This window comes from Leptosomus discolor, chromosome 24 (assembly GCF_034619465.1).
Source record: "Leptosomus discolor isolate bLepDis1 chromosome 24, bLepDis1.hap2, whole genome shotgun sequence".
In the NCBI taxonomy this organism is placed as follows: Eukaryota; Metazoa; Chordata; class Aves; order Leptosomiformes; family Leptosomidae; genus Leptosomus; species Leptosomus discolor.
Genome location: NC_141414.1, coordinates 5,252,655 through 5,394,792, shown reverse-complemented (window position 1 = coordinate 5,394,792; position 142,138 = coordinate 5,252,655). Strand labels below are relative to the sequence as shown.

The window sequence follows — 142,138 nt, the reverse complement described above, 5'->3', positions numbered from 1 at the left end:
TCTGTGGGGAGCAAGGGCTGCTGCAAAGGAGGTTGTCTGGCAGCCTGCTATCTGCTGCGGAGAGCCATGGAGCAGGGATCTGTTCTGATTGTCCAGCCACGAGATCCTCTTCATTCCGGGTCAGGGGTGCATGGAATGCCACCAAGGCTCGGGGGACGTGTCAGCTCGTCCAATAAACCCACTGGGGAGGTGGGTGGTGACTGAGAGCTGCTGCTGTGGGTACAGTTAGACCAGTAGACCCATCCACTGTCTTTGCTTGATGGGGTTGATGTAAATGATGGTGGAGACTCAGGAGCTGTGTGGGGGCCAGGTGGGTCAGCAACACTCCCAGGAGAGCAGAGCTCAGCTGATCACAAGGGAGAGGACCTTATCCCCATCAGCCGAGGGAAATCTTGTCCTTCCCTGGAGGCGCCAGAGTTTGGGGTAGAGACTGTGCGTCTCCAGGTTCTGATTCCTTTTTCCAGTAAGAGCAGTCTCGCCAGAGAACTCGGATCAGCCGCCCTTCCTGGTGTGCCGACATGCTTCCAGGAACAAGCGCGGGGATGTTGTTCCGTGGCGGGAAAGCAAATCAAGAAGCGATGACAAGCGCTTGGCATTGAGATGGCACAAAGTGTCCTGGCACAAGGGGCCTTGTGCAATTAGCAAGGGGAGTACAGGCAGGACCAGCGCTGCCCTGGGAGCTTCGATGTCTGGCACCATGCCGGAGCCTGGCTCGGCGGCAACCGAACTAGCTGCAGGCCAAAGCAGGCGGGTGGATGGGACGCGGGTCTCTGCTGAGGATGGTCCTTCTTCAGCAGGGCTGAGGCTTTGTAGTTGCAGAGAGGTGGTCCTGTCTCTCCTGTCTGTCCCTGCCTGTTGTTCCTGCTCCGCACACACAGAGCAAGGCTGGCACCGTGGATGTGGGAAGGGGAAAGTGTTTCAGCAGCAGGCTGAGAGGATTTGGGGTCTCTTTGTTGCCTGAGGCTCTAGTTCTGGGGATGTTCCTTCCCTCCCACTGCACCTCATACCCTGATGTGGGTTTGACCCTTCAGAAATATGGGACTGAACCTGAATTTCCCCTACCCAGTGGGAAATGGCCGCCCAGTCACAGGACTTAGGATAAAAAGCAGCATGACCTGCAGCAAAGCTCTCAAACACTGAGTGCTGAACTGTGGGAAAGGGCTCTGGGTGGTGACCCCCACATAGAAGGAAACCTCAGACAGGAACTAAGTGGCTTTGGCTGCTCTGCAACACGTGTTGGCTCCATGGCAGTGTGCCCGGTGCCATTCTGGTGGGCTCCTGGTGTGGACAGCCTGTATCTGGTGGGGGTCTGGTAGGCAGCCTGACATGGGCGTCCCTGATTTGTGACCCAGGCGAGGGAGGGCTTCAGCGATGCCTGTGCTGAGCTGCAGAGGTAATATCGGTGCTCTAGTCCCCCAAGCCAGTGCCCCCACCCCTGAGAGGAGGGCAGCATAGTCTTGTTTCCCTCTGATTTTATATGCTGAAGTCCAGAGCCGCAGAGTCCAGCTGTGAGAGCAGCAGTGGGATGCTGTTGCCTGTGGCAGCTGGGTGAGATATTCCCAGCGCCGATACTTGTGGGTATCAACCTGGGGAAGAGTTGGGTCTGTTCTGAAACCCTGGGTTTTGCAGTGAAGAGCCTGTGTGTCTGCTTGGCTTCCGTGTGAGCCTGCTTGGCTGAGCTCTCCCAGCAGTTCTGACCTTGAGGGAGGGCAGGAGGGCTCTGGCGGGGGGCTAGCGCCAGCTCTGTGAGCGGTGGGCTCAGGAGTTTTGCAGGACCTTGTGCACCAACCAACAAGTACCTGCAGGTTGAAACGTCTTGACAGTGCCCCTGGCCCGGCGTAGGGCAGGAGGAGGTGACCCAGCTGTAAGGCTGCCTTTGGCAAGAGTAACAGGATGGCTGAATCTATAGGAGAGAGCAAACTCTCCCTGGTCTGAAGGTGATCTTTTGGTGCCTTTAGAAGATCCCCAGGGCTGGTTAACACCAAAAGATCTGCCAACAGGATATGAATACAGCAGGCAGCATCACGTGTCAGGGTTATCTTCTGTACTGCTGAATAAGTTCACAGCAGGGATTGGAGAACCTTGCCCTGTGCTGGGTGGCTATCTGAGCTGGCTCTAGTCAGCAAGGTCCTGGGCCTCCAGGAGCACTAAAAAACCACCAGCCAAGGCAGGAGGGTTTCGCCTGCCTGTCCTGTTTGTGTCACTCATCCCACCATTCCAGCACAGATGCATCCTTGGCCGTGGTGCCACACACTGGAGAAGTTGTGGGCAGCTTTGGCTACAGCCTGGGGTAAGAGGATGATGATGGGTCAGAGGGATCTGCATGAGCCCCTGCTGTGATCCAGGGCAGTGCTCTCTGTAGCAGGTTCATGGTTGTCCTAGTTCTGTATGTCTTGCAGCTGGCGTCTCACACCATATATCAGCTCTGTCCACCCCCCAGCGCATGCCTCGAGCAGGTTCTGGGTCTGGTTAGACTCAAGAGGCTCAACAACCTCAGGGCAGCCACCTTGATCCACACAGCAGCTCCTAGTTCCTTTGTCTGCATGGCTAGTTTGCTGCTCGTGGAAGTGTAAGTTGGGCTAGGGGAGTGCTGCAGGTGCTGGGAACGGTGGCAGATGCTGGGAACTGTGGCAGAAGTGAGATTTGATTCGCGCCTTCCCTAAGGGAAGCAGAAATGGGATACCCTGGCTTCCTGCAGCTCTGTCTCTTGCTGCTGATGGTAGATAACATTACTTTGAGTTAGTAGCAATCTGCTCCAGTCACGAGAACAGCATCGATTTACAGGAGCTGGAGACCTGGCCCTGGAATCGATCTGCATTTTTATCAGCCCATCTCAGCTGACAGGAGACGTTTTGACACTGCTGCGGAGGAGCTCTGTTCTGGGATTGCTGTTGTCGGTTGCCTCAGCTCCTCCGGTCTTCTGCTGGGTCCTGCAATGTCATGCAGCTGCCTGCAAGAATTTGGAGGGATGGTCTCCCATTTAAAACTCTCCCAAGGGCCTGCAGTCTGGCTGGGCAGCCACCACACCTTGCAGGCTGTTGACAGTTGTGGTGCTTTGGGGAAGAGGTAGAGCAATTCCAGCAAGGTTTTGCCTTCACTTTTCTCCCTCTCTGTCCTGCCTCCATTTGCCTCTGAACCATACGGGTGGAGGGGATAAGTTTTAGAGCATTCAACTGCCAAAGGCAGGGCGTTTCTCTTTTTCCCTGTGACGTTCCTTAAGGAGAGCAATTAGCCCGTGTTGGCATTTGAAAACTTCTTTCCCCCTTTGGATTTATTATTGTGTGGGGACGCTGGGTTGGAGAGCACTTGTCAGCCCTGTGGCAGGGGAAGCTCTTAATATGCTGTTTTTTCGTCGGCTCACCTCTTTTGTGGGACTCTGGCTATGCAGTTTGTCTGCTGCGTCCCCTCCAGACCTGCCCTTTCCTGGAGGCTGTTTTCTTCTCATGACACCTTCTGAGTTTGGCAGGAGCCACCTGGAGCTGGGTTGAAGCCATTACTGTCCCTCTGGGAATAGATGGGATAGTCCTCTCCAGTGGAGAAGTCTGAACAGGTCTGTGAGCCAGCAGAAGGGCTGGACTCCTCATTTGGAGAGCAGGAGCTTTGTGAATTTAATACAGGGTTCAGCCAAGGTTTGAACCCTTTCCAGTTTGATGGGACACAGTGCCCATACGTGGTTTCACAAGTGTTCCCCTCTGTCCAGCAGTTGCCTCCCTTTACCTCCTGGCTATGCCCTTACGAATGCAGCCCAGGATCCAGGGTCTGGATTCAGGAGCTGGGTTACAGATGAGTTCCCCAGCGCTGTGGTGAGCTCCCCAGGCTGGGTTGTGGCTTGGCCATCTGAAGATGGCAGCAGTGTAGGGTGGGTTGCAGCCATGTATGTCCTGAGCTGTGGATGTTCCTATCCCACCACAGCCAAGAGTAACGGTGGGCTGACCTAAGCCCAGTGTGGGCAGGATGGGAAATCACATCAGGAGCGCCAGGAGATGTTTCAGATACTGTGTAGATGTCAAGGGTGGCCAGACCATGGCTTGGAATTCTTGGCTATGATGTGGTGGAGCTGAGAAGCTGTGGTCCCGAACACAACGACAGATGTTGAACAGCCCTCAGCAGGGCATGGTCCTTCCTCCTCCTGGTGCCTGCTCACAGCAAGCGGGCAGCCACGCTGGGCTGCGATCCCGGCCTGGCTTCTGGAAGCTTGGCTTTTGGACCCAGCACTGCTTCGTGCAGGCCCTGTGGGGCTGTGGGTGTTAAAACAAAAAGCAATGATGTGGGACAGCAGAGTTAGGAAACAGAGCGGTCTGGAGACTAGGGCTGAAGAAAGCCAGTTCCAGGACAGAAGAGATTTTGCTTAGTGAATTGAAGATGAAGAAAGGGTCCGACCAGCATCTTCAATGGGCAGGGGTATAACTGGCAAGGGCAGGCAAAGGCTGGTGCTGGCAGAAGAGCAAGTATCACTATGAACACCTTTTAGCTGGAAACCAGCCCATCTGAACAACAGCCTTGGTGAACAGAGGCTGAGCTGGGTTTGACAAAGCAGGATCCATTTCTGGAAGGACTTGTACAACCTTTGATTGCACCAGGCCAGACTGGCTGGCTCCTGGGTCTCTTCCAGTCTCAAGTTCCTTGTTGCTGAGCAAAGGAATTATGAAAACTCCCCAGGAGCTCGCTCTGTCGCAGCCCTTGTTTTTGCTATTACCTCGGGCTGAGCTAAGGGGCGAGACGGCACAGTCCTTGCTAGGAAAAGCATCCTGTGCAATTCCTCCTTCTTCCTTCTCCTGCGTGCTTTTGCCTGCCAGCAGATGGGAAGCCCAGAGCAGCGAAAGGGGATGGTTTCACACGCTGCCATTGCTGGAATGGATAAATGGAGCAGCTATCTTGCCAGAAAGGCTTGAATAATTCAAGTCCTCAAGGAGATGTTTTCTCATTTGGAAACCTGTGCTGACGCACAAGGCTGAGGGGTACCACCTGAGGGGGACAATGCATTGATTTAACGCTGCCTCTGCTAATGTTATCTTTTTTCCCTCTGAAACTGGAGCTGCAGTTGAACAAGCTGCCTGGCAAGTGCTGGGGTTTGGTGGTGATGCTGCTGTCTGAGCAGGAGGCTTGTCAAGAAATGATCCAATTTCAGCCCAAGAGCAGACACTGCCGGGCTCCAGCTCTTCCCCTCTGACTGACCTCAGCAGGAATTGCCTCTCCCGCACAGTGCGGTGCAATCCAGCCCTGTCTGGCTGCATCCCAGGCAAAGTAGGATCCGCTGTCCTTCCACCAAGCAGGGTCAGTGGCGTTTGGGACAGGATGAGATAGATGGGATGCTCCTCTCACAATTGTCATCTTCTTCTTGCGTTGTCCCACATTCCACCAGACCTGAGAAATGTGGTCTGTAATTAGTGTGGGAAGCCATGTAGAAGTGTGGGAGCAGGAAGCCTTGGCAGGGTTTTTCCTGGGTGGCCTGGTTCCCTGCCTGAGATGCATCCCTCTGCCATCTTTCTGCAAAGCCCTGCGTGTTCTCAGCGTTGCTCCCACCCTGCCGGAGAAAGCAGCAGGACTTCAGAGAGTTAAGAAGAACCAGGAGGGCTGAGAGAACGAGCTGAATTTGATTAGCAAAGAAAGGGACCGAACTCTTCCCAACACATAAAGCTGTTACGAAGTGATCAATTGTTCTTCGCGTCTGCTGGGACAAGATGAGAAGCGATCGGTTTAATTTGGAGTTAATGAGATTTAGGTTAGATATGAGAGAGATGCAGATTGGTGATGAGGGAGTTCTGGGAGAATCCCCTTCAGCTGCATTTTAACAAAGCAAGTGTCTGTTCTGAGCATCCTTGGACTTATTTCAGTGCTGAGGGCAGGTGGTTTTTGGAGATCCTTGTGCTTTCATGAGTCCAGGACGTTCCTTGTTTAAAACCTTCCTGAAGATAACTCTGGGGTAGCTTCTTGTGATTTCGGTGATGCCAGCTGCACATGTGATGCCGCAGGACAGCAAGGGAGCTGGGCAGGCTGGGGTGGGCAATCCAGCTCTTGCAGGTTTACAGCCAGCTTGTATCGTTCTTCTGGGGAATTTGGCTCCATCATCCACAGAAATACGCAGGCACTGCTATGCAGGCTCTTGCACATGGGTGGTGGCAGGCAGGATGGCAACCCAGACAAAGAAATAATTTAAAATCACTTAATGGCAGCAATGTATTTCTTTGGAGTAGTGTATTTGCCCACTTGCTAAATAATTCATAGGAGAGCCTGGTGATTAAATGCTAAAGACTTAATTTGCTTAGCATTGTTGGTACTTATATTCCTATTTAAATGCAAGAAATTACCGAGTCATTTAATTGCTAATTAAAAATAATACAGTTACTTACTATCTTATAAGAATTAGTCAGCATTTCTGTGTATTGTTTGCACAGAGCATAAACATTCATACTCTTTTTTTAGGCAGTTATCTTGTAAACTTAGCCCTGTATTTGTGCTGATACCCCATCTTCTTTTAATGGCTATTAAAAACGTGAGGGAAAAATGCAAATTAAAAAAAATTAAGCAGCCCAGGCTGCCTGTGGAGAATGCCTAGCTTTGTCCCCATCTTCCTCTTTCACTTCCCTGCAGAAAGTCCCGGGGACACCAGCCCCTGTTACACCTGCACTTACAAGCTCTCTCGCTGCTTGAAGGTCCTGGGGGAGAGAGAGCAGCCCCGAGCAGCCAAGAAGTTGTCTTCAAGTTGGGAGCAACAAATAGGCTAAAAAGGCATTTTCTGATGCCTGAGACCTGAGCTCGTTGGGAGGAGGCAATGGGATGCGCTGGGCTGATCTATACTGGGCAGAGGCGTTGGGAGGATGAATGAGAGGTAGGACCTGGAGGGCCCAGTCTTGTGGAAGACTCTGAGAAAGAGAAAACCCCAGGGCTGCTGGATCGGATGAGGGATTTGGGTGCAGATCAGTGGGACGTTGGTCTGGGCTGCCCAAGGAGTCTCCGCAGGCATATCGGGGTGCGTGTGCACTCGTGGGGGTGCGTGGGAAGGAGAGGATTGGGTATGTACGGCGTGTGCGTTACGTGCCTACATGCATAGGGAGGCCGTGTGCCTGTGTGGTGTGTACAGCGAGTGCTGGGAGTGTGTGTGTGTTACTGGGGGGTGTTTGGACCAGGAAGGTGCTTTTGGGGTTGGATTTAGGTGTTTGGATAAGGGGCTGTGTCTGTATTTGTATGTGATCCCCAAGAACTAACGACTGGTTCTCAGCTCTTCTGGAGGGAACTTGAGGGATGTGCTAAGGTCTTGCTCCGATGAACTCATCATTAAATATTTGTAATGAGTCACACGCTCCCAATCACGAATGCTTACTCAATGTCAGTTCATTACCCGGCTTCTTCAAATGATTCATCACAGCTTGTGGCACTGGGAAGGGGACAGGCCACAGTCACAAGGCCAAAGCCAGGCTGCGTCCCTGCAAGGCGAAGTTTCTGTCTCCCCTTTCCGAGGTCTTCCATGCACGTGTGTGCAGACATGGTTGGTACAGGTGGCCTCTGCTACCTTTGAGAAAAAAGGGAAAGTTCATCCCTTCCTAACCCGGGGTGCCGTACGGCCGACCCGCTCAAGGGTGCCTGCCTCCAGGTCATCTTCACCGCATTTGGTGGACCCAATCCTGACCTAGAGTGGCTTCTCCAGGACACAATGAATTAGTGGTAGTGCTGGAAGAGGGCTTGCATTTCCTTAGAACCCTGTGGGTGAAAATTTCCTGGCAGTATTTTCATCAGCATCCTGATGTTTCGGTCAGTATTTTCCATGGGAAAACGTTAACTTTTAGAAAAAATGCTGTTTTCTTTCCTAAATTAAAACATTCATTTTCAAATGTTAATTAAGATGACAGGGATGATCTGCTTTATACAAAACTTTATTATAATGTTTAATGCTGAAGTGGAGATTATTTTTTTTTCCTCTTAACAATGGGAATGGTTCATTCTGGGAATCTACATGTGGAAATGTTTACCTCCCATCTGGCTGATTTCACCAGGGTTTCTGAGGACATCAGCCCTCTCCCCAGATGTACTCTTGTCCTGTCGTTACACCTCCTCCCAGATTCAGAGTTGTCTAGAGCAGAGAATACAGGTGTCTGTAGCCCAGAGAGGGGCCTGGAAGGGTCTTTGAGCTGGCCAGGGCTCCAGTTTAGTGAAGGAATCAAATAATCGCTAATAATAGTCTGCCAATTTCTGTTAGATTGGATCATTTCCTTCTATTAAACGATAATCAGAAATTTGAGATTGATGCCTGCCTCTTGACTGCTGTGTGCAAGCAACTTTTGGGAAAGACACTTTGCTTTCCACCCTCTCGGACTCCGAGCAGCAAAGAAGTGACTGGTACTTCTACAAGGGGCAGGAGAATTGGTCCTGACCACAGCAAGGTGTGCTGCTGTGTGTTGTCCCAGGGCAGTGGCATTTCTGGAGTCTAACTAGTTGTCCAAGTTCTTGGAAATTAGTCCTTTAGCTCTGGCACCCTCTGCCCTTTCTACTGCTCCCTCATTTCACTCTCCAGTGGAGCTCTTCTCCTCACCTGTGTTTTGGTTGATGGGTTCAGCTGACACCTCCCCTACATCATACAGCACTTGGCCTTCGTCTCCCCAAGGGCAGGCAGCTGACGCCAGGCCAACGTGTCCACCAGGATCTCCATGTCCTCTGCTGCAGGTCTGCTCTCCAGCCGTTCGGTCCTGGCGTACACCGTTGTTCTGGCTCAGTGGCGGGGCTTTGTATCTGCTGAGTTTTCTGTTAGGTCTTTCCTCCAGCTTTCTGAGGTTTTGAGATTACATCTGCACCAGTATTGCCCTGTGAAAAAACATCACTTGTAATCAACTGCCTGTCCCACTTAAACAATTGGCCTTTGAGTCCGACAGTCCGTGTAATTTTTCACCCACGCCGCCATCCGCTATCTGGCCCACATCTCCTCAGTTTGTTTTTCAGGACACGGGAGACTGCCAGAGATGAATCCTTCCCGTCTGCATTTTAGCTAAATGCAAGATTTAGCCCAGTCAGTGATGGTATCGTACCACAGGTATCCCATGTGGTATTGCCTGGCTGCCGTAAGAGCCTGTGTTGGATGCAGTGAGCGTTAGGCTCTTTCACAGCTGGATCAGCTGGAGGACTTCAGAGACACCCCTGAACACGAGCTGGCCAGAAAGATGGACTTCAAGGGGCTTGGTTGACACTTTTCTGGAAGGAAAAGCGGAGGATGGGTGGTTACTCTAGGCCGGACACTTGTGCCATGTGTTGATACAGGCTGAGAAATAGGTCTGAGGGGTAACGACCATGGGTGGACCAGCACCAAAGACTCAGCTGGGTTCTGCAGAGCTGATTCTCCTCAGTGATCGACGGCCTGGAAGAAAACCAAAGTGTGATCTCTGAAAAAATATCTGGTGGATGAAAAGACTGGGGGAGCTGCATATATGTCATTAAGATGGCAGTTCGGTGATAGGGAGTTGGATCGCTCGTTCAGCAGATGCACGCAGCCAACGGTGTGTGTGTTGTTCAAAATGGAAGAGGTTTGGGAAAGCAGGGTGAATACTAAATGGGATCTGGACTTCCAGCGTTTGGCCATGACTAGCACATCAATGAGCTCCTTGGCTGGAGAATTGCAGTTTTGAGCGATAGCTGGGCTATGGCTCTACTGCCGCTAGTCCCCAGGGCTGGTCACAAGGATGTTAATAAATTGGAGAGAAGTCAGTGACGAAAGTAACTGATGAGTGAAGGTGGGAAACAGAAGCTTCACAGTGAAAGCTGGGGCCATCAGAGGTGTCTTCATCACAGGGTACTGATGCCTGGCTGGAGAACCACCTTGTTCTACCCAGCAAAGGTGTACTGAAGCCCAGCGGCTGAAAGATGAGGCTAAATAAGCTCAAGCTAAGTACAGGTTTTAAGGATATTATTCAGTTAACAACTGCATAGGCAGTTTTCAAAGAATAAAGAAATCCTTAAATATCTGCTACTAAGAGGAATTACCTCAGGGCAGGTTAAGCACTTCAGCTTCACGACATTCACTTGGAAATAAGCATGTAAGGAAAACAATCTATTGAGTGCTTATTTGTGGTCTATTTAAGCTTTGTTTTGTATTTCTAGCTGGATTCTGACAGCTGGTGCTAGTTTAAAAATAAAAAAAAAAATTTAAAAATCTTCCTGTGACACCAGAGGCCTGCCATGAGACTTCTGGCATCACAAGAGGTGTGAGGAAATGGTGAGAACTGGCGAGTACTTCTTGCCTGAAGGACCTGAAAATTGGGAACCAGCATGGGTGTGATTCTGGGCTTTTGGAGAGCTCTGGCTTTGCATTTTCTCCCTCTTTCAGTGGATTTCCTTTTCCCTTGCCAAGCTCAGCCGTGGGCGAGCAGACACTCGTTCTGCTCCTGCCTTTGGTCCTACTTATCCCCTAAGCTCTCCGGATCTGGTTCCATCTCCCCCTCATCCTCCCCTGCTCTGATAGGGACACCTGCGGGAACATTTTTCTTGGTGTTGTGGGGGAGCTGAGCTCCTCGTGTTGCCTTGATCATGCATCCCTCCTGCTGTTGTGTCCAAGGTGCTCCCTCGAGATGGAGCCACCTCTCCCTCTCCTACTAAAAGCTGTCACTGCTGTAGGGTGCTTGGGGTTGGAGCCTGAAAGACTGACTCCTGCACTGAAAATCCATGTTTTGGGGCAGGTGGGGAAGACCTGAGAGGGGCATCCCTCTGGAGAGAGCTGCTGGGAGCTCAGGAAGTGGATTTTGACTCTCCTTAGCCCAAGCCTGGGTTCTGAGGAGGGGACGCTGCATCAGTTCCTCACCTGCAATGTAGTTGTGGAGACCTTCCCTGCCAGCACGTCATTAGGGTGTTTTAATTATTGAGACACTCATTCTAATTGTGTCCCCTGGTTCCTGTTCTGCTGAGATTACATCTGCTTCTCATTTTCTGCACGCTGGCTCTTTTCCAAGCCGCTCTGCTGCGCATATGGAGTGTGCACAGGGGAAACCTGCCCAGTAGACCAGGGAGTGGGACACTCCTTGCCCTCCTCTGGCTGCTGCTAGCCACCTGGGAGGAGAGCTGGAAACACCAGGGAGGGCCCCAGTGCAGCCCTGGTCGTGGCTTAGGGACAACTCCTGTGTCCCCATCATGGCCTGGCCGACTGCCCCTGCGCTTGTGCGTGCAGCTGTATGGTCCCAGCAGAGATGCAGCCACCCCTGAATGCTGCTGTGGCACTAGCAGACCCTCAGGAGAGATGCAGCTTCTTCTGGACAAGGAGATTTTGCAGGTGCTTTGTATACCCAGCCCTAGAATGAAACTAGGGTTGTTTCTTTTCCTCTGTGGCCATCTACGTTTTCAGTTCCACTGCTACGGTACTGTCAGCGAAGTTGTCAGCATCTGTTTTATGCTGCTGCGTGCCTCAGCTTTGCTGAGAAGGGTTTGGAGTGCAGACTGCTCTCAGACATTGGAGGTGGATAATGGGGAAACAGCTCAGTGTAGGAACACCCAAACCTGCTGTCTGCCTCAGGTGGATTAGATGGGACTGTTGGGTTGGTTCAGGGTCTTCTGGGTAGCAGCTCATCTGCATCTCTGAGGCATCTGAGCCCTCAGGAGGTACCTAGAGAGACCTGGCAGTGTCCGGACAAGCAGCTGTCTGTAACCACCGCTGCCACACCAGAAAATCTTTTTTGGTGAGCACATCAGGGTCCCCGTGCCCAGGTCAGGATGTCCTCAGGATGAGGAGGAGTGCTGCCTGATTCCAGGTGACACATCTCCCTGCTGGCCTAGGACGGTGTGCTTGAGCTACTCTTGGCCTTTGTATTTAACAGCACTTCACCCTCTCTGCTCCTTATTCTCTAGTCGTTTTTTCTAGACAGCAGTCATTACCTCCCTGCTGCTTTTTCACTACCCTGACCTCTTCTGGTCTCCTACCATAAAACTTCACATCCCACTGATGACCTGCACAGCTTTTCCTGCATCCAGCCCTGTTTGAGACCATGTTTTGGACCCGCACACATTTTCCCAGATGAGGACTCGTAAAGCCTTACCCTTATTGCTTCTCTCATCTCATTATCCTTGTCCTTCAGACCCCCTCTTCTTTGTGGCTTAGGCTCCTCAATGACCCTATGATCTTTCCAGTGATGTCCAAGTCTTCCATGATGTCAGTGATGCCTCTCAAACTGCCATGCTCCATTTTTTTTTCAGCACATTTTTTATTTGGTTGTGTCTTTGTATCTGGCCAGTAACGGAACCTAAATGCAGTCAGTCTTCAGGAATGGGCTGCAAGGAACTGCATTAGAAACATCTCTGCACATTCCCTTTTCAGCAACCCCCCTCACATCTTCCTCTCTGGCTGACAGCTCATCCTATTTTGTTCATCGTCACCCCCAGCCTGGCTACAGATTTCTCGCCATACCAAGTGCTTTGCTGAAACCCTGGTAGATGACATTAATTGGAGTTTCTTTCTATAAACAGTGATCTTATTGAAAATAACTGTCAGCTTGCCTGGCATGGGCATACTCTGCTAGTGCTGCAGTATTTTATCTTATTTCACATATATGTCTTTGTTTTGTTCCCAGCTTACTTTAGAAACCTTGAGTGCTGTTGTAGCTGGACTATACGGAGCCTGTAGTTGCTTGTGTATCTGTTGTTCCTTCTTCAGTCAGGGAACTATATTTGCTGTTCTCCAGAAAGAGGAGAGTAATCAATAGCCTGTAATCACAGCCCCTGGCTCAACACAGTAATTAGCAATCCCAGCTAAAGAATCCTGACTCTAAGGGCTAGTTTTCCAAGGAAGACATGGCAGAGATTATCTAGTCTTCCTGATTAAAACGTGTTAGATCTCAGACTGAAGCTCAGCTTAACCAAGCTGTTCCCACTGGCCCAGTGCCTGTCTCTCTTTCTGAATTGGCACCCTTTTTCTGTCCCCCTGGCTGCAGCTCAGGTTCCCAGAGCAGTTAAGGTGAGTGCATGAGCCCTTTGCTCAGAAACTCAGCAAAACCAGGACATCTGAGCCTGCCGTGACCCAGCTGGTTCATTTGCCTCTCTGATGATTTCTAGGTAATCTGAAGCAAAATAAGGCACTGCCTTCCCTTCCCTTTGTCGAACAGCTTTTCACTGAAGTCCAAAGTCTCTGACTCTTCTCCCATTGCTATTGCTGAGTTTCTGGGGAAAGGAACCACAGCCCATAGAGCCGTAGCCTGCTGTGGTTTCTGGAGTCCACAGGACATGATGTTGAGTGGATGACAGGCAGATGTTGGGTGGATGTGTTGGATCACCCATGGAAAAACCCATGTTCCAGAGGAACCCCAGAGGAGCAGAGTCATCACCGTTGGGAGAACTGGGTGATGCTGGGGTATATTGGGGTTGTTTCTTAGCTCCTTGAGCACATTGCTCTATAGATCAAGGCCCTTTTGCAACGATGATACTTTGATAGACACGTTCTCCTGGCACCAGCCCTCGCCCTTGCTGTAATGATGCCTGCACCTCTGGGAGGTGCAGGCAGATGCAGCCCCCCCCCGGTATTTTTATATTAGGCACCCTCCTTCTCCTGGAATAGATTCCCAGACAAAACTGGGTTATGATGCAATTAAGACTGAGAATATGAATCAGTGATTTAAGGTGGTGGTGGGGAAATATCTAGTGAGGGAGGCGGCCGCGATCCCACGCCGAGCTCTGCTCACAGTTAAGGCAGAGTGAGCTGTATAGAGGGAGCGGTTAGATCCGAGCACCGTAACTCCGCCCGGGAGCTGTGCCAGGCTACAGCCAGGCGCTGAAGACCACCGGCTGGAGCAGCGTGACTAGAAAAGCTGTGCTGTAACCTTGCGGTTAATGTCAATGCAGTTGAGGTACACTGCGGGAACCATGGCAACCTGCACTGGCCACGGGCTTGCTCTGGGAGTCGGGATGCTCTAAGGCAGGCTTAGAGGTGGATGAGGTGGGAGTGGGACTGCGGTGATGAAGCATCAGGAGGGTGCAACAGGCACCGCGCATGGGTTGATGCCCACTGACGTGGCTGTGCTCCGCACCCAGGCACGGCTGCTCAGCGTTTGAGGGTAAATAGTTCGGAGCAGCGGACTGGGTAAGCCTTGAATCGGTAGACAAGATGGTGGGAGAGATGAGGCAGCATGGGCAGGTCAGAGCCCAAGAGCCAGTGGCTTGTAGCATGGAGGATGCCCACATGCTCCCCCACTGGCGATAGACTGGTAATTTCCCCCATGACATTAGGAGAGGTCATGAGGTCTTCAGGGTGGTGGAAGCGTCTCTGCTGTGCCTGAAGGCAGATGCTGAGGTCTCTGGTTATGTCAGGATACAGACGGAAGACGACAGAGGAGCACACCTGCCAACGCTGAGCAATTAGCATCGAGAGCTTGCAGCGCTTGCACTCTCCCAGACTGCCAGCACAGCCCCGAGGAGCCAGCTTGGCAGTCAGAGTCCCGACCTACAGAAGCAGTGACTGTGCATCTTGGTTTCACCACCAAATTTAATGAGGCTGAACGCACCCCTCCAGGGCTGGAGCTCCCCTTGCCTGGGGCTGGGTGACCCCCTGCTTCCCCTTGGCCCAAGATTTCTTGTTCCCAGACAGGGCACAGCAACTAAAAGCTTAGCGTCTGCAAAGGTTGCTCCTTCTCCTGGGGAACTTGCTAATGAGATGGTGAAGGGCTGTTGCTTTTCAGAGCAGATGTTCACTGGGAGCTTTTTTCAGCCAAGGAATTGCTGAAGTTGTTTTATGGAGGTAAAAGGCAGGAAGGTTCCCATAGGCAATTTACCCACTGTTCTCAGCCAGCACAGGGTGGAAGTGGGCTGGCTTTGTACAAAAATGGTGGAAGACCTATTCCTTGTCATTTATGGGGTGTTTTCCGTGCTTATTCACAGGTCCTTGCTGGAGCTGACACCAGCTCCAACCCTGGGCTGAACAATTCCCCAGGTTCTCATCCCTGCTCCTCTGGGTTCAGCGGAGATGCATGCTCGAGCTGGCAGTTTTGGTGAGATGTTGGCACAGTTTGCGGCACAAAGCCTAGTTAAGAGCATAAGCTTCCTCACCATGGGCCTCAGAGGTGCTGCTGTGAAGGAAAGGCTCATTAAATTGTGCACAGGCTGATCAAGTGCAAAAGCTTGATCAAAAGATCTTGCAAAAGCTGGCAAACTATCCTGAAGGGTGGGAGACGGCTGTTGTCCAGTGCACCAGCAGTTAAGTTCAGTGAAGTCTCAGAGAGTTGTTGCTTGGAGTTGGGATTGCAAGTCAGAGAGCTGAGTGAAATACATTTATGTAGTCTTGGATGAAAGACCCCTGGGGAGCTCTGGAGCTGGGTTATCTTGATGTGGTCAAAGCTGTAGGCATGAAGGAGAACATCGGTGATGTGCAAGATCTGGATAACATTTGCCTATTCCCAGCTTGAAGTTACACTGAGCTGGTTTTTTGCTGCCTAAGCCCTTCCATCTGCCCTTTCCTCCTTTCATTCCCAAATAACAGACTCTAGAGGCATCTCAGTTCCTTCACGTCAGAGCCAGGATCTGAATTAATAATGCGCTAAGAAAATAAAGATAGTTCAACAGACTTTAAATCAAGGAGAACAGCATGTTAAAGAGTTTGAACAAATCACATTACTTTGTGTGCAGTTTTAAGGCTGGCAGGAATAAATCTCCCAGCAATTTATTGATGGTGACAAATTCTTTCAGAAGGAGCCTGCTCAGGGAATGCTTCTCTTTATCATTAGACTCTCTACGTGAATTATCTAGGACCAGATTAATGTTTCCCAGCGAAGGTGTCAACACAATTTGTGTCCCAGAGCCTCCATGTCACCTGGGCTGACACATCATCTGAATATATCTCTTGAAAACCAGGTTGCTTTTTGGATGCCGCTCCCTTCACCGTTGTGTGGGCCTGGGTTTGGCAGAACCATTTCCAGAGCCAGGCAGATGGCTCTCCCCAAGTGGAGGAGGATGGGTCAAGGACACAGCCTGTCTTAGCCCAGATCCATGGCAAGAAAAAAAAACAACCAGAAAGCTGCAGGGTTTATGGCTCAGTTGCTGCCAACACGTGTCTGACAGAGCTGGTCTCCAGGGCTGTCCTCGTGTGGCTGGTGGGACCCAGCGCCTGGACCCTGGTTGATGTTGCTGTGCCCGTGTCTTCCAGTGCTCTTCGTCCCTCTGCACAGCCAAGCCTCAAGGAAGGACTGAGGGGCAGGGGATGCCCACGTAGTGCTCCAGCGTGCCATTGGGCACGGGGCTGGCTGGGGAGCAGCCTTGCCTTCACTCTTTTTCGTTTATCAGCAGATCTATCAGAAAACCACTCTGGCTCCACTAGGGAATAGCTGGTTTTGACCGAAAGTTGTAGGAATTTCTTTCGGAGGCTGATTGCAGCTGTGGGTGCGTTCCCTCTCTGTTGGTCTTCCTTCAGCTCCTAGTTCCTCCTGTTAGTGGGCTGTCTGAAGAGACCTCAAGAGTCTTCTCCCTGGAACTCAAGGTCTGGGTTTCTTCCTTATGTTCGTCTGTATTGCCTGGACCCTGGAAGCTCTTACTCCAGCACCTCTTTCCCCTCCTCAGCCTCCTCTGGACTATTTCCAGCTTCTCAGCTTCTACCTAGTATTCACATCCCCGCCCAAGACAGAGTCCCCAAGCAGGGACCCTTGCCCGTCACATGAGGCCACCCCTGCACCTCTGGGAGGAGTGCAGGGAGGTGTGGGGACAGTTTGGGGCAGCTCTCTGTGCTGCTCCAACTGGTGCTGAGTGTTTGATCGGGCGTCTGAGTAGAAACGGGGTGGTAAACCCCATCTCCATGAATGAGTCGGGCTGCAAGGCATGCACACTTCTGCAGCTTGAAGATGCTTGTTCAGGGCGGTGGTGGAGAGCGTGTGTGCATCCGTGGTTGTGGCAACGAGGGACAAGGAGACCCCAGAGGTGCCCAGGTTCCTGCAGACATGCAGCACATCTAGGCAGTGAGCTGAGAGACCCCAGCAGAGACCTCTGGGGTGCAAAATTGAGCCTTCATCTGCTTTTAGAGCCTGGCCATGGGCATCTCAAGCTGGGCACTGTGTGCCTGCCCATACTGCTATTTACTCAGCAGCTACACTCCAGCTTAACGGGGAGGAAAGAAGAGAAGTTAATTTATTACTGCAAATGACGTTGAAGTAATTAATTGATCTTGTCAAAGGCAAGGGATAATTCCACGGCTGTATAATCCCAGCAGAAAGATACTTCTTGTCCCCTGACAAGGCAGCTTTGATAGAGCTATTTCACTAACACATGCTGAAGTCAGGAAGGGGACATTTTATTTAATGATTCGCACTAATTACAGTGAAGCAGGTGTGCTCCCTCTCTGCCCCACAGCACAGCAGCAGCCGGGTGTTTCAGGTCGCTGCTGGCCCCGTTCCCCGTCCTGCCTGCGGGCACGTCCTGGGTCTCAGCCTGTGCCACCACACAGGCAGGAGAGGTCCCTGGTGACCAGCGGGTCGGGGCATCTGTGTATGGTCCTGGTTGGGACAAAACGGAGTGGGAAATGAGAAGGTTCCAGAGCATCCGATGAGGGGAAGGGGGATGAAAGCAACCTCCCACCTCAGGAGGAGCAGAGCTGCTGTTTCAAGGACTTCAGCAGCTCCGTTGTGCAGCGTGGCCCATGCAACAGGGCTCCTGCAGCTCTGTCTTCCTCAGCAGTCACATGCGCTAAATTTGGGGTGTAAAGCGCAGGTCTTCCCTCATTTTCCTGTCTCTTGTAGAGCCAGGGTCGCCTAGTGGCTTCTGTTGTAAAATCATACATTTATTGCTTGCCAATGTGCCTACCTGTTTACAAGAGGTTCCGGTGGGTCAGCTGCAGGGTACATTTATATTTTTTTTGAAGGAAAATTTTGGCTTAAATGAACTCGGAGGAAACTTAGGTTTCCTTCTTGTGGCAAACAGAACCTTTGCCTTTTAGAACAGAACCTGAAATAAAACATAGTGATGATTACCTCTTCATTGCCCCACATGGGAAGAAAATGTCAGTTCATACATCTGGCAAGATGAGACTGAAACCAGCAACTAATTCCTTCAAAACCCTCTGCCCTGGGGGGTGATTCTTCAGCACTCCTGGAGCTCGAGTCCACCATAGCGATGGCAAAGGGGTTTCACAACCTTGTAGTCCAAATAGGGTTGGATGGAGCATGTGGAACAGCAAGGCCAAACAGTCAAAAAGGAAAATAAGCAAAGACATTGAACAGCTGCCCAGGCACAGGAAGAAATAGTGAGTGATTTTGTCATTAATTGCTGTATCATAATGCTGCTACAGAAGGGGGCCTAATTAAAGTGGCTGAGACAACCTTCTGTCTGGCAAATCCCAGCTTTCAAGTGGCTTGACCTTGCAACATCAATAACATTGCTTAACCGTGGCTCTGGGGACTTAATCCAGCAGCTGCTACTGACCCAACCAACCCCTTGGCGTTGCTGCTCGGTGAGGAGAGCAGAGTCATTTCTCTGGACACCTTCTGGGGGTGCAGGGAGGGTTTCTTTGGCTTTGGCTATGCTGAGTCCAAGGGATCTTTTTCCCGAAGGAGGGTCTGCTTCAAAAGACAGCAAACATCTGCTTGAAGCCTGGTCTTTGTCTGGTGACAGCTCCGAATTTGCATCCCAGCCTTGGGTCAGCCCTGTGAGCCTTTGTACCCTTTCTCCTGGCTACTGGCAGTGGAGCTGTTTATCTTCAAGAGAATTTTATGGACCAAGCTGGACGAACTCAGACGATCAAGTAGGAAATCTTGATAGTCCGTCATCAACAGTCTGCTGACCAATGCCAGCCTTCAAACCCACAGCAACTGGTGACACATCCATCCTGAAGTTTCTTAAGACTATATCTCTTAGGCAGCTGTGACAGCAGCAGCCCTGGGAGCAAAGAGGAATGACCTTTGAGATGTTTCTGTCTTGCCTGGTGCAAACAGACAGGGAATGTGTAGGCTTGGGGCGCAGGGCAGCTGGTCCGACCACCTCTGCACTTGCCTGTTCACCCTCCAAGGTATGGCCTAGGAACCGTACCCCCGTGCCCTTTCCCTGGCACGACTGGGTCTTCTCCAGGGCCGACTGTGACTGTGGCAGTCCTTGGCTGCAGAGGACTCCGAGGTGACACTGTCATGAACTCTGCAGGTGCTGGAGTATCTGAAGGACCATGGTTCCTCTCCTCCCCTCTCCGTAATGGTTAAGGGAAGCTCTTGGTAGCTGCTGGAGCCAGGAGGCTGCACAGGGAGAGGTCACAGCACTTGCCGATATCAAAGAACGGGCCAACTATAAAGTATCATTCATGTTATCCATAATAGCTTTGCGAAGCTGAACTTGGAAGGACTAATGAGGTGCAATTCTCTGCTTGATCAGCTGCTATTACGGAGGAGTCAGGTGCTCCCGAGCGCTCTGGATGAGCCCGGGAAAGGACACTCTCTTCCCTCATTGTCACCCAAGCATGTTGAGAAGTGTCCTCAGCCCTCGGAAGAAAGATTCTGGTCAGCACTCAGGACTTTCCAGGAAAGGGGATGGAGCGGGCCACCAGCCCTGCCCGTCTCAGGGGATTAGGAAAGGGAGTCGGTGCTGCTGACCTGGCTCCGTCCTCACCACCTCGCTCCTTGGCAGTCTGCAGCGGCTCAGCACGTTGCCTTCAGCCCAGGGAGCGGCGAGAAGCTCTCCTGAGTTGTCCAGCCCTTCTGAAGCAGCAGCAGCACTTGCTGCAATCCCGTCTCACAATAAGTGAGAAGTTCATTTTCATGAATTGCCATCGGCAATTAAATTGAAATCTTTAATTGGTGCAACCTGCATGAATAAAGGATGGTTTTCACTGAGCCATGGGCAACTATTTTTGCCTTGAACCGAACCATCCAAGTGTGTGTTCGCAGTCACTGTCCTCAAAGACAAAAACAGTCATTCCGTGCCACAGGGTTTTACCCAGTGCAACCACTGCAGTATTTTACAATATCACTCCGTCAGCACTAAAAAAAAGTGCTTAGATCCCTTTCTGAGATTTATGGCATTTCATAGGTGAATAGATTTTTGATTAGCGAAACACTCTGCTTTTTTTCTTTCAAAAGTGCTTGGCTGAGTGGTGAGATAATGCAAAGGCTGAACCTCACGTAATTACCAAGTCCTTTAACTCCAGGCAGAACAAACTCCCTTGCTGTCTCCACGGTGCAATTAGTTTAGCATAATCTAAAGGCTGGACCACCCCTCCCAGTGCTTTGCTGGGGCAGTGGCTGTGCAGGCTGTGGTGCAGTATTAAATCTGTGCTCTGAAGTGCAGTCAGGATCGATATTTCTGAACGCCAGAGTCTGCCATGTGCCTCAGGGAACTTGCGTCCCGAGTTTCCCTGAGGCTCATCCAGCTTTTTTTTTTTTGTTGTTGTAAGAGGCAAAATCTTCAGCAGAAGGATATCCTCCAGCTCTGAAACCCTTCCAAGAAGGGAGGGCAGAGTGGGAAGCTCCCCACATAGCGATCCCCCCAGGCGTGTACTTTTTAACGGAGACTTATGGAGGGAGGCAGGAATTTCAAGACAAAAGTATTAGAGCAGCTGGAGTTGGGCTTCCAGTGCAGACACAGCTCCTCTTTGTCTGCTCAGGGACAGAGGAAGAGGGCCCAGCGCTGGGAAGGGCTAGCAAAAGGGCCACCAAAAAGTGGCGGACAGCAAATAACACTGGAGGAAACACAGGCTCTGTGCTCCCAAAGCCTGGGACACGTCCTCGTGTGCGCTGGCTGGTCGGGCGCCCGCACTCGTGGGCTCAGCCGTGCTGGGGCTGCGGGAGACGGGCGGCTGGTGTGTGCAGGGGCTGCCCGGGGGAGCAGGGGGTCAGGGGAAGCTCTGCAGCTCTCGAAGCTTGGTGGCCCACCGTCCACGCGTGGACCCTGCATGCTCCAGTGTTCCTCTTCTCTTCGTGGGGCTTTTTCCACCTCCTCTGCGCTGCTTCCACCTCCTCATGAAGGTATTTCATTGGTTTAATTGTTTTTTAATAATTTTAAAAAAATGTTTCCCACCTGTCTGGAGGGTAGGCCGTCAGCTCAAGCAGCAACACAGCTGAGATCTTTACCTCCATGCACTCAGCCTACACATACACCCACCCAACGTCCTGCAGGTGTCCTGGGAGACATGGGATGGATGTGCTGCGTATGCTATAGCTCTTGCTCTGTGTCCTGTAGGGCTGCTATCCTGTGCGTACTGCACCTGGGATCCCGTGTACGCCGTGGCTTGACCATAAAGGGATGCGTGGGTGACTTGCCCAGAATCGTTGGTCTTGGGGTGTCCCCACGTGGAGTCACTAAAGACATTTTGTGCTTATCCTGCTGCCAGGTAGTTCCTTGAAGGAAAGAGACCTGCTCTCCCCACACAGACCCCAGTGCTGGCGGGGGTCCCAGCACAAGGTCTATTGCTTTGGTGAGGAAGCCTTGCTTTGATGGGCTCTTTGCCTGCAGTGCTGGAAACTTCTGGGCCAGAAGAGACCTGCTTGATCTCTGCAAGATGCCACCAGGCAGAACAGTGAAAGTTGCTGCCACTGTCGCAGCAGGGAGTGACACCCCCCCCCCCATGCCTGGTGTGGTTTTTGTGCTCCTCTGGGAAGGCTCCAGAGCAAAGCAGGTTGCAATATTGAGGGTCTTCACTGCACTCAGGCTCTGCTGCTGCTCAGAGATGCTCTGTTCCCTGTGCTTTTGGGAAGGGGTGGGCTGGGACTGCTGCACATTCTTCCCGCTCCTCCTGGCTCTTGCTCGGTGCGAAGAGACCAGTCGGTGTCACAGATGCAGCCTGCTCTGCTGGAGACAATCCCAGCAAGGGAAACCCTGTCCAACCCATAACATGGCTCATGGAGAGCCCTCAGCTGAAGTAATTGTGTTTGCACAAACAACCCTCATCAGTTTAAAGGAGATAGAATCAGCAGGAGCTCATTGAGATGCAACCACAGTCTGCACCACGGAGCAGAGCTGCTGTCACAGTCTGACACAGAGGCAGGACAGAGGATGCCCTGGGGCAGGGGATGGTCCTTTCTGGGCTGGTGCAGGGTACTGGCTGCAGCCTGGGTCTCCACAGCAGCTCTGCATCACACCCAGGTAGCTTCTGAGAGGGGGGAAAGGCACTGAGGACCCCTCTCCAGAGATCAGGCTTAGAAACCGTAGCAAAGGCTGGAGCAGTCTTCTTCCCAAAAGCGTGCAGAGTGCCCGGGCACCTGGAGAGGGGTTGGTTTGTGTTCCCTTGTCTTCACGGCCCAACAGCCTGGGGACTGACGCAGTCACTTGGAGAGAGACGGGGTGGTGGGCAAATGAGCCACGGGGAAGCCCACAGGAATTTGGGTCTGAAAACCAAGTAGCAGCTGGAAATGTTGAAAGCTGGTGCCATCATCTCAGGGACCAGCTGGTATCAGGAGTGTGGACACTGTGCTGGTGTGTGACCAGCTCAGAGGTCTCATCCTGGCTGGGAGCTGGGATGTTCAGGACAGGGTAAAAAGTTACTTGGCTAATCCTGGTGCGCGAGATGCGTGAAAATCACGGCTGTGGAGCCAAAGGGAGGGTTAGATGGGGCTTGACTGGGCTGGACTGGGCTGGAATAGACTGGGCTGGGCTGGAATGGACTGGGCTATACTGCGCTGAGCTGGGTTGGGGTGGTGTGGACTGTATGGAGGATGCTCTGCCAGTGGCTACCCATCAGCTTGGGGTCTCCAAGGATCCTGGACGCGAGCAGATCCTGTGGCTTGCAGGGGACACAGCTCCACAAACGGGGCGAACCACAGAGCACAAAGGGCTCCCTGACTCTTCCGCGAGCGGGTGTGACGAAGGCCGTTCGGAACTGTTCATTCACACACTCCCAGTCCTGCCAGAGGACAGATAACTAGCAAAGCAATATTAATTTTGCAGGGAGGCCGTTAATGTGGCTTGTTTCCCCTTTGCCCCGGGCAGCGAGTGTTCCCTGCTCTGATTAAGTGTGAGAATGCTCTCTGTAGGCACCTTTCAGAAGAACCATTTCAATTAGCAGCTAAGATGGATAGTGCAGGAAATGGGGGGGGATGTTATTTCCAGATATTTACAATGAATCACCTCATTGTAGGACATGAGGGGCATGCTGCACTGTGCTGAAGGGGCCAGGGAATCACAATTATGCTCCCTTGGTACCGTTACACAGAGAGGAGTTTGCTTTTATGGTTTGGTGATTAATTTTTGCAGGATGGATTTTCGCACGGGGGAAATTGCTGAAATTGTAAAGAGGAAGCAACGTGGGGAGGGATTGCATCAGCTTCCAGCAGCTACGTGCAACCTTGGCATCTGATCCACGTTTCTAGGTGCCTCCAACAGCCAGCTGGAGTCTGAGCACCTGGATGAGGAGGGATGAGTCCATTGTTCTCCTGTAGCACTGGGTGTTCCCCCTGGTTTCCCTCACGTGAAATCTCCCCCTACTGCTACCTGCCTTTGTCCCCTTGGGGCTCCTGTACACCAGGAGCTGAGCTCTCTTCTCTTCCCCTTTCACGGGGATTTGCAGGTGCCATGATCTGCTGTTCAGCAGGTGCCAGGAGCCCTGTGTGGCCGAAGCAGTGGTGGCTTAGGGGAGAAACTGTGCTCAAAGGGGCACCCTGCTCCCAGGGCTTGATGTGAAAATGGTCCCTGGGTCGCTGGGAACGGTCAAATCCTTCTTGCTGGGGCCCTGGGAGGTGCTCAGACAGCCGGGCTGTGCGATGACCTCGGGGTTCTTTGCGGCCCAGAAAGCTGGATCGCTGCTTGAGCCTGGGGTGGGGAGGCACCCGCGGGGCTGCAGGGAGCTGTCGCGGTCCCTTGAGCACCTTCATGGCGAGCTGTGCCCCCAGCGACTCTTCGCTGCGCAGCCCCTCGTCCTGGGCTCGCTCTGGAGCATCTCAGGCTGCCAGAACTGGGGCCGTGGGTCTGGGACAGACACGGGCACGCTGTGGACAGACAGGGGTCTTGGATAGCTTGGAGGGGCAGGGATGCAGGTGCTTTGGGGTTAGAGACGCTTTTGGGGGAGAACACAGGGATCCAAGAGCCATAGCCTGGGGATGGGCAGGCTCAGCCCCCAGCCCTGCGCTCTCCCACAGTCTGGCTTTCCCAGGCAGGCAGCTCACGAAACTTCTCTCCTCTCCAATTGCTGTGCTCCACCTTTTATTATAATTGATTCTGCATCGCCATAGGAACCCGCTCCAGCGTGAGTGAGGAGCAGCTGCCTTCCCTGTGCGCTCTCCAGGAGAGAGGCGGCTGCTCCTTCCCTCGAGATGGCAAGTGATGGAGCCGGGAGCCCATGCCAGCCAGGTACCGTCCGTGCCCCATCCCCTCTGGAGTGCTCACGCTGTGGGGAGCAGAGCTGGGGATTGCAAGGGGGGGGGTGGTGGTGGTGGTGTAGTTCCCTCTGTGCTCAGCTGCCAGGGAACCCCCCACCCCTCTTGGTGGTGGGCTCAGGAGATGGGGTTGGCTCTGTTTGTCTGGTGCTGGGGTCCAGTATATCTGCTGATGGTGTTGTCCAGAGGACAGGAGGCTGGGCTTTGGGGTGGGATAGGTGGGAGCAACCTTTCCTGGGGGTTTATTTTCTTCCTGGCTGGCTTGGTTTGGCAGCGGTGGGACTTCCATGTGTGCTGGGATGATCACGGAGAGGAGGCATGTGAAGGGTGTGCTGCAGAGCCCTGCACTTGGCCCGGCATCCTCTGCCCCCCAGAAAGACCAGGGATCACAGAGCCTGGGATTTGGGGGCAAGCATCTCTGCTTAGCTGGGGCTGGGCTAAACCGCCCCCTTGGCTGAAGGGTTGCCCCCTTCACTTGCCAAAAAGTGGATGGGACATCCCTCACACTCAGTGTCTCACGCCCCTGCCCTTGCCTGAACCGCTTCCTCCGTGTCTGTGGTTTGCTCATCTTCCCCGAACTGCTGGACGTGGCCGCAATCCTGCCCAGTAGGGCTGCCTTGCTGGGAGAGCCCCTCCACGGTGGCTGCATAGGGTTGGAGAAGCAGTGGTGGAGGAGGTGGCCTTCTCATTAGCCATGGGATGGTTTAGCCGAAGATTGGCCAAGCTCTTACATCAGGGTTTGGGGTACAGACGTGCTGGGCTGGAGTCTCAGCCTCTCCTGCCATTCCTTGTGGTGGAAGGTGCTTGAAGAGAGGTGTTGCGAGCAGGCTGTAGAGCACGAGAAGACATCTGTCTACATCCAACCCACTGGGGGATCCTGCTGAGGCCTGGGATCTTCCTTGGGGATGGGTCCTGGCAGCTGGTCCAGACCCGTGGCAGGATGGCCGCTGGACCCCCTATGTCCTTGTCCGTCCGCATGCTGAGCCCTCACAGGGCCAGGTGTTGGAGAGGGGCCGAGAGGGTCCATGAAGGAGCCCCCCGGGATCCTGCTGTAGGTAACCAGCATTAGCAGACAGGGAGCCCAGACGTGGCGGAGACTGGCCCTGCCTGTCCCTGGGCAGCTGCCTGGTGTGTGCCTGCACGGCCAGGGTGAGATGCAACCCCGTAGGTGGTTCAGGCACGGCCAGGCTGAAGGCGGAGGGGGGGTCTCAGCATCCCTCCTGGGGCACAGCACGGTCTGTACGAGGTACGTACCCACCTTGGCAGGGGCAGGAGGGTCTCTCCCTGCCAGGGATGTTGTGGAGAGTGCTGGGGTTAAGGCTCAGGGACCTCCCTGGCAGCAACAAGAGGGAGGCTGGGAAGGTGAGGCTGCACACACTGCTCTCCCGGCAGGCTGAAATGGGGAACAACTTTGCCCCTGCTGGGCCTGGCTGTCTGCTGGGGAAGGACAGAGGAGATGGCCCTGCACCAGCCGTCGGTGGCAAAGACAGGAGCAGATTTCCAGGGGCAACGCAGCAGTTTTGGGGTGCACAGGAAGGGAAGACGGGAACACCTCTGGATAGTCCCAGCCCTGTTTGCTCCCAGGTCCAGGGTGCATCCCGTGAAGCAGCTGGAGAACCCAGCCCTGTGTTCTCAGCATCTGCCAGCCGGGAGATTCACAACGTGCTTTAGTATCGGGCAGCGATACCTCTGAGGACAAGGCACAGCTCTTCACTCTGGGGGTCTGCATCCCGTTGGGCGTTCAGCCGCCCCTGGCAGAGCCTCTGGTCGTGCTTACGCCGGCGGCTGTGCAGGAACCCGGCGGGATTCATGCCTTTGACCCGGCAGCAGCAGCATTGACTGAAAAAGGCAACGTAAACCCTGCAAAGCATTCCGCTGCCTCGAGCTCCACGTAACAGCGCCGAGCACAAGGATGCTCTTCCCAGAAAGGCGGCCGGCTGCCTCCACCCCAGCGGGGGCGAGCGGACCCGCCTCGGGCAGACGGACCCTTCGCTTCGGGAGCGCAGAAGTGGGAGGACGGAGGGAGCGCCACAGCCCTGCTGCACTTGCAAGTAAAGCCTTTTCCCATCTCTAAGGAGCTTAGGTCCTAGAAATCCTCCTGCTTAGGCAGAAACTTGTTTGCCTGCAATCCTCGCGAGGGCGTTTGCTTTCGTATCTCCCTGGCGATCGCATTTGCTGTCTGGTGGCAACAGGCGGTTGTGCACCATGTGCAGCGATGCAATGAATATTAACCAAGGGAAGCACACGGAGCCGGGTCCTGTGAGACCCCCCGGCTCTCACGGAGCACCCGTGGTGCTCTCAGCCCTTTGCCGGAGCCCCGTGTTCGTGCTTATGCTGCACCGCTCCCCTGCCCTGCTCGTTTTGGCCACAGAACCATCTTTGCTAGACATTCCCAGGACCCTGGATGCATCTATCTTCTGGATTTTTCTCCAAAGAGGGGAGAGCGACAGTAGGGTTGTGCTTTTCAAAGCGGGGTTATTTTAACACCGTCCTAATGAATTTGCTCCAGTTCTGATTCTGTGTGCAGTCATTTTATTCTGGTCTCTACGAAAGCTTCATTTGAATTTAAGCATTTTAGCCCCTCCTAGCTCTCCTCCATCAAAACTAGCTCCACTTTCTCCTTTTAAGACATTAGTCTCATTTCTCGTTGTTATATAATTGTAAATGTCTATTTTTGGTTATAGAAGTACTAAGTTGAGTATATTTAAAAGTGTGTAAACTGAGTAATTCCCTAGTTGTTGGACTGCATCCATGACACCGTGCAATTAAACCCCGCTCCGCTGTGGCTCATACCCTGTCATCTTCCGGGTTTCATTCTTTGAGCAGATCAAGCCTTTCTGGTGCAATTCTGCTTTATTGTGCAAATCATGTTGGTCTTTTTTAATTCCTGCCGATGAAACACACGCCTTTCGGTGCCAGGAGTGGCAAAGCTGGCTTAACCTCCCAGCACCCTGAGACAAATTTACCCGTGACTTGGGAAGCTGCCTTTTCGCTTGGACCCTGGATCCAGCGCTCACCGCCCCCTGCACACCAGCTGCCCAGGGCACGGACTGGGCGCTAGCGCAGAGCGAAGCACGGCTTTGCCAAAGCTGCCGGCTTCATCCTTTATCTGATGGTGGGAGTGAACTGCACGAAGGAGGAACAGATTTCTTTTTTGAGCAAGGTTGCTCCACTGTAAATTGGAAGTAAGTGATACCTGAAATGTTAGTGCCCAGGAATTGCTTTCTGGCTGGCACAGAAGACTTTCTTCCCTTGCTTTCCCTAATTAGGCTCTGATTCTGCTTTGGACACTTCTTAGAATCACAGAATGGTTTGGGCAGGAAGGGACCATTCAAGACCACCCAGTCCAACCCCCCTGCAGTGAGCAGGGACACCTTCAGCTGGATCAGGTTGCTCAGAGCCCCGTCCGACCTGACCTTGACTGTTCCCAGGGATGGGGCATCGACCACCTCTCTGGGCAGCCTGTGCCAGGGTTTCACCACCCTTACCAGATTTTTTCCTTATATCCAGCCTGAATCTGCTCTCTTTTAGTTTAAAACTGTTACCCCTGTCCTCATCTTTCTTGTAAGCCCCTTTAGGATTAGAAAGGCCCCCATAAGGTCTCCCTGCAGCTGTCTCTTCTCCAGGCTCTTGTGCTTTCCCATCCACTGCCTACCTCCAGGTCTTGACTCCGGGTCAAAAACGTGCAAGGACTTAAAGGGTGGAATAAGCTGGTGCTAGCAGGAGTGCCTGGGTGTAGTCCAGGCTGAGTCATGCCACTGCTGTGCAGCCCCATCCCTGCTGAGAGCCCATAACCTCCCTTCGCTGCCCACTCAGCTTCTCAGTTTGGAGGTGTCTGCCGTGGGAAGGGTGAGCCCTCCGTACCAGATGGCATCCTGCGTCGGTAAACACTGCTCCATACTTCTTTTTAAATAAATATCTCATTAGATATTTGCCATTCCCAAATTAACATTTAATTCGTGGTTCATACCAGGAAAAATCTCACCACAGCGTTGCTGAATTGTTGACAGCGATCCTCTTCCTTTGTGTGCTCTGTCCCTATTAAGCAATTTCCTTGCTCATGTATTCTTTTTAGTTACTAAGGGAACATGAATCTTAATAAAACTCAATCAAATGTTCCTTAAATAACAGCTGCCTTCGTTTAACTCTCTTATCAGCGTTTTTTTTTTTTTTTTATTCTGCTCAAAATTCCTGGGAAATTAAGATCTGATTCTTCACAGAGTCATGAAAAAGCAACACATCCCAAATGTGAGGGACATCCTTTATCCTGAATACTATAGGATATAATACTAAGGATACCATTTAGCAGAAAATCTTGTATTTTGCCCTGAATGTGCCTGTTCTTTCCTGCACTCCTGATGTGAGTCAGTTGGGCGCCTCCAGGTACACTTGGGTCTCTTACATCACACCAGGCCCTTTCCTGAGCATCTCTGGCACCGAGAACCACGAAGGGGGCTTTTTCTTAGCCCAGATGTGTCCCTGGGCAGCATGAATCTCCCCCGAGCACAGAGAAGGTCAGCGGAGAGGCAGCGGTGCCCCGGCAATGCAATGCTTTCAAAGCCCAGGGCGTTCCCGAGGGCTGCCAGGGCACTAGGAGCTCTGGGAGGAGATGGAGGCTGCAGAGAGCTGCGCCTGTCCCCAAAGACAGGCTCCATGGAGAGGAGCAGGATGCTCTGTCCCGTCAATGCTCCTCCAGGGGTGGGTGTTCCTCCGCTAGAAAAGGCCACATGGAGCCATCACTTGCTGGCTGGGGACAGGAGACCCAAGTGCTCCCTGCCCTGGTGGAAGCTCCTCCAGCTCAGTTCACTCATCCCCATCCTCCTGCTCGCCCCATGTGGTACCCGTGCTCTGGGAACATTATTTGACTTATCCCTGCCCCCCATGCTCAGCTGGGATTATATGGGGAGCAGGGAATAAACCCCAGTGGGACGGAAGCTGAAGCTGGGCGGCTTCTGGATGGAGTCACACTAGGGGTGGCCAACTTAACGTGACGTGGGACGTAGGCCCAGTTTGCCTTTGGGGAAGTGTGCTGGGTAGTTCCCTGCAATCGGGTACCTGCCACAAACCCGGCCAAAGCTCTTCGGTGTGATTCTGTGACGCCCAGAACCTCAGCAAGCAGCTGGGAAGCTGGTGTTAGCGGCAGTGCCCAGACGGCCGTTTTGGGGTGGGCAGCGTTTGGGGGGTTCAGAGATACCCTGGCCAAATATTGATGCAGGGATGCCAGCTTAGGGCTCGCCACCCCCATGGACAGGGGTGTTATGGTGGTGTTCTGTTCCAAGGGAGAGCAGGGCTGGATTTGCCCAGTGCTGCACAGACACCTGCCAGGAACAGCCCACGTCTGGTCTAGACACGAGCGCCGTGTCTGGGAAGGGGGAGTACCGGATACCTGGGCTGAAAAGCCAGAGAGCAGCTGTGCTCACCTTGTTGCTGCTCTTGCCCTTTATTTTGCTGCTGTTATAGGAAATTATATTTAAAGCCTACAAGCACTGGTCCTCACGGTGTCCCAGGACCTGCAGACAGAGGAAAGTGAGCAGGTCCTCAGCGTTGTCGAGACCCACACTGACCCTGCTCTGGTCTGTATCGGGGTGCCTTGGCCTTGGGACCGGGCCCTGCCTTTTGCTTTTCCACTGATATTGCGCCCAGACGAGGACAGTATTGCTGCCTGGGAGGGCAGGGGGATGCTTTGGCTGTTCCCTGACACCTCCCAGTGAGGCTTTTTTTGTTTTTTTCCTAGAGTCACCACAGCACTGGGAGCGCTCGGGCTCCAGGATGCTGCAAGGGGAGGTTGGTGTGGATGTTCCCCTTAGGTGGGCTCCATCCAGCGCTCGTCTGACAAGAGACACTGTGAACTCAGAGGTGCCTTGTGGTGTTTTGCTATGACTCCTAGTGACTGTGGTGCTTTTAACCTCTTTTGCTGTCTTTGTCCTTCTGCTTTGCATCCCTAGCACAAGAAAGCTGGACCCGGGAGATCTTTGCTCAGTGACGTGGCTGTTTGGGCACAGCCTTCTCCTCCTCCTGCTGCAATAGCAATGCTAGTGTCCCCATGCAGCTGCAGTGAGGTAGGTGCCCTCCTTCTCCGTCAGGATTCAGCTCCTTCTAGACCTGGTGCAAAACCTGTGCCATGGGAAATACGGCAGCTGGACACGTATCCCTCGATAGGAGAGGGCAAACTCTAAGCTTGTGTCTGTCTTGGGAGAACTTCAAGACCGGACTAGATAAAGCCCTGAGCAGCCCACTCGGACTCCACAGCTGAGGTCCTTCTCAGGGTGAATTTTCCTATGATTCAGGCCACCAAGTCCAAGAGGGTCCTGCAGCACTTGCCTTGACGGGTGGGCACCCGCTCCAGAGGTTTTCCTGGGGATTTATGATCGGAGAGGCAAGTTCTGCACTAGTGCCCTGGGCTGCCCACCCTTCCTCTGCCTTCGTGCCCCTCGCAAGTGGCTTCTTGAGCTTGCCAGAAAACCAGGGCTCCACTTGTGAGCTTCCTTGCCTTTAGCAGGGTTGGTGCAGTCTGTGGCCAATTCCTCCTCCCTCACCGTCTCTGCTTTCCCCTCCAGGAGCTCTTGGCTCGGGCGGGAGCGAATCCCAAGCTCGGCGCAGCAGTGCCGGTGGCTATGGAGTAACCCGTGCTGCGGGTGCGTGGGCACAGCGGGAGGCTGAAGCTGGCTGCCCAGGCACCGGGGGCAGCCGAATGCGCCCTGCCCACGCGCTCCTCGCCTCTGCCATGAATGATGCATCGACGATGGATTATGAACTGCTCTCCCCCTCCTTGGTTGAGCACCCAGCCGGCACTGCGGGTATGGATGCTGAGCAGAAAACCGTCTTTGCCTTTGTCATCTTCCTCCTGGTCTTCTTGGTGATGCTGATGGTGCGCTGCTTTCGCATCCTGCTGGACCCCTACAGCCGCATGCCCGCCTCCTCCTGGACTGACCACAAGGAGGGGTTGGAGAGGGGCCAGTTTGACTACGCCTTGGTGTAGAGGGCAGGGATGGGGCGAGCCTGGGTGCTCTGTGTGCCTCCCACCCCAGCTGGCCCCGGCCCCGGCCCCCCCTTCCTCTGTGGTGTTGCCCCGGGCCAGCAGCGATGCTCTGGGCAGGGAGGTGAGGTGGGGCTCTCGTCCGGGGTGGGTTTTCTAGGGGTTTCTCTCTTTTCTAAGCACTTTTCAGTTCTCTTCGCGGTCTGCGGGACTCTTGGAGAGATGCGTTGGAGGGGTGACATGACTCCGCGTGGTCCCTGCTGCCCACCAGGCCCCCGGGCAGCGTCGCGTGCTGCAGTGAGGGGCAGGAGGCGATGGGGCAGGGCATGGCGGGACCTGCCCTCAGCCACGGCCCATGGGGCTCCTGGTCTGGGTGGCTCTGCCTGGTGCCAGGCCAGAGCTTTGACCCCCACCTCCTCCTGCCCCCCATGTCGCCCTCGTCTGTGTCCTCCGGGGAGTGCTGACCGTGGTCCAGTGCGTGTGTGTGTCCGTCCCTGTAGCTGAGCTGTGTCTGTCGGGGGTTTATAGGCACCAGACCCAAGTGCTGGCTTTGTTCCTCTCTGTGTGGCAGCCCCAAGTGCCCCCCCTCCCCACAAGAGAGGGGGAGATGAAGACACATCCCCCCCCCCACCCCCCCCACCCCATGCACAGCCCCCTTTTTGGCATCCAGCCCTGCAGCCTGCTCTTCGCTTTACACCGCCGTGACCTGTCCCTGTCCAACTGGTGGAAAATGGTCTGAGCAAGGTGCAGTCATGAAGCTACCTGCAGACCCGCCTGGGTGTCCCTGCTGGGATCCCAGGAGGGATCAAAGGTCCCACATGACACTTGGGAGATGCTCCTCAGCCAGCCCAAGCCTGGCAGCCTCCCGCCAGTATCCCATTCTGGCCAGTCCCTGCTCCAGCAGGATCTGGGTGGCCTCCCCACGTCCAGGGGGTTGCTGGGGGTGGCCGGCACTTCCCCGGCCATCCTGCACCTGGGTATCAGAAGGGCTGTGTAAATAGTCAAGGGGAAAACAAAGCTGTCCTCCTGCCCCGCTGTGGGAACCATGCCTGTTGAGTAGGGGTGCTGCAGCTAGCCACAGGGCTAGCAAAAGCCATGGTGGGTTATGGCTGTGGGCCACTGAGAAGCTTTGTATTAAGGGGTTTGAGCCCATGGGGGACAACCTCTTCCCCCACCATGGAAATAAAGCTGCACTGTGCTAACCCCACTCAGGTCTTCTGCTGCTCTTTGCCATGTCCCAGGCAGGCACTTGGAGGAGTCCCGGCCGCTCGCCCAGCAGTGGTGGGCTGCCCCATCTCTCCCTGTCTGAGCCAAGGCCCTACATCTCCCAGCACAAGCTGGAGCAGCTCCAGAGGGAATGGGCACCATGTGGGACAGGAGCATCACCACCAAGCCGCGGTGCTGTGGGTGCCCCATCAGGGACATGCAGAAGGTGCTCCTCGGCCGCGGCCTGGCACTTGGGCCAGTCTTGCTGGGCAGGGACAGTCACAGCCTGGGCACGTTCGCTGCAGGACCTTGGGCTGTGCCTGGCTGCGTCTTCTACGTCAGTCGGGGTCTGCAGGATGAGTGCAGCCGTGCAGGCAGCAGCCCGGTGGGTTCTGCAGAGGGTCCCTGGGGTCGCATGAGCACTGACATGGAGGAAGACGCAAGGAGCCACCGCTGGGTGCTGCAGGGAAGCGACTGGCGGGACGCGGGTGCCCAGGCCCAGCGCACCCTGCTCCTGCCCCTCCTCTGGCACCGCTCTCCTCGCTGCCCGACACAAGGCTGACACCACTCACCCATTGCCAAGCCCGGGAAGCTGTTTTGGTGGGGTGGGGGTGGTGGGCAGTTTCCAGCTGCCTGATCTCAACGGGAACACGGTTTCCTTTGCCCAGGTTTCATCCCTGATTGTCCCCCCCCCATCCAGCATTGCCCCTGCTCTCCCACACCCCACACCCCCCCCCCCCGCCCCAGCAAGGCAGTGGGTAGAGATGCTGCAGCCCTGCCTGCCCTCTTGTGGCACATGGCTCCGGAGTGGGAGGCCAAGAAGAGTTTGCTAAAAAATCAAGAATGTCAGCCTGGAACTAGGGTTTGAGCTGGAGTCCAGCAGCTGGACCCTGACTCCCACGATCGCTGGCCAAGCTCCCCTTTCGCCGCACACCCGGCACGTAACAGTCGCTGCAGAGCCCAGACAAACCCCACGTTGCACGACCTCTGCTCGGCAAAACCGCTGGCGAGCGGCGAGAGCGGTGCTGCTCCTCCGAGGGGGACGAGCCGCGAGCCAGGGGTGACCCCAGCACGGGCAGAAGCAGCGTGTGCGTGTGTGTGTGTCCCCCCCCCCCCCCCCGACCGCAGCTCCAGGCGGGGTGAGGAGGGCAGGATCGGTGGGAGCAGCAGGTTGGCCTCCGCTCTCCCGCGTCCCCTCCGTCTCCTCAGCCCTTCACGTGCCTCCCCCCGCCCCGGCTCCCCATCCTGGCCCTGTCACCACGCCGCAGCCCAGCAGCAATGATGGGGTGCAGACACCCCTCCTCTGTGCTCAGCGATTTGGTCTCCAGCTCAGATCTCTGGCATCTCCTTCCATTGCTGGGAGAGAGCGAAGGATCCGGAGGGAATTTGCTGAGGCCTCTCTCCCTCCTCCCTCATCTGCCTTCTGCTCCGAGGCTTTGGGAAGGACCCCGAAGCCCCTCTGGGTGCTGAGACATGAGAGGCTCGAGAGTGAAACTGTCTCTGAGGAGTACAGAGAAGAAACCAGCCCGGGCTCCCTCCGTGCTGGAGGTAGGACGGGTCCTGCACCCTCCCAGGCTCCTCCGACGTGGCCTTCCCACCGCCCCTCGGCCCCGGCAGACGGGCTCGGTGCTGCCGAGGAGGAAGATGCAGAACGGTTTAACCCAAAATAATTTTATTGTTGCTGTTGCTTCTGATACAAAAAGGAATTCCACAAAGAGCCACCTCTCTGTGCGGGACAAGGGGGCACAAGTTTTGGGTTTCAATGCTTCCCAAAAAAACCAACCAGCAAGAAATGTCAATACAAAAAAAAAAAAAAAACCAAACCAAACCAAAACACCGCACCAGAGAGGAATGAAGGAAACCTTGAGCTTTTTCATTTGAGGCTTTTGGCTCAACACACACACACAAACCCATCTCCGCTAATTTATTATTATTAATAGTTTTTTTCTTTTTTTTAAAAAAGCACCTGTTGGAAAAACAAAACAAAACAAAACAATTAAAAAAAAAAAAAACCAAACCCCAAACATCAGGCCACCCATCCTGTCACAAGCTCTGGGACTCTTGCAAAATCCAGAGTCTGGAGCTGCATTATGCAAAAGAGTTTTCAAGTTTGACATTAGCCCAAATACAGTATACATACACTTCCCCCACCCCATGCGGCGGCAGCGTACCAGGAAAAAAACCAAACCCCCCCCCGGTACAAAAAACAAAAAGCTACAGGAATATGCGCTGCTCACAACAAGGAGCAATCGTAACTTTGGTGGTTATACATAAATATGAAAGGGTGGATGGATACAGTGCACTAACGCTGACGGTTCAATACCAGCACCAGCTTCTGAAAGCCGAGAGCACCTTCGCTTTGTGGATAAGGTAGTCTTGTGTGTCACCGGAGTGAATTAGCACCTTCCTTCCCTGCGACGGCGCACAGGGCTGATGCAGAACTGAAGGCAGATTCATGCAAAACTAGGAAAAGGCATGGCAGAGACCAGCTGTGTGAAGAACACTCTGGAGGGAGGAAGAAAAGCCCACCTGGACAGAACGGTCTGGACAGGCTGCTCGAGGCAACAGGGAGACCTCAATTCACTTAATTAATGTTTTCCAGACTCTTTTTAGTGCATTTCGTCTGTCTGCATTAACTGTCTCGGTTGTCACCTTGGGCCGACCAAGATGTATGCGACAACCAGAGGGGGGGGGGGGGGGTGATTTGCAGCCCCTGTTTTCAGAAGTGCTCCTGCCTGTGGGGGACCTGGCCGTGAGCACCAGAGTTTCACAGAGGGGGTGGCTCGGAGTCAAGGACCATTTGCAAAATGAAGCTCTGGCTGTCCCTGCCTCATTCTTCCCGCCAGGCTGCAGTGACCACCCCTATCCCCATCTCGCTCCTGCTGGTGGGAAACGTTTCACAGGATTTTCAGACACTCCCTTCTGTGGTGGCCAGCTTGCCACACACGTCCTGCCAAGCCCTCCATCCCCTCTGGCCTGGGAAGCAGCCAGTTGCTCCCTACCAGACTCGTGACATTTTTCCCTTCAGTTGAGTTTGTCCAACCACGTTCAACAATGCAATTATTTGCCTTTCCCCAGAGTTCCTCCTCATTTATAGAAGGACACTTTAACCCCTGGACTTGCTGGAGCTCTGGAAAAGCCCTTCCAGCTCCAGTCTCTGGAGGGCACGCATGTGTGAAAACCCTAGGTTCCCTACAGGAGCCTGTGGTCCTGTGGCCTGGCTGCTTCGTGATGTGAGGTCAGCGACCTGAACCGCCCCTTTGCTCAGAGGTGACCTTTTCTGTTTGACAGAGGAGCCCAAAAGGACCAGGGGACACGGAGAGGACAGAGAGAGACAGAGCACAGCCAGTGTAGGTAGGGGATGGTTTCTGCAGCACCATCACGACAACGCAGAAGCAAAGGAGGGACAAGAGCTGTTGGGAAATGCACTAACACCACACCGTGCCATAGCTGCCCCCAGCCCCCTCTCACGTTTCCTGGGCTGTGGAGTGGTATATGGCCTGTGACCATGAAGGACAGGCAGCTTCCCCGTGGCACTGCCCTTGCCAGCTCGGACTAACAGTATCTTGGTTAAAGGAGACAGGCAGGAGCTGAGCAGAGGGAAGGAGTCCCTGCTAACAAGGTTTGAGCCTCTGGCAAAGCTTTCTCGAGCTCTTTTGCGGTGTGGCTTGGTTTTGACTCGAGCACCCCATGAAGCGGAGTATCCCTGCACGGCCAAGGTGAGTGCTGAGCCCAGCGGGACATTTCCCATCAGTTGTACAGTGCAGTGGGGGAGGTGGTGGCAGGGGGTGCAGCGAGAGAGGAGGCAGTTGTTTCCCGGTGTGGATGGCAAGGCTAAGGACTGTACTGTCGGGTGGGTGGATCTCACGGATGTTAGTAGAGCTGGAGCTGGAGCTTCATCCTCAGTGCTTGGCCCAGCTCCCCTGCTAAGTAGTTGAGGTGGTTCTTGGCCTCTAGTTTCTGCAGTTCCCTCTTGCGGTACAGGGGCACGCTCACGATCTCCAGCAGGTAGGTGCCAGGCACTATTTTCTTGCGGCCCAGGTGCAGGTAGCTGAGCCCCTCCTTTTGGTGGATGCGGAAGAAGCCATCCTCGTTCCCGTGGGAGATTAGGTACCGCACACGGTTCTCCAGGGGCTCCACAGCTGGCAGGAGCTCCAGGATGTGCTCCTTGTGAGCCAGGTCAGAGAGGTTCAGCATCATGGACAGAGGAGCATCCACATCCATGCTGGCCAAGTTCACAGCGTGATCCTTCAAAAGGAACCAGGCATGTTACTTACAGACACCAGGAAAAGCTCATGGCCAGGTGAAGGAGGACTTGATTTGGAGGAGTTCTGCCCCACGGGCCACCCTAAAGAAGCTCTGAGAAGTGGCTACGACTTCTACGGTCCTTGCTTTCCTTCAAGTGTTTCTTGGTACCCTGTTTGTGTCCCTGAGACTGAACCAGCCAGTACACTTCAGGGAAAGAACCAATAACTTCAGAGGCATTTTCCTCCCAAAGCCTGAAGGGCCCATAATGACCTCCCAGTCCAATCTGTCCTGCCCAGGCCTGTGAACTTCTCAGGGGAACAGAAGCCAGACCTTCCCTCCAGGGAATAACCTGTATTTATAGTGACAGGTCCAGTCCGGAGTCAGACAGTAAGTGCTGACAACCCTCTATGGCCCTACAGGAACTGCTCCCTCTCAGCTCCCCTTCCAAGGAAACACGTGCGCTTTATTTCTTGGTTGCACGTGTCTCCACACGTTGGTGGCCAAACCACACAAATGTGTGTCACTTAGGCTTGTCCTGATCTCCTCCAATGTACTGTGAAAGACTTTCCGTTTCTGCAGGACTTCTGGACTCAGTGGCACCCACAGCCAAGCTTCCAGCACGGGCAGGTAGAGAGTGAGCCGCTATCTCTGATAACTGAGGCAGCCCCCCAGCAACAGGCACACTGCCTGGGATCCGCTCCAGGCAGCTATCCCCCCGGGTGACCCAGCTCTTGCCTTGCCTCGCCCACCCAGGATGCCACAGATTTCTTACCTGGTGCTTCTCAGTGCCATTGACACTGCGTCGCTGACGACCCCTCTTGGGGTAGCCGTTTATCTTGCACTCATAGCAGGTTTCTGGGGAGAGCAAGTTGTCTTCATCCTCTTCTTGGGGGGCAGGAAGGTAGGCACCTTTCCCAAAACCCAAGCCAGAAATACAGTGTCTGGTGGCAGAAGAGCAGAGAGATCCATCTCAAATTCATGCTTCCAGAAGGAAACCTTACCGTTGCCCTCACAGGTTCTCCACGTGGCACCCAGAAACACATGGAGGATCATGCTGGGGTATAGGACATGGATTGTACAAGGGACACGCCTGAGAGAGACTGGGCTGCATCTTGTTTAGACGTGGCCAGTAGGTTTAATCTGTCTGCACCTGGATCTGCAGAGCATCTGCTACAGTGCTTAGCAGCCCCACTAACCGTTGGATTAGTGAAATGGAAGAGGACGTGCACATCAGCATGAGGATCTTGACATGGGTGAGGAAACAGTTTGGCATGGAGAGGCTGAGGACTCACGTGGGAATAGGAGCTTCCCAGCTCCTGGGGCTCCTCCAATTGCAGGTGGCAGAGAGCAGAAAGGGTGGTGATGGAGCGTGTCTGGGGGCACCATGCCCTTGGCAGCCCATAGGAACCTACGGGTGCCTGAGGGGACTACCTGCTGGCTGCTCCTCTTACCCTTGTCCTGCTCGGAAGTAGCCTCCAGGACAGCCGCAGAGATAGCCTCCATCTGTGTTGGAGCAGCCGTAGCTGCAGGGGCTGCCGCCTGCCGAGCATTCATCCACGTCCTGGCACCCACCAAAGGCTTGGTCAAAATCGAAGCCCGATGGACAGACGCACTTGAAACTTCCCAGAGTGTTGTAGCAGGAGGCAGAGCCGCAGGCAGTGGGGCTGGAGCACTCGTTTTCATCTGCACCCAAAGCACAACCAGTCAGAAACCCAGTGGAAGGGAGCTCCTGGTGCTCCCCGCCCCGCATGGCCACGGAAATCTGCCCATGGCCATCCCTGAGCTGGCAGCAAGCTCCCTTCTCCTGCCTGCCTGTGAGACCTCATCCCATGCAGGTCCCTGAAGGACTGCCTTCATGGTGTTTTTTTTATCCTCCTGCAATGCAGGGAGCTGCTGGCGTCAGGAGCACTGGGAGCTCATCACTCTGCAGAGCAGCTTCCTGACGTTCCCTGTTGCAGAGAGAACCTGGGGCGGCGCAGGGCAGGGCAGGGGCACTGTCTCTGGGACAGGGAAGGAAGATCAGTGCTGGGTTAGCAGAGTTGGCCCCAGAATCTAGTGTCAGAGATGGCCAGGGGTGGCTGGAAAGGGTCTTGGGGCTGAGCTGCCCTCTAACCCCCATCCCACAGCTACAGGATACAAGAGCGCCCGTCCCACACTCACCCACGCACTGGTTCCACTGGTAGTGCTGCACGTAGCCCTGCGGACAGCCGCAGCGGTAGCCTCCGAGCACGTTCTGGCAGCCGTGCTGGCACCGATGGTTTCCATCACACTCGTCCACATCTGCAGCAATGTAACACAGACGGCGGTGAGACAACTCCTCCCCGTCCTGTGGGCAGCGCCGGGGGCAAAGGCACCACGTGCCCACGGTACGCGCCCGGCAGCCAGCACCCTTGAGGGCGCTCACGGGGGTGGGCGATTCTTCTGCCTAATTATGTCTCTGCAGCTTGGAAATGAGTAACACTCTCAGCCCCAAGGCCCACACGCATCCCCTTGCAGCCCCTGCTTGGCTGGTTTTTGACTTAAGGTCTGGCCTGCACCGTTACCAGATCTGCTCTGCTTCAGGCTGCCTGTGCTGAACACAGGTTTTTCTTCAGCACAGGACGTGGTGTGTTTTGGCCAGCATGAGACCTCCCCGATGAGACACAGGACCGTTCCATTCCCAGCCTTGGCTGCTATGGTTGCAGCACTGAGACAGTCATCTACTCATCCAAGAGCCAGTGTTTCTCCCTGCAGGTCAGGCACTGACCTCTCCTTTGCACCAGGGCTTCCCATGTGGGTTTCTGGTGCCCCACAGCAAGAAGCAGTCCCTTCTCGGCTGGACTGAGCTGCTTTAGAGACAAAGTGAACCAGGAACTCTTCCACTCGTGTCTATCAAAGCCCCAGAGACACAGACCCACCTTCGCAGTTGACACCAGAGCTGTCCAGGGAGAATCCTTTCTGGCACTCGCAGTTGTAGCTGCCTGGTGTGTTCAGACACTGTCCTTTGGCTCCGCACAGAGAGGGCTGAGCTGTGCACTCATTGTTGTCTGCAAAACACCGGCGGCCGCTTCTAAGTCCCAACAATGTGGCTGTGCAGCTTTGCAGACACCTACCTTGCGTTGTCGAGCTTAGCCCAGTCTGAGCAGCAGACAAGCCAGATGCACAACCCCAGGCTGACTGGAGAGGGGCAGTGCTCTAGAGCCAGACCTGGGGGGTCTGGAGAGACTCTCCTGGGCTTCAGGCCAACCCATGGAGACCTTGCTGGTGCTGCAGAGCAGAGCAGCAATGCCCCTACTCACCGATGCAGGACGAGTGGTGCTGAGTGAAGCCTGGGGGGCATTTGCAGTTGAATCCTCCGATGATGTTCACACAGAGGAACTGGCAGTTGTGCTGCTTGGTGGAACATTCATCCAAGTCTAAAGCAAGAAGCACAAGAACACGTGTCTCAATTTATCTTACTGAGATATCGTATCCTTGTGGTCTGAGTCGGGGATACCTGCATGTACACAGAGGTCCTGGGCAGACCAGGACCTGACGTGGACCAGCCTCAGGAACAACACACACAAAATTCTTACACGAGAATAACAAGTCCAAGGATCCTCTCCCCACCTCAGCTGCTGATCGTATACAGGCACATTTGGAAGACGCAGAGATTTTTCTCTGCCTCTCCTGTAAGCCACAAACCCCAGACTCACTCAGGCTCTTAGGCCACCCTCCTCGCCGCCTGATGCACCAGTTCTGCGGGAGGTGGGCAAAGGTCCAGCCTGGCAGCTGCCAGCACCAGGAGGAGCCCTGACAGCGACTGGGACATGCGCAGCCCACTCGTAGCAGACACACAGGTTCAAGGCCCCTGGAGCTCAGCACAGCTTGGGATACACTGTGCCGTCTGCAGGAAAGGGCAAGGAGTATTGGTTTTTTCCATCTAGAGTCTCGGCGGAAGGACAAAACCCTGAGTGTCCAGCACGGCACTGTTTTCCACGTCTAGCCTTGTCCCCTGGCTGAACAGAAGGACCTGACTGTTCTGTCCCATGTTCATCAGCTCTTGCTAGCCCCCCTGCTGCCAGAGTTGAGGCAAGGTCTCTTCTCCTGGGTGGATACCTTTGCAGATCTTCCCATCTTCTTGCAGAATGTATCCTCGGGGGCAGGAGCACTGGTAGCTGCCTTCTGTGTTCTTGCAGATGAAGTTACATGGCTTAGGGGACTGGTTACACTCATCCAAATCTAGACTCGAGAGACAAGACACATCAGCATTCACAGGTTGTGCTGCTGGACTGGGTTCCCACCACCCCTTGGACCTTTCAGTCTACCAAAGGCCTCCCAAATACAAGGAGATCCCAGGTTTCATGGCCCCACATAACTAAGTGGTCAGATGTCCCTATGGATCCTGGCACTCCCTGCCCCAGATAAATGATCTTTTCCACTCTCCAGGAAGCAGGCGAGCAGAGACAAGAGCTTTGAGGGAGAACCTCAGTTTGAGCCAGCACAACGAATCTAGGAGATCTCCTGCAGGAAAAGAGCTGAATCGCCTCCCTGCTCACACATGGGATTTTGTGTGACCTGGTGGATATGTGTAACATCTTTCCCAGCCCCTTCCTAGTCAAAGAGATGGAGCTCCTCCTGAGTACTGGGAACATGAGGATTGGGCCAGCCTGGTACTTCTGGAGCTTTGTCACCTCTGCCCAGCAGCCATGGCTTGGACAAAGCCCATAACTTTGAGCCAGGCTGGAGAGCACAAAGCTGGAGAAAGGGAAAGGATGTTCAGAGAGGAATCCTGTCCTGGTGCTCAAGGTCGTATCTGCTCTGCTCCTAGGCACAGAGCTTGGTTTCTGGGAGCCAAGGCCTCTTTTCTGCTCTGTGTTTAGGGGACACAGCTGCTAGTGTGGTCCTGAGCACAATCTCAATACTGGAAGTATGGCACATCCTCAGCTCCTTCAGTACTTCCCCAGATGTGATGCCAGGGGTGCCTTTTATGTCAACATCTGGATTCCCAACGTGGCACTCAGGCTGGCTAGAACCAGCTGACCTGCCAGGGAAAGGTTTGGCTGCTCACAGACTTTCATTTCTGGGTCACGCTCCGTGCCAGTCCCTGTGACTCTGGGGTCAGAGGGAGAAGACAAGGGGCCTCAGTTTTAAGGAGTGAAACAACATGGAGCGGTGACTTTGATGTATAGAGGACCAAGCAGGGCAGTACGGCCAGAGGAGAGGGCAGGTCCCAGGCGGGGGCTACAGGACCCTCTCTTTGCCTGCTGAAAAGTAGGGGTGGAAGTCTGCCAGTGCCAAGGGCTCTCCAGAGACACGGGTTTCCTCCTCCCAACTCACCCACGCAGGCGGTGCCCGTGATATCCGCGGTGTAGCCCAGCCGGCAGTGGCAGCGGAAGGAGCCGATGCTGTTGATGCACTGTCCGTTCTTGCAGAGGTTGGGCAGTACCTTGCACTCGTCGATGTCTGCGGGAGGGAGGGAAGGACCCGTTAGTGCCAATGCTGCCCCTGTCCCCACGCTCCTGTGCCAGCACTGTGCCAGGGCCGCTCAGGCTTTCCCAGGGAGCCAGGGACTACACTCAGGGAGTTGTAAGATAATGTCGCAGAGGCTTCTTGTCTGCTCCAGGCACGGTGTAGGTCTATCCCAGCCCGTTCCCAGGGGAATTCTGCCCCAGCTCACCTCTCCCATCAGTGGAGTACCCCGGCCCATGAGGACACATTTTCTTGTACTGGGCGGTTCCAGGAAGGGGGCAGAGTTCACACTGGGGGCCCCAGCTGCGCCCACTGTTGCAGCAGCACTCAGATTTGGTGACCAGGTTGCGGTTGGTGGAGGACATCTGGCACATGGTTTGCAGTACTTCAGTGAAGCAGAAGCCCTGGCGGGTGTCTGGACAGAGAGAGTGGGGTTACAAGGTCAGGATCTGAGTCAGTGTCGGCAGCAGAGGTAACTGAGCAGCCTGTCCAGCCTGTGGCAGTTCCAGCACGGAGGGTAGTGTGGTTTGGGTAATGCTAAATGTAAAGGTGATGCCCTGACACAACCTGTCTGCTCAGAAACCCTAAACCACCTGAAAAGTATCATCTGCTACTAAAGAGGCTGCTCAAGACCCACCAGGACTTGGTAATTACCAATACACTCTGTGCCAGAGGGACTGACTTCAAAACCTTCGTTGCAGTCACAGCGGTAACTTCCCACCGTGTTGATGCAGCGGCCGTTGGGGCAGATTCCAGGCTTGGTGCGACACTCGTTCTCATCTAGGAGGGAAGGAGCCACAGAGAGCTGTGGTGAGGCACAGGATAAATTTCAGCTTTCCACGAGTCCCCATGCTACCACTCAGTTTGAAATGTCCTTGCTTAGTCCTTGAGGACCACTTCCACAAACTTAGGCAGCCGAGAACCAGATCCACCTGCCCTTGGCCTCTCCCAAAGCAGGGTGGCTGAGTACCTGGCTCCCCTGGTTTGCACTTTCTCCACCTGCAAGTGGTCAAGCTGCTGGGCCAGGAGCGGAGCTGGGCTCGCTCTGCATTCCTGCTGTGCCTAACCCTGTGCAGGTCTGGGCTGTCCAGTGCCAGCCCTTCCAAGAGCAGCTCAGTGCAAAGAAGCTTGACACAGACATGGAAAGACTTGACAGAAAGGACACATGGTGTAATGCTGCATCATCCTGTGCTGGAACTATGTAGACCCGTGGGTCCAGAGAAGAACAGAGGGTTTCTGTGTGGAGGCATCTAGTAGGACATAGTTCTGACACACGGGAAACCCTGGGGAGGAGCTGTTTGACAGAAGGACGTAAAATAAAGCTACGTGGACAATGCCTAGAAGAGGATGGTCTCCAGCCCCACTCGGAACGCCTCCCAGCCAGGTTTTTGGTACCTGTGCAGCCCTCTCCATCGGGCCTGCGTTGCATCCCTGGTGGGCAGATGCACATGAAGGTGCCAATGAGATTCTTGCACAGCATCCCTCGAGACTCGCAGTCGTGCAGTCCCTCTGCACACTCATCCAGATCTGCAACCGAGAACCTCATGAGACCACGTTCAACCCGCCAGCTCTGCCGCACTACGGGGGGCAACTGGGAACCGGGCGCTCACATCTGCGCTGCGCCACCAGCCCCTACTGCCTTGGTCCAGGCTGGCTGGCACACAGCATGGACACCAAGGTGGGTGAGAGGGAGCACAAGCCCAGAGATGCCAGCTCAGAAGTCCTGCCTTCTCTCTGTGCAGCGGCAGAGACCAGCTAAGTCCAGGGGGCAGGGGAGAGTGCGGGAGCTCCCCTGATGGGCGCAGAGGGGGGGTTTTACCTCTGCACATTCTTCTGTCTTCTCGGAGGGCATATCCAGATGGGCAAGTGCACTCGTAGGAGCCAAAGGTGTTGATGCAGCGGAAGGCACAGAGCAGGGGATTCAGTGCACATTCATTGATATCTGGGAGGCAGGAGAGAGGAGAGAGCTCGACTCTGTGCTCCCAGCACAGTCAGCTGGGCAGGAATGGTGGTGGATCTCTGCAGGACAGACTCCCCCCTCCCCATGCATTCATCTCATGAGAACTTTGTTCCACCAAGGCTTCCTGTCATGTTCTTGGGTCGCAGAGGGACAGACACCTGGTGTCTCAGCAGCTTTGATGGGGACAGGGCCCTGGCTCCTTGATGAGGCAGCTCCTGCATTTAGGCAGGTGTCCAGACCTCCTCCTGGGCTCCAGCCTCAGAGGAAGCTGAAGGGGACCAGCACTGATGCACACACTCACGTGGAGATGAACCCCAGCCCCTTTTCTGCACCATCCATTGGAGGCTGACCTGACTGCTGCTCACCCAGGCAGTGACCCCGTGGGGTCACACACACAGCCCAGTATGCAATGGAGGTGAAGGGATTGCCCCGCAGCAGCATTACCTTCACATGTCATCATGGGACCTGGCTCAAAGCCCTCATCACAGGCACACTCGAAGCCTCCCACCACGTTGGTGCAGGTGCCGTTGCCACAAGGGTTGCCAATGGAGCACTCATCGGTATCTGGAGGAAGCCGGGACCGCGTTAGGTGGATGAGTTAAGACAGGAAAGGTGCAGGCTGGTCTCTTCTTGCAGCCTGAGCATTCAAACAAGCCCAGCAAAGCCAGAGGCCAGGGGTAAAAAGCAAAGGGACAGGGCAGAAGCAAGTTCCTTCTCTCCACACACACACACACACACATACACGTGCAGGCACATGCTTGTAGCCTCTGACGTAAGGAGGGTAAAAGCAAGAGGGAGCAGGAGCTCCCCGTGCAGAGCCTTACCGACACAGTTGACGCCTGTGTAGTCCAGGTTGTACCCGAAGGGGCACTCGCAGCGGAAGGACCCATCAGTGTTAATGCAGGCCCCATTTATGCAGACACCCAGGTTCTCCGAGCATTCATTGACATCTAGAAGGGAAACCAAGGCAACGAAACCTCATGTGAGGACGTAGCCAGAAACAAATCCCTGTCCTCTCAGGACTAACCCTGCAATCTCAGATACTCCCTCTCCAGAGCCGGGCTGAACCTTTGGGGAGCAGTCAGAGACTATGAGCTTGGGAGGGCACCCTGTCCTCCGTCCCTCCCCTCCTGCCACTGGGTTTCATCCCTACTCTCCAAATAGCCTAAGTTTGGTTGCTTCTAGGCAATCCCCTTTTACAAAACAAATTTCTTCTCATCCCTAGCTCAGACCTTACCTTCTCGGGTGTCACCTGGGCCTGGGATGGCTCCATGGCCATACGGACACAGCTCCTGGAAGGCAACTGGAAGAAAGAGAAAAGTGAGATACGCTTACAAATGCTTCTATTCATAGAAACTGAAATGTGCTTTGGAGGCTTCTAGAGCATGACCGAGAGCTTGACAGCTCACTGCCCATGGGAGGCCACAGACCACCTCTGCTTGCCTTGGATCTGGAGGCACTGAGATGCTTTTGCCTTACCTAAAGCACTCAGAGAACTGAGAGCAGCTCCAAGCAGAAATAAGCCCGACTGGGGTTGCTGGAGACCCAGGGAACACTGCAGTCCAGTAAGAGCTACTAGGTTCCAAGGCAGTACTCTCCAGATGGAGGAGCCCACTTTGCTGGGCGCCTCGCATGGCTGGTTGTCTGGCCTGACCCGCACGCCTTCCCCACACTCTGCGCATGTTGGGACACGCGCAGCCATCCCTCCTGTGGAGCTAAGTCCCAGCACACCCACCGTTTCCTTCCTGCGGGCACAGCTCACAGGGGTCTCCCCAGCCTTCTCCCGGCATCTTGCTGCAGCAACACCGAGCCTTGGTGGTGTTGAAGGCCTTGGGGACAGAGCACTTCCCGTTGTCAAAGCGCGTGAAGCAGAAGCTCTGGCGAGTATCTGTAGGACGGGGAAATACACGGGTCGTTGCAGACATCCAGGATGGTGACGCTCCCCTTCCCACCACGATGAGCTGCACTCACCGAAGCACCGTCGGCCGTTATCAGAGAGCACAAAGCCTGGAGGGCAGACACACTGGAAGCTGCCAGGGGTATTGGTGCATGTCCCGAAGAGGCAAATGTTGGGCTCCTCTTCACACTCGTTGATATCTGGGAGCACCAGGGACATATTACTTACAGGGCAGCCAAAGGTCACTCCTTTCCTCATTGCGTTAAAACCAGCTGAAGCTGGGATGTCTGGGGAGCTCTGATGCCTGCAGGACATCACCCCAGCCCAAACCCTTAACCCACCCTCAGGGCAAATGGGACAACGAAGAGGCCAGGGCACAGCAAAACCACCGAGCCTCCTCCATCACGGAGCAGGCCTTGCCTTGCTCTGTGTCCAATTGCTTTCAAGAAGATATTTGGGGTGGTGATGCATGCCCCTGCCCACTCAGGAAGAATACGGTTGTTCTGGGAATAGTCCAAGGTGACCACATGCTGTGCTGGAAATGGAGGAGGCAGAGAGCCAACATTACCGATGCAGTTGTCATTCTGCACCTCGTACCCAGGGGGGCAGATACAGCGGAAGGAGCCCTCCAGGTTCTGGCAGGTGCCCGGGGAGCAGGTCCCAGGCAGGCTCACGCACTCGTTGATGTCTGCAGACGAGAGGAAATAACCAGTGCTAGTGCCCGTGCTCAGCTTGGAGGACTTGGGTGCAGGGTACCTTACTGCACCCAGGCCCTACCTGCAGCTGCACCCTGCTTTGCTGAAAAGATGCAAGGGGAGCAGATAAGACATTTTCCAGGGTCCTCTACCTTGTGTACCCAGGGAAACATGGACTCAGCCCTGCAGGACCTGGTGCTGAAGGTGGCACAGTGGTGGACACAGGTAACCAGAGCACAACGTGCCTGTCTGCCCCCACCCCCAGCCCCTGCTGCGGGGTGGTTCCCAAGGCACCCCTGGTACAACTCTGCATGTTTTAGGGGCATGGATAGGACAACATTTCTCCTCGCTGCCTGCAGGTCTCAGCACATGGAAAGGGGCTGGCTTGACTGTTCCCTGAATTGCTGGAAGGGAGATGCAGACGCAGTGGGGCCCAGCCCAGCTCTCCATGGGCAGCCAAACGACCAGGCTTTGGCTCCAGAGGACTTGGGGCCTTGTGAGCAGTTCTGGAGAGTCCACAGCTCAGTTGACTCTAATGGGACCAGCTTGGGGACTATGTCTCTCAGCACTGCCCAGAGCCAGCCACGCCAACACACAGGCCAACCCACAGAGAAGGGCCAGCCTGCTGCCTGGACACTCACCTACACAGTTCTTCCCATCAGGGGTCCGGTCATACCCCTCTTGGCACAGGCACTGGAAGGAGCCGATGCTGTTGATGCACTGGCCGTTTCGACACACCTGCCCCACCAGGGATGAACACTCATCAATGTCTGTGGGAGGGAAACGATCAGCACAACGGGAAGACATATGCACAGCATGTGAGCGTGTGCCACCTTAGCCAGCCCTCCGCCTCTGACACATACAACGACCCCTACAGCCACTGCCAGGTGACACCTCGAGCTGACCCCCTGTATGCCGCTGTGTCACCTCATGCCCCACAGCCATTGCCCCCAGTCAGCAATCCACGTGGTCAGGATTTCATGCAACTCACCCATGCAGTCGTTGTTGTGCGTCAGCTCAAAGCCAGGGAAGCAGAGGCAGTTGTAGGAGCCAACTGTGTTCTTGCAGGTCCCGTTTCCACAGGGCTGTCGGTCACACTCATCAATATCTGCAGAGAGAAGGTCACAGCTGATTCAGGGGCTGAGTGAGCTGAGAGCCACTGTCTTGGGCGTGCAGACAGGGTCCAGGCAGCTGCACAACACCCCTGCGGCTTGCAGGGACAGCCTGGGGTTGAGAGGACACCGTGGCCCTTGGCTGTCCTCGGCACTACCCAGCGGGTGCTGGAGAGAGCTCACGTCCATCCTGATATCTGATTCACGGCAGGGCTGTGGCAGTCACACTGACCCATGCACATGGTCTGCTCCCCCGTGGCCTTGAAGCCGTTGTGGCAGATGCAGACGTAGCTGCCCTCGGTGTCAACACAGTCCCCGTGGCTGCAGACATTGGGGATCTCCTGGCACTCGTTGCGACCTAGAAAAAAAAGCAAAGTGGGCACTAGTGAGCCGAAGGGATGGACCAAAGGGGAAAAACCAAGGCACTGGCCTTCTGCAGACCCCTGCCTGCTGGTGGGAAGCTGTGTTTGTGAGCAGCAGCAGCACAGCAGAACGGGGTCTCCGTTTTCTGAGACGTGGCTTCACAGAGAACAAGATTTATGCACTGTGATCTTTAAAAAAGAATAAATTTAACTGGAGAAAATGGCCTGAGCTGCCAGAGTGAAGCTGCACTTCACAGCGACCCTTTCTCACCCCCTCAGGAGCCCACAATCCCTGGGAGTTGCTCCAAGGGTACAGGTAAGCCATCATGACAGCAGAGCCAGGTCAGAGTCCCCAGGCTTGACAAAAGACCAGGAACCCATGCATGGGACCGGTACGTCCATCTCCTTCCTCGGGTCCACGCCTGGTGGTCTGCAAAACCATCTGAAGAGCCTAGGCAGGGGTGTGAGCGCCTCGCACGCGTGTCTCTGGAATAGGTAGCAAAGAGCTCCCGTCTTACCCACGCAGGCTCCGCTAGGCGACAGCTTGTATCCGGTTGAGCATTCGCACCTGTAACTGCCCGGGATGTTGATGCAGTCGGCGTTGCGCTGGCAGAGGTTCTCCCCGCTGCTGCACTCATCGATGTCTGTGGGAGGAGAGCAATGCAAACCTTGACTGTGCAGAGCGCCGAGCGCTCCTCAGGCATCCTGGGAGGGCTGGAGCGGCTCAGTGGAGTCAACTCAATTTTAACGCTTGGTTTGCTCCAGTCAGGGTCAATTTTCAACCTTTTTCTATTGCTTTGCAATAAAATAATAGGGATTTTAGTTAAAACTTTGAAACACTCACATTTGTAAAATTTTTCTAAAAAAAAAACAAACCTAAAAAAAAAACAGAGGAAGGGAAAACCAGACAGGAACATGGATGAAAAAGCAGCACGTTTCATCCAACCATTGATGTGGAAAATGAAGAAGATTTCAAGAAGGCTGAGAACATGTAGACTCTGTCCACGTCTGCTGACAGCCCTCACCCTGGTGCCCCAGGACGTGGGGGGATGCTAGCACCACGCTGAGAACCCCCACCCCCCCGGGCGCCCTTGGCAGCGCTGCTGCCCCGTTACCTTCGCAGATGAGCAGGATGTTGTTGTAGCTGAATCCAATGGGACACTCGCACCTGAAGCTGCCAATTTGGTTGATGCAGACGCCGTTTGTGCAGATAGCAGGGATCTCACTGCACTCATCGATATCTGCACACAGACAACATCTCTCAGCATCCCGGGAAGGCAGCAGGGAGGAAAACAACCCCCATAGCTGGGAGACTGCTGCTCTTGTTCATTCTAAAAAGAAGATTAGCAGGAAAGGGCCACCGGACAAACAGTGAGGCAACTCTTGGAGGATTGGTGCTGGATCCTGCAGATCACTCCAGGTTAGGGCCACTCTGCAGGATCTGGGTACCCAACAGAGCCACACAAGACTCTGAAGCTGTAGGAGCCATGGGATTGCTGGCAGAGCCTGCACAGCACATGTTGGGAGGTATCCTACCCAGGACATCCACCTTGTTTTCTCTGAGGGTGTCTCTGCAGTAACACGGACACTTGCTCAGGCTCTGGGATCAGGCTGCAGTTGTTGGGAAGTCCAGGGGGGGTCACTGAAATGCTGAGATGGCTCCAGGGTCCCTGACACTGTCGCTGTGCCCAGCATAATCCACCACCCACCCTGCCAGTCCTGCACTGACACCCTCTGTTGCACTCTCTTCCTGGGAGCAGCAAATGAACTCATCTCCCTCCTCTTTAGTCCCCTGGCTGGCACTGCTAAGGCCAGGTGAAGCAATTATTAATTAATCTGTTTGTCTCACAAACTACCACTGACTCCATCTTTCAAGACTGCAAAACATCTGTAGACAGCCCACAAATCCCAGGACTTTCAACATCTCCTCTGGCTTTCCATCTACTGAAACACAAACATAAAACCTTGGCTCTCAGCTGTGCCCTGCTGCTGTAGGGCTGGTGCTGCTGGCCGTGTGAGCACTGGGGCTATCACGAGTCTGGATCTGGCCACTGGCCGCTGTCTGTGGTTACTGGCCACTTGTCCCTCCAGGCAGGACAGAAACCAAGGCACAATGGAAACTGGGGGGAAGTCCGAGCACCCCAGCCACTCAGGACATAGGCTTGAAGGCTTGGACATGCTTGCAGCCATGTCTGCCACCTCTTTTCCTTGTCTCTCCCCTGCTCAGGGCTTAATTTATTAGAGGAGGGGAAGGGAACGAGCTCACAAGCAGCGTGGGAAGGAAGCATAAGGGCAGAGCGCAGACTTGGCTCCGCAGGGCACGGGGGCTCTACTCACCGATCGGCTTTCCCGTGTGGATGTCGATGATAAAGCCGGGGGCCTGGTTCCCACACAGGATCTGGTATTCAGCTGGAAGGGAAACACCGAGGTCATGGCCATGCCCGGCGGGCAGAGCGAGGTGCAGCAAGGGATGAGAGGGCCAAGGGCCAGTTATGGCTGGAGTGAGTGGAGAGGGGGTCTGACAGGCAGGAGGGGATCCGCACGGTGCTCAGCCAGGAGTCGCAGAGGCCGGCACATGGGGAACCCCAAGAACATGTATGGCACCAGGTAAAGAGCTTACACGCACACTAAAAGACACACACACGCATGGCACCCACGTGCCTCGCGTGCAGGTACAGGCTCACTCCTCCATGCAGCGCACGGCCAGCACCCCCCACCCCAACGCTGCCACCCACGCAGCCCACACGTCCCCTCCTCCCCACAGATACTGCCCAGTCCCCTGTGTCCTTCCAGCGCAATGCCTGTCCCCACCGCACTCGCCCACAGGCGCCGCCTGCCAGACATGATGCTCTCCCTTCTCCCCCTCTATTTTATCAGGGTCTGTGCCTCCAAGTGCACGGGATCGCCAGAAAAGCGAGGGGGCAGCCACAATGTGACGATGCCCTTCCAGAAAGGTTGACTTACGGCTGGCTGGTGTGGGGCAGGGCTCACATGGCTTGTTCCAGGCCTTGCCAATGTTGTAGGAGCAGCAGCACATCTTCTTGGTCATGTTGAAGGAGAGCTCGTTCTCACACGTGTCGTTGTAGTTGCGATAGCACACGCTCTTCCTCATGTCTGCAAAGGCAGCCCAGATGGCGTCTCATGCCAGCCCCAGGAGTGGGTGCTGCCAGCCCCAGGGCACTCACTGCTGGGGATATGCCACCCTGTCCTGTCCTGGTGCTCAGGGACTGCAGGTGACACGCAAAGGAGCCCAGCAGAGTGGCTGCAGTGATGGGCTGAAGCCCTGCTCCAGGGAGGGCATTGGGTCCTGCCCCGTAGCAGGCAGCAGCAACGCTCTGCTGGGTCTCTCACCGCCCCTCCCTGTAACTGCTGGCAGGGCACGCACCAGCCCCTCCGGCACGGGCAACGCACATGGCATAGGGGCAGGGATGTGGTGAGGCACTGGTGCACTCAGGTACCCGAGTCCCACCCCTTGCTCCCAGCACTTCTGCTCCGTCCGCTCAGCCACGTTGCCCACAGCACGACCCAAGGGTCTCGCACAGGCAGGGCACTGCCAGACCCCTTCCCGCAGATTTGGCCCCTGCCGTACCCATGCAGTTATTTCCTCCGTTGACTTGCATGTACTCAGGGGGGCACACGCAGGTGTAGTTGCCGAGGGTGTTGTAGCAGGTCCCAGGGCCACAGATCCCAATGTGAGCAGAGCACTCATCGATATCTGCCAAATGGAGGGGATTGGAGGTCAAAGCACTGGGGACAGGTAGAGAAGGGTCTGACACGGGGTTGGGGGTAGGCTTGGCACAAAACACGGACGGGCCTGGCACAGGGACCAGACTGGCCTGGCACTGGGAAAGGGGACAGGGTTTGAGATGAGGATGGGAAGTCTAGAAGACAAAGGGGAAGATATTCTACCAGCCACTCCTAGGGCAGCCTGGATACACACACCACCCTGTTGCACACACATGCATGCACGTACGTGTGGGCAATACACGCCTGGCACAGACAAGGCCAGGCACCGCGGTGCCCCTACCTTCACAGATGCGCGTGTCCTCATTGAGGTAGTAGCCAAGGGGGCACTCACACTGGAAGCTGCCAAAAGTGTTCACGCAGTTGCCACCCTGGCAGAGGCCCGGCAGCTCCTGGCACTCGTCGATATCTGAGGAGGGAGAGCAGCCGGGAGGTGGTCACAGCCTGCCAGCCCAGCCCAGGCAGTGCCTTCACCCCAGGATCCCCAGCGGGTTCATCCCACCACCTCCAGCCCCAGGTGGCCGGATCACATCTGAGGGCAGCACACACTTGCTGTGTATCGGTCAGTGGTCAGGGGCTCAGTGGGCACCCAGTCAGCCCAGTGCCATGGCAGACAGTGCCCACAGAGGGCTGGGCTCCCCCAGCACCCAAGCCCCTGGTGAGGGGGCATGGGGGACGGGTTGGCTTACCTTCCAGAATGACAGTGATGGGGTTGGGCCGGAAACCTTCTCCTCCAGGGCACAAGGTCTTGTACTCGGCTGCGGAAAAAGTCAGTCAGGGGCATCCTGAGCTGAGCAGGCTCCCATGAAACAGGAGGGGCAGGGGAAACCCAGGAGAACTAGGCCATGAGGATGGTGACAGTGGTCCAGATGGAGCAGCCTGACTCCCATTGCATGCCAAGCCAACTTAGCCACCCTGTCTCTGCCTGCCCACCCTTGAATAGGGTTATTCCACATCCAATGCCCTCCCCCAGCCCACTGGACTAGGAAGAAAGGATCTCAACCTGGATTCCCGAGACACAACCAGCCTGATCTTCCCCACGCCACCTCACCCATGCCCTGCCCTGATCCACTTGTCTAGCCCTGCAGTGACACCACAGGGTTGCCGCCTTCTCCCTCAGCTTCCCTCACTCCATCATGCTGATAGCATATCCTGGACCCAGGACCCCCAGCCTGAGTTGAGAAGCCATAGGGAAGCGGCCCTGTGTCTCTTCTCTGCTCTATGCTGCCCATCTGGCCCATGCCCAAGGTCACCCCAGACATTTTCCAAACTCACTCGTGTTGGCTGGAGGACAGAGCTCACAGGGGTTGCCCCACGCACGACCCAGCGAGCAGCAGCAGGATGCCCGAGTGACCCCAACTCCAATTTCTGCGCTGCAGGAGATGCCCCCGTCTCCTCGATCCTGGGTGTCCAGGAAGCAGTTCCCAACACGGGTATCTGTACAAAGACAGCAGTGGCTGAGCAAAGCCCCTCCAGTAAATACTTGTGTGCACAGGAGGAATGAATGGCACTATTGCCTCAAGAAGCAGGGAGAGGGATAAGGCCCCAGTCCTGTCCCAAACGTCCACACTGCCTGGGTTGTAGTAAACCACATTGAGACTGTCCTTGCAGCTTATGACTTTAGGAAGCCTTTAAGAATAAAGTACTCCAAGCTTTTCTGGTAAAAGCCACCCTATATCACACAGAGGTCACAGCATGGTAGCCTGTCTTCAGTACGGGTAGGGAGCATGACCCAAATAATGCTATCAGTAACCCAGGGCCTTTCTTATTTCACCTAAGAATAGCTCCAGGAATAACATTGCTTCAACCAGGAGAGCACCCACACTGGTGACACAAGGTGGGCCAGGCTTAACAGGAGGTAGGTTCTCTTCTGCTGCTGCAGGGTGAAGCCCATCATGGACAGGCTGGTACTTGGCAGGGCAGATAGTGGTCAGCCACCCCAGTCTCCGGTAGTGGCCGGTTCCAGCTATACGGGACCAACAAGAAGGGCCACCAAGGTCTTGGATGGAAGGTGTGCTCTCCACAGAGGTCCCCACTCACCCACACAGCCCACACCGGTGGGGTTCAGCTCAAAGTCCTGTGGGCAGTTGCACAGGTAGCTGCCAGGGGTGTTGACACACAGGCCGTTGATACAGTTCACAGGGTCTGCACATTCATTGATGTCTGAAAGGATGGAAAGATGAAAACTGAAAAAAAAGAGATGAAGACCGCCACAGAAACCACAGCCCCAGCCCTAAGCTCTGTACTGTGTCTTCAGGGTGTATTCCCACGATCATGGTGTTTCTAAAGCTCATGTAACAGTAGGCAAAGCCCTTCTAGAAACAGACCTCGCCTTGTCCTACCTCACACCACCCTGCCCAGAGTCAGAAGAAAGGAGCAGAGCCACACTGAGCTTCCCCTCCTATCCACTGAAGGCCCACCTTTCAGCAGCATCGAGGCCTTGCCAAGAGCAAAGACACATCACCACATCACACAGGGACCTTAGTTGGCTGGAGGCTGCTAGTGCCACTCCCTGTCACGGCTGGGGCAAGCTCACACCAGCCGATCACAGATCCTCATCCAACAGCCCTGTGAAAGGCCTATACCTGTGCAGTTGCCTCCACTCCTGTCCAGTTCATAACCATCATCGCAGGCGCAGCGGAACATCCCGGGCAGGTTCTGGCAGGTCCCAAAGACACAGATGTTCTGGAAGGTGCATTCATCAATGTCTGCAAAACAGGGAGAGCTGGGTACTCAGGATCTGGCAGAGTGAGCGCCAGGATAGGCCCCTCCTGCTCCCATCTCAAAGCAGAGCCTCAGCTCAGCTGTGGGTAACCCATCTCAGGATGGTTCTAGTGCCATGGGATACTATCTCCTGGGTGAGCAGGACCAGGCACGCTGTGTGTGTGTGCCCACTCCCCTCACCCCTGTTCTCCTGATTGCCCACATCTTGCATCGATCCTTGGCTTAGCCCAGTCTTTCTGCAAGCCGGGGACCAACTCCCATCAGTGGAAGAGCTGGCACCTCAGGAGCCTTCCACCACCAAGTGATGGTGGGTCCTGCTTAGACAGGTCTTGCTTAGTGATGTATCAGGTGGTGACAGTGCAGTGGAGAGACCAAGACCAGAAAGGAGGTGGACGCCAGATCTCCTGGAGCAGCAGTCAAAACTCTGGGCACTTACCCTGGCAGGCCTTGCTGTCCTCCGTGGGATTGAAGCCCATCTCGCACTCGCAGCGGTAACCCCCAGGGGCGTTGAGACACTGTCCATTCTCACACAGGTTCACATTGTCCGCACACTCGTCCACATCTAGAGAGTCAAGCGTGAGACTGACATGGTGTCCACCCAAAGATGGGAGCTGCCCTCAGCTTGCCCAGAAAATTCCCACGAGTTGGTTCCCACCCTTCTGCTGGGACTCTCTGAGGAGGGAGCTGCAATGCTTCTCATTGCCTTGATCCTCCCCAAACCCCTGCTGAGGAGAAGGTGGATCTCTGCTGAAGCAGAGCTGTGGTGCAGGGCAGGCTGCAGTGGCTTTTGGGGGACAGCTGGTTTGGGGAACGCCTGACACACGCAGCCAAGTGCTGAGCCAGGCTGGTGGTTAAGAGGGGGTGACTCCATGTCCCAGCAGGATGCCCAAGCCACATTCCTGCTGCCAGTTGTGCCTGCGGGCCTCACCTGAGCAGGAGAAGCCATCCCCGTTGAAGCCTTCTCGGCAGGCACAGCGGTAAGAGCCTGGTGTGTTGACACAGTTGGCGTTCAGGTTGCACTTGTGCTCTTCAGTTGCACACTCGTCCAGATCTGGGCAGGGAGAACACTCTTGGTCAGGGTTTTGCCTCTGGCCTTTCCTCTCAGCCTGGGCAGCTAGTGTAGGGCCCAGGGGGAGCATGCAAATGGCCCAGGGGACTGCAGCTTCCCGGCTCTTCAACACTCATGAGGCTCCAACACGTCTCTGTGGGCCTCAATGGCCATGAGACAGGCCCGTGGCAGTGCTGACACAGACAATACGGCAGTGAGACACTCCCACACACACACATTCCCAGTACCTTCCCAGTTCAGACACACATATCCATACACACCCCCTTACATCCCTTCATACACACCGCTCACAAGCCAGTAAGTCCCTGCACTCATATACACCCCCCCCACACGCACCAACACATCTCTACACACCTCCCACGCCCCTGTACCCCTGCGTACGTACCACACCGTGCCCAACACGTCACCGCACAGGCACACTGCCAACCTGACAATGACATTTACCCACACTCATCTCAATACCAGGCCCACACACTCCACATCCCACAAATACACGTCCTTGCTCCCACATTCCTGGCATCACAGGCACGGTTGCAGAGCCTGACAGTGCAACACCCATACACCCACGCCTACAGTCCCCCTCTGTCACACCCCCACACCTCCCCACACTTCCATAAACCCTCACGCAGGGCTCCTGGGGCTCATTTTAAGTGCAGGTGTCAGCTCAGCCCAGCCTCCACAGGAGCTCACAGAGCACCTGGACACACGAACATCTTCTCCCGGCATGAGAACTCACCGTTGCACTTCAGCCCATCTCCCAGCCAGCCCGTGCGACACTTGCATTTGAAGCTCCCGGGCACGTTGATGCAGGAGGCGTGCATGTCGCAGTTGTGAGCCCCGATCTCGCATTCATCAATGTCTGCAGGAAGGAAGGACATCAGAGCTGACACAACTCGGCTCCTCCAGGAGGGGAGGGGGCAGCTGGGCCCAATCCTGCTAACGGGTCTCGGTGCCAATGGCTCCTGGGAGTCTGAACCCCAGCAGGTGGGAACAAGGTGCTTTGGGGAACAGGCTGCCTGGAGCTGTACCCTTGAGCTGAAGAGCTGAACTGTGCTCACCCCTGGAAGATGAAGACAAAAGGAAGGGCAGGCCCCCAGCTTGGCTATAAACTAGGAAAGGGTCAATTCCTGCCTGCAGCCTGCCTTCCTGGCAATCTCTGCCTGCCCAGGAGGGGCTCCCAACATCTGCACCCCTAGGTGTCCACAGCATCGCCCAGAACAAGGGATGGTGTTCTCTCCACGGCAGATGCAGGAGGTGTTTACAGAGCTCCCACCAGCTCCAGGTCTGGTGAATTCCCACCTGTGCAGCCTGTGGTTCCCTTCTTGACAAAGTAACCCAGCTGGCAGTGACAGATGAAGGAGCCCTTCGTGTTTTCACACTCGCCGTGCAGGCAGATGTTCGGGTTGAGATCACATTCATTCACATCTGCGGGAGAAAAAGGACTTGCTTGGAACACCACAAGAACCATGACATAACTCTGGGGCAACCCTCTGTATCCCTTCGTCCATCCAACAGCAGCCTTGTGATCCAGTGCTGGCACGTGCCCAGGGTGCAGCCTTGTCCTCACCAATACAGGTCTTCATGTCCAGGGATGCCATGAAGCCATCGAAGCAGAGGCAGCGATACTCCCCAGGGATGTTAGTGCACTGCCCACCATCACAGATGTCTGGATTATCCTCACATTCATCAATATCTAGAGAGAGGAGACCATTGCCAAGGTAAGGACATTAGAGCCAGTGGAAGGGTATTGTGGGAGCAGAAGGGGGCAGGAGGGAGTCGCAGGAGGGATTTTGCTCTGAATCATGTAGTTACAGGACTCTGGAGCCTGTAATGAGGGGCTGGACATTGCAGTGCAAAGCAAAAACATCTGTCCAGGGAAATCACCTCTCTGGAAGTGACTTAAAAATGAGACCCCCCTCACCCAGAAGCCAACACTACGGTTGACTGGCCACGTACACAGAGGTCCCTGGGGCAGCATCTACGAGAGCCAAGCTGACCGCTCACCTGCACACGATCTCTTGTCTGGCATCAGTGCATAGCCTTCACTGCAGCTGCATTCATAGCTGCCCTCCGAGTTGGAGCAGTGCGTGTCACAGCCGCCGTTGGTTATGGTGCACTCATCGATGTCTGGGGGAGAAGGGAGAGGTCAGGCAGCCGCTGGGGTCGCGGGCTGGGGTATCTGCCTTGCAGCAGAGCTGCTCAGACACAGTGCCAGTAACAGAGACAAGGTGGGGGAGGTGCTGAAGAGGAGACAAAGCTCCCCCAGCCAGAAGAAAGCACCTCTTGCCCTCTCGGCCAACCACGTGCAGCTCACAGCAGTTTCACAGCTGATGACAGCACCAGTAGTGCCAAACTGGCTGCAGCTCAACCGGGAGGTTCCCCGCCTTGCCTTCCCCACAGACACCCCACTGACCAGTATAAGAGGTATGAGGCCAGGAGGGTTCTGGATGCGTACCGGGGTCTTGGCACGGCTGTTTGGCAAAGGGGAGCACTCACCGACACAGCCCTGCCTGTCCAGTGTGGCCTGGAATCCCGAATCACACGCGCACTGGTAGGTCCCAATGACGTTGACGCAGCGTCCGTTGCGACACAGGTTGTCACTGAGGGAGCATTCGTTGATGTCTGGGGTGGGAAGAACAGTTTGAGCCACGCTGGTGCCATGTCGAGCATCGTTTGGGACCCACACCCTGGGTACCCCCCACCTACTGCTGCCTCCAGATTGAATTTGTCACTGCCCCATTGGTCGGTCTGCAGTGAAGAGCCGGTAGAACTACAGACATCATCAATGCAATGAAACCCTGGGCGTGACCTCAGTCCTTCCTGAATGAGTGTGTTCCACCCACGCATGGGACTGGAAGGAGAGATTCACGTGCCCAGCACGAGACCCAAGACTCCCTGTACCATTACCCTTGAGCAGGCTCTGGTCGTAACATAGCTCTCCGTCCTCTCACCTATGCACGTGTTCCCTTCAGAAGTCAGCTCATGTCCAGGAGGGCAGATGCATTCAAAGCTGCCATCTGTGTTCATGCAGATCCCGCCTCGGCACAGCAGCGGGTCCCGCTCACACTCATTGATATCTGCAGAGAATGACATGACATGGGGTGGATTGTCCCCTTCAGCTGGGTGTTCCAGATAATGGGGTGGTGCTGGTGCCACGCACCACAGTCCCATGATCAGGATATATCCCCAAACAGAGGGACATCACAAAATTAACAGGGCAGCAAATCCAGGGCTTGGGTGAGTTCAGTGGACTTACAGTTGAAGGATGCATTTTGGGAAACCATAACTCTCGCCTTGACCGCAGTAGAACGTAAAGTGTAACATCAGAAGTTACTAGCTTTGTGCAGACCAGCCAGCAAGGACTAGAATAGTTCCTAGCTCACATCCCACCTATCTCAGTACATTTTCATAAGTCCCATCAGCAGAGGGAGAGTTCCTCAGAAAATGTGTATTTGTTTGACAGGAGACTAACAGACAGGCTTTCTTGGTAACAGCCTTCAGAGTAGTTCCAGTACCACACGCAAGGCTAGGAAATAGTCTGTACATTTCTGAGAAAATCACATATGGACACAGTTTACTAGGAACTGGAGGAATTCCTGAAATAGATTAAACTGCTGTGAGAGAGATGTGATGCAGCCAAAGATGAAACCAGGCTGCTGGCATTAAAAATGAAAAAGAAAAAAAAAAAGATAGAAAAGTTTATAAATGCCAGACTGAAAAACCCAAACAAGGGAAACTACCAGAATGGTGCACTGGTGATGGCTGGAAGCAAAAACCAACAGAAAGAGGAGATGGAGCACTGCAAGTATCAACACTGGGAAGCCTTGTTATCGATTCATTATCCCTGGGCCCTGGAGACAGCTCTTTGTGATCTACAGTGATATTGTACAAGTAACGGTCTTTGTGATACTCGTGGTGTTTCAAAGTGCAGGTTATCCTCTTTGGAAGGGCAAATGCTGGATGAATCTGATCCTCTAACTTCGGGAACAGGAACCTGAGAATGATGTTCGCTCTCTTGGTCCCAGAACAGATTCAAACAATTTTGCATTCCTGCATGCCCCTAGAATTGACTCAAGATGTCCTGCGCTGACAGTAAGAGAGCAAAAAAAGGGAAGCCTCCCTGGAACTGCTCAGAGGATTCATCTGTCCACTGCTGCATTCTTGAGAAATGTGCATTCAGAATACAAAGCCATTGGGTGTAACGTAAATAAACTGAGGGAGCTAAAAAAATGCCCCCAAGAACTCCTCAGCAACAGCAGACTAAGGGAATGATGTCAGATACCTTCAAAGAACACATTTTCTTCTCATGTGTTTATTTTTCTGATTCCAATCTTATAGTTAAGAATGGAATCCTTCACCTTACTGGAATAAAACACTGTTGAGATTTTCAGCTTATCTACAGCTGAAAAGGACTGGAATGTATCTGACAATGGGGGTGACGGGCCTCTATCAAACAGCCCTGCAGGACCCATGCCTCGGGTTCTCCATGGTGGGAGACTGTTCCTAATAAACTGCAGGGTGCAGGTTCAGTGCTGATGTTGTTTATTGCCAGGGGCTGGCAAGAATTCCTCCCTTGTGAGGCTGAAGCCAAGTCCTTTTGCCAAACACAGGTGGGAAGAAGTTAATCCTTGACCACGGGAAATGCCGTAGTGTCACAACACCCTTTGGGGTGAAATGACTCAATCCTCTGTCACCTAGAAAAAAGGGTAAGGTGGAATTGTGCAGATAACAGGATAAAAATAAGAACAATGAAACACAACATCCTTATATAAAGACATCAGAAATCTCATTCCTGAAAGAAGTTAGCAGGCCGTCAGTGGGGACTGTGACATTCTCAGTATCTCAGAAATGGAGGAGGAGAAGGAGGAAGATGATCAGTGTGAGCTGTGGTAACCCACGCTACAAATTGTATGGAAAAGACAGAAAACCGAGCCAGTGGCTGGGCGGTGATATATTTTAAAGAATCCAGAGAATCAAATACAAAAAATAAATAAATGGTATTTATAATCATGCCACAGATTGATGTGGTTTGAAAGACTAAGCCAAAGCAGAAAGAGCAAAATATTAAGACTAGGTCAGTCAGACAAGTTAGTCTGGCTAGACAGCCGAGCAGAGAACACGGTATGCCAGGAATTAGAGGACAGCAACAGTCTGGCTGACTTGTTGGAGACAAACTGAGGTACTGAGGTCATGGATGGGATTTTTTTTTAAGCTACAAACAAGAATTATTGAATTGAAAACAGCTGAGAATCTGACAGAATAAAACCAAGCATTGGCCAGATGGGAGGAGCTGTAAAGAATTATCTGAGGATAAAGGACGATTAAATGGGCAGGTGAAAGGGAGCCCTTTCAATTATAACTGAAAGGAGAGCGGGGTAGAAGAATGCAGATGGTCTACCAGAACGTCTCATGAAGGACTTGATCTGTGCAAATGTTTGGGGAACTGGACAGGGGCCTGATTAATTGTTGAGGCTGGTATGAAAAGGCTGCAGATCCCAAGGAAAGGTGCAGAAAACATAACAGTTGATTAGATATCACATGTAAGTGAGACCGGGTTGAGAGTTATTTTAGAAAAGATTCGGTGGAAAGCAGACCAAGAAAAATTGGATGAATCAGCAAGATTCAGAGCTGGAAGAGACACAAGCTATCAAATGGTGAACCTCTGGCGGAGCAAGGTGTATCTCCATGTTCTCCTGCCAGTGGAGGCATTTGATTTAATGGCACATGGCTTTGGATATGCAATGAGCAGGAGGCCAAGTAGTGCCATAAAGACCAAAGATTGATATCTCTCCTAATATAGGAGTGGAAATAATAGGTCTATGAACCTCAGCAGTGATCTAACGATGATATAACTGACAGCTACTTGCAAGGAACATACATTACCTAGAAAAGGGACCAAGCTACGTGTAATTGGATTAAAATGACTGATGTGGTATGTGAGACATCATTTAGGGCAGGTAGATGAACCAAGTTAAGAAGATGGCTGTGGTGGCATGGATAGGTTACCACACAAAAAGGTCTACAAGTTGAGAAACATTCTGCAATGGTGTTTGAAAATACATGGTTTAATGTAAGGGTTGAACATATGATATAAATAATGTATGGGGATGGGTGTAAGTTTAGAGTGTGGATATGTAAATAATCAGTGGCAGAATAAATAATAGATGGATAACACAAGGGTGAAAAGAAGTAGAAGGAGATGAGACATCACATGAAGGAAACAGCCAAGTGTGTATGAGAATTGGAGCTCACAGCCACTGAGTTCAAGCTGCTGGCCTGGCAGAGCTCCACTGTGTACTAGCCAATCTCCAGTGTAAAGGTTTCCGTCTCCCTACGCAGCAGGAATGAAAATACCAGGCATGGATCGTGTTCCAGCTCAGTGGCAATGCCAGGCTTGAGTTCCAGCTGCTGGTGGCTGAAACAAGAGGAAAGGTCAGTGGCCAAGGTTTGGCGCAAGGGAAGGTCCAAGTGAGGGAAGAGTACAAAATGAAGGACAATGAACATTCTACAAATACAAGAACAAGTACAAGAAAAAGGAAATACAAGGCCCTAGTCTTACCTAAAATAAGGAAGGCAACATTGCACTGGGATTTGCAGGGAAACACCCTTTGGGTACAGCAAGAAGGAAAGGGATGGGAAAGAACTTGAGAAAAGCTGGTTGGTGGCCCCATGGGCTCCCAGCGTGGGCTCCCACAGCTGAGGCAAGGGTGGCCAGGAGGTGGCAGGGCAGGACCAACGATGTCCCACGAGTGTCATGGCAGGGAGAGCCCAGGATGCTCCCCTGGGCCAGGTGCTATACCAGAGTCCTCCCTGATGATGGCCTGGGCTGCCAGTCTCCTTCCCCAGCTATGCGGGGCACGGGCTCTGACCTCTGGTCCAGCAGGTCCTCATCAATAAGAGGTCTCTGAGGGAAGGCTCACAGTTTTGGCCCCAAGTCTGGCAACCTTTTCACAGTCTGTCCTTGCTGTGCATGGTACAGAGCCCACCACTGCTGGGGACTTGTGGGCTATTGGCCCACGTAAGGCACAGCATGCACTCAGGAGGCAGAGGCTACGGCTCTGTCTCTTTGCCCTCCTTCTCTGGAGGGGTCTGGGGCTCAAGCCAAGCCTTGCTGGGGATACGGCCTCTCCCTTTATGTCCTCCAGCTTAGTGAGCTTGTGCTGTGTCTCATGAACCCCTGCCTTCCCTTTGCATATGCTTTGCAGTCCTCCCACCATTACACCTGTGGTGCTCTCAGCTACACACAGAGCATTCCTCTCTCTACACATGCTGCCCTTCAGCCCTGCTCTGCCTTTGCAACCAAAGCAAGGCAGAAGACTCACTGCCCTGGGGAGAGCAGAGGCTGCCAGGGCTCTCTGCAGCACAGGGACTCCCACAGCTCCCTCAGAGGGCAATGAAGAGATTTGGCTTGATACCAGCAAATGGACCGCCAGACAGACAGGTAGCCGGACAGCCAGACGCACAGACAGCAGCTTGGCACAAAGCTCTTTGTCAGATCTGGCACCAGCTACTTTCTTCTTCCCTGTTACAAAGCACTAAGGGTGCTGCCCTGCCCTGGAGACAAGTCCTTACCCATGCAGTTCTTCATCATCATGAAGCCACTCTCGTAGCCTTCGAAGCACTCGCACTCAAAGCTGCCGGGTGTGTTGACACAGGTGCCGTGGCCACACAAGTCCGGTGAGATGCGGCACTCATCGATGTCTGTGGGGATGAAGACCAGCTAGTGGAAGCAGGACAGACTACAAGCACCACTACAGCCAGCACTGGGCTGCCTGTGCTGCACATCAAGTTCAGTGAACAAGGACTGGCAAGTCTGACCCAGCAGACCAAGGAACTCCTCTTCCTGAAGGGAGAGAGAGCAGTTACGCTTTCTCTCTGGTGCAGGACTGATCCTTCATCCCACAAGCAGGAGGAGCCGTCTGCTTGTGGTCCTGCCCTTGGCTTCTAAGATAACTGCCACGACTCCTCTGGGTACCACCATGATGCCAAGCATCCCACAAAGCAGGCAAGGCGGGGAGGGGGGGGGCTACTCTTCCCTTACCTGTGCAATTCCTTTCCTCAGCATCCAAAGCAAAGCCGTTGCCACAGAGACATCTGAAGCTTCCAATGGTGTTTCGACAGGTCCCATGAGTGCACAGGCCAGAGAAGACCTTACATTCGTTCACATCTGTGGGTGAAGGCAGAACAGCAGCATTTCAGGGAGGGGATGTCTGCAAAGAACCTAGAGTCCCAGGGCAGGCAGCAGGTTCCTTGGGCTGTAGCTGAGATGGGGTGAGCACAGCTCACCATCAGCAGCTCCCCTCTTTCTTCTCACCTTTGTAGAAGGGCCTTCCTGAAAGCACATCTCCTCGGTTGGCAAAGCCGGGTCCCCTCGGGCAGATGGCCTTGTACTCGCTGGAGCCGACCTTGGGACATTCTTCGCAATCGATGCCCCAGGCTGAGCCCACAGAACAGCAGCACATGTCGATCCGGTACTTCCCTGGCAGAGGCTCCGTGCACTCATCTTCATCCCATTTCATGTAGCACTGTTCCACACGCACGTCTGGTGAGAGAGCAGAGCTGAGCGCTTGCCTGCAGCACCTAACCTCTGGTAAAACCAGAGATAACATTTTCTGTGACATAGTTAGCAAGGTTCCTGGAACAGCTTTGGCTGGGGCATCCTCCAAACAATGCCCAGGTACAGGCCATTTGGACGAGACCACCTTGTTTGGGATGCTACGAGAGATCTAATAGTATGGACACGTCCAGCCTGCGACTGTTGGCAGCAGGGCCAGAGAAAGGACCCTCTGTGGGGTTGTTAGTGCAGATGGCCCCAGTGAAGGGCAGAGGTTTGTCACTGTGTGTCCAGAAAGCAGCCAGGAGTTGTTTTAGGGCTGCTGGGCCATGTCATTAACCAGTTAGGTTATCTGTTTGGCTACCCCTGAAGTCCACCCAAGGAGAACAATGGCATTACTGGCTGGACCTGGGGTCATGAAGTTACGGCAGCCTGGCCGTTAGGCTGCTAGGTTTGGCAGCCCTCACCAGGTACGACGTGCCATCGCTCAGTTCCCAAGACTGCTGCATGTGGTGGGTAGGGGGTGGTTGGGCCTCTGTAGAGAGGGCTGAACAGAGGCCAGGATCTGGGGGAGGCGAGGTGTCCTTACCCACACATGTCCTAGCAGTGCCATCAAGGGTCAGTCCTTCTGGGCACTCGCACCGAAAGGAGCCAGCCGTGTTCACACAGCGTCCATTTGGGCAGACACCAGGGAAGACCTCGCACTCATTCACATCTGTTGGCACAAAAGCAAGAGACAGGCTTGAGAGTGGCACATGGACAAGCCCAGTACGGCCTTGAGGAGCTCCTGGAGGAGATGGAAGGAGCCCAGAGCTGCCCACCAGACTAAAACTGGCAACTTGGCACAATAAAAACCAGATGCTCTGTGCACAGCCACAGCCGTGCCCAGACACTTTTGCAAGGAGGCTGCATTATAAAGCCTGTCAGAGACCGACAGGGTGGTCCTGTTGCACAGCTCCATAGTTGGCACAGCACTGACAGAGCAGCACCAGGACTCACACACATGAGCACTGCTGATGGAGCAGCTAAAGCTGGAAACCCATTTCCAGGCACATGAATGAGTCTAGTGGGAGGCCAGCAACTAGCTGTGTACCCCAGGGGTCAATACTGGGTCTGATCCTGTTTAGCATCTTCATTAGTTATCTGGGTGATGGGGCAAAGTGTATCCTCATCAAATCTGCTGATGATACAGGACTGGGAGGAGTGACTGATACACCAGAAGGTCATGCTGCCATCCAGAGGGACCTTGGCAGCATGGAGAAAGGGGCTGCCAGGAACGTCGTGCAGTTCAACAAGGTGAAGTGCAAAGTCCTGCACCCGGGAAGGAACAACCCCATGGACCAATATATGCTGGGGGTCACCCAGCTGGAAAGCAGATTGGCAGAAAAGGACCTGAGGGTCCTGGTAGACACCAAGTTGAACACAAGGCAGTGATATGCCCGTGCTGCAAAGAAGGCTAATGGTATCCTGGGCTGCATCAGGAGGAGTGTTGCCAGCAAGTTGAGGTAGGTGATCTTTCACCTCTACTCAGCATGAGGCCACAACTGGAGTACTGTGTCCAGTTCTGGACTCCTCAGTATGAGAGAGAGATGGATGTACTGGAGGGAGTCCAACAAAGGGCCAGAAAGTGTAGATCCCCCACCAGAAACAAAGATGCAGGATAGCAACAAATAAACAATGCCCATGTTTCCAAAAAAAAAATAAGTCCTCTGTATCCTGCAGCACCTCACCTTCACACGTGACCCCCTTCATCCTAGCATATCCCCGGGGACAAGCAGTATCTGCAAGAAAACAGAGGAATGTCAGCAAAGAAACGGGCTGCCTCCTGCCTTCCTGATCTCTGCGCCAAGCAGAGCCTTACCGATCTCACAGCGCTCACAGGGGCTGCCCCACGCTGCCCCCAGCGTAGCACAGCACTCCGATTTCAGCGTGGCCCCGTTGATGTTCACCTCACAACGCCCATCCTGGATGTTCAGCCAGCACGTCCCTTTCATGCTGTCTGTAGGGGCAAAGACAAGGCGTGAGCGAAGGGCTGCTCCTTGACAGAGGTCCCCACCTTCATGGAAGCCAGGCTGCCATGAGAAGAGCGAGGAGAAGCTATCCCTGAGGTGCAATGTGACTAGTGCTCTCTGGCGTCACTTTATCTTTCAGGCTGTGGGGCCAAGCGCTTTGCAACGTGGACACAAACTGTGCTGGTCCCCAGAGTCCTGTCCCGCTGCTGTGCTGCGGAGCAGCATTTCTGTGCTCTGTGATACAACTGTTATGGCGTCTGTTCTGTCTCCTGCTCTTTCCTAGTCCCAGTCTGCTCCTCTTCTGGGTAGGAACAGTCCCTTCTCTCCAGCTGCCCCTGTGATGCTTTGCAAGGCCCTGACCACCTAAGAGTGGGAAGCGGTACCTTCTTATCATCTTGATGAGAAAGGATCAACTTCATCTTGATGTGCCTTAATGTCAGCACACCACAAACCCTTCTTGTGAGTGAGAACCCACCGTCCTGATGCCCTGCAGGATTCCCTGGGACCTCATGTCTGTGCTTTGCCTCGCTGCAGCACAGTTGGGGATTTCTGTGTCTACCACACACTACTCAGAGCAGTGCCTGAGGTTGCAGGTTTTCAGGCTCCCTGAGTGCATCTGAGATGTTAACCGTTACCAACAACCAAGGAAACACCAGGTGAGAAAGAGAGGTGTCAAAGTATCCCCATCCCTGAGCCAGGAACAACAGGACTTGCTTCAGATGCACAGCAAGGGATGATGACGGGCACTGCTGACACCAGACACTGTCCCAGAGCTGCCTGGAGAAGGTCACATCCTTACCTACACAGATGGTGCCACTGGGGTCCAGCTTGCTGCCTGGGGAGCACTCGCAAGCAAAGGAGCCAGCATTGTTCCTGCAGACACCGTTCACGCAAGGGTTAGAGGTACACTCATTGATATCTGCGGGAAGAAAGGGACTGTCACTGTACCGAGTGCCACGGGGCCCCGTTTTCTGGCCAGAGACTGGGGGAAATGAGAAGCAAAGAACATGAAGAAAGGAGCTTTTCAACTGGTCAAAGGTCCAGGCCACAGGAGTCCTGCAGGTACAACTCAAGTATGCACCAGCTGGAAGGGGATGGGCATGGACAGCAGACACCATGAAGTCAGCGAGCTCTTCAGGACTGACGGAACGGATGGATTGAGGCTGGTTGGTGCAACTACCGGGGAACAACGGACTCGCTCGCTCAGGGCTGCTCCTGACTAAGATGAGAGCAGCCACAATGCTGAATACGGCCTTCAGGTACCTGTCCGAGCCAGATGTGAGGCTACACAGCATTTGACATTTTTCACTTTCTTTGCAGAAAAATAGTTTTTTTCTCCAAACAGACATTTATGTGCAAAGTGTCAGTTCTCAAATGTTTGTGGACTTTGTGGTCAGGAAACAATTTCTCCCACTCCAAACTGTAAGCTTTCAATCAAAACCCCAAAACTTGCAATTTTGGTCAGGTTTTAGCTAAAATTTTGGAGGAAATTGGTCTGGTTTTCAGTCACTGAAAAGCCCAGATGTTCCAAGTTTGGATGTCCACTATTTTGAATGAAGTGTGAAATTTCCCCCTAGGAGAAAACCAAACAAACCCACAAACCTGGACCTGCTCCAGTTCAAACCACTGCGGTCAAAAAGGGAACCAAAGATATGTTAGACCTTGAGCTCCCTTTCAGGCAGGACCTCGAGCCATAGCTCTACATCTCCTGAAGATGTTCTCTGTTGCCTTTAGAGTCACCTTACCTTCACAGGTATCTGTCTCCGTCCTGAAGACAAAGCCCTTGGGGCAGGTGCAGGTGTAGCTGCCAGGTGTGTTGCGGCACAGCCCATTGTCACACAGCAAACGATTGACAGTGCATTCATCAACGTCTGTGGGCAGAGAGATGGGGGTTCTGAGCTACACCACCAGTGTCCACTCTTCTACTCTGCCAGCCCTACAGAGCTCTGGCAGCCCGAGAGGCCCAGAAACGCAGTCCTCAAGGCAATACAACACGGAAAGCATGTTAAATCATCCATGTGTAGTTTCTCACAGAGCACCTTGTGGACATGGCAGCCCTGAAGGGAGACAGCGCTGGAGGGCATCAGCTGCTGTATCACCTCAAGCTCCTGCGTGGCTGGAGGTCTGCATCTGGCTCCCGGCCTCATACGCTGAGCGCACGCCACCCTCTCCCCACCAGCACTGAGCTCCTGGTTCCCTACGGACCCACCGAGCCTGAGCCGCCCTGCACTCACCCACACAGTTCTTGCCCGTGGGATCTGACTCGTAGCCCAGGTTGCAGATGCAGCGGTAGCTCCCGCGCAGGTTCTCGCACATACCGTTGGGGCAGATGTCGGGGTTGAGGGCACATTCATTGATGTCTGCACAGAGAAAGAAGTCAAACTAGATGGACCACGGCAAACACAAACACAGAAAACTTACACCCCCTAATTCTTCATTGTTCCTTGGTGGCCATAGCCAGCTAGGGCACTTCTCTGTAGAAATCCCTCCTTCCTGCCCTACCGACCCTCCTGGCTTCACCCAGTAGGTCCTGGGGAGCCTTGTTCCTCTCCTTCTGGTGCTGTGGAGCTGGGCATCTTTGTCCTGGGGATATACAGCTCACCTAGCACAGGGCTCTAAGCTCAGGAGGAGAGAACTGGATAAGGGGTTGAGATAAGCCTAGACTCATTTCCATGTCAAGGGCTTTCAGGTCCTTCTGTTATGTTCCTGAGTCTCCTTACAGTATCTTTATCCCAGGTACTCAGGTCAGACCATTTAATTATCCCTCTTACTGGAAAAGGTGGAAGGAAGAAGCTGTTTGTAAGGTGCTGTGAGCAGGATGCTGGGGCCAACTGGGGTCAGGGCAGAGCATGATGGACAACCTGCTTATGCAGGCACAGCCCTACCAGAGGGGACCATTGCTGGGGGCAGAACAGGGCAAGGAGTACTCAGACATACTGGAGAGCACGCTGTGGGAAGCTGGGCTGGCAGAGGGTTATGTCCACGCCTAGATGGCCACAGCAAAGCCCTTCTGATGGCAAAGTCCCTGTATCTCCTAGGCCAGCCGTGGTCTCCAAGCTGAGGGCTTGCACAGGCTCCCTGACCACACTGCTGCCAGGCTGGAAGAAGCCCTGACCGGGCCAAAGTAGATTCCCTTTCGCTACTGCTGACATAAAGAACTGTCTGAAAGCAGCTTGGCCAGCCTGGAAAGAGAGAGAAGTGAGGACTGTGGCCTCTGCCTTGTTCCTGGCCATGGAGAATGGGGCGGGGGTGGGGTGGGGGCGCAGAGACAGAGGGAAGTGTTATGTTTGGGTGAGGGCAGGGCCTGGGACAGGGTCCAAGTCCTTCAGGATGACAAAACCTCAACTTCAAAGACCTGCAAAATGCCTTGGACAAATCCTGCCTCAAACCAAGAGATTTTTGGATGGTCCTGCAACAACGTGCAGTGGGTACAACAGCCCCTGCTGCCCAGGAGCACGGTGGTTGGGCTCAGGTCTGCAGGACACCTGGCAGGCAGAGCCGTGGGCATCTCTGCCATCACCCACCTCCTGCGTGCCCCCTCTGTCAACAGCACCAAGTGCCCTGTGCATGTGGACAGTAACCCAGAAGGGTGGCAGCTGGGTGGGCAGCACCTCTTCCTCTGCATCAGCATCACCTCACTGCGGTTTTGGAGCAAAGCTCTGGTGTCCAGGCAAAGAGATTTTACCCTGGCAAGAGCCAACCTCCCCACAGAACAGGGCAGGTTTGCGTTCGTACGGCAGTGTCCTCGCAGTGCCACAGAGCCAGGTGGCAAGCAGCCCAGGCCAGGGCTTCACAGACACTGCTGGCCTTTGTCTCCACGCAGTTGGAGTTCAGTTACATCCCCAGGGAAACGCAACCCTGGAGAGCACCGCGTGCATGTGGTCCTGGCTGCAGGCAGCGATGGGCTGACCAGAGCACGTCTGACGTTAGCTTCTTGCTAGAAAGCGTCTTATCATTAGCCTGAGACTGACTTTGGCCAAGACACGGTGCCCTGGAAGGAAGCCCAAGAAGCCACCAGGGTTTTGCCTCTGGCTCATTCCCATTTGGAAGGTTTTGAAAGGCCGTAGCTATCTGGCTGCTTTGTGCTCTTCCCGCTGATCCAAGCACTGCCCAGGGCTGGCAGCGCAGCCGCCTGCCTGACCTCTTGCACAGCTGTCTCATTCAAAGCAGCCCCTGGGCAGCACATCCCAACGTGCGCTTATCACCTCCCTCTCCCTGGGAGACTGTGAACCTTCTTCTCCCCCGACCAAGGGAGCTGGAGGGCAGAGGAGGGAGACAAGCGAGAGGATGCAATCGGTCACGCTCTTCATTCCCATCAAAGCAGGGAGCAAAGCCAAGCTCTGCGTGTGCATCCCCAGAAACGGAGATCCCACAGGATGCCAGGAATCAACCACTTGATTCAACGAGCAGTCCTCAGGGACGCCTGCTCAGCGAGAACTCGCGGTGCTTTAGGGAGGAGAAAAGACACCAGGACCCCTCTCCCCCATGCCCAAGCTCACGTCCCGCCCACGGACACTCGCTAACGCAGATACAGGTTCTTGCACGCGCTGACACCCACCCAGGCTGCGCAAGCTCCCCGGCGCTCACTCACACACAGCTCTCACACACACACGGGCGTGACGGGCTGACTCTCCAGCGCACCCTCCGCAGTGCCAAGCCTCTCATGGCACACGCTCCCGCAGTCACACAGAGGCATGCACGCTCCATTAAAGGCAGCCGAAAGAAAGAGCGGAGAGGGTCATTAGATGTGCCCGTTTGGCATCTGGCACACGGGATGCACATACCTCTGCCGTCAGCTGTTATTCCGATGCCGCTGCTGCAGAGTGCCTGGAACTCAGCTGTGTAGAAAGCACAACAGAGCCATTAGCTTTTTGAGACAGTTCACGCACAGTGACATTAATTCTAACGTCGGATTTATTGTTTGTTTGTTAGAATGTCATCTGTGGGCTTCCAAGCAGTGTCTGTTTATACTTATTCAACATGTACTTTAGAGCTGACACTCGCAGTTAGTAGTCCAACACTGTGAGAAACCTTGCAATGAGATCAGCATCAGATTTGTGGATCCAACCTAAATTTGCTGACTGCATGGCGTCCCTTTCCACCCGCCTATGGCTCTCCCATGTCACTGCCAAGCTGCCTAGACCACCTCAGGGAACTCTCAGGGACCCAGAATGTCTCTGAGCACCTTCCTGGCTTTTTGCAAACTCAGATGGAAGAGGAGCTCACCAGAGTTTTTGGCCGGGCAGGGTTGGCAGGGCTCTCCAAAGCCATGGTCTGGGTTAGCACAGCAGCACTCAGACTTGGTGACGGCTCCCGGAAAGGGACGAGCACACGTGCCCTTTTTAATGCCTCCATAACAGGTGCTGCGCATGTGGGTGTCCACGCAGACTCGTCCATCCACCCCGATAGCCAGGCCCCCGAGGCACTCGCAGCGGAAGGAGCCCTCTGTGTTGATGCACCAGCCATTCATACAGATCCCCGGCGTCTCGCACTCGTCGATGTCTGAAAGAGGAAGCACAAACTGGCTGTTACCTACCCACGGGCGGCAGGACACACGGACAGGGGCTCTGGACTGTTTTGCAGAAAGACTTGGAGACTAAGAGGGAGGCAGAGGCGCAGTTTAGAGCATCACATCCCCTGCATGCTCTGCTGGCTGTCCCTGATGGTTCAAGGGCAGGAACAGGCATCTGGGTTTCTTCAGTCTCCTGAGACTCAGCCTCTTCTTAGAGCAGCAGGGTCTGGTCTCTGCTCTGTTAACAGGACAGGGACCGAGAGAATTCACCCCATGTTACAGCAGCACACCAAAGAAATGCTATGTTCTCCTCCTCCTCCTTTCTCCACTCTGCCTCCACACCCTAACCTTCCTGGCTTTGGGAGGTGGCAAACAAACTGTAGTGGAATGTGCTGTAGAGGCTGGGGAAGCTGGGGAGATGACTGCTGCCTGCTCGCATTGGCCATAAGAGCTTCACAGCCCTGCTTAACCTCCTTCAGAAAGAGGATTTAATCTCCAATTTGTGCTGAAGTAGTGGAGGTGCAAGAACATTTTCCCTTGTGCCCGTTCTGCTGTGAGGGGGTAGTTTCTGGTGGCCGAGCAGGAGATGCCTGGCAACAGCCTTGGTTTTACTCAGCTCCTCTGGGCCTCAGACACATCCCAAGTCCTCAGGACAGCAGGCTGGGAAGAGGGCAGAGACCGAGTTCGGGGACCTACGCACCGACACAGTACCGCCCGTTGGGAGCCAGCACAAAGCCAGGCTTGCAGATACATTTGAAGCTGCCGTCCTCATTGATACACATTCCGTTGAGGCACATGTTGGTCGTGGCACATTCATCATGATCTGGGGAGGACAAAAAGAAAACGTGAGCTGAGCCTGAGAGCTGTAACAAGACTCTCCTGTGCTCAAAAACTCCCTGTCCCCCATCTCATGGTCAAATTGCTCCTTATGGCAGTGGGTGCTAACGCTCAAGGCAGAGTTCCCACTGCTTCTCCCGGTGAGAGCTGTCCTGCTACACCCCTGCCACTCTTGGTATCCTGGTCAGACAGTGCAGCTCGCAGCAGGACTCAGGCACTGGCTGCTGGAGAATGTCCTGCTTCCAGACCCAGCCCTGCTTATGCTCCTGGACCCCAAAACCTACAGGAGCACTCCAGGAGCACTAGCAACTTTATAAAAACACCTTCCTATTTCAGTCCTCTCATTTTAAGATGCACTCTGCCCTAGAGATGAAGGGAGTATAGCACAGATTAAAGTAACCACCAGTCCCCATGGAGGACATAGTCTCAGCTCAGTCCCAGTCACCCCAAGGCACATCAGGAAATAACTTACCAACACAGTTCTTGCCATCAGGGGTGATTTCAAAGCCAGCGTTGCAGATACACTGGAAGCTGCCATCAGTGTTAACGCAGCGGCCGTTCCGACACATGACTCCATTCATGATGCACTCATCGATGTCTGGCAGGGAAATAAGCACAAGAAAATAGCAACAGGCAGAGTGAGAAGCAGTTCCAGCTTAATATGCTCCATAAGAAAGCCAGGCAAGTGCTCTCAGACACTCAGAGTGTGCCCTGCTCCAGGATCAGACTCTTCCCCTCTGCACGAGCTACAGGAGATGGAGAAGATGTGGAAAAAGCTTTCTGCGTGCTCTGGAAGCAGCACGGCATTTGTGACATTAGAGCTCTGGGATCTCGGACCCTCCATGTCTTTATCAACCTCCTGCCCCAGAGCCCCCTTTGCAACTCAAATCGTCCTAAGGCTGTTCAAGTTTTGCAGACAGCAAAAGCGCTCAGCCCAACAGCCCCAGACTCAGGCCTGCCACAGAGATGTGGTCCCCGTGCCTCAGCAAAATGAATTCCAGGAGAGAAGCTGGGGTGCAATGTGACTGAGGTACAGCAGAAGGGGAGGTGCTGTGTTGCACATCAAGAACGTGATGTCCACGTGCTCTGGGAGACAGGCCACTGAATGCCTCTGGGTAAAGACAAAAGAAGAAAGGAAGAGGACTGTTTCAGGTAGGGGGTTGTCACTGACCCCTTGTCAAGAGCTGGGGAAGACAGGACGAGCTATTTGGTGAGCAAATACCTGGCCCTAGCAGCAACGGACGATCTAGACACTTTGTAGACTTCTCCTAACACAGAGAAGATAGCTTGAGAGCAATCTGGCAGAAAAAGGTCTGAAACACAGACGAAATGGAGTGGCCCTGCACAGAAGGAAGCCTCTTTTGGGGCTATATCAACAGAGGAGCTGTGTGTAAGCCAGATGGGACTGCTTCTTGTCCTGACAGCTAGCAAGGTCTCAGCTGAAGAATGACATCCAATTTTGGCACCACACATTAGAAAAGATAAAGACAAAATGGAGAAAGTTGAGAAGATAAAACCAAGGACAATGAGAAGCTTAGAAACATTATCCATGAGACGAGACTGAGGGACTTGCATTTGTTTAGTCTAGAGGGAGATGACAGGAGGTTACAAGTTGCAGTTCCCCAACATGTCAAAAACATTGTAAAGAAGACAGCGATGAACAAATTTTCACAGCCAGAAAGGGAACCACAAGAAAAATTCAGCTGAACAGATCTAGTTTGGAAATCAGGAAAGCCTTTCACATTGTCAGGCAACTGGGGGGTCCTTTGGAAACCCCTTCATCAGAAACCACTCAACAGAAAATTAAAAAAATCAAAGGTCGGACACTGACAGGGAAATCTGCCTTTGCTTCTTGTTCACGTGGAACATTACCTTCCCGTGGCTTTTTTTTAGCAGTCCCTCATCTAGAGCACCATCTTGCTGCAAGACACTGACAGAACAGCTTCGCTAGGAATCACAATCCCTACACTGATACAAACCTTCCTCAAAATCCTACCTTTCGTCAAAACAAAACGTTGTCATCTTTAAATAGAGTTCTGCTCTTGAAAAGGACTCCAAGTTCCTTGATTGCTGCTGGTGAGTTTTAAGGTAGATAAAGGTAGAGGAAACTTCTCCTTCAGGACGATCTGGCAGCTCACCTAAGTTGTTCTGAAATCCTATCGCACACCTTGCTGGGAGGTTGTTTGGTGCTGGGGACTCCTCACTCTGTTTCCCCTGTACAGCCATCTTCCTTTGGTACCTAGGTCTCTGATAACCCTGACGACGTTCCTGCAGCACACTGTGTCCTCCCAAAAGGAGTGACAGAAAATACTCACCGATGCAAGCCTGCTTTGTGGGGGTGCTCTGGAAGCCTTCGTGGCACTTGCAGTGGTAGGAGCCAGGTGTGTTCACACAGTCGCCGTGCACGCAGGGGCTGCTGGAGCACTCATCCACATCTGCAAGAAGAAAAGCCTAAAACCATGAGTCACCACGATACACAGCAAAGGCTGCCTCCCGTGAGCTGCTGAGCGAGTCCTTTCAACTCCAGCGCTCAGCATCCTGACAGCACGGTCCCTCCGGATGGCATCTCTTCCCTCGAGTGAATCAACTGCACCACTCAGCTTGGTGGCACCTGCAAACTGGCTTAGGGTGCACTCGATCCCACTATCTATGTGATTGATGAAGATATTAAATAGTATTGGTCCAGTATGGACCCTTGAGGGACACCACTTGTTACTGGTTTCCTCTTGGACACTGAGCCATTGACTGTAACCCTTTGGACACAGTCCTCCAGCCAAGTCCTTATCCACCCAACAGTCCATCCACCAAACCCATACAACTCCAATTTAGAGGTAAGAGTGTTGTGGGGAGCTATATCAAAGGCCTTACGGAAGTCCACGTAGATGACCTCTGTAGCTCTTCTCTTTTGCACCAATGCAGTCACTCTGTCTTCAAAGGCCACTAGATTGGTTGGGCACAATTTGCCCTTGGTGAAGCCAAGGGCTGTCTCTAATCGCCTCCATCTTCCATGAGTTTCAACACACCTCCCCTTCCGAACAGTTTATAGCCATCAGTTGCAGTGCTCCAGTCATGTGATTAGTCCCACCACATTTCAGCGCAGCTTTCTACCCACACAGTGGCTTCCAGCCCCTCCTGTTTGTTACCCATACTGCAGGCATTGGTATAGAGGCACTGCAGCTGGGCTAGCAACCCTCCCACCTTTTTACAGGAACATGCCCTAATCCCTTTCAGGCATTTCACAGGAGTTTCCCTGTTGGTTCCTAATACATCAGCAGCCCCTGATTCTTCCCTGTTGCTCAAAACTCCATCCCCTTCTCCCACTAAATCTAGCCCTTATAAGGCTGACGACCTTTTTGGTGAAGACCTTCTTGCTCCACTTGGTCAGGTGAATCCCATTAGCTCCTAACAGACCTGGCTTCTCAAAGGTAGATCCATGATCATAGAAGTCAAAGCCTTGAGTATGGCACCAGGCATGCAGCCAGGCATTCAACTCTTCAATTCCTCTCCCCCTTCCTGAACCCCTTCCTCTGACTGGGAGGATAGAGGAGAACACTACCTGCACTCCAGATTCTTTTAACATTTCCCTCAGTGACATATAGTCTCTTTTGGTGCTTCTAAGTTGCATTGTTGCAGTATTGTTAGACTTTACACAGAACAGTAGGAGTGGATGATAATCTGGAGAGTTCACCAGTCTCAGCAGCCTCTCAGTGACGCTGCAAACGTGAGCTCCTGGTAGGCAGCAAACCTCTCTAGAGAAACTGGCTGGATGGCAACTGGGTGCTTTGGTCCTCCTCAGTGAGGAATCTCCAATTATTAACACCTTATGTGCTTTTCTGGTGGCACTGGTTCTAAAGCATGTGGGGGGCTGGATCAAGGTTGCATGGCTGGCTTTTCCTGGATCTTGTCGATCACTCACATGCTCTTCGTTCTCCAAACCCAGAGCGTCGTATCTCTTACATAGGGGCACTTCAGAGGAAGGCTCTTCCGCCCTTCAGCAGAGACAAAGGTCCAGTCTTCTTCATCTTTTGAGTTTCTTGCGTCAGTCAGCCCAAGGTTGAACTCAGGCTTAGCTCCCCCTTGCACAGCCTTGAGGTAGGGCTGTCACTCAGCCTGGGACAGCACACAATACCACGTATCCATCTCACACTTACATTCCCGGATACTGCACTGCCTGCTGAGCTCCTCTTACAACATAGCTACTTGTTTGAAGAGCTCTAGCTGGGCACACTTCCAGCTACGACATTCACCACTACCTTCAGGTGCTAGGGGGACTTCCAGCTTCTGGATCACCATACAACCTAAGATCTGGACAGTTATTTTAGCCCTTGGGAGGTCTGCTTGGGTAGAGATTTCAGCATAGGAAGGCTGTTCCTTGCAGATGCAGTGGGCAGACACAGTTTTCTTTCAGCAGGACACAGTCTCCTTATAGTTCTCAGAAAAAATAGCCCACTTATGTAAATTGTAATGTAAATGTAAATTTCCTTTGAAAGATGCCATCCTTCTAATTCTAATTCCTTGGAGACCTCAAGCTTCTGAGTAGGCTTGCACAGCCACCGGCTAGCTGGGGTGACTGTCAGGGCTGCAGCCTGAGCCTGCAGGGTAAGCAGAGCAGGCAGCAGCCCAACAAAACAGCAAAGCTCCCTGCCCTTCCTGCTGCTCCCTGATCGCTGGTGCTCCCCAGGGACTGGTTATATGGGGCTTCCCACGGTGTGAACTGGCCACAGGGACCGCTGGCACCGCCTCGGTGCTGGGACTCTGTCCAAGCAGTGACAAGCAGCTAAGCCAATGGCAATGTGGTGACTACCAGAGGAGAGCTGACACCCTGGGTGTTCCTTGCGGGGCAGACATACCCTTCCCTTCATGCTGCTTGGTTACCTGACGTGAGCTCTCCATCTCCAGCCTCTTGTGGGGAGCTCTGACTGGGGTGGTGGCTGTTGGGGCAGCAGCTCGAGGTGCTGTTAGGAGCGGGCATGGGGCATGGTTGGAGCTGACTCACGTGCGTGTGCCAAGCAGAACCTACTCACCAATGCACTCTCCGCGCACATCCTGCTTGTACCCCATGTTGCACTCGCAGCGGTAGCTGGATGGGGTGGGGATGCAGCGTCCGTTCAGGCAGAGGTTAGTGAAATGCTTGCAGATGTCAATGGTCTGATTCAAAGTGGCGGTTCCTGGAAAGCAGAGAGTGAGCGTGAGGTAGAGGATTACAGCTCCTCTAGAGGGATTGTCCCCAGGAACAGGGTCAGTAAGTCCGAACATGGTGACAGATCAATGATGTTCCTGGGCCCTGAACAACCACGGGGCTGCAGACAGACACTCGGCTGCCTCAGAAATCTCTGCAGGGAGATGCAGTACCTGGCAGGCCGCTACCCCACTGACATGCACAAGATGGCACAGCCTCTCAGAAGGAAAGTGGGAATCAATATCTATTGACATCCAGTGTGTTTTCACAGGATTCAGCCCTTAGCAAGGAGCAATATGGAGATGCACCCGAGAGGGGTGTCCACGGTGGTGAGAAAAACAGTTTTGCTTTGGGGAAGGAGAGAGTGAGGGGGTGACGTGAAATCTTCACTCCTATTTGGTAATTAGAAGGATATTCTGCACTGGAGCCAGCCTCAGGGCCCTTGCTCTGCCAGCAGACGCCCTTTGATCTGCCCCTGGGCTCAGCATCCTACGCAGTATTAGTGTCACATCCCATCACTCCCCCCGTGTCAAAATAAACCTCGTAGCTGTGTAAGAGCACGAGCACTTTGCTGATGTGTGTACGACCCAGAGAGCAGGCCGGCACGCAGGCAGACACACCGCCTGTGTTCTGAGACAGGCAGCCAAACTGGGTCAGCACAGTAAGAAAGTAATTTTAATTACCAATGCTTGAACTTCCTGGGCCCATTCCAGGCAGACCTGGGATCCCGCCTTGTCCATTTGCCCCATTTGGTCCGATGCCTCCAGGCCCGTTGAGTCCCGGCCCAACACCATTGGGCCCAAATCCAGGAATTCCTGGAAAGCTCCCAGGGAACCCTGGCACGACTGGGAGTCCTTCGATGCAAAGCCTGCGGTACTCATCTGAAACAAAACAGCTGCCTTAGTGCTTTTCCAAGAGTGCCTGAATCCCTCTCCTGCTTCTGCCAGAGTACAGAGAACAGAGGGATGGAGACGGACTGGCAGGGAGCAAAGAGGGTGGGTGCTGATGGGAACAAGGTAGATGGGTGAGGAAGGCTGTAACACCCTCCTCTCCGGAGCAGATGATGAGACACAGCTTGCCAGGGTGTTTGGCAATGGCTTCACAGGGTGCGTGGGATAGCTGGCACCATGGGCTCCCTTCGTGCGGGAAAGGACAGGACACAGGAGGCTGCCAGACTCTGTAAAGCTCTGCCCTGCTCAGGGCTGGTGATGAAAGAGAGGCAGAGAGATCTATCTGCAGTGCTGTGCCTCCCCGAGGCCTCCTGCTGCCTGAGCTCACTCTCGTTTGGCCCCAAGATCCAATTATAGCGGAAGCCAAAAGGAGCTGAAGGGGTAGGAGGAAAGGGATAAATTCTTGCCTTGGTTGAACTCATCTGGCTCAGCTTCAGATGAGACCCAGGCAGGAGAGCCAGCATCCCTACGTGACCTTTCTCTAGGTGTTATGTTGATGATTCTCCACATCAAGCCTGGGATACCACTGGGGCCATCAGAGCCACAAGTTGGCCCAGCAGCAGGTGGAGGTCCTTTGTGTTGCGCTTACCAGACCCCCGGACAGGGCACATCTCTGGAGTCTGACCGATGGCCCAGCAACGCCCTGAGTCACAGCAGCACTGCATCTTGGTGTATTGGCCGGGAAGGTCCCCAGCACAGCGGCCCCCAATCAGAGCAGAGAAACACGTCCCAATCCGCTGGTCTGCAGAGGGGGAGAGGAGAAGGAGACACGTTCACAATGTGTCATCACCATACTCTTGGTCAGGTCCTGAGTGCCCATTCCCAATGGCATCTCTTCTGGCCATCCAGTGTCTCAATCTGACCTCCTGTTCTGCCTCATCCTCCCAGATCGTGAGGTTCCCCAGCACCTCCAACTGGAGCACATCAAGGCCGTAGGGCCAGGCCTTGTTCCCCAGTATTAGATCTCACACTCCCATTTAGGCTCCTAAATACTATAAACAGCCTGACCAAGAGCCAGAAGTAGGCATTAGGTGGGCAGTCCCTCTCCAGCAGATTCTCCAGCGGGAGCTGCCTTCCTTGCCCTGCAGGAAGGACAAGCAGACGCAGCAGATCCTGGCTGAATTCACACAGCAGAAACCAGGTAAGACCCCCCCACCTCATTCCATGCTTTCTCACCCTCCCAAAGAAGGGAGATTATTTACAGGTGTCTCCCTTCACTCGCTAGAGTTTCTGCACTGATGAGAGATGTCAGGGACAGGTTCCCTCACTGACCCAACACCAGCTGGGAGAGGGAACAGACTGAGGGGAGGTGGCCTGCAGGAGACCACTGCAAACATCGACACGTCCACTACTGGACAGCCTGACCCGTCCCCTCAGTGGGGACAGATAAACTGTACCAGAATAAATATACTATTCAACAAAATTGGATCCTGGAGCTGAGATGTCCATTCTTCAGGCCTGTGTTGTTAGCGTCTGTCTTGCTTATTTATATTAAATTTGTGACCAAGGACTCGCCATCAGTGCCAAAGGAGGGCAGTGCCTTCTCCTCTCTTGGGCTGTTGGACCCAGCATGATATATTTTCCTCTAACTTCTGCCACTAAAAACACTTCTCTTGTGATAAAAGCAATCCAGCGCTGCCTGCTACTATTTTGAGGGTTCCCAGACAGTGAGTGGGCATTCCTCAGCCATTCCTGCTCTAGGCTGAAGCCTTGGCTGCAGCAGTCCTTTCCCTGGTTCTCACTTGTTGCAGGACAGAGGTGGCCAGCCATTTCCTACGCCACTTTGGTCAGGCTGGGGATCCAGGTAGAACCTTCCAGCACTACCCAGTGACCCCCGATGCCGTGCTAAGCAAGGACCTTTCCACGGCCACTGCTGTCTACTGTGGTCCTGCACATCTCAGGCCTGGCAAGGACCTGCCTCTCCTTTCCAGAACTGATTTAATAGCAAATGCCCCACATCCCCAGGCTTCCCATAAGGAAGCGTTCCCTGCCAGGTCCCAGTGGTCCCAGCACCTCTCGCTAAACAAATAGACCTGTTTCAAATTCCACACCCCTCCAGCCTGATCACTCCCATTCCCAGTGGATGCCTGTTTCAGGTCATGGGTGAGTTCCCACAGCCTGGACTGAGCTGGGAGGAGAACGAGCCCTGGACGGTGGTCAAAGTGCGTGAGCCTGGCCAAAGCCACAGACACCGAGCCTGGCACCGGTGCTTGGTGTGTGTGGCTTCTGGACAAGGCCCAGGAGACTGAGGGTCTTTCATACGTCTAGCAGGCTCCGTCTGGCACCAAGTCCTCTAGGAAAACATGGAATCTTCCATTCATTCATCTCCTGTCCTTGTTTCTCAAGTAAATTAATGAGGGGGAAAGTCTAGTCTGATTTGTCATCTGTGCCTCTAGACTGACATTAGCCAGCAGGCTGACACTTCTCTGAAATATAATTGAAATTAATTGCACGGAGCTGTTTGATCTGTGGGCTGTGGTTACACTTCTCTAATCACAGCTCAGTGACTTGCAGAGGACAGTGACCCCATTTAAAGCCAGGGTGACTAAACCAGCAGGTCTTTTCTCAGATACATCCTTTCTGCCGTCCTGCAGCACCGAGTTCAGCAGGAACTATTCCCTTTTAGGAAACTTCATCCACCAAAGAGACTTGCAGAAAGACAGACAGACTAGGAGAAGGGAAACTTGGGTGAGGGGATTGAATGCCACACTGATTAGCTCCTAATCCTGGCGAAGGGAAGTAGAGGCCACATGAGTGTTTGGGTCATCCCAAGCCCTTGAGCCCTGGCAAGTGGCAAGAGCAACGCCCGTGTCTTTGCAGGTTTCAGCAGATGCTGGGGTGCAGAAGAGGGCTGTGTTTCCACAGCACGTTGACAGGCTGATGTTACTTAGCATGAGCACGTAGCCCCCTCTTACTCTAGAAAGAAGCTGCTCTCTGAACAAGCCAGTGCAGGATAGTGGGGACATTTGGAACAGCTGCACCTCCAACAGTTGATGGGAGTTTACCTAAGTGAGGGCTTCGGGCTGAGATTAAATGAACTTCTAGATCTGAGGGTGGTAGTTTGGAATAAGCCCTTTGGGCATTAGAGAGGACAGATCCAACCCGGCTCCTTCTGTTCTTCTGTGGGATGCTTGCTGTCCCAAAAGCTGTGATACACAGTGACAGCCAGCCAGTTAATGGGCAAGGAGTGTTTGGAGAATGCGACCTCCTTCCCCAAGACGGACACGTGCTGACAAGTTTGAGAAGGCAGGCAGGTCACAACAGTTTGTGTAACGGAGGGAATGGTCCAGCCCTTATTCATCTGGACAGATGTTTATAAAATTCAGCTGTCTTTGCTGCAGTTTGTAATAATCTCTCTTAGAAATGAAGGTCAGAAATAATTGAAAACTCATCTGGAGCTGCCTTGGGCACAGAGAGGGGTGGATGGAAAGAACAGTGGGTCCCTGCAGTCCCCCTGTGACCTCCTGCAGGACCACCCACACACTGGAGGTACGAGCACAAAGCCGTTGCGGTTTTGTTCTCTCTTCCTCTGCAGCTGTTAAGGGAACAGGTTAACCTCAGTAAATCAGATAAAACTGCAGGCGAGAAAGAGGTAAAATTCCACATAAGATTAGACAGTGCAGGGAGGTGGGGGAACAGAGCCACGGGTCTGTCAGAGGTCTCTAATTCAGAGAGGCTGTGGATGCTTTACAAGGTCCAGCCAGGAGCAGCAGAGCAGGAGATGGGTTTTGGCCTGCTCATCGTAATGAGACTGGAGCAACTCCAAGCTGGACCTTCCTGCTGGGGTTTGGCCGAGTCTGCACCCATCCAGCTGGGCCACGATGCCCTGGTGTGTGTGACCTGATGCCCAGGAGAAGCCCCACACCAGGAGTTGCACCCTCTGAGTGACTATCCGGCATAGTTAATCTCTCTCTTCCCTGTTAATGTGGACACCCTCTTTGTGCTCTGCACAAGGTGTCTAAGATCTGTTGTGCACCTGCAAGGGATTTTGCAGTTTTCATCCTGATGAAAACCTGGTTTGTTTCTGTGGTGCTGGGGTAGGGAGAGATGGAGGAATAGAAAGTACTGGTACTTCTTCCCAGGAGAGAACTTTAAAGGGTATTTCCCTCACTGTGTCTTGTCATGTACAGAAACCAAGTAGCTGAAACGACTAAACCCAAACAAACTGGTGATTGCACAAGCCAGTTGGCTCTGACTCCAAAGGACCTGAAGGCTATTAGCTCAGAAGGGAGCTGCAACACAGCAGTACGTAGCCAAAAGTCTCCCGCCCAAGATGCCCAATGGTGCTCGGTTCGCAAGGAATAAGGATGCAAAAAGGAGCCTCATGCTGTGGTGAGGACAGTCAGTCTGGAGCGATGATGCCATCACACGCTCTCTGTTTCTGGAAAACTGACCAATTTCATTCTTGTCTGAGTAAGATTAGATGGTGGCGTCTGTCGCAGTGAAGAGTCAAGCCAGAACGAAGGCACGAAGCATCCCTCTGCGCACAGCTCCCACCAAACTGCAACATCCAGGGCACACCTTGGCCACCAAAACTTCTGCTGTCACCGCAGAAGGGCTGCAGTGCAAACAGGGAAGCTCTGGGTGTTACTGCAGGACAGTTTCTTTGCTGGCAAGTGCTATAATAAATTCACTCCCTCCCTGGCTGTTCACTCTTTTCCAAATTCACCTCCCACTTCAACACTTACAAGGTTGAAGTATAAATGCATCCCTGAAACGATCGGATAAAAAAACGTTCTCTCTAGGGTGAAATGCTTTACAAATGTCGACTGGATGACCCAGTCTGCAGTCCAGGTTCCTGCAGAGGTTCACACTATGGAGCAACTATGGAGCCTTTCTACACCCGCTGGTCCCTGGAGATGTCCAGGCAGACCTCTGCTTGGCAGCACCGCCAGCTCCCTCAATGCCTTGGGAGCTGTTGGGGGGCTCTGCTCAGCATCCCTCACCACTTCCCTTTTGTCATTTATTGCCCTCATAAATATCTCCTCATAGTTCCTTTTTCCTCTTGCGCTTTCCTTTCCTGGATAACGACCAAAGCGGGCAAAAAGGGTTCTCCAGGCAGGTGAAGTCCTCAGTAACACCCTCACAACCTTCTCTGAGCCCAGGACTTTGCAAGGCTAAGCAAGATCTGGCCCCACCCAGAACTTTAGGCAGTAAATCTGCTGGTGCTGCCCAAGATGAGATAAGACACAAATCTCTCAGAGCTTTGCTGCACTATCAGGCAAAAAAGAGCAAAGAAAGCGATGTGCAGGAGTGCTGACTTGCAACGAATAAGGGAACACCATGTGCATGTCTGGAAATGCATCCGAAAGGCCATTTTTCTCATTTGAAAATTATGCTTGCAAAGCTGCTCTTAAAAGGCAAGCCACTGCAAAAGGAAAATAAAAAAAACCCTCACAGCCTGCTGGAGCAGATCCTTCTGCTGCCTGCAAAACACCGAGCCTGTCTTTTACAAGCATAAATGAATGAAACTGTTATGAACATGTGTGGAGCTGGGTCCTTTGTGTCAAGCGCAGGTGGTTGAATCATTCAATAAATGTTCATTTCAAACGATGACGGACTTTCTCCAGCTACGCTGCTGCTTGCATTTTACTGAGGAAGGCAGTGAAAGCAGCTAATGAGATTTGGGATCAACTCAAGCTCAGTGTCTTGCTGTTTCAGCTGCAAAAACTACAGGAGATTATTCAAATGCAATAAAAAGGTGTTTACTTTACTAAAAAGGGAGGGGAAAGGGATGGGAATATATCAAGGCTGCCACCATAAAGTCACCACATAGCCAGTGCTGGTGCCCCCTGATATATGAGACACTGTGGCCACTTCCAGTCTAAACATCTGAGAGGTGGCAGTGTGACAATCTCTTCTGCTCCTTTCCTGATGCTGTTCGTGCTTTAAGGGTGGCCACATTATTTATTAATTTTCAATTTTACAAACAATTTATTTGATTTATTTCATGAGACATAAATTGTGGGCTTAAACCACCATAAACTCTCAAAACGAGCACTAAAACCCCCTCCAACGATAGAAGCAGGGTTTGCAAAATATGAATCCCGGGGCAACAACACCCAAGAGTAACTGTACCTTTTGCCAGAAAAAATATTGTCTGTCCCAAAATGTGACAGCAGCATGTATTAGCTCAGGGAAATGGCTAGAGCATGATGTACTGAGTTCAGATGCAGTCATAGTCCACTGCAGCTAACTAAGCTTTGGACTATTTTTAAATTTGGGCTTTCTAATTTTATTTAGTTTTCATTTCTTCAAGCACTTGGTTTCAAGGAAAGTGGGAAACGTCCATATGACTCACCCACAGTCGTCACACCCCTCCAGGCTTATGGCAAGGTCTGAGAAACAGGGATGAAAAGAATTTAATTCTCATTAAAATCTACCAGATTCCCAAACAAGGTGACTCGTATGTCATACTTTACAACAGTTTTCTTTCCGGAACTAGAACATGATTAATTTTTACTCCAGGTTCTGTGGATATAAAAAAATTATATTTTTTTTCTGTATTAATTTCCAGGACTTTGAGCAGAAAGCTGTACCTGACATTTCCCACTGCACTAGCAACGATCCTTGCCTTTTCTGTAACAGCTCCTCTTTACAAACCCTTGCATCCTTGCCTTTCGAAAGGCGAATGAACTTCCTGAACAGTGAGACAAACCCTGGGATTCATTTTGACTAAAGTAAGTGCCCCTGCTGAGAGCAAGTAAACAGAGAACTGATTTATTTATCATAGAAACTGTTGTCGGTTGCAAAGAGAAATGGACCATCAAATATTTACAAGGCTTGGAAAGGAATTTTGATCGGTTAAACATGCAAGATCCACCCCAGGCTCTGTAGTCTGGAGGCAGGACAGCTTGTCAGTCTGGGGAAAGCTTGCCTGGACTCACGCCAGTTCGAGGAAGCTTTGAAATACAGACACCTTGAGCCAAACTGAGACAGGGGTGAAGAGACCCGTCAGAGCCGGTGGAGCTGCCCACACCAGCCCCACCAAGCCCTTCACGCAGTCTGCAGGATGGGGACTGCAAGACAGTGATTTCCGTGCGAGCCTGGGAGTCATTTTGTTGCCAGAAATCAGATACTGTGGGAGGAAGGTGGGCTACAAGGTGACGTGCAAGAGCTTACACGATAAGGTAAGCCTGCAGGTTCAGCATGGGGGCAGGAATAGGTGTCTGCCGTGCCCTGGGCTGTGCCTGGGAAGCACCTCTTTCTCTCTGCTGGGTACAGAGGGGAGCCAGACAACCAGCTCGGTGCAAAGCAAGTCACTCCCGAAAGGTTGAGTTCAGTGAGATGAAGCCAATTGAGTCCACAGCCCTACTGATTATGAGCTTGGGGCAGGAGGGATTTCCGAGCCATTACCTGTCGTCTAAGCAGGAAGGAGGAGGAGATGATAAAAGTCACTGCTTATTTACATGGGTTATGCAAACACTCGGAGTAAACCTTTCCCCCCTTCACCTCTGCAAAGCAAGCGGATGAAGGTGCAGTTGTGGGATGTTCCCCATCACCGGGTCCCTCTTTGCTCCTGGAAGGCGTGCAAGCCTTCCCCTGGGCTTACACACCTCACAGCCACACACTGTGCCTGCAGTTCAGTCGTCGGGGAAGTGCTGGCGTCTCTCTCCCCTCCTGACATCTAATGCAGGAGAAAAGGCCTAGCATCTGGGATTCTCCTGCTAACTGGTGCAGTTCTGCGAGCAGAAGCACAAGGATCCGTCCTCAAAGAAACCACCATCCCAGCCAGACACCTCCTACCCCAGTCAACCTCCCAGCGTCCTCAGCAACCCCTTGTCAAACACTTCAAGCACCGAGGCATGTGCAGTCCAAGTCCTGGAGGTGGAAAAATCCCTGGTCTGTGACAGCATCAAAACCTGTGACCAGGCCGGACCATGTCAGCCACAGCACATGAAAGGACAGCACATGGAAAAAAGCGTTTTCCAGCTATTGCAGGAATAATGTGCTCTTTGATTTGCAAATCTGGTGATCACCAGATAGTGGTTTGCAAACCATCAGGTCTGGGTTTCAGTGTGTGACCTCTCCTCATATCTGTGGTTCTGAGATGTATTTAGCAGCTTACCCATGCAGCGTGACCCGTCAGGGCTGGTCATGAAACCGCGTGGACACGTGCACACGTAGCTGCCTGCTGTGTTGGTGCACTCGCCGCCGTCACACACGCCAGAGATTGCGCCACACTCATCCACGTCTGGAAGAGAACAAACCAACAGTGATTATGTTTCCTGCAAACCATCTCCTTTCCCATCTGCAGCGTGGATCCCGGATCAGAGCTGGGATCGCAGAGGCCAGCAGCTGGTGTTACGGGTTGTCATGGGATGCTCAGGACCATCAGTGGCCTCCTAGCAGTGGATCAGCATGGAAAACAAGACTCCCCCAGAGGGTGATACAGATGGCTTCATGGAGTCCTCTGCTTATCTCTACTGACAGCATGGATCTTTGGGTAGGCTGATCTAAAATGTTGAGCTCCCTGGGGCACAAAGGAAGCTTCAGGACAGAGACATGTCTGTGCAGCGCGTGACTGGCTGGACAGCAGGTCCCTCCGTGTGACTTGAAGGCCTCTCTGAAAGCAGAGATGCAACATCAGAGGCAGCATCACGTTTTTAAAAAGCACTGGCCTTGTGCATTATTCACTGAACTTCTCCATACAGAGATTTGGTTCAATTTTAAGTACTTTCAGGCATCTAAATCCAGCTGAAAAGGCCTCTGTACTATCAGTTAGGCAAGAGGGGTCTGGACATACACGCTGTGGGTTCAGCTCCTCAATCAGCAGTCCTGTTTTAGTGTGAACTGCTCTGCACAACAATGCCACGAGCATGCCATAGTTTGAACTACTTATCTCATCACAGGGAAGATTAGTGAGATAGAGATATGCATTGAGCCCTTGGAGAGATCACACCTAGTTATCCACAGCAATCAAAGAAACACCATCCGTGTTAGCAAGCCCTGCCACATACTGCTTCTGCAGCAGCCTGCTTCACCAGCAGCCCGCTGCCACGTGCGTGACAACGTAACGCACCAGTGAGGTGCATCTCTCTGGATTTAAGAGCACGGAAGATAATGGCAACAAGATTTTGTCAAGGCGCAACAGCCAGGCTCAGACATCAGAGGGACCAGGCAGCCCCAGTGCCCAGACATACGGTAATAATCGCAGAAAGGCTACAAAAGTACCAAAATTCAGAGACAATCACCCCAGTCCTGCAGCTTCTGCCATTTGAACTTACAACGTGCTCTACAAGCACCTGTCTAGCATGGAGGTATGGCAGATGCTCACCACGAGCTGAACATGGAGACCAGCCCCACTGCCAAGGTTCTGGATGTCTGGGTCTGGACCCTGAAACAGAGCATCTATATTTGAAATCTTGCTTGGAGTTCGATTTTACTCCACGCTGGAAGAACTGAGTTGGAGAGGTGAGACGCTATAAGGCTTGCTTGAGAACTGTAGAGTTCTCCAGACTTTCCAGGCCATTTATATGACAAGCTTGAGAAAATTCTTGAGCAGAAAATTCAACAAGTGCCCATACAGATGGTACAGAGCGAGACAGCCCGTAACTTTTACGTGCAGCTATCACTTGGGACATGAAAGTTGGAAAACCAAAGGGAACAGAGTGGCAAATCAGCTCTTTTGAAAAGGGTGACTTGTTTTCAAGAAATTTTGACCAAAATGTCACCATGTACAGGGCCTAGCCATGCTTGTGGGGAACGCGACTCTAAGGACTTGTCTGGGAGCAGGGTTGTAGATTTTTTCCTATTGCCGACTGAAATCTGTTTCAGAAGCTGAGATGGAATTAGATCCGCCCTCTAATCAATCCACCCAAAGCGGTTGGTTGGTGGTCATGGTCCAGGTGGTGCTAAAAGGCAGAAGGAATATTTGCCTGGTAGTTTTTACAGTGGCAAAAAAAAAAAGTGTCTTGGCAATTGGCAAAATAGATTATTTCTGCTAAGTAGATTTCTTTATTGTATTTTAAATCTATCGTGCCGTTGTGAATGGATAAGGGGATTTTTATGTGCAATTCAGATGCAGCCTGGGGCTGGCAGGAAAGTAATGAAAAGGAACTGGTCAAAGTCTGCTCCTTCGAGGGGATTTTTCAGATGTGAACAGCATAACAGCCTTGCACAGCCTGATGGCATTAGCATGTGTGGAGGTTAGAGCTGCTGCAGGGCAAAGACTAATCTGCAAGAAAAAAAGGCAGAACAGCAAAGACCTCTCATCTGGGAGTGGGGATGGAGGATGCCTTTGGAAGAGCTCACTTAGCAGACTTCAGTGACGAAGGCAGCATATACACATGGGAAAGTTACCTGAACCCACCCCACCAGGGCAAGGGAGGGACCAGAAGAAATCTTGTGCTGGGAGACAGAAGACCTGGTTGTGATGATGAGCATGAGCCACAGGGACAGAGCTGAGAAACGGGCAAGAAATTTCTGTAATAGGTGTGGGCTACCCAGAGGGGTGGTGACTTGTGTCCTGTCCAGTGTGAAAGAGAGAAAAATTGGAGTCAGGAAGGAAATGTCTGACTGCAATCTCACAGTGCCATGCAGTGGCTAGCGGTGCTAGTGCAGCCCTGAAGATGTATGGGAGGAACACTGAGCAGAAGCAGGTAGGTGATGCTGCCTCTTAACTAGGACCGTTCCTGGATGCCCCAGCTCTGTGCGGTGCCAGCTCTTCCCAAAATGGAGGGGTTCAGAGTCACAACTGGAAAAACCTGCCTGACATTCAGGGACTAGCGGGACTCATTTATCCAAGAAACTGTGAGGATGTGATGGGATCATAGAAAAAAAGACACACAAAGATGATGTTGGCAGCGCAGCGCTCTGCAGTCTCGAAAAGAGAAGACAAATACTGAAGCTGAGACATTATAAATGCAGGCTGGAATGAAGTGAACAGATTTACACCAATGGTAAATAATCTTTGGCCTACATGCCCAGGGACAGGGCTAGTTCTCTAAGGCTTGGGATGGATTCAACATCGTGACAACGTCTGTGAAAGGATTCCCTAGCGCAGGCATAAATCCAAGGGAGGGCAAGGGGGTGTGAAATATGGCTGCACCACTCTCCAGGACGAAGTGTTGTCCTCGGTCCTCCAGAAACATCCTCATAAACTTCATCCTTCTCTCTAAAATTAGAGAGGCTGCCAGGAGCCTTCTGCCATTGTGTCCCAGGCACTGTGAGTCCAGTACACCAGCCTTTGGCTGCAGGCTGGGACAGCCATGGACATCTATCTGATGATGACAGTTAATTTGCATCATCCCAAAGCCCCCACCTTCCTCTGAGGGAAAAGAGGTATAAGAGGGTCTACACTGTTAGACCTCTAGAGGAAAAGGCTGCAGAACTGATCCGGACGGCAGTGCATGTTGAGTTGTGCTCAGATGTGTTAGACTGTTACAGAGCAAGCTTCTCTCTCCATCAGAGTTTTTTCTAGATGTCATTTACATTCAGCAGAAAGAGATAATCTCATCCAGACAGTAATTCATCACACCTGAATGGAAATGTCTAAACAGAGCGGAAGAGTTGTGCCCTAACAGTGATGATTTTTCCCTGCAAAGCAAGACTTAGTGAAATTCATCCCACTCAGCCCAGCGACAGACACTGACAATGTATGTGTTTAAGTAAGATGAGCCAAGCCGCCTTTTGAAGTGAGGCATATGGTACGGACAGAGACACCCCCACCCCACCCCCGGTGCTTCCTGTGGTCAAAGAAATAATCTTCAGTCTCTCCTCCTTGCTCGCACAACCTGTTACAAACACAATTATCTTCTGTTTTACTTTGGCTGCAACTCTGAGTCCTGAGGAATCAAGTGAAACCTCAATTTCAACATGCACAACGTTAAGCCCAAGTACACAGGGCAGGATATACACTCATATTTCAAGAGGGGAAGACGCATTCCTGTTTGGCTTCTCAGGAACTATAAAATTATATGTTCAGCTAGCCAAAGATTTCAGCCGCCTTTTGCAAGCAGCGGAGAGATTGCCTCTGTCCTTGCAGTGCTCCTTTAGCTCTTTGATGCTCAGAGCCCCTCCGACAGACAGACATGAGTCGAAACCTTGAAAGGCAGCAATGCAAATCGACAGAAAACACTTCCCCCACCTGGGCCCCCGCAGCGAAAGAGATTTTATCACTACAGCCTGCCCTGCCATTTAATTACAGGCCTGTGTTTGGTTACAATTTGCAGAACACTGGAAGGGAAAGAGCTTCATGAAGCAAAAGCTGGTTGTACTATTAGAAATAACAGCTTAAAACTTCTGCACAGCTCTCCTGAAGTTTGTTGTATCAGAGATCTGGAGGCCAGCTGACAGGCAGGCATCTTATTAGATCAATACTGATGACATAGCGTCAGTCATCCAAGAAAAAGTGTATGTGGTTGTGGGGGCAGGAACTGCATTCCATTCTTAAGGACAAACAGAGTTAATGCAAAAGGTTAAATCAAACTGCAACATTTTTTCCCTCCTTGAAAATCCCAGCTCCGATGAGAGCAGTGTTAGCAACCCAAGAAGCAGAAAAAAAAGCCAGAGTTTCTCAAGACCACTCGCACATCCTGTACTTTAGGACACTGAGCTCTGGGCTGCATTGTTGTTTCAGTGCTTCCCCACCACGTTTGCCGCCTTCATTTTCTCTGTGTAAAGTGCCTCAGAGTTTTGATTCATTCAGAGCTGAAGTCCATGGAGAGCTTGACACTGGGACGGACATGTACACCTCTCATTAACACCCAGCTGCCAGCTCTGGGTAGGGAATTCTTCCAACTCCAACCTGGCTACTTCACGACTTTTCCGACTCTCTGTTAAAAATTAAAGCAATATTCTGTGCACTCTGTTCTTCAGACAATGGCAGAATTCAATGCAAACGTTGATTTTGGATCTGGTCTCCAACTCGCTGGGTTGAAGTTGGCCTGATCATTAAGGCTGAAAACGCTGGAAGCCAAAGGCTACAGAGCTTCAGAAAGAAAGCTGCAGTCTGCAAAGCCCATCCAGCACGGGTGCCCACAGACATGTTGAAACCCCAACCTTTCCATCTGCTAAAAAAACAGGACTTGATGGAGAAAACATCTCCGTGTCACGTAGCAGAGGTCATGCCTCATCAGCCCTCTCTCGTGCAGCACACGGGACTCTCAGACCTTCCCTTCCAGAAAGCACAAAGAAACCACAGAGGAGGGTAATGGAACCCTCCAAACCACACCAAATCCATGGAAATGAGCTTTTAATGGATCCAAACAATGAGCTCTTCTGTAGACATTTTGTGAGAAAATTGAAAACACTCTAATAAAATGGCTATCGTGTTCCATTCGTGAGGAAAATGGGCCAGTCTACCCGCTCTGCTCATGGAAAATGCAGGAAAGCTCCCTCCAATTCAGAAACATGAATGAGATTCGAGGGAGCAAAAAACCAGAGCCTTATCTTCATTAGAAAACTTGGAGTTTTGTGCAGTGGTGACAAAAGACTATCCTGCAGGGATATAAGTAGCATCTAACATGTCACCCTACAAATGCTAAATAGAAAGGGGCAAGTAAAAAGAGGTGAGACTTGTAATTAAAGGATTTGTTCTCCCGTGGCAGAATTTGTCTCCTGGAGATGCTGAAGACGGTCAAAAAGGATCTACCTTGGATGGATTTGAGCAGAGCTTGTTACACAAAGCATTCAGTGCCTTTCACTCCCTTGCCTGGTGTTCCTCCACGTACTTTTTTGTCTCTTGTATGTTATCATCCTGGAACAATTTTGGATGCGAGACACTTATTCCTTTTGGGGCATTGGAAAGCACCCTGGGTGAGGTACTGGCATTACATACTTCACTGATAACGGAGCTGGCTTAGCACTTTGTTATGCAGTAGAAGAAGGGCTATTAAGAAAAGAAGTTAAATTATTGGCAGAGAACCACTAAAATTATGGAAGGAAAAGCTTTATGCAGTCAGTGATTCCACCCTTAACTACATGCCATGGAATTGTTCCCTTAAGTGTAATTTTTATGGTTGCTTCCAGGATAACTAAATGTCACTCTGCGTAACTCTTCCCTACAATTTATTGATAAAGGTCGTTGTATCAGGATGTGTCTGATTTCAGCCTTGATGTTTCCTTTCCTCATTTTGCACCATTAGCGCCAGGAGTGCTTTCTGGTGTCCTCCACGACAATTCTTCCAGCAGCGTTAAGAAACCAGCTGGATATAAACGTGCCCTTCTCCCAGTGCTCACACACTTCTCGTTCCCCCGCAAACCTCAACAGATCCTGCTCTTTTCCAGTTTCCCATATCCGATCAGTTCAGCCCTAAGCTGGCAACACCTGCCCTCCTTGCTCACCTTTTCATACAAACACAGTCAAAATGCAGTCCCCTGGCACTTGCAAAGCTGGCCTTGTGTCGGGTTAAGAGAGCAGCCTTCCCCTTCCCCACCCTCAATCAACCCCCCCCCGCCCCCCGCTGTGTTTCATAGACTGCTTATATCTTTCAGAAAGTGAGCAGGCAACTCCTCCGTGCCAGAAATTTCTCATTATATGTTGCACAGCCTCATGCTCAGGAACTCTTGATCCCTCAAGCTCCCTCAGAGTATAATGAACAAAGGCATAAAATCAGCCACTATTTGAAAGTGTCACATTCATTAGAGATGAGCTGCAGAAATAACTCTGGAACCGAGCAACCCTGAACACGGGGAGGATATTTAGGTTCAAAACCAAACTTGACATCGTGTGCACGTTTTCACATTTTGCAGACAGAAAAAGGACATCATTTTCCTTCTGGGGTTGACCAAAACTCATCCAGTGTATCCAGCTGCAGCCCCTCACATGCTTGGGAGATCAGGGCCTGAGCTGGCCTCCGCTATCAGCATAAAGATCTTGCATAAGAAAAGCATCTTTATTCTTCAGGGATTCAGGGACTGAAAATGGAGCCTTAATTCCAGGTGCCATTTGTGTTAAGAGATAAGTATCACTATGGGAAACGAACAACATTATCTCCACTCCTGCCTATTCCCACCGATAAACAGCCCAAAGAAGATTAGTGGTACATGCTGCTGCCTTAATGAGGGAGACGTCATTAATCAGCAGACACAGTGACACGGGCTCTGACCTTTGGCTCAAACGCAATCCCATCTGCTGACTTCACTCCCCAGGAGGAATCTTCTAAGAAGAAAATACAAGCTCCTGGGAACTAGGGAAGAATTTAACGTAGACATTTAATCTAGTTTTAATATTTCCTGGATGCTAGGCTTGGATGAGGAATCTGGAAACAAGAGGAAACCATCTCCTCTTCCTAAAGCAAGAGGGTCTCAGTGCAAGCTGAGAAATCACTCCTTTCACCAGCTATAAAGTTAGCGCAAATAGACTCAACAAGGGAACTCCTGCAGCTTTGAGATTTTAGGCTTAGCACATACCTGGATAAAGAAAATATCCTCTTATGCTTGTGATCGTTATTTTGATTAAAACCCTTGGCTCAGTGAGGAGGTTACTTGGACTGATACAACTACTTTGGCAGCGCAGACAATTTCAGGAATTCAGTGCTCTCTCAGCTGTATCAAACAGTTCACTCCTGACCTACCAAAGCATGCAGGAAACCCCAAGGGCCCAGACCTTTCTACGCTTATAAAATGTTAGCATCAGACGAACCCCTCACCAGACGCTGGCTCTCTGTGCCCCTGTTCACACAGTTCTAGTGACTTGCACGGGGTACATGTCCTAGAGGGGACAGACAAAGGTATCCTCTTCACCTTCTGACTGCCTGGTGGGCACACACTGGTGATTCATATCTGGGAAACAAGCCCTCGAAAACCATCTGAACCCTGTCAGTTTAGAGCATCCCTCATGTTTATGTCATTCTCACAGAAGGCTCTCTAGGTCAGTAAATCATACCAAGGGAAGGCATCCTCTTTTGGTGGTCTCCTTAGCAATTGAGGCAAGATAAGTGATGGAACAGACACCGTAGATGCTGGAGATGTCTCTTTTTATGGCCATCCAGGAAGGAGAGTGAAAGGAAGACATTTATGGCCACACCATGCTGCTTTTGCAGGCGTTCTGGGAAGTGGGGACCCACGCAGAGGCCTCTCGCATCTGGATGACAGACTCAGACAATGGATTGTTTTTAATCTCGGTATATAGGAGATTCCAGCTAAACTGATTTCATATGTGCTTTGCCTGGTCCCCAGCCAGCACGGGTGAGGCAGACCAAGGCAAGAACCGTTTTTTGTGTCCTGAGGTTGAGCCCACTGTTCTAGCGCAGTCTAGCCTTTGCCCATTGGCCAGCCAAATTGCATGGGACATCATTGGATTTGGGGAACCGGTTCTTCACCGGAGATGCACATAAAAGGGCTCTTTTGGATTCTACCAGTTTCAATTCCTTGGATGCTGGAGCATTGCAAGAAATCCTTCTGTTAAAATTTTAGAAAGTCTCGTGGCAACCTGCCAAGGAAGATCCACAGACACAGATGTCTTCTCAACATAAAAGAACGTCCAGCCCCCACCGAAGGATTAACCTCTGTAGCTGCTGTCTCACTTTGGAAAAGTTTTTCTGAAGGGCTGAACCCAGGTCACACAGATGCACTTACACAGAGACTACTAGAATTATCCTAGCAAGGAAAATGTCTGGACTGCAGGAAGGTGGGGGTATGGGAACAGTCACCTGGAAGCAGTGATGCTCCTTTCCCCAAGAACTGACTGTTGGGAGAAACCCCATGGGACAACGTACGCTGTCAAACCCACAGTGCCATGGAGGTGCTTTAATGCCTGTATGGTGACTGACTAAGCTACCACGTGTATATGGTGGCTGCTTGAAGTGCTCTCTCTGTAATATTTAGCTGTCTACAGTTCTGCCACTGTAAATAACTTTGTCACCTGGAAGCAAATTCCAGGTTAAACGTCTGAATTCTTGTGCATTCATCATCCCTTGTCTTGGTTACAGCAGAGCTTTGGAGAGGAATGGGAAGTGGAGTTCCTGAAGCCCAGCTAGGTGGGACGCAGTCTCGCCAGCACAACAAACACATTTCAACCGTAAAATGGCAAACACAGGCCAACGGGGTTTCATTACGGCATGTGGGAAAGAGCTTTTACAACCAAGGCAGGAAAAGTTTAATGCTGTTTTCCTTTTCATTTGCCAGATGTTTGGAAAATACAACAAATGTTTATTCCCTTACTTCTGAGAGGTGCAGCCTGCCCGGCAAGGTACACGTCTGGCCCACGAGAACTGCTGAAAACGCTGGGGGGGAGCATGTCCTTGCTATAGAGGTCTGCACACCTCCAGAGACATGGCAAGCCATGATAAAGGAGATGGTGAGACTGGACCTCAAGGAACTGGAGACAGACTCTCCAAAATAGCAGGAAGAATGCTCAGACTGGTGGCACCGTGAATGTTTAACATACTGACAGCACCCCATCGTGCCTGCACTCCACGCTTTACTACAGGAGTGTGGGCCTTGAGGCGTGCACCAAGACGTTGCCTCACACTGTCTAGAGGAGTCCTGAATTTAACTAAGCAATACCGTGGACCCATTTATCTTGAGTCCAAGAGCAAAGAGCAGTTCCAGGGGCTTCCATGAGCAGGCAGAGTTCTGCCTTAACTACCACAACTAGTCTTAACACTGTTAAATCTTCACACCCTAAATGAAACTAGTCCTCTGGTCTGAGGATCAGGCATTAGGCCATTTCTAAGCAACCCCGCTAACCACCTGGAAGGTATTTCCCTTGAAAATGGCAGAGCACTCTGCACCATCTCACCAGACCCTGCTGAGCTGTTGAGACTGGTCCTTTCTGCCTCCTGCAGCCCCACCTCCAGACACAGGCGTCTGACTGCTGACCCTGCAGATCAGCTTGCCCACAGGTTCAGAGCAGAGCTGCACCTGCACATCTGGGCAAGGCATCTGGGTCCTCCACTGAAGTGTTTTTAGAAGGTAATTAATACTTAAACTCCTCCAACTTCTATGCTGAAGAAAAGGCAAAGAGCAGTTTCTGCAAAGCTCCCTTCCATCAGGTTGGGAACTTCTCCAGAGAGTTTGAAAGTCGGCTGCACTGCCCAGGCTGCCCACAGCGCCAGGCTAAGGCTGATGCTGCAGAGAGGCAGACTGCACCCCCCGCTGCTCGGCTTCAAGCTACAGTAGCTCCGCAGCCACCGCTAAGGCAATAATGTTTTAGAGCATCCCTAACTGTAAGCACAAACCATGCCTCTGAAGCGCTCTATGATTTCCAAGAGAGATGCTGAGGCTGAAAAGGTCACTCCCATTTGCAATTCAGTTGAAGATGAGCCAGGTGCATCCTACAAAGTAACCAGAAAGACAGGAAAACCAGGCACAGCAGGCTGTCTGCAGACAATCCTGACTGGGCAGGGAGGTCTGCTTCCCCTGTGGGGCTGGGACAGTATCAGGCCACTGGCTCAAAGGAGGGTTGCTCACAGGCATGCTGCTGACTGGCATTTCACGTCTCTAATACCGAATTTTCATTTGTACTCAAGGACAAGGTTCAGGTTCTGGCCAACGTGTCAGTTTGGAAAAATATCACCAAGTCAGTGAAGCAACACTGCATTTACTTGCTGCACACACTGCATTTACTTGCTGCAGACACTGCATTTACTTGCTGCACACACTGCATTTACTTGCTGCATACTCCCATCTCAGGGAATCAGATCTTCTGCACTGCACTGACAGCCATGATGTTATTTCTGGTTGTCTTACTCCATCACTGTCCCAGCTAGGCAGACTCCACCCGCTTTGCCTTCCTTCCATACTCTATTGAACTAGAGGCAACAAGTTGCAAGCTGCAAAAAAATAAGTATCAAGTGGATATAAGGAAAATATTCCTCACCATGACAGTGGTGCAACCTGGGGACAAGATCCCCGAAAGAAAAGGCTTTGAGTTTTCAAAACTGCACAACCTGATACAGCTTTGAAGCCAGTCCTGATCTAAGCAGAGATCTAAAGCCCTCCAGAGATCCCTTCTGTTCAATGAGACTGTGTTGCTCTCAAAATACCTTTCAGAAAACACCTGTATGAAACAGAATTCATTCTAGATCAGAAGATCAGAAGATCAGGCAAGCTCTAGTCCTCATTTCCTTGCCTTGGACTCTGGGAAGCAGATAAACAGATCAGAAATTCATTTTACAGCACATTTTCTAACATGCCTTGATGCTTGCAGTATGTGGAAGCTGGGATCAAGGCTGGCATGGGAGCCCTTTCACATCTCTCCTTTGCCAGCCTTGGAGATGCCCTGTGAGCAGAGAGATTCTCAAGATTCTAAATGCCCTTGTGCCCTCAGAGTGTACCTGGGAACCCAGTGCTGAGCAGCCTGGTGACGGCAGGCTGCAATCTTACCTTCACATCTGTGGCTGGTCTCACTCTGCTTGTGTCCCGCGGGGCATTTGCACTCGTAAGAACCCACTGTGTTGATGCAGTTACCGCCTTGGCAGAGGCCAGGAATGGCTTGACATTCATCCACATCTGCCAGGAGAGGAGCAAAGGTGTTAGAAAGTGCAGCCATTGCAAGAGGGGAATGTTCAATCCCAGCATGGCGGGAGTGCTGTGAGAAAGAAGCAGCTTTGCTCCAAGTAGGTGGATTTACATTTTGTGATGCAATTACCCATCAGATTACATTAGAGATAAGGTGAAGGACAGAAAATGGACATAAAGGTATTGCTGGCTTATCTACACAAGCAAGAGGGAGACAAAAGTATAGTAATGTTTTCCAAAGGAAGCATCAATGTGTCTACTCCTTCGTGGTTCATTCCAGGCTGGTAGCTGAGTTGGGGAGGAGAATTGCTTTGGTGGGTTGTCTGCCTGGAGCCTTCGGAGAGCAACCTCTGCAGCAGGGCAGAGAGGGGAGCCTATGGACTGTAAGGTTTTGCTCTTCAGCCCCGTCCCAGGAAGGCTCACGCTGCAGCCATGGTCTCCTCGCTGGTGAAGGGACACTGTGCTTTCCAAAGCACCTCAGGAGGACCTCTGTACCTGCTGCTAGAACCAGCATGCTCATGTGCTGCAGATACTGTTTATACTCCAGTTCTGCCCGCAGTAACAGCGAGCGACAAATCTATGAAATAGGCCAAGCTCTCCTGAAGAGACTGGGACCATGAAATACAGACTACAATAGACAGCAAGACAGTTCTCCTCTTCAGCCTTCCCAATTTTATCCTACAGACACTGGCCACTGTGGGATTTGGACTGTAATTCTGGCTTTTGATCATGGCAGGTAAAGGCTGAAATTAGTTGCAGATGCAGGAAGGAATTCACACAACTCTAAATGGAGACCCCTGCAACCCACCCTAAGGAGAAGCAATGGCAGCTCCAGAAAGGCTGCCAAGGGGATCTGCTGATGGGATCTCCGTGGACCATTCTGCTATTTTTGCCTCAGTGTCCTAGACATTAAAAAAACCTCTCAGCATGTGATTTCTATATATTGTAATTGCCTGTGTGACCCTGAAGGAGTCATGGCTTCTGTTTTGAACTAATAATACAATTGACAGAGCACTAGCCACCTGACCCAAGTGTTGATCCTGTTCCCGTGCTGGGACAGAAGCTCCAACAACAGCAGCACCACAGAATGAGGGTGTATGGAAGGCTGCAACTTAGCTTTAAACCTGGACAAACACTAGCCTGATTCCCTACATCTTGTGGGATGGAGGACGTCACCTGAGAACCACAGCATGGATGGAATCTGTATTGAGCTAAGATGATCTTAGCTGATCCCACAGGAGACCCAAAGCCCACGGTGATGCTCTGTGACATACAATGACGGATTTAGCAAAGTTTACACAGAGAACTGTTCTCTGTGTCGGGGCTCTGGGCAGGCATTCATCACCTGCCCTTTCAGTGCACCTCAGGATGGATAAGGGAACATCCTTCAGATGTTCATGGCGTTTACCTTGGCAGGCTCCGGTACGAATGTTGGGAATGAAACCTCGGCGGCAGGGGTGAGGTTGGGCAGGGCACATCTCGCATGGGTGACCCCAGGCCCGTCCAATGGTGGCACAACACATGGTCTTGGTGCAGACGATCCCACTGAGCTGGCCTTGGCACATCTGGTTATTTACTTGGCTAAAGCAGGGACCAGTACGATAATCTGAGGGAGAACAATAACATCCACAGGTTAGATCAAGACACAAGCGCAACGTTTCCTGTCTAACACAGAGTGCCTATTCCCCTTCCTACCAGCACAGCCCCTCAGTGATAAAGTCAACAAGTTCTGGAAAAAAAAATAACTCTGCAATCATGAAAAGAACAAAAATTAAAGACCAAGCTGGAGACCAGTACTGGAGGTGGTGACATTCTTTCTGTTGTTACGTTTCATGTGATCACCTAGAGGTTTTCCAAGCCAGGTCTTCCTGGTCTCCCTCAGGCTCATCCCATGAACGACACTTATTCGGTGCCTTGAGTCACTCCCTTTAAGTCCCCAGAATGAACTCAAAAGATGAAGTCAGGCAAAGAGGCAATTTCAGGGCTGCAAGTTCACCTGTTCTGTGGAACTGCTGGGGTCAGCAAAGCAATCAAACTTCATTTTAGTTAGGGGCAAAGATGCATATGAAGATGATGTGGTACAAGCACCTCTCATGGACAGCCTTAGGGCCTGACCATCCATATAACGTAAATGTAGAGAATGATGGAGATGTTTTGCTGTCAGATCATTTCTACTTGGCTTGCAGAGTAAGAGTCCTAGATGTCACCCACCAAACATTCTGGGAGAGAATTCCCAAGCCCTCCCCCATGATGTCTACTGTAAATCCCACAAAGGGATTTCTACAGTCTCTGTAAAGGCAACCTCCTGCAGAAATACATGTCATTGTGATTAATTTCTTTAACTCTTAAAGGTCCCCTGGCAATTTTAACTAGATCTTTAAAACCCAGATGCTGCAGAAACAACCAGCCTGTTTCCCATTCCCAACAAGGATCCCTCTATCCCTTAAAACCAAAAAGATTTTGAAGGGCTTGTTTGCACTAAGGAATGTGGGGTTTGCCACTGTCTGGGCTCTCATGACCCTTGATTAGGGGTATTAGCACAGCAGGCATTCATCAGGAAACAAAATTCTTAAACAAGAGGTTTTTTCCTTCTACTGGGAATAGATGATTGCATGCAAGCGTTTGATCTGTGGCTGGAAAAAGGACCTTTAACCATGTTATTGTCAGACCAGAGAATTCTACATTTACAGTCTAAGGAAGTTAGGTGTTGGTCAAATAGCTGTTATTTCAGATCACAAATCTTAGCCAGGCTACGTTGCTTAGGGAATTTTGACGTTGGAGTGCCCAGTAATTAGTAATTGACTGTGAACTCAAATCCCTGCCTCAGTACCCAGATTAGCCCACAGCTGTCTTCACAGTGAAACATTTGGATTTGACATGTGAAGCATAAAACACTCGTGCGGAGGGTGGTTCTACCTAAATCATGAGCCACGGACAGCACTGGCACCTGCATCTAAAGATTAATAGTCGTGTTTCCAGAAATGTCTTAGTAGAATATAGACACTCAACAAAGCCAAGCTCCATTTCTTGGCCTGCAAGTTCTCAGATATAAGTCTTTCCACACATGATCTTTGCAATCAGCTCCCTTCCATTTAAAGCCTGACACACATGTGCAAAGAATAAAAAGCAAGGAAAGCCATTTAATGGATGGTTTGAGACAGAAAGCTTTCTCCCACAGGGTATGTTTCCATGATAGCCACATTGGCAGAGCCTACATTCACATGAAACCATGACAGAGTGCCTTCACCCTGGGTTGTAAAAGCTCATCTGGAAACGCTGGCAGTTACTGCAGGCTTTAGACTGACAGTGCCAGTGCTGATGTGCCTTCCCCAGTCCTGTGGCTTGTGCCAAGTAAAAGCTGTGTGAGGTTCATCTGTGTTGTAACTGTCCCACCTGGCATCAGGGTAAGCATAAGCTACATAGAAACCACACAAGAAATCCTCCTCTATCCCTGGGAAAGAGTCAATTAGCACAATAATTGCTTATTTCCAGCTTAATGCTTCCTCCGATTTGTATTTCTTGAGCAGTTGGGAGCACAGTCATACTTAAAAACTAATACTGATGAAAGTGTCAAAAGAAATTTAGTCTGTGGATGTCACTGAGAAGTAAACAGCAACAAGGATTTGAGGAAAAAAAGAGGGCAATGATTTGGAAGTTACATTGGTATAAAGGTGAAAAAATCTCATAAAAATGCCCTCGTTTGGAAATCAGAACAGAAATATACACTATGTTTGCAATGGTGAATTACTAAATAATAATCTTTTTTGTCCCAAATTTTAACAAGATACCAAAGCACATAGTCCTCATTAATGTCTCCTGCCATGCCAAGTTCAATGCTTCCGTTTGTTCTACTCTGTTCCTAGAAAAGAAATCAACAGTTTGAGTTGTTTTCTCACCCTTTATCTTTTTTTTTATAAAACTCATAGGCTCTTGCTGAAGTTTTCAGCCTTGAGGAAAAGACCAAGGAGAGCTCTTTATAACCACACCAATGAACAATTCAAATCTTCTCAACGATCACACCCAAAGAACTACGAAAGAAATTGCTTTGTGATCCTATTTCAATGGAGTGATCAACTCAGCAGAGACAAAAAAAAAAGCTAACAGACTGGACTAAAGGTATTAGGAGAGGAATAAAGAACAAAAGAGAGAGCATCATCACTAAACTCACAGCTTGCTTCTATCCTGAGGGCTGCTTGCAGCCCTAGCCCCCAGCTCAGAAAGCAGCTAGCAGGATTGGGAAAGGATCAGAAACGGGCAACAAGGACAATCAAAGGTGTGGAAGGGCTTATGTACGAGGAGCAGCTCCACTGGTTAGCAGTCCTCAGTCTGAAAAAGAAACACCTGGAGGAAGACCTGATAGCAGGGTGCAAAATCATGAGTGGCCTGAGGAGGAGCAGGCTACTCACTTGCAGAGCCAGGACCAGGAGGCATCACAAAGAGATAACGATGCTGGCTCAAAAGAAATGGAGGAAAGTGGTTCTTCAGGCAATGTATAAGTTAAAGGGAATTTTTAGAATCCTAGAACGGTTTGAGTTGGAAGGGACCTTAAAGATCATCTAGTTCCAACCCCCTGCCGTGCCCTCCTAACAGAGGATGTTGTGAATTGTCAAAGACTCTGAGCTACAGGTGCCTAGTGCCCAGGAAAGTCTTACAGAGGAGGATCATCTAAGATTACCCTGTTCCTATGCCGTTCCCCAGCCATTAGCTTATGGACACTGCCAGGGCTTTGAGGCACAAACTCCTCTCAGCCAGGGGCCCTCGATCCACCCTGGCACCGCTCTGTCAGCCATCCAGGCAGTTAAATTCTAGGGTTGCTTTCGGTTCAGCATTGCGCTGTAGCATCATCGCAGCTGGAGCCTCTGTGTCAGATAACTGCGGTTTGGTGGGCTGCAGCTGTGGTTGACTGTGGCAGTGCCCATGTGCTTACAGTGAAATCTCACACACGTTATGAGCTTTTCTGAAGCCTCGTAAACCCTCGGACAATGCAGAAACACCTAATAAAGAGGGCTTGCTTTCCCCCTTGCCTAGTCAAAAGGAGCATGGAGAAGTACACGTGGCTGATGTCGTTGTGGTTGTACCTACAAAGGGCTCCGGTTGACTGAGAAGGTCAAATCACACAAACGTATAACCCAAAATGGAGGCATGGCAGCACTGTAGAGAGAGGAAAGGGGTAAACTTGCACCTCCCACATTATCCTGCTGAGGCATGGCTGGATACCACGCAGCAAGAACTCCTTGAGATTGCTAATGAAAGTGCGATTGTAAGGAGAACACCCCCTATTAAACAAATAATTGACAAAAATAGATTTTCATATGTAGATGACTTCTTTGGAGGGAACGAAGCCAAGGAAATTGCAGTCTGGAGTCCAGAGAGCCTGGCTGCATTCCAGCTCCCATCTGTTGCTAATTTTAATGGTCAAATTATTAAATTTTTAATGAGGCACCAATCAAATTTTATTAAGGAAATATGCACACTTAGGAGATGTCTAAAGCCCTTTTACAGTCTATGTATGGGATCCCATCTTCCAGGAACCCTGTTGCAGGTAGCTGTCCTTCAGAAGTTTGGTCTTTGCTGGTACATTTCTTGGAAAAACGGAGACGAGGTGGCTTCCTTGCTGAAAGTTGAAATTTCTTCCTGTTCCCTCTTTCAAGCCCATTCAGCCTCATGACAACAGTGTCCAGTGGTAGGATATGGATGAGTTCCACCTTTCCATACGCAGGTAAGGTTCTCAGGAAAGAGATTGCAGGGAATACCGGAACAGGCTTTATTTTGTGAGTCAGAATCTTTTCACCTCTACAGAAGAGATTTTTAACACAGAAGGGTCATGCGTATCTGAGCCTTTACCAGTAGCTGCAAAAAACAATATGCCAGCTCACTGCCTGACGTAACCTCTCCAAATACAGTTTTGCAAACAATAAACACACAGCATAGGACAGACATCAGCTTCTCTCCTAGCATCTCTCATCAGCCTCATCCATGCACTTGCCCTGTTGGTTTCAAAGCAGACCGTGCTCAGCACGTTCAGCCTGTGGAGTTAGGTTAGGTTCCTATTCACGCCTCCTTGTCTTGAGCAGCCAGCAAGGAGAGAGAGCGCTCAAATTGCGAAAGGCTCCACGGAATCAGAGTTGAAGCGTCAACGTGTTCGCATTAACCACAAGAGATCTGACTCCTTGCTATGCTCTCTGTTTCCAAACCCTCGCCTCCCCCCACGTATGGCTTTTCAAGCACCGCCTAGCCGGGACTAGGGACTGTTGCAGGTGCCACAGAGCCATGTCGGGGCTACAGTGAGTCTTATCTACTCAATCCTGCAGCCAACACAGGCCCCAGACGTGCTCAGAAAAGGAAGCGTAACAGGAATAGACTTCATTCCCGGTTTCCACGTTTGGCTGGTTGTCATGGAGATCGTTAGGAACCCCTACAGCTAATGAATGGTCATTCCTGACAATTCCAAGCCGCAAATCCTTGAGGAGTTAATGGGTGGGATCCATGCCATTACACATGCTCTTACACTGAGCATGTATTCCACTTGCAAGCAGCTTGCTGAAAATATCCCTGCAGACATTGTTAACTGTCCTAATTAGTGTGTCTGGGATGGAAGTGGAGGAAAGCTTCACGGTCGCTGTGGACATCGTCACCCACGTGCCGCATGGAGTCCTGCTGGAAGGGGTGGGACATTGAAATGCAGCAAGCGGGTTCAAGTACTTGTGGTTCAGCCCAGCCAGCGCACACAACCTCGTCGTTCCCCCATTTCCAGCGCTCAGGGTGCTGTGCTGACCAGGGATGCTGCCCTGGCTTTGCCTACCCTACTTAACCCAAGTTCACCTTGCCAGAACCTATCTCACCTCCTACAAGAGGTAATAAAGAAGGATGCACTACTCTTTGCCAGCCATGGCTATAATTCATGCCAGAAATGCAGCTTGGACTCATTAAAAAAGAATAATCAGTTTCAGACTATTTAAAATTACCACTCTGAGGCTATCAAACATTTATGTAAAACAGTTGGAAGGCACCTTCTCTATTGCTCAGCTTCCCCAGTGCTAAATGAAAACAATGGAAATCTTTTGTAGGGAATGTTTCCCTGGGATATACAGCATAACTCAATGCCATTATTTTCCATTGAAACGTTAATTTCAGCAACTCAGACAGATTTCTTTGAAGGAGACCTCAAACTGAACACTTCCATTAACAAAGGCATTTTTAAAATGTTTTGTAACACCTGAATCTGAACCTGAAATATTTACAACGTTATTTCATATCCAATTTAAATTACTGCTTTGCTTTGGGGGAAAAAAAAGGCATTGAAAATTAACATTTTACTCCCTTTTAACTGGTTCTTACTGTCCCTTTGGGAAAATTGGTAGTTTTTGACAAAGAACTTTTGAAGAGAAGCATTTTGTTTGAAAATTTTCACAAGAAAAATTATAACTTCCTCCGCTTCTGTAACATCCATCTACCCAGCAGGGTGTCACCGAGTAAATTAATGCTTGCAATGGGAGTTCAGATCCTCGGGTAAAGATGCAAAAGCAGGAACAATTGCACTACTTTCCTTGCTATTTAACACGCAGTCCTAGAAACACGACTATGCCTGACCCCAGCCGTGTAAGCAGATCTGCAGAGTCCGGGCTAAAAGGAAAAGGAAGGTGAAGGGAGCGAAGATCTCTGCGCTCTCAGCCCACCTTTCAGCCTGCTGCTCCTCTGGCACCATTCGGCTGGAATCCCCTCGTGAGACAGGCCGTGGGCCGGGTGAATTCCTTCTTCACAAAATAAATAAATAGAGCAGCAAGGAAGAAGCGATTTTTCTTTGCTAAAAATCAAATTCCTTCTCATAATAAACAATGCTTTCGCTGAAGGCTTTTTCTTAAAACAGTAAGGACAAACGTTGCCTGTAAGTAATCCCCGGGGAGCTACAGACCTCGCTGGGATGAGGTCACTACAACACATGCCCCAGGCTTTGGCAGGCTTCCACGTTGCTTTCTAAAAGCTCCAGCAACCAAGTACAGGACAGCAAGGAGAGTGGATATCAAGCCCGATATCTCTTTTTCTGTTTTCACGGAATGACTTCCATCAGCAGGAGGCTTGGTCCCCCAGGCCACGGGAGCAGAGCCTTGCAATCCTTTGTTTCTGTAACCTTCTGGGCTTTTGGAGCAAGAGAGCCAGCTCTGGGAGTGAGCGAGAGCTGACGCAACCAAGGCAAGGCGCTGATCTGTCAGATCCCTCTGCAAACTTCTACCCAAAATTCTTCCCACACAAACTCTGGCTGCTTGTGATGGGGGTGTTCCCCAGAGAGCCCCCGGAGAAGGCTGGCTTTGCCCTCTGGGACCTGCTGGGAGAGCTGATCACTTAACAAATTAAATGCTTAATGGAGCAATTCATGCCCTGCTCACAGAGAGACCACGAACCAAGGGAAAGCACCCAGGGGAACAGCACCCAAAAGCCACCAGCCAAACACCCAACCGAAAGGAGCCGACCAGAAATCCTGCGATGGTTTCGGTTGCGCTAAATGGGAACGCGGAGATTTTACAGCATTGACCGTAGGTCTCGGCACACAGCGCAGCTCTAAATATCTGCTGAGCCTCTCAGGCTGGGGCGCTACGTGACAGCTTCGGTAGGAGGGGGGATGGGGGTTGCAGGGAGAACAGCGGTGAGGGTCTCCGTAAAGGGCTCCTTTCTCATGGAATACTTTCTCCACCTAGTCATTTCCTTACCTCATGCAAACACAGCCACATTCCTGATGTTTAACTGTTTGGACTTTTGCAGAAAAGAAAAAGCTGGCTGGGGCAGTTTATAAGGCCAGACATTCCAAGTGCTGAAAAAACATATTCAAAGGAAATAGTAAAGGGAGAACTTTTTTAAGTTTTCCTGTCCTATTTTTACAGTTTCCTGTCAAAGTCTTAGCCTGATGAAACCTGAGATAGAGCTCACACACAACCCTCCTCCAAGGGCTCTCCGCTGCAGCAGCATCTGGGGCACAAAGCGCGCACAGGACAACACGGGGGCAGAAGTTCTATCAGTTGTAGAAGTGTCTGGGAGGGCTGGAGCAGTGGGCTGGCACTGCCATGCGGTGTGCTTCATCCTGGAAGAGACCACGGGGTCAGAACACCTTGGATTGTTGAATCACCACCAGGTCAGTTAGCGCAGAGAGGGAGGTGCAGGAGTGGAGGTGCTGGGGGTGGCACGGGGGTTTGGTAGCTCCAGACTCTTCTCCACACACACACCCGCCCCAGGTGGAAGCCTTGCACCTCCCAGACTCCTTTGGCAGAGATCACGGCTACAGGCAGGCTCCGGGATACCAGGGGAATGAGTATGCGGAGATGGTGGCTGGGCTGAGCTGCGGCTGAATTTGGGGGGATTCCTGCTGGACAGCTGATTGTGTGTTCCTTATAGGACTGAATAAGGGAAGGAGAAATTTCTGTTTGCCAGGTGGGAAACATTTTTGGGCAGAGGGTCCTTCTGGGACAATGAGCTGGGAGAAAGCGATGGCAAGAACACTACTGAGCAAGGACTTCCAAACAATGCGGCTGGTCTTACGGATCTTGCCTGATTGTATTAACGTTACTGTGCATGAGCTGCAGTCATCTTCATCTGTCCGCTGCTGCATCCAGCAAAGCTTTTGTATTTCAAAAGCGGCAATGCAATGCTTGTGCCAGGCAGAGCAAGGTGTTCTTTGGAAGAGGCTTACTGACAGTTAATGTATCTTGAAATAGAAGGAAGAAGTCTCAGAAATGACCAAGCAGACCCAAATAGCATGTTGTTAGCTTCTTCTCAGACTGAATTAATGGAAGTGGAAACATTGCGCTTCCTTAGCATCTTCTGATCCCAGTGCATTCCAGCAGGCTCTGTCTGGGAAGCATTCCAAGTCCCTGCCACAAATGGGTATGTGGACCTTGCTTGGTTGGACGGGCCTGGAGCCGCTGCGCCAGCATGAGCTGAGTGCCCATTCACCGCCCAAGAGCCTTGAGTAGATGTGGACCGAGCAATGCCTCTCCTCCTCGTCCATCTTCTTGGGCTTGCAGGGAACAGAGAGTTGACGCAGAGCCTTGGGTCGGTGTCAGTGCACAGGAACTACAGCTGCTTGTGCATCTCCCTCCAAACGCGCTCCGCTGAGCCCGGACTGCGATGGGATGCTCCATTGCACTCCTCCCAGGCAGCTGGCAGAGGGCTGCTCACAGCCCTTGCACAGAGTCTCCAGATTTGGGTGAAACGTGAAAACAGGCATTTATCTTCATGCCACTTTTCTCCCACAGGGATCAGCGAGTTCAACAGCAGCAGGATACTCGTGCTCACGGACATCCCTCCCCGCAGTGAGAATGAGAGAAAGCCACATGTCACTGCATCCAAGAGCGACGAAGGGCCAGAAGATAAGACAGTCACTTTCCTGCCCAACCCAAAGAGGGCAATGAGGCACCAGCTGCAGAGACAAGAAGGTCCCAACCCGTGACAGTCCAGCATCCTTGGCTCACTCAGCTACAGCTGACTCAACTGCTCCTGCGTTTCTTAGAGGCAATGCAAAGGGCTTGCCTTTGGACAAGGTTGATTCATGCATCTCTTTGCCATCGCTTGTACCTTTGCCAAATTTTACCTATTCAGGCTGAAAGAGGTTTGTACCCAGGACAAGCAGTTTTGGAAAATTCCAGTCAAAACATTCCTGTCGGACTTAAAGATAAATCTTGGGAATGGTGTTTCCATGAAGGTCTCTGGAGGAAATTAATGCTGATTCCAGAGACTGGTTCCCATTGTGCACAGGGAACTGGCCTTTGAGCCACATGCTGAACACCAAGCAGCAGACAAAGGTACTAAGGAGCTGTGCTTTGGGAGTGCTGCCCACCCTCTGGCAGGGAAAAAGTAGTATGTGATTGTCTCATTAAAGATTGTATCATAAAGCCCATGGGCATGCAGGAAAATTATATGTGCAGGATGCGTCTACATCCCACCAGTACTCCCAGCAGACTATGACTGGCTTTCTGCAGAGATCAGAGGGAAATGTGGTTTCACAGAACTATAATTATTTTATCAAGTAAACCGGTCTGCAGGAGGAAAATGACAACCTACAATTGAGCAGAGTTGAATTCCATTCGTGGCAAAGTTTCTGCCAGGCCTTTCTGCATAAAGGCAGGCGAGTTACAGCAGTAGATGTCAGAGCTCTTTGGAGTGCAGTTGATTATCAAAATGCTTTTCCTACATCAGTGTAGAGAAATGGAAGCTTGTGCCTCACCTTTGGAAGCAGGCTGAGGAGAAGGAACTCCATCACACAGCTCAGCTACAAGTTCTGCTTTATGTCTCAACACCTGGATTAGCAGAGCACTAGGAAAAATCAGCTGAATGCCTGGTTTCTAATGAGGATGAGAAATCTCTTTGTAAACATAGTCTTTTATTAAAAAGTTCATCTGTGGGGAAAAAAAATCTTAATCACTGCCAGTAGCATTCCTCGATAAGATTTTTTTGTTGAAGTAATTTCAAGCTTCATCTGGAATCGACAGGATTCCACCCAGACAGCTTTGAGCGGGCACAGCAGAAAGGAGCCACCACAGCCAGTGCTTTCCCTTGCCTTTTTCCTACACCAGAGAACTGAAACCCAAGAAATGAACAGGAGTTCATGACACCCTGGAACGGCCTTGCAGCTCAGGGGACGCATATGGAGGCCCAGGCAAAGCAAATTTCAGTTTAGTCTCAGGAGTCACATCCCGGTCCACGTTTCTGGGATCTCTCCGTTCCTCTGGGATGGTTGCTGTGTGTCGCTCTTCTTTCAGAAGAAGACTGGGGCTCAGTTTCACAATGTGCATGGCCTTCAGGCACAGATAGAGGTTGTACAAAGGACATATTTTTGCTCATCTGACATTTATCCCCAGAACAAGAATTCTACTGGGCAGCTCATATTAATGAATTTGACATTTCATCTGAAATGCAAAGGCTGAGATTAAAGACCTTGCTGAGTTATCACAGATGTCACTGAATTTCCATGAGCTATTTGTGGTCCCTTTCTCGCTGGCACGATGTATGTTCTCACGTGCCTGGTTTCTGGGGGAGTTTCCAGCTAAAGGTATGAAACACGTACATCCCTACTGATTACTTCACTAGGAGCAGCATTTCGGAAGTTCAGGACTGTGACCTGAGTTAGGCAGGAGAGAGCAAAGGGACCACGTTACTGTTGGCTGTTTCCTGCTATGGCTTTTGCAGGCACTCATGGGGATCAGACGCATCCTGTGTGGCTGCTTCATTTCTCCTAAGCCTCCACATTAGACTGAACGTTTGGGGGAAAAAAAATCATTATGAAAAGGAAACAGAAAAGCTGAGACAAAGCCACTCTTAATAACTCTTCTCAGGAAGGGGGTTGGAGAGGCCTTACAAGCAAGAATAATGGGGTATTCTGCAATATTCCCACCATCTGGAAATCTGAGTGGATTAAAGTACAGTTTATGCTGAGAAACTAGCATCCATCAGTGTGTTACAAGATGGTGTTTTGGATCCTGTGTTGTTTATATATGGCATGGGGTGTCTGTCACTAGAAAAGCTGCGGCTGGAGGGAACACTAGAGATCATTTTGGATTCCTCTTTCCCTTAGACAAGACCGACTACCAGAATTACAGCTAACCAATATTTGTATAACTTGCTTTTAATCACCTACAGATACAAAACCACACAGCCTCCTTATGCAATTCTTCTAGTGCTTAAATATTTCAGGACAGTGGATGAGTGGCAGTTAGACTGACAGAAATCAAATGAAATTATGATGAGAGAAACTGTTGTCCTATACAGTAAAGGACTTAGAGAAACTGGCATAGCATATAAAAACATGCTAATCCGGGGACTTGCATTAATCTCACTCACTGTTAACAGAAATTTCTTCCAGGACTGGAATTGTATGAGTTATAATGAGCTCTGGGTTCACAAGACACACGCCCACACACACAAAAAAAGACATCAAAATCCTTTTGAAACTGGCGAATCTACAGACACAGACCCATTATGGAGACTCAGAAATCCTCCCTGTGTGCACATCAAAGGAGATCCTCATGTTATGTACAGGCTAAAATATAAAAAGCTGTATCCTGATACAAGGAGAATAACGGAGATGCAGGAAGAAAACAGATGCAGATTAGCAACAGCTTTAAAGTAAGAGGTACTGAGTAGCGACTGAGATGCTATCTGTCCTTTTTCCCACGTACTACTATGTCTTGTTTACGCCTGGGACCTGCTTCGCCCACTCTGGTTATATCCCAAGGTCCTGATACTTTACAGTGCTTTTGGAGAAGCACTGGACATGCTGAACCTGATCTGCTCTTCACTGACTGCTGCCGTGGCTTCATCTGGAGACCTGCTGCAAAGAGATCGACCAAGGCTCTGCCATGGGATGGGATCAAGGTCCACACACAAGCTCTCAGACTTCCTCTTTGTCATGTTTTTAACCTCTCTAAGCACGGCAATTTTTGAAAGCCTGTGTCCTCCTCACTCAATGATTGACAGTCCTTCTTGAGGCATTTGGAAAGAAACAGGAGAAATGAGAATCTCTTGAAAACAGCTGTGAGTTGTTGAAAGACATGGTCGGCGATAAGCTGCTGTTTGGGAGTATTTTCACTTCAATCCAACCTAGTCCTGGTTATGGTTTTGGAAAGAGAACGGTTCTGCAGTGAGGACTATGGAAGAACAGGAGATACTCACTGCCTTTTCCATGGATGTTGCATGTCTAGGACCTGCTGTGGCTCTAACCTTGCTTTTGTTCACGTGTTTGAAACGCTGTATTCAGTGACAGGACTTTGTTTTCTTGTACTGGCTAAGGAAGAGCCAGAACTCAGACACTGGATGCCAGTTTTAAGGTTGCTATTATCTTTACATGGACACAACCCCTTCCAAGGCTCTTCATGGGATACGGGACTTGGGAACAACTATGCAAAGGCTTGAAGAGCACAGCTGGCTTTCAGCTCAGCCCAAAAGTGATCGCACTGAAGAACACCACCCCACGAGTTTGTTGGTTGGTTAAACTTTTGGAAACCTTGCACCATTAAGAGAAGAGGACATGCAGACACAGCAAGGGCCTTCTGAACCAGACAAATCAGAGGAACCACAGATGATCTCCACAAAGGTCAAGAATGTTGTTCTAAAAATATTTTTTTACAAAGTAAAAGACTTTCTTTCATGAGAGATACGTACTGGCATCCACAGTGAAGACTTCAGCATTTGAATGGAATAAAACCCAAATTAAACCTCATCCCCTCATCCTCGGAACACAGGAGGAGCTTCCACACTTTCACCTGAGTCAAACGCTGTCACTTTTTACAAGAAATTTTTTCCTACTTGAAGGAGGATGAAATCAGAGACAGGACATCAATGTTTCATTTTTCTGTGAAACTATTAAAAAAAAAAATTGGCCTCTCTCCCCACAGATTCATTTTTTTCTGTACTGCAGCTTTTCCTTCAACACTGATGTAATGTGAGTTCATGTTACCAAAGGCTGCTGGGGTTATACAATATATTCACTAGGTCCTCATCCCTGAAGATGTCAAGTAGAGAGAGGAAATGATGGTAAGATTCTTTGAGTACCTAGCTATTAAGGTATTTACCTCTGAAGTGGAGTATTTCCTGAATGAAGTGTGAAGGTAGTTAGATTGCTTCCACTACAAAGCAGTCTCTTACTGGAGCCCTAAGCGGTTGAACGTGTAGCTTGTTGAGTGTACAGCAGCAGAAGCTGTTGCTTAGCGTTCAGGAATTTAGTTTATTATAGTTTAAAAGTAAAATTATCTCTTTTTATGATTATAGCAAAATAAAGTCAAATTAAAACCCTAAATAAATCTGTAATCAGATAGATCTGTGGCGTTTGCAACCTTTTTTTCCATCAGCACAGATGGGCACGTTTTTCAGTGCTTGCCAGTCTAAACTGATACCCCAAACCCTGTAGGAAAGCACACCTCCAGCGAGCACAGGAACAGCTAACGGCCACACTAGAAACAACAGCAACTGGACAAAGTCCATGAGCCTTTCTGAGAGTCCTGACTCCTCAGCACAGATGCTGGTTGGACCAATGCAGCTCTGCGTTTGTTGCAACAAGGCAGTACCTCTGCGTGGAATGAGCACAGCACCGAGGGAAATGACTGTACCACATTATCTCCGCTTTCTTTCCCGAAAGGCAGTGAAAACCAGCTTGAACTACCTGTCATTTTCTTTGTACTCTGTAGCCAGGACACACTCTCATTTTGTGCTCTGAAAGCAGCAGACACAAGGATGCTCGAGTGCAAGAGCACATTCAATGGTTCCCTCCATAAGAAACATCACGGTAGCTACCCTGTGTGAAAGAGGAAGGTGAATGATGTCTCACTAGACAGTAACGGGCAGTAGTGGAAGCTCCCTGACGCAGAGATGCAGGCAGGAATCTGAGGAATTCCCAGAGTACTCAACCACGTACCCAGCCGTGCTATGACAGCATCACCACCGAGCCTTGGGCTGAAACCCGCACTTCCTACATATGAAGCCAGTGGGTTTCAGGCTCTGCTTTGAATTAATCTTTCTTCAGAAAAATCTTTAGGAACCAGACTCAGAGCTAAACTGAGAGCTATGGATGATCCATGTCGCTTCCAAGCCTGCTACTTGAGTCTCCTGTTACTGGAGACTCCCAAGGATGCCTGTAAACACGTCAAATACCATGGCTGCTCTAAATGGAGAAACTGAACAGAAATCCAACAGTGGTCATGTCTCCAGTAAGTCTGGTGCTTAGGGACTTCATCTTAGCAGGACTAGCGATGGAGCAGGAATTAATTTTCTCCTTGGAAGGGTTAAGTTCTTCGCTGTCACGCTAATTATTCTCGGTAGGTCAGTCACAACCACCTCACCTGGCTGCAAACTCACAGACTGCCCAGCCAGGAGCCTCTTTGAAAAGTGTAACTTTTAACATCTCTTAGCAAAGCAAGCGCTCTGTTTGTCTTGGCAGGGAAGACCCGTGTATACACAGCTGGAGAGCTTGTTTTGTCTCTTAGTACAAGTCTGGACTAAACCAAATCTCCAAAGGCTTTGTAAAAATGCTCTCTTTATTTAAAGAATTTTATACATGACAAGATGTCTCCAAAGTCTGCCCCTGCTCAGACCCCTTCTTTCCCTGCCTCTTCCACTCTCTCTCCTACCCCCTCCACTACCATGCACACAGAGTCAGGACAGTTGGATTTTTCAGTCCCTCCTGGCATTGCTGTATCCGAAAGTTTCTTTCAGACATTTCCAGCTTTCTTTTCAAACACAGCCAATGTCCGTATCGATTCATGAATCTCGGTATCACAGATCTCTGTGAGCTAGAAAAAAAAGAAGGCAGCTCTACAGAGTTCTGGAGCTCAGGTTTAGGGCTTTAGGGGAAAGAATCTTGCAAGGTAGAACCTTCAAAAGAGAAAGGCTGTTATCATAACACCTTTCCATAACACCTTTCCATAACTAAAGCAATGAGTGTCTGCATGGGCATGTGTGCGTGTGTTAGAAAAAGGCAGGGGGAGGGCTTAAAGGATATGTAACTGCAGCGCTCAACCGATATCTGTGTTTGCAGGAGAGTACAAAGAGGGAGACTGGAACAATGAAAGGTTCCTTCAGTAAATGTGCGTGCAGGCTTTTAAAGAGCTTTCCCTTCTCTGCGCCCAATAAATGTGAGGCTCAAACCACAGCAGAGGCCTTTTATGGGGCACCTGCACCGTTGGGTTCAGTAGACACTTTTGCAACCCAAGGAACATTGCACAACTCGGTTGAGTTCTGCCTGTTTCTGCTGGCCGCTGTTCAAGCAGGGCTGACTGATGCCTGGGCTACCGGAAACCAACTGTTATTCCTATCTCACCCTCTAAATCATGTTGCCAAGAATCCCCAACTTGGAAAAAAAAACCCAAAAAAACATTAAAGGCAAGAACAGTCCAATCCTCGGACGTGGAGTTAAACAGAATTAGCCCAATCTCAGGAAAGTGAGAGGCTAGAAAAGCAGAATAGTTCCAGGGTGCTTTGATCTTAATCCTGGGAGTTTGCACATCGGCTTCGTGTTTCAGTTTCATTTCTGCTCTGTGCCACTCTGACCCTTGCCAAAAATCATATCAGAGCAGTGTCGTGAGATGTCCATCTAAGCCAACAGGAAAGGGAGAAATTTTGTTCTCAGCCAAAACCTCAGTCATACCCACACTGCCCACATGTAAACCTGATCTAGCCACTCAGCACACGCTGGCTGGATGAAATACAGCAAAGCCACATGTCACTAAGAGCCACATTCTTAGCTGGTGAAAACTGTGGTTCTTACTGGAGCTGTTTCGATTCATACTGGATGAGCGGCTGGCATCGAACCGTGTGAGGGTTACAATAAACCAGAGTTGGCTTGTTTCCCTTTGAAACATTTTTACTAAAATAAGGTTCTTTCACGGAAAACCTTAAGTTCTGGTCATAATTTGCAAGGTTTTTCAAGTAAATACAGAACTAAACCATAAAAATAATTTTGCAAAGGTTGGAATATTAACTTTTGGGGCTTCAGCTCCATGTTCATTTGAAAATTATTGGCTGTTAGCGTTGGTGACATCATTAGTTTTCATTTTTTACGGTACATGGTATTGGCCTCCTTCACCCAAAAGTAACTGTACCATGAAGCACACAGGACAGGTCAAATTCAGGCAATGAATTGAGTTGCTGCAGGAATTTCGTTCTATACAGCGAGAGAGGCAGAAGGCTGCAGAAACGGTCTTACTGACAGAGGAGCTGAGGGCTCGCCTGGAGAACTGCCGTCTGCCCGCGTCTGACGGAGTTCCTGTGCGAGCTGGCCAAGCCCAGAAACCAGCGTTTCGCACGTGGTCCCTCACTGCGTGTGGTCCCCAAGTCCTCAGACATCCCTCCCGCGGGAGCTGCAGCGAGTCGCACTTGCGGTGCTGAGCAGGATCAGCGAACGCATGTAATAACCAGGGATCTCAGGGAGAGCTTTGGGCACGAGGTTGTCATTACAAGTCATTACATCAGGCAGAGGAATTGAGCAGAAATTCACATTAAATTGCGTATCTTTAATACACAGACTTAACTATACAACTCCCGATCCTATGCTCTGTCAGTGATAATATCATGAAAACGTGTTCCTTACCTCTCTCACACTGGGGACCGGTGAATCCATAGACACAAGCACAACGGTTTGGCCCAATGCATCGACCTCCATTCTGACAGCCGTTTTCGCAGACAGCTATTTTGAAATAGAGAGAGAAATCAGTGATTTCTGCTCTTAGTGAAACCACAGTGTGAGGCGCGTGGTGCTGGCAGGACTTGGATATCACCTACTTCGTGTTGTTCACCCGTCAGGAGTCTCCTCCATGCAGTGAACATACAGAGAAATGTCTGATTTTTTTTTTTTTCCTGGAAAATTACTTCCTGTTTATGAATGAACCCATTTATAAAAAGGCTATAAACTCTTATTTCACTCGAGAGGATTTCCTGTGCTCTGGAATCTCAGTTCATTCAGGTCAGCATTGGGATTTAAACGTCAAGGTCAAGATGAACTGATACAAATGAGAAACTGCATAAATGCAAATGTTTAACGCATGACAACATTGAAACGTGAGGAGAGGAGCCCAGCCGGCCATTTTATCCCACGTATGCAAAGCAAAGAACCGCCAGTCTGATCAGCACACAAGTATTCATTGACTTAAAACTAGACCTGCTACCCTTAGCTGAAAATGCACAGCCAACGGTGTAGGACTGAAGCCAAAGCAGTGAGTTGCCGATTAGGTCCTGGGCTGAGGCTAAGCTGATCGAACAGGAGGTAGGAACACCTCTGCACAGGACATGAGCAATTGCTGGTTGTGACAGATGCCGTTGGTCCACTAAAATCGCTGCAGCTGCAATGATGAGTGAGAGGAGCACTGTCAGGACACTTCCTGAAGTTCCTATACAGACCTTCACTCTCGGAGCTACTCAGTGCCCAACACCACCAGCGCACCGAAGATGAGAAGAATATAATCTCACAAAAGGCGAGGTCCACAGCAGTCTTGTACGATACCTCAGTGTGGCCCTCACTGGTCTAGTGCCAAGCTCCGAGCTGCAGAGAGGCCAGGTACCGCTGCAATTCATAGCTTTCAAAGGCTACACCCATCTCAGAGCCGAGGAAGCTGAAATCTGCTCTGCTGGGATGCTGCCAGTGGGACTCTCCATTGTTCCCCACCCTGTCAGTGATGTCTTGCCAATATCTGAACCGTTATGAAAACTCTACTGAGAATATTATAGGTGGAGCTGGTAGCAGCACATAATTAAGGTTGCCTAGCGCGTTCCATTATAAGCCCTGGGTTGCTGTTACTTATAATTTTCCCAAGCTTTAGCTGTTCAGAATGAAATTTTCCATATGGTGTGTCTGCCTTCAGTTGAACTTTTTGGAAAGTTTCAGCAAAAAATGAATCTGTCATGGCTGAGGATAAGTTTAAGGGAAATATCGTGTTTTGCCGATATTTAAAAAAATTCTCATAGACATCACTGAGAACTTCAGAGATCCTCACATTGATACAGAGATTTGAAATTTGCCTGGAAAGTTCCATCTGATCAGAGATTCTTTCAAAACTGCTGTGCATACTTGCCTACTAGACACTTCTTAAAGATGGCACTCAAGTTGTTTGATTGTCACTTCCACAATGTGCATGAGCAATGATTTAAAATTGCCAAATATCTTTCATGGGAAAGTAGTGGGGAAAATTAGATTTCTCCCCATGAAAGGTATAGGTGCTTCGACAAGATAGAAAACCAAGTCAGAAAACACTGAAAAATTTCTTTCAATGACTATATTTGACGCAAAGTCAGTGTTGTCAAATAAACAGAACTAAAAATTGAAACACACCCCCGCCCAAACATAACCAGGCATAATTTATAATCAAAAAATGTTGGTTGGTTTGGCTTTTTTTTTGTTTTTCTTCTAATTGAAAGAAGACTTCACCTGAGCTAAAATGAAGGTTTCCCACAAAAAGCCTATTCCCAGAGAATATGCTGTTTATCTAAAACTGCAGAGAAATTATATCTAATATAGATATATATTTGTATATATATTTACAGTTCAATTATATCTAATACCTCTGTGCATAGGTACAAAACTATATCCCCCAAGAAGAGTGGGCTGAGATTCCAGTGAAGAGGAGACTACAGCGATGACACCAGAGAGCACATCCGTGTGCGCAGCCACGAGGCTGCGTGAATCCAGCCTCGCCCTTCAGCCCACCGGGGATGCAGCAGGCGCTGCCGGTACTTACGCTGCCCACAGTACGTTCCCGTATAGCCTTTCTGGCAGAGGCAGGACTCCTCATTGCAGCTCCCACCATTCATGCATCTCACACTGCACGTTTGGACTGCGGAGAAGAGCAGGGAAATATTATACGACGATGCCACAACTTGTCGGTGACGGGAGGTGAACACCTCACGTGTAATGGATGTTCAAAACTTTCTTGTCTCAGTGCAGAATCTAAGATTCAAATTCACGTTCTGGGCTGTCTAATCTTTAAAATGCCTTCATATTAAAAGACCTATGAGATGTCTGGGGGGGACAGAATTTCTTTGGTGGAGGAAACTCATTAACTTTTAAGATATTTCTCTTCCTTTTACAATTATTACGTGGCCTTATTGGTGAGGAGTGTTTTAAGAAATCTGAAAAGAAAAGCACGTATCATCTATTCTTTCCATGTTACAGTTCAACTTTCACACTAGATTATGACACACTGAATGTGACTAATGCACTGTAGGAAAACAATAGCAATAAATAAGAGTTGGGAAGTTTTACACTGATGTAGACACAAAGCCAGTGTGGGCTTTAACTGTTTCATCACTATTCAATGTTTAAGGAATGTGGTATTAAAGTAGAAGAGCCCAAAAGGGGAGGTTTACTGCTAAACACTGACTCACAAATACAGGTCAAACGGCTTTCGTTCTTCACTGAAATGCCTGAAACAATGCATTCTTCCTTTGTAAGATGTGACAACTCAAATCGCAAGTGCCCGAGGTTACAGCAAGTTATGTGAAAACTGGTTTTCAGCATGTACACCACAGTTCATGTCTGCCAGGGATAGGAGGGGCCGTGACTTGGCAGCTTGAAGAAGGTGGGGCTAGAGAGCGCATATGTGAGTGGATGCTCAGCTACGGCTTGTGCCTCCTCTGTGCGCGCGACACCAGTTCTAAGCAGGGAAGAGCTGGGGCCAGTGCAGCTGAAACGTCTGCCCAAAAGGTAGCAGGACTCAGAAGTGTCCAACAGGGATAATTATATGGTTGACACCTTGTCCATAGGAAGCCTGAAAGGAAGGAGGAGTGGGGTGGGAAGTCTCAGAGCTTTGCATTCAAAACGCTCGGCACACGTGCTGTACATTTAATCCATGCACCGCTACTGTGGTTTGAATTAGTCATGATGTCTGCTATCCTTCCTATGGCCACAGATCAGGCCAAATTTAGATTAAAGCTTAATCATTAAGGAAACTGAGCCTGAGGCTTCAAAGCGTTGCCCAGATTGTCAGACATGAGACCAGTCTCTCTGGGAAAAGGCACTGTCTCCAGCGCATGCTTCCCCTACACCCCTCACTACAATTAATCAGGCCTGGGAAAGCAATTACACACAGCAAATCTGGGAGGGCTGCCCAGAGACAGAGGTAGCTAGGAAGTGTCTGTCTGTCAGAGCTGTCCATCTGTCAGAGCTTTTCCCTACGCAGCATCCTGAGCCTCGTGTTCCGTGCATTCAGCAAGAGGCAAGGTTTAGAGAAGCTGGGAAATTGTGAGAGTTCAGGATCTGGACGTAAGAAGAGCCCTGATGCTCATCCAGAAACTTTCCAGTTAATTGGCAAAGACTGTTCCTGGACCTGCACAGAGCAGCTCCCATTTCTTACTTCTGCCATGACCCCAAAAGCTCTGAAGTCCTATCACCATCTGACTTATCTCCAGGTCTGGCACTGTTGGAACCCCATGCAGATTTGGAGTGCAGAAGAACATCTCTCAACCAAGAATTTAAAGGCCTGTTACACTTTGTCAGGATTTTCTAGGGTAGCACAAAGTTCTAGGAAAAAGAGAATGACAGCTCGCCCTACTGAACTTTTCCCATGATCGGATTGGATTAGTTCTACAATTTATTTTAAAGGATCAGTGGCTGCAGCTGCTCTGCCGGCTATCAGTAGTGGAGTTTGCAGGCAGGTTTTCTCTGCTTACTGACTACTACTATCTAAACAGTCACTTGTAAATTACTCCTAAAATATCTTTACTCCCCGAAGAAGGAAACCAAGCTTTTTGTTATGACAGAGAGAGGCAGAGTGGCTTTTATTGCCTCTGGAATGCACAATTTGTCTGCTTTACCTCCCTGAAGCATTCATGATAAATGCAGATCCAAACATCCCCACAATGAATGCCAGATTTGATGAAGCCCCTGCAGAGGAACCTACCCCCCCTCGAGCACATGCTGAAATCCACCCCAGGCTCGGGGGAATGCCAGTTCTGTGCCCAAATGTATATACTGCTTACAGCATTCCTTGCATTCCTCCATGATTGTTAACATATGGACCCTCACTCCAGAAACCTTTGTGTTTCCAGCACCTTCCTCTCAGCAAAGCACAGGGAAGGTCCCGCAGAACAGTGCACACACGCAGGCTCTGGTGCGGGAGCACTTGCTGGGGACATCTGCAGGGCTGTAGCACAACGTGGCACTTTAGAATCAGATTCTGGGAATTTCCTTCCTCGAGTCACACCCTGAATGTGGTTTTGAGGTTTGGGGGGGCTAGTTCTCTGGCCTTCAATCAGATGCCTGCGAGTCACTTTATTAACAATAGCTTGCCTACAGATGGGCAATAATGGAAAATAAATTTCTGGGTTGTCTTTAGCAATGGCCATCTGAGACCTTGAAAGACTCCAGAAAATCCCATTAATTTCTGCATTTTACCCAGCAAAATCAGCCTTCTTAAAACAGCACTGCGGCACAGCTCTGTTCCTTTGCTTGCAGGTTTGGGGTTTTTTTGGCTGGTGTGTTTGAGTAGTGCCATCATGGATGGGTGGACTGCTGATATAGTCAGGTGCAAATGGTCACCGGGATCATTGCCCATGTTTGGAGACCAGGAGTGCCGCCATTCACACACTCCTACTGGCTTCAGAAGCAACTGAAGCCCTTTCGGGGAGACCTCTCGGCTCGTGCACAGCCTGCGTTGACCCCGGTGGGTCTCTCACAGCAGTGTGGGTGGAAGGGCTGGCTGGACGCCTCCATCCAGCCTCCCCACAGATCAGGCTGACTGTGACTTTGTCAGTCTTCAAACCCCCAAGGAGGGCAAGCCCCCACAGCTCCGGCTACCTGTCCCAGCACGGCACCACCCTGCAGTGGAAGAAAATTCTCTTAATGCCTGAAGATCCCAAGCAGCAATTTGTGGCCATCGACCTCTGTTACACAACTGTTGACTCATATCCAGCCTGCTGTGTACCATAATTCCCAGGTCCTTTCCAGTAATACAACTCAGTGGAAAAGGAGACACAGAGGAGCAATAATTCCCTTCCAGAAAGTACACAAGACCATTAGCCATCAGGATTAAGACTCAGGCAGGAGTGTTTTCTGTGCAGAGCCATGTGCTGCAGGGTAACAGAGTGGTTGCAAGCAGGATCTGGTCTTGAATATGTCCTGCAGGAATTACCAGAGGGATACAGGAATTGCTTTCTGGGTATGGGCCTGTCACTCTGCTGAGTCCTCCATAGTTTGTTTTTCACAAACCTAAGCCATCCAGTTCTCTTCCCAGAACATTTCAGGGTTTTGTCCTGAAGATCTGAGATGGGAGAATAAAGCAGAAAAAGTGGCAGAGCAGTGTCTGCATTCCCAGGTCTGCCAGTGTGTAACTTCATCGTGTCACCGCAGTTTGCTAAAAATGCTGGGCAATTCTCCCTGACACCCAAATCACAGCCTAAGAAAAACTTCATCATTTTCCATTGGAAAAAAAATATTTCTTTGGTTAACAGTGGCAGATTTAATTCCACTTCAAAGAACAGCCAGGGGTGGATGGGCTCTTTGTCAGCAGTGTTGCTATTTGCCGCTGTGAAATATGGTTTCTGAGCTGCCTCCTCTAGGATTTCTCATACTGAAGTAGCAGAAATTGCAAGCAGGTGGCCAGTTTTCTCCAGCTATCAGGGGCAGCAAGGACCCTTACTAAAAGCGCCACAAGAAATTAAAGATTTTGTGACTACTGCCCAATTCAGATTAGAACCTGGCTGCCAAAACACAAAATATTTCAGAGATGTGCAGAGAGACATTTCCTTTCATTGTGACTGGAAAATTTTTAAGGAGCACATAACTACTCCGGACGGAGGAGCATCACCAGCAATGCTGTCTTACCTCCAGCTGAGCCGCAGTTGGGAGAAAGTTGTCCATTGGAGCACGTACACATGTTTGGCCGCGAACAAAATCCATCACCACAAGAATTCCTGCAAATTGCTGGAGGAAAAGAAGGACACAGTGATCAGCACAACGTGCTAGTCTGTGGACTTGCTCGCAGATGTGGGTTTTGTCTGCCAAAACGGGTGTGAATTCATCTCTTGTAAGAATAACAACCTGAGCAGGAAGCTGGGGCACCTCTTGAAGACTGTGGGCAAAGCAACAGTGGGAAGGACCCACTTGTTCACAGGGAGTTCCTGCAGACATCTTCCTCTTATCACAGACTGTGGCTGGTCCTGCTACCACATTGCTTTTTCAGCCAGCAGAGGACAGGGAAGACATATTTCAGTACTTTTGCCTGCTAAAATGTTTCTCAGCAGAGACAAGTGACATTCACACTGAGCCAGGATGTTCTTTTCCTTACAATTTTTGTGTTTCCATGCAGCATTTTGCAGTCCATGGTCTGGCATTGAGGAAACTGGCTGTTACGGAGATGCATCTCCTGCTGAATGAGGGGCTGAGCCTGAATCAGCCAGAGATGAATCAGCAGGATACCTTCATATCAATCCCCATCCTTTCTTGCCTGGGACCCCTGCTAATCTCTTCCCCTTCCTGTGCCATGGGAGCCAAGAGCATAGCTGGCAGTATTGTTCCACCTGTGTAAGCACAGATTTTATTAGAGCCCCATGAAAATATCTCATCTCTGTGTGCTTTATAAATACAATTACAACACACAGTCCCCCGAGGACCTCCAGCCCAGATGGCATGTTTTACAGTTATGAGAAAAGTCAGCAGACAACCCTGAATGTCGCTAACCCCGCATGCCACTGAGCAGCTATTTGGCTGTGAGTTCCTTAACCCTTCGCTGCAGTCAGCATCAAACTCCAGCCTTGTATCCTCGGTGGGGCATCTGCTGTCCGAGGGATGGGGAGGAGGATTTTGTGAGTTTGCCTCTGCCTTCTCATGGGGAAAGGAGAGGGCACAGAACTCCATGTCTTACCATCACCTGGGGTGAAGTCGGATTTGCATTTAACTCTTGAGACATCATGCCTCGTTATTGCCCTTCTTTTTTGAGTGAGCAAAATGCCATACTCTGGGACTGGTTACTGACTGTGTGCAAGGACACGTCAACTGGCCCCATCACTCCTAATACAACAGACCCCATGTCCTGTGAGAGGAGAGTACTTGCAGCTCTGGGCTCCGTTTTGTACATTTGAGGTCCCAGACAGCTCTATATTAGGAAACACAAGGCATTTCTCTCCAAGATGACTGAGATTTCAACCCTGAAGGTGGAATTACTTCTGAAATATGTGACCTGTACTATGTGGGAGATCCCACTAGAGGAGCCTATTGTTTTCCTCAACTTGAAACCTCCCACTGCCAATGATTTTTAGGAAGTTTTGAAACGGGGTGTTCACGTACAATTCCAAGCTTGTTCTAATGCAGAAGATTTATCAGGAAAGCTGAAATACTGGGAGATACAAGCATCCTATAATGCTCTCTGCTATTTTGTATGTCCAGGTTATGGTTCATATCTCCAGGGTGCCATGGGTTTACTGTGTTTCGGTATAAAGTCTGACCAAACGCAGGTACAATTACACCTATTGTCTCCAACAAGAACCTCATTTATTTACTCCTAAGCTGACTTTCACTTCCCATGGGAGCGTCCTCCAAAAAGCAGGCTCCTCCATCTCCCTGCAGCTCATGCCTTTAACCTACAGATGTGCAAAACATCAGCCCCTTAATGGTTTTTATTGGTGTATATCAGCACTTGGGAGTCCACTAATGCTCTACTCCAAATAGGAAAGCCACCTGCCAAAACAGAGGTGTGATTTATCAGCATCCTGCTTTGGATGGCCCCTCAAAGAAAGATGCACATTCCCGCTTGTAGACGCTGTCTCATGACATCATTTTTGCAATGGCAGCATCCAGCTTTTTTTCCAGCAACTGCCTAAATTATTTCATCTAAACAAGCAGCTCCAAAATAACTTTCTCAGGAGTCACCTCTAGCTTTCCTTTGAGGCTAATCTTCTAATGCAGGCACACAAACTGTCAAGCCACAAGGAACACAGTGACAACTGGGCGGACGATAAAAGGCCACGCACTAAACGGGACCAACTGCCACCACCCTGCTTTAATCAAGACGAGCAGAGATGAGAACTCCCAGCAACCGCTGCTGCGGTCCCAGTGGATTATGAACTGTTGTGCCATCTGCTGAAGTGCGAGGTCTGCATTCCTGCCCACGCGGCACTTAGCTCCCCTGGTGCCCTTAACAGGAAAATGGATACTCACGGACAATGCACTGGTTCCCTCCGGGCAGCGTTTTCCAGCCGGGGCAGCAGTAGGAGTGGAACCTCGAGCCACAGACATTGGGTCTGAAAATTAAAAACAATTTTTTTCCTCTGTTTCTGTGTAGTGCCATTGGATAAATTCAGCATGTGTCATCGCTGTAGGAGAGCAGTTGAATAGCTCCTTGTGTGACATTTCTCTGCCAAACTCCATTCCCTCACTGTGAGCTTGAACAAGCCCTGTTTAATTCCCACAAAAGGAGCCACCATACGTTATTTTAACAGCTGACTTCTGATCTCCCTGTGCAGAACGCTTTGGGGCTCTGATCTCACACCGACCCTCTTAGGACTATATGGAGGAGTGAGGAACTGAGGCACAGCCAGGTCTATCCCGACATGAAGCCACGGCACGGGACCATACCCCCAAGGTTAGACACAGCCAGTCGGAGACCTGCATTTCCATGGGAGATGAGAGACACCCAGATACCAGACAACCCTAGAGATCACAGGCAAGTGAATGTCTTGATAACCCGAACAGGAGGAGGTTTGTGAACACAGCTTAGCAGTGCTGTCGATGCAGAAGGTGGACGAAGTCCTGCTCCTCCTTTCTGACTTGCAATTAACAAACCCCTGCGCACTCCCACTTGTCCATCAGACAGTTTGCCCATAGTTTTGACTTCTTCTGTTTGTCGGATGGTTTAAACAACGTCACATAGCAAAGACAGCAGGAAACCCAGCCCGAGCACATACCTCAGCATGGCAATTACACCGTGTTGCGCAGTGCTACACATCCGTACATGAACTAACAGACTGCCCAAGAAAAATTCCCAAAAGAAAACATGAAAACCACAAACCTGTGTAACATTCATACTCTTGTGATATTGTCAAGTGTGGAGTCATAAGAACACAGCCCCTTGCAGAAATTCTGGGGCTCTAATACAGGATCAGACAGATCGGGGAAGGCAGTAGAGAGGCAAGTTTAGATGGAGAGTTTAGACCTAGGCTGGACCCTGGCTAGCAACCCTCCAACCTCCTCCTGGAGGTGTGCTGAGGGAACACATCTTTCAGAAAAGCATGAGAATTTGAACTAAAATCAGCAGCCAAAGAGCATACACTTTGGAGGTTTTCTAGTGAGTAACAATCCTCACTGGTAAAACCATAAAAACTTTATTTCAGGGTTTGAGTCTACCTAGCTTCTCCTTTCAGCCATTGGTTCTTGTTATATCTTTGCTTGCTGGATTGAAGAACCATTTGTTAACCAAGTCTCTTCACCCAGAAGACCTATGCAGGTTGCTACATCACCCCTTAATTTTCTATTTGGTAAGAGAAGAAAAATAACATATTAGTTTGTCAGGATCTGTTGTCCAAAATTTCTGCATCCTCATTCTAATTTTTACTAATTAAGTCTTACATCAACCACTTCAGCAGATCAGCTGGGGCTAGTGATAGTAACTCTCATTGTCACTGCATAGGCAGGGTGGGATTATGTGAATGAATCCGATTTGGCATTTTCTGCTATGCAGTTTGGGCTGATTCTGAAACACAGGAGGTTCCACCTGAACATCGGGAAACACTTTTTCACTGTGTGGGTGACCGAGCACTGGAAGAGGTTGCCCAGAGAGTTTGCAAAATCTCCATCCTTGGAGATAGTCAAAAGCTGCCTGGACATTGTCCTGGGCAGCCAGCTGTAAGTGGCCCTGCTTGAGCAAGGCAGAGGATCACCAGAGGCCCCCTCCAACCTCAACCATCCTGATCCCATGTTCACTGTAATTCATTGCACTGTGCAATACACCTCCACAACGATCAGCGTATCACAGCTACCCACAGAAATAGCCCCAGCTATACAGTGCGTGGGAGCAAACATACGGATTTGGCAAACTGGAGCAAAAACAACATCTGATTTTTAAAAACTCCAAAAGCAATGGGTTGATTTGTTTGATTGCTTGTTTATTTGTTTAATTCTGAAATTTTCTTGATTCATTCCCTGATCTTCAGCTAGATTAGCAAATTAATTTCATTTTCCAGGGAACAGTCTCTTTTTATTTGCCTGTTATTCTGCCACCAGCAAGGACCATGCATAAGGCCCCTCCATTCCTTTAAAAAAGCATCTCGACCTTTGCCTGTGCGGAAACTGCTTTAACTGTGGATGTTTCTACTTCCCCCCCATGTCACAAGTGCTTACTGCAGAACTTGTCTTGCTTGTCCTTCCTCAAATCTTGAGGTCTCTGTTACGGTAGGAGTGTCATTAGTCCATTTTCCTGAACCTGCCTTTGTTTCTGCCTAGAAATTCTGCCGGAGCGGTGGGGATTTTTCGAAGATTCTCTTCCTCTGGTTGCCATTCTCGAGTTCCTGCAGCAGGAAGGTGAAGGGTGCTGGGATGGCCGTGCACCCTGGGCACAACAGCCAACCTCAGAGGCACTCTGTAAGGCCCACCTACCAGATTCCAGTCTGGACTTCGGTAAGAACTTGCAGTGCTTTAGAGCAGCAGATTCCTTTTCTGGCTGAGAGAGGGTAGTGGATCCCAGAACACCCTGAGTCAGTTACTCAGGCATACATGAGTGTTCCACCCTCAGCGTGACTGCAGCAGATGCACAGTAGATAGGAGACATGCAACAAAGATGAAGCATACCTAGAACGTGTGCAGAAAACACCCAGCAGACACCCAGCAGACACCCAGCAGACACCCAGCAGACACCCAGCAGACACCCAGCAGACACCCAGCAGACACCCAGCGTACGCGCAGCAGTCAGGCTGACGACGGGCAGAGCACATCCAGCAAACACACAGCAGACACAGAGCAGAAGTGCAGCACATGTGCAGACAGACACAGCAGACGTGCAGCAGACACACAGCAGATCTGCAGCAGACACACTGCAGGGGTACGTTTCCAAAGTGGAAGAAGAGGAATGCTTTCCCATGGAAAAAGGATCTGGGCAGTTTTTGTATTAATGACAAAAACACTGAGCTGGACTGAGAGCAAACTCTGAGGAACCCTCTACTGAGCAATGACATTCCCGTGTAAAAGCAGCCTCAGCTTCTACTCTTCATGCAACTTAGCTTCTCTTCTTCATGAACAGAAGATCCCTGAGGAGCACAGAGCACGTTGGATGACTTTCTGTGCAATGAAGGGTGCTGCTCTGCTTCCCAGTTCTAATTTTCCCAGAGCACACAATGGCCTGTGTAGAAACTGTGGCAACTGTTTTTCCATACAACCTGCTTTTGCCCAGTGCTCTGTGGAGCCTCCTTCACCAGCCTGCAAACATAGAATCAAGGGCTCTGCTAAAATAATTTGATGCTATGCTTGGAGGTGGAGAGTAAATCTGTATTTCGATTTCAAAAACGCCTACATTTTCCAAAAGCCTGGGCATCTGTTGCTTCTCCTGTGCTTAGAAGTTAAAAGGAGACCTTGAATGCAGAGCTGTCTCTGCTGCTATGGATTAAAGTTCCCTGCAGATGGGGGAACATCTTGGGTTGCAGTTCCTGGTTGCATTAGGTTGGATAAAAACACAGAGCTAGCGAGTACTGCCACTGACACTCAAGTGTAAATCTCCAGTTAGAAGCAGACATCTGTCTGTGATTGGCATTAACTGGGAAGATAAGTTCACTCTGAGCAGATGGAGGTCCTGTAAAGCCTCAATTCCATCCCTCAGATTCCCAGCATGCAAGATGGATGGATGGATGATCTCTTTTTGATACAGGACTCTCCACGCAATGTGTAGGCAGCCCAGACAACTCACAGCCAGGCACCAAATGCTGCAGTTCGACTTCCATCCAAATGCATCTGCTGGTCCTCCCTTTTCAACGCAGGGATGTGAACAGCTATGCAAGGAAGGTTGCCATTGGCCTTAGTAGACTAATGGTCGTCATACCCTGGCCTTGGGTTACTTCAAGCCTTGTTGAAGATTAGAGAGTATTATACAGCCATTTTACCAGGCAAAAGACTGAGTGGGGTTTTTTTGTCAAAATCAGTGAAGGAAGAGGTATCTGGCATCAATCCCCTAGACTAAGACAGAAAAAAGTCGAAGTTGAATGAAACTGATAATGAAGTGGGTATTTTTAACTATGGTGGCAAGTATCACCTCTTTCTAAGAGACAGCCAGCCAAGACTCTCCATCAATCTCTGTGCAGGGATCCTGGGAGAGGTCCTGGGCACCCTGTTACACAGTAAGCTAAACTACAAGATCACAATTGTTCCTCCAAAACTGAACCTTTATAAGCATATGCTAAAAATTAGCAGAGTTTCAAAACAAAACATGGGGGAGTATCCATTTTGAATGGGTTGAAATTAATGGTGTCACAGAAATGACCTAGAGGGAGAATGAAACTTGATTCCAAAGCAAGAACTCAATAAGGAGAAAGCTGTATTGCAAGGAAAAAAATAACATCTTCAGCAAAGTTGTGACAAAATTGCTTTTTAAAACTAAAAGCAGTTATCTTCATCCTGGGAAATACAAGCTGGAAACCCATGTTCTCATGAGCAAGAAGGTGTGGCATGTCATTTAGCTGTTAAACAGAAAACTGCAACCATAGTTTGGGGTGAAGAGCTAGGAATGGTAAGGTCGACGCTAGAGGGAAAAGCATTTAAATTCAATGAACTTGCCCACAACACTGATTATTACTGATAATCAAAATCTACAGACATTTCAGAACTATCAAGAAAATTCATAACAATCAGTCCTAAATCAAAATCCAAGAGGGTTTTTTTACCCTACTCACTCTCCGCTTTGCCTCCTGGCTAGCCAGCAGTAGCAAGGGGGTCTTATCCAGACGTGATGCAGTCCTGGAGAGACCCAGTTGCACTGCTGAGACCGTGCTAATGCCTGTGTGACCCTTCCTTTGGGTGTCAGAGCCGTGGAGATAAGAGCTGACATGGTTGTGCCAGTCCTTTCTAGCAATGCTTTCTGGCCAAGGACTGCACTGCTGGTCCACCCCCACGGTTCAGCCAACGCAAAAATAGACCTGACAATGTGAGGCAGATCTTCCCTTATCACCTTCTGTGCAGCCTAGGAAAAGGCTGAAAGAGCTCGGCTGCTAAAGAAAACTATTTTAATTAAAGTGAATACGGCCAAAAGAGCGATGCTAAGAAAGGGCAGAAGGAAAAGCAATGCTGGCCGTCATCTTCTTTGACCACTTTAAACAAACAATAGGATTACAGAGATAAGCAGGGACAAAGTAAGCACGAATTTCAATTGATGGCCAAATGCTGCCTGCTGGCAGTGGCTCCATCTGAGAACTGGGAGATGCCAAGAAAAAAAACCAACAACACTGGAGCAGTGCAGAACTATGGCCATGTGATATGAAAATGCGTAGCTGTTAGCAAGAGAAACCTTTCTCCCAAATCCACAACGGAGTCAGAGGCATGAGCAAGGACTGGGAGACAGTCCATACCACAAGGCTGCCCCCCAGCTCGGGGTACCAGCCCGCCTGTGGGGACAGAACACAAGCAGCATCTGGCTGTTGCTGCAGCAGCCTCTCCCTGTTAGCAGCCTGGGAAAGAGCCTAAAGCACTGAATCGTTGCCTGCTAGCTGAGCAAGCAGCCGAAAAGGACTCGGTCCTGCCAATTATTGTCGGATGCCTAGCGTGGCCCCGGCAGAACTGTAGTCATTGTTGAAGGTAGGAGAGGGCAGACACCACAGCGTGTGAAGCCCAGGCTGAGGACGCTCTGCAGCCTCAGGTGTGAGCCAAAGCCAAGTCACCCTGAGCTCCCTGCTCACCCGCAGCTGTGTCCTCAACGCACACACGTGCACGCTGCTCTTTGTGCACTCCTCCACCACGGAAGAAAGAATACCCAGCTAGAACGAACTCTCCAAACCTGCTTCAGAAAGCTCTGCACAGTCACTAAAGGGCTGATTTGTGTAACAACTGCAGCGTCCTACATGGAGCACTCCTCCTGCCATCCAGCAAGACCCACAGCTAACGAACCCTTGGCCACATGTAGTGTGTGCTTTGCAGACAGCGGGAACAGCAGCCCAGGATTTGTCTCCCCTGTCATGAGTAATCAGTGTAGCTCAGCTGTCACTGGCCTTCAGAACGGGTATTTCCATTCCTTAAATTAGAGGAAGGCAGCAGTGAATGAAAATTGGTGGCTTGCCAGGCCAGGGGTAATTCTCAGAGCTGCTCTGGACTGCACAGGGACTGATCCCCTGGCTGCTCACAAGTTCTCCTTCTCGCTGGCCTCATCCAGGGGGATTCAACATACTAATTCAGGAAAAAATCACTATAGTTCATTACTTTGGGCCAACTTCCCGCTCTTCTCACCAAGTGGAGACCCTTGTCCAGTGACCAAAATTCCCTGAGCTGTGATCCTGCAACTAGTTTGCTTTGGTGCACACTCAGTGGTCCAGCAAACGCTTCTCCCAGCTCACTGTTTTCTTTGTGTCTGCCTGGAAAAGTTTGGACTAGGTATGTGCTGCATGGGGACCCTCTTCCTTATTTATCACAGCCATTCTTTATGCCCCTCCTTGATACAACCTAAAACTTCTTCCCGCCGGGTGAAAACAGGTCCTCAGTGCTGTGCCTGTTTCCTGAGCACTACTTTCCAAGATATTCTCTGTTCAGTGGGAAAAGGAGCCTGAGCTAAGAGGGTCTGGCTGCACCAAGCAATGATTCTCTGGACCAGTTTGAGTCGCTCAGTAAGGACAGAGATGCCAACGCTTTACATCTCTTGCAGGTCTTCTCTCTTGATGAGAACAAGTCAAGGTTACAGAGTAGGGGCTCTCAGAAATTCATACAGCTTCATTTTTGTAAACTGAGACTTTGCTAATAAAAGTATGGCTTGCACTTTTACCAGGCCCCAGATGTAAGTCAGGCAAGTGACCAAGCGCAAATTCCTTTTTCTCTAAGCGTTTCAAAGAAAACACACAGTAAAAACCACCCTCCCGCCCTGCCAAAGTACAACTGTGCAGCCTAGTAGTGGGGCTGGAGCCCAGTGGTTTATGAAAGGCTGAGCAGCAACTTTCCCACCAGCACACGGGACTGACACAGGTGATTTCAGGATGAGAAGCACCACAGCTCAACTAACCAGCCACAAACCTACGGATCAAGAGACAGGAGACTTCATCCCTGACACTGGTCCTCAAAATAGCTGGGACAGATTCATCACAGGAGACATCCACAACAGGAGCAGACCACATCCTGGGCTAGATTAGGAGAAGCATGGCTGGCAAGTCCAGGGGAGCTATTTCCCCCTCTTCTGTTTGAGGACAATCTCCTAACTTTAGGAGCCCATTAAGCTTGCTCAATCTTCTCAATTTTTCCTCTGTTTTAATCTCTTTGTGTTCTCTGGGTATCTTGAGACACATGAATGGTCTCTCTTCTGCTTTGCAAACACACCCAGTTTGGGGCGCAGCAATTCTGACAACTTACATGGGATGAATAGAAACACCTTGGCATGTTTATAGTCACTACCCTCCCTTTCCCTTACCTTATTTTCAGGTTTTTTTCTGTCTTTAGGTTTCAGCTTAGAGATACTTATGGGGAAATCAAACTATCCAGCAACAGATTTAGCCAATGCTCAATGCACCTCCACTTGTTCAGCTTTAGGAACGGCCATCAGCCCAAATACTGCTCTAGATTTCCCCAAGCCATTCAGAGTTACCCTTTGCTGTAACTTCACCAGCCCAGTGAAAATTTAGCTAATGCCAGGCTAGTGAGGATTTCTGATCTGTTGCTCAAAAAGGAGGGCACTCTGCTGTCTACAGAAGAGCTATTTTAGGGAAGTGATATAGAAGCTTCTTTTTAGATTATTTACCCCCCTCTGCAGCCCTTCTCTTACAAAATTCATGCCTGTGCAGAGTCAAATAAAATGAATGTGTAGGAATATCACCACGACATTCTCTAGGCTTATATGACTTAAGCATGCAGCTTTTTCAGCAGCAATGATCCTACCTCTCCATCTGGGCTGGAAATTTTTCCTATAATTCAAGATTCTTTTGCTTTTGATCTTAGCCTGATTCTTTGCTAGGCCCCAGGGATCGTCTCTCACAATAACTGGGGGACACCATTGCAAGCATCAGTCACCCTTGGCCTCAGTGGAGCTCACCAGGGGGACAATAATTACTGCCAAATGTGATAGTGGTTTTTGGTAATGCGTCTCCCCACCCAGAGGGATTTGGGATTGTGTCATGGCGTGAGAACAGACTTGAAACAATGCTGGCTTTTGGATTCTTGGCCTAAAGGGGAGCATATTTGTGTCCTCCTCGTTCTTGACTTACCAGATCCCTCAAATGTATTGCAAGTATTTATTTCAGTGATTTATCAGTTTTACGAGCCCAGGACTGTGCTATCTGTACGTTCACTGCTTACTTCCCCAGGCCTGTATGTGTTCAAGCAATGTATACAGTTTGATAAGTAATTTGCAAATGAGAAAGTAGAGCAACACCCCTGGAGAAGCCAGCTGTTCCTATCCAGGCAACCCCCTGTTTAGTGTAAGGACGTGGACTCGGTCCTCCAAAGGAGATGCTTGATTTCTCCCTCCTGAAACATCATCCTCCTGTTCTGCAAAACAGTCCAGCATCTCTTTAGCTTTTAGGAACGAGTTCAAGTCCCAGTGATTTCAACTATTTTCAATCCTAAGAATTCAGTTTTCAAGGTGCAGAGATGCTAACTTTCTGTTACCGCCAGCAGAAGCCACACACCTTAAACCAGCTATTTTGCTGGGTAACAGCGCAAGCACAAAAGTATTCAGCACATCCTGAAGTTGTTTGCTGAGCTGAGCTACGGATCGCTTTCCTAAGACTCTCAGCAATACCTGTGATACTTGACTCAGTAATACATCTGTGGCAGCAGAAACATTTTCCTCTGATCTCACCAAAGCCCCAGACTTACGGTCTCTCTCACATTCCTGCTGGAGACCCTTTACTTTCCGTGGCCCCAGGAGCACCGCTACCTCCATCCCCAGGGATAAAGGTGGTGTGAACTGGTGCCCAGCACCCTCCTGAGCAAACCCTGGTAGCATTACTGAGCATCTCTCTCAACTCTGCTGCCCAGTGATGCTGACCTGACCTTCGCTTGAGCCCAGACTGAGTAGCTGGGACTTGGAAGACCTTGACATAAGATGCTCACAGAAAGCTGAGCTGAATTCAGCTGTTAACCCTCCACTACAGCTCTCCTTAAGGAAATGGGGAGGTCTGGGAAGAGGTGGAAGAGTGCACCATGGACTGCTCCTCCTCTCAGAACCCAGGAGGGGCTGTAGACAAGAAAGGTTTAAGTGAACAGAGACTATTTTTTCTTGATTATTTTAGTTGACAGAAAGGAAGCCTTAATTTAAGCAGCTATTTTAATCTCTGGTTTTATGTTTTTGTTATTTTTTCCTAGAGAATGGATGATCTGAAACTAAAGATAGCTTTGATGCCTAATTTAGTACTTTCTTTCATTAACCAGCAAAATGCAAGATATCAAAATATATGCCTTTTAACTGAGCAATTATGTAGTTTCAAACAAAGCTACTCAAGTGTTTACTGTTTTCATTTTCATATTATTAGAAAATGAGGAGAGATTAAATTGTTTTTTCCAGATGGTTATTACATTTATACTTCTAATACGTATTAAATTGTCTTTGGATTGAAATGGAAACAGCATTAAATGGGCCTTTTTAATGTTTGATGGCACTTCTATCTCTGTGCCCAGGGTTGAATTTCCTACCATACTTCAGAGCAGAGGACAGCTTTGGGCGCCTTGGGGACAGATATGCAGTCCTGAAAGATTACAGAACTCTGTATCTCAGCCCCCTTTCCCTTTCCTGCTGAGATGCAGCTATCAGTAAGGTCATCAGCAAGGCGATGGAGCAAGAGACTATAGCAAAGGGAATTCCCATCAGAGATCTCTGGATTCCCAGCATGAAACTGCAGCCCCAGCTCAAAACTCCTCCCTGTGCTCAGGCAGAGGTCTCCCAGGACCCCGTGCACATGTGGAATCCAGACACACACACACACAGAGAAAGCCAAGCTGAGAAGGTTGCCTGGCCACCACCGAGGTGACCAGCTCACACCGAAATAACAACAAAGTACTGCCCACGTTTAGGTGACCCAAGCCATGCAAAGCCAACTCCAGGGCAGACATTTGAATTTTAGCTGAAACGTATGAAGATTGTTTTTAAAAAAAAATTAAAATAATGTTTTAAGATGCATGATTACTATTCAGTTTCATAAAAGGAATGAAGCAAAATGCAAGGAAAGTCTTACAAAGACTGTATAGGCTTTGGATTCCATCTGCTTAGGTTAATGTCAATTCAAGCCCAGTAATGCTTACAATTTATATTTTTTTTTTTTTTAGCAAAGGGGATCTATAAAATCTTTTGTTATATACCTTTTCTTTGTCAATAATAGTATTTTTTCAACATTTATGCAGATCTTCACACATTTTTTATGAGTGATGGTAGGGAAAATCTTCCCTTATTTGTGCACATTTAAATTTAAATCCTATATATCAGCAAGAAACCATAGAGAAGACTTTCCTTTGAAAAAGACTAAAAATTCAACTGATTTCCAGGAACTGCTTAACACTTTCATTTGGAAAGCAGCATTACCAACTCTTCCACCCTTTTTTCCCCCCTTAAATTCTGAAACAAATCAAAACTTCAACTCCACTTCTTAAAACTTCCAAACAAAACCCATATAACCTACTAACTTCTATGCCAGATAATCTTTTGCCATGCCAATACTCGCCTTCATGTTTCCTGCCAATAACAAGAGAGACCAGCCTAGGCCAGAAGTCCAAGATCAACCATTTCACAACATAAATCAAGACACAAGGAAAGTTTAGGAACAAGAGTCTTAAGTCAGAAGTTTCCAGCTGCTGCCTTAATTTTGTTCCTTCTGTTGTCTGTAGTATTTCGTCTCCGGCTTCATAGAGAAACAGCAAGGTTTATGTGTGTGGAGTATGTGGACCTGGAAGCAGCCAAAATGCGCTCAAGAGGTGACTGGATCACCGTACCAGAAGCCCCAGTTGCACCTTTACTGGAGTGATGCACGCTCACTCTAAACTCGGCTTTAGCAAGCCTTGGAGCACAGAGACCCCCATCCTGCCAGGGCAGGAATGTGGCAGGGGAAGGCAAGGAAGATACGCTGTGGTTTGACCATGCTCTTCCTTGCCTTCTTCTTCCTCATCGTTTCCAAGCAGAGCTGTCCCAAAGCTGCCTCCTTGCAGACAGACAGTCCTTTGTGCATGCAAGAACACGCATTTCACTGACTTGTAAGAAAACCAGTATTTAGAATGGGATGGGATAGAAAAGAACATTTCAGTTGGAAGGGACCTACAACGATCATCTAGTCCAGCTGCCAGGACAGGTGGGCAACCACAAGCAGCACGGTCCATTTCAGACAATTTTTAACAAGTACTGGAGTCCTGTTGTTACTCTTTGGCTACGCATGCTTGTAGTTTCAGTCGGTGTAGTTAGTGACATACCCCACAAATTTGCCTTTTTAAGTATTTAAATGACCATATTTACTGCCACTCTTTCACAAACAACCCACACAATCAGTACGAGAGTCTGCTTGCCTAAACTATAGGAATAAGTCAAGAAATCGAACATTTTAGCTTCCACTGCCTCTTAGTAGCACCTTGGTTCTTACTCTAAACAGGATTTCATTTTCAAGCAAGTTTTCGACACCTTTGAGGTAAACGAATCAATTTTTTTTAGAAGGAACGAAAGCTGAACTTCCGTATTTAAAAGGACTTCACTCTGGGACGCTGAGGAAATTAATACCTCTCACTAGATTTACAGTAGCAGCAGAGATGGTAACACTGCAGAAAAGATTCGCTGACTCCCACTTAGGGCTTATTCCCTTCAACAAAGTCAACTAAAACGTTACGCCTGAACTTGGCAGAGGCAGAATCAGGGCCTGAATCACGAAACGTCTGACAGTGCTGGTTGTGTTTTGGGCATCAGCTCTTTTTAAAGGCACATGTTTCCGATAAACCTAAAGCGAGAGTGAAGAAAATTACAGTTCCTGCTGCTCCAGAAAAACCTTTTGTAATTCCGCTTGTGGAACTGCAACGTCAGGGATGGAGTCTGAATAAAAAGCTGCTGGAAATTATCTGCTCTCTGTGCACATCTCAGAGTAAACTGCAAAAGCGGTGAAGCTCACCTCTGCTACATCCAGGCTCCCACTGACATTAAACATCACCCCAGTGTCAGCTCCAGTTTAACTTGGTGCCACGTGGCCCAGAATCGCAGCCTGGGGCTTTCCCTCTGCACTGCATCTGAGGTGCCAAGCTTGGGGTGCTGGATGGAGCGTTCATGTGCACCCCAGCAACTCCTCCCCCGCTGGTGTTTTGCAGTTGCAATGGGCTTTTCCTCTCCATTCCCCAGTGTCAAGCTGGAAAAGAAGGCGGTGTCAAAAATCTATGGGAGACCAGCTTGGAAGCTCCTTATATTCCCCATTCCCCACAATTATCTAGACACCTCTCTGCCCTTTTGTAAAGTCAGGGCAATGGAAGAGGTATGACAAATGCCTCCCCAAACATCCCCTCTTCATCCATCTTCTCAATTGCAGTGGCCATTTCATAATTAATGGGCTTGACATAATTAGTTGTGTTTAAAGTCAGGCTATAGCTGAGCCTTTATTCTTACTTGAAAAAACAGGCAGTCATGAACTTACAGGAAATCATACTGCCAGCAAACAGCTCAGCTGCCTGCAGACTAATCATCTTTTCTTTCCCCTTTGTTAAACACATTCTTGCTCTTGGAAACTGTTCAATAGTTCATTAAACTAATAATCCCATTCAAATCCTGCCTTACAAATGGATTTGTCAGTGCTGTTCCTTTCAGGAGACGGTCATTTTAAATTGTCTCTACTTTAATGAGTTTAAGGACAGATTAAATCACAGCTTTGGCTGTGATTTATTGTTCCACATTACTTTATTAATTGTTATTTGTAAAAGCATTGGTGAATAACAGGCTTGTTTATTTTGCATTTATTTCATACTTTTCCCTTTAATAAGGGAGACTGGGATGGGAACAGAGCTCCAAATAAGTATATTTCCAGCAGAAACACAGTCTTTTCTCCTGCATTGCTGAAGCCTCTTTTACCAACAAGACATCTACAACTGTCCTCATGCACAGCCAGTGCACAACAGACACCAGCAAGGAGAGCTTCTGTTGGTCACACTGGAGTTACTAGAGAGCAGTTTCTCACTACAAGCTCTAAGATATTAAAGGATTCTGTGTATTTCTGTTAGTAGGAATTGACTAAGACTTCAAACAAAGTAACTTGCCACCAAAAGAGAGCAGATATCCTGTGCTGCTGGGGCTTACTCAAGACTTTCCTGGGAAACCCACAGGAAGGTATTTGTGCTATGGGCAGGAGTAGAAGGTATTTAAGGGAAAATGAAGGAAGGAGCACCGAATATATTTGGGTATTTGATTCTTCCAGAGTTGGTAAAAATTTCCCTGTAAAGACATCTGGGTCACGCTTCTCTGTGCAGTTCTCCTGTGATTCTGTTTTCTTGTCCAAATTGTGATATGACACGATTTAGAGATTGAGGCAACCCATGGTTCCACCCACTCAAGAGAAAAGAAGGCACATAAAATGGTAGAGCAGAATCCATAACTAGCTTGTCAAGATAGGTGACTGTCCTTTGAGTCCTCTAATGTATCTGTCTGTCACAATCCATTTGGGGAGCAAAAACATTTCTGCCATGGACAAAGTGATCTGTGAATGGCACGTTAACATTGTAAATGGCTTTGAGATCTGGCAGGACAGAACGTCTCAAGCACAGCGTATGAAAGGAAAACACTTATTAACTCGTGTGGGGAAGCCAAATTATTTCAAGGAACGAATAAGATGAGGCTACAGACAGTCCAGAAGCCCTGAGCAGAAGGGTTCCACAAAGGAGAAGACGAAGCAGAGGTTAGGACTCTGCACTGCTTCATCATTAGATCTAATCAGCAAATCCTCAAAACCTGTTTGCCAGTTTCCTTCCATTCAGAGCCGACGTACAAACTCTTGGATGTTCTCACAGAAACCAGAGTGTTCAGGACAGTGGCTGGGGGTGGTGGCCCAGGGCTCACCAGGGAAGCTGCCAGTACAGACCCATGTGATGCAGCTAAGCTTTGCTGTATTTTAATTCCAGTTCTATTTAAAGCCTCAGAATCAAAGAACATCTCAGAACTGAAGCTATTTCAGATGAAAGTTGGATTGAAATTAGCGTGTCTCTCTGAAAAAGAAAGTTGTGGGTCTTTGAAAGCAAATGCTAAAGCAAATATTTGAAATGGTGTCTTAAACTATTAAAACAGACACCACAGATAAACGTGGCATTACAGGACAGATGATTCCACAAATTGCAATAGTCAAGATAAGCCACCTGCATGCCTACATTGTGAAATAACACAAATTTAAAATGACAAGCCTACCTTCCTTTACATTTAAAGCTGCACCAAGAAAACTCACTGTTTATTCATTTCATTTGCTACTGCAGTGCTAGTCTGCGAGTGAACCAAACCTTAAATTACGACTTATCTGATTTTCCCAAAGCAGCGTATCAAACTCAGTTAAATTTCACAACAGCAAAGAATCCTGATACCTTAAGGCAGCAAAACCCAGGTCAGAGAAGATGTTGATCCACAGCTGCAACTCTCCAGAATTGTTTCCAGCCAGTGCATAAGGATGAGGGACTAGTGCTGTTTGGGGAATCTACAGCAAAAATTACTGTGTCTGTGGCTCTGCAGGAGATAGTTTTGACTGGCTGCCAGACCATCTACAGCATTGTAGCGGGTGACATCTGTAGCTGCTTTCTAAGCCCAGTAGAACATTATTTAAACCACTCTTCAATAGATTTCTCATCTCAAGTGGTTTTTCTCTGCTGGTAAAATAGAGATCTTAAAGAGAGAGACTGCTGAAGGGCTGGAAATCCTGAAGAAGAGATTTGGACATAAAACCTAGGAGACTGCCAGGGTCACTTGACACAGAGCATGGGAAGCGCCTGAGGCAGAAGCTCCAGCCACTCTGAGTTTTGCCAGCCTCCCCTGTATTGTCCACCATGATTCCCTCCCTTGAAACAAGAGTGCTCTCCCAAGGGCCATGAAACAATGATTCTTCAGTTGTCTTAAATTATAGTTGCACAGACTTCCCTAAACAGACCTTGCACTTATCCCAGTGGGGCCTTTTCTTTTCCTACAGCAATTGCTGTAGAAGGCACGAGGAAAGCAGAAGGGAAAAAGGAGGTAGCAGTGTGGTCCTCAGCTCTCTGCAGGGGCCTGGGAGCCAGACACTTCAGGCCTGATTCTGATCCTGCCCCAAACTTACTGTGTGGCCGCTAAGAACTTACACAACCGATAATTTGGTATTACTTTACTTAAATGTCGGTCCATGTTTGAGGCTTTAAAGTAGAGAAGGGTTTTCAGAAGTAATTTCTAACTTGGGAATCTGGACTTCATTTTCATAATGCACTTGAGATTTGGACCCTTCAGAGTCAGCAGAAGTCAGAAGGATTTAAGCTGTAAACCATTTTTGAAAACAGGATCTGTTCACCTAAGTCACCACGTGCCAATAAGGCCACTGGACACCAGTGACCTTCTCTTGGGTCCCATGGGGAATGGAAACACTCATCGTTTCCTTGCTTTGCCCTTCCTTCCTCTTCACAGGGCTGCATGAGATAGCATTATCCATGCAGACATCAACTCCTTCCAAACCTTTCTATCCCCATTATGAGCACAGCAATCGGTCACATACAGCCCTGGGCAGCCAGGCTGAACAAGTCTCTGGTAGACTGTCATCCTATCCTTTTCAAGAAACAGCCTTCATCCCCATTAGTCATAAATATTTGGGATGTTTATCTGAGGGATGATGGACTCAGAGAGAAGGATGCTGAAAGTACTTCTGGGTCATGTTGAGGGAGACAGCATGTCCTTATCCTGAGAGTGAGCTAATGGCTGCTTTTGGGGTAGCTAGTTTTGAGAAGACCAAACCCCCAGGACAGTTGCTGTCCATCTTTTCTGAATCCAGCACGGCAGCAGGGAGTGGCCATGCACGTTTGAATTCCAAGAGCAGATGCCGCCAGCCCCACAGCCCTGCCCCTGGCAGCTCGACGGCCAGGCTCTGCGTTCCAGCTCCAGCCCAAACACAGCACATTTGACTGTCTGGGCTGAAAGCACGGCACTCCATCCCATTCAAGAAGCATTCCCCAGCAAGTGCCGGAGGACTCTGGCACAGCCCAGGCTTCGCGCGTGTATCACGTTCTGCTCCGATTCTGCCCACTGACACAGGAACACTTTCCAAGAACTACAGCCAGGCAGACTTAAAATAACCCAGAATCAGTGCCGGGGCCAGGAACCATCTTGAGAGTATGCAAACACAGCTGAGCTCCAGCACAAGCTTCAGGATTTTCTAGCTGAGCCCTGTCTCCCTCCTCAGGTGGAAAATGCTCACGGGTCCAGCTCTCACAGCGATTTGTCTACAGATGAGACCACAAGCCACAACTACGCTGCACAACGAGGGACTTAATGTGACACCTTCACGTTAGCTGCTTTTACATGATGACTGTTGCTATCAGAGGCAATAATAGCTCAGTACAGCCCAGAGCACTGACTGGTAGCAGAGCACCAAAGGTGACTCCAGGGTCAAAACCCAAATTGACAGCATCCCCACTAGCAACAGTGGAAAGCCCAGACACAGCCATCACGCCAGCTAAATGTGCAGCATCCTTCCCTCCCACGAACAGGGAGGGTGTGGATGGCTCTTCACAGTCATTGCAGGCGAGCCCTAAGGTGCTGTGATCCCCCGAACAAAGCAGCAGAGCTCGGTGCACAGCTCTCTGCTCGCATGGGAGTCTGCTTGGTGTCCCCTGTGGCATGAGCTTTCCTCCTACTGCAGGTCTGCAGAGCAGACTTCTTCCTGAGCTCAAGAAAAGGCAATTCTGTAAGCACTTCTCTATTGGCTATGATAATAACCCAAGTTCTGCTTTGTGAAATAGAAAAGAACATTAAACATACCCTCGTAAAGTGTCTTGGCCTCTTCTTCTCACTCTGTTTGCTGGCTGTCTTTCCTCGTAGCCTGCAAATCTGTCTGTCTGCAAGTCCCCTTCATATTGACCCTGGGCTTGTTCCACGTACATAACTGCTGTACATCCCAGCATGAACCTGGCCAGCCATAATACCCCCATGATGGCACAGATTCCTCGATTCCCCCGGCTGCCCCGAAAGCTTCTTCCAGCTGGAGGGTCCCTGCTGCCTTGGTGGAGGATGGTTTTTGGCAGCAGCCCCTAAGTGCCAAGGTGCCGTCCTGCTGTTCCCTTTCTAGAAGCAAAAAGAGAGGAAAGAGAGAGAGACACACAAATGTTCTTAAGGGCTTTCACATTTTTAAAATGATTGATTGTCCCAGGCAGCCCCTCCCCAGAGTTAATACAGGGGGTCACACAGTCACACCAAGTTTGGCTCCTTGTACATGCAGCCAACATGTTCGCACTGTTATTTACTACCACAGCAGTGCCAA

At 50.7% G+C, this 142,138-nt stretch overlaps 2 protein-coding genes across 2 annotated transcripts; one reads left to right on the top strand and one right to left on the bottom strand.

Annotated features, from left to right (window-relative positions):
• Positions 1-30,912: 30,912 nt before the first annotated feature.
• CTXN1 (cortexin 1) lies at positions 30,913-31,200 on the top strand. Its single transcript, XM_009953005.2, has one exon. The coding sequence runs from the start codon at positions 30,913-30,915 to the stop codon at positions 31,198-31,200; it is 288 nt and encodes a 95-aa protein (XP_009951307.2).
• A 5,076-nt stretch (positions 31,201-36,276) lies between these two features.
• Positions 36,277-141,809, bottom strand: LOC104342693 (fibrillin-2). Its single transcript, XM_086477608.1, has 64 exons — positions 141,640-141,809; positions 124,713-124,795; positions 122,382-122,480; positions 118,300-118,395; positions 116,160-116,255; positions 99,504-99,701; positions 97,961-98,086; positions 86,757-86,882; positions 79,278-79,430; positions 78,422-78,619; positions 77,584-77,727; positions 74,875-74,994; positions 73,032-73,157; positions 72,423-72,545; positions 71,437-71,712; positions 70,995-71,048; positions 68,445-68,570; positions 67,956-68,081; positions 67,010-67,129; positions 66,060-66,197; positions 65,929-65,979; positions 64,788-64,913; positions 63,959-64,186; positions 63,686-63,811; positions 63,217-63,345; positions 58,596-58,721; positions 58,141-58,266; positions 57,649-57,771; positions 57,212-57,337; positions 56,944-57,069; positions 56,381-56,503; positions 55,504-55,626; positions 55,012-55,137; positions 54,437-54,559; positions 53,892-54,014; positions 53,127-53,288; positions 52,541-52,609; positions 52,135-52,260; positions 51,697-51,822; positions 51,072-51,221; positions 50,445-50,516; positions 49,223-49,348; positions 48,626-48,751; positions 47,978-48,103; positions 47,625-47,741; positions 47,275-47,403; positions 46,507-46,626; positions 46,013-46,138; positions 45,777-45,929; positions 45,279-45,344; positions 44,866-44,991; positions 44,486-44,605; positions 43,901-44,023; positions 43,477-43,608; positions 42,736-42,861; positions 42,290-42,496; positions 41,950-42,075; positions 40,729-40,851; positions 39,930-40,046; positions 39,549-39,677; positions 38,812-38,931; positions 38,103-38,334; positions 37,424-37,592; positions 36,277-36,651 (listed from the first exon to the last, which is right to left on the bottom strand). Exons 1-64 carry the CDS (start codon positions 141,807-141,809, stop codon positions 36,277-36,279), a joined length of 8,622 nt encoding a protein of 2,873 aa, XP_086333734.1.
• Positions 141,810-142,138: the final 329 nt, after the last annotated feature.

Coding starts and splice junctions, on each gene's coding strand:
- CTXN1 (XM_009953005.2), top strand. CDS start 30,913: ATGCGCCCTGCCCACGCGCTCCTCGCCTCTGCCATGAATGATGCATCG.
- LOC104342693 (XM_086477608.1), bottom strand. CDS start 141,809: ATGGGGGTATTATGGCTGGCCAGGTTCATGCTGGGATGTACAGCAGTT. Junction 63,812..63,958: donor AGGAAGGCCCTTCTACAAAG/GTGAGAAGAAAG, acceptor CTTCACCCACAG/ATGTGAACGAATGTAAGGTC. Junction 55,627..56,380: donor AGATGGGCTGAAGTGCAACG/GTGAGTTCTCAT, acceptor CTCCCTGCCCAG/ATCTGGACGAGTGTGCAACT.